General features: G+C 35.5%; 3 protein-coding genes and 4 long non-coding RNA genes across 7 annotated transcripts; 2 read left to right on the forward strand and 5 right to left on the reverse strand.

Moving 5' to 3' along the window:
- Positions 1–25430: 25430 nt before the first annotated feature.
- On the reverse strand, positions 25431–27900 carry LOC143073729 (uncharacterized). Its single transcript, XR_012977580.1, has 2 exons — positions 26021–27900; positions 25431–25694 (listed from the first exon to the last, which is right to left on the reverse strand). It is a non-coding gene; the product is annotated as an uncharacterized LOC143073729 (long non-coding RNA).
- Positions 27901–37625: 9725 nt separating this feature from the next.
- On the reverse strand, positions 37626–41431 carry LOC143073730 (uncharacterized). The gene is made up of 3 exons (XR_012977581.1): positions 41368–41431; positions 39019–39106; positions 37626–38388 (listed from the first exon to the last, which is right to left on the reverse strand). It is a non-coding gene; the product is annotated as an uncharacterized LOC143073730 (long non-coding RNA).
- Positions 41432–45818: 4387 nt separating this feature from the next.
- On the forward strand, positions 45819–52545 carry LOC143073731 (uncharacterized). Its single transcript, XR_012977582.1, has 3 exons — positions 45819–45859; positions 48497–48590; positions 52266–52545. It is a non-coding gene; the product is annotated as an uncharacterized LOC143073731 (long non-coding RNA).
- A 2361-nt stretch (positions 52546–54906) lies between these two features.
- On the forward strand, positions 54907–59471 carry LOC143073732 (uncharacterized). The gene is made up of 2 exons (XR_012977583.1): positions 54907–56417; positions 58084–59471. It is a non-coding gene; the product is annotated as an uncharacterized LOC143073732 (long non-coding RNA).
- Positions 59472–82217: 22746 nt separating this feature from the next.
- Positions 82218–83646, reverse strand: LOC143073733 (uncharacterized). Its single transcript, XM_076249492.1, has one exon. The coding sequence runs from the start codon at positions 83387–83389 to the stop codon at positions 82382–82384; it is 1008 nt and encodes a 335-aa protein (XP_076105607.1). The 5' UTR covers positions 83390–83646; the 3' UTR covers positions 82218–82381.
- A 7-nt stretch (positions 83647–83653) lies between these two features.
- On the reverse strand, positions 83654–84331 carry LOC143073807 (uncharacterized). Its single transcript, XM_076249563.1, has one exon. It carries the CDS (start codon positions 84329–84331, stop codon positions 83654–83656), a length of 678 nt encoding a protein of 225 aa, XP_076105678.1.
- A 342-nt stretch (positions 84332–84673) lies between these two features.
- Positions 84674–86065, reverse strand: LOC143073808 (uncharacterized). The gene is made up of 2 exons (XM_076249565.1): positions 85253–86065; positions 84674–84681 (listed from the first exon to the last, which is right to left on the reverse strand). Exons 1-2 carry the CDS (start codon positions 85860–85862, stop codon positions 84674–84676), a joined length of 618 nt encoding a protein of 205 aa, XP_076105680.1. The 5' UTR covers positions 85863–86065.
- Between the last annotated feature and the right edge of the window lie 58114 nt (positions 86066–144179).

The raw sequence follows: 144179 nt of genomic DNA on the forward strand, positions 1-144179 counted from the left end.
CTTGATTTGTCGTATGGTACATGGTATGGTTTAGCGTGTAGCGTTTCGTTTATCGTATGGTATATGATATCGTTTAGCGTTTCATCTATCGTATGGTATCTCGTTTTGTTACGATTACCTTATATGAACGAAAGTTAAATTGATAACATAAAGATGACGGGCTTAAAAAATTCCATTAAGAAAGAGTTTTGTTTACTTACAAAAGACTTCTCTGTTTTCATCGCAAGTATTGTAGGTTGTAGGCTCGTGTCAAGCCAACTTGAAGATTTGAACATTCATTTGGTATTTGCTGCTTATCCTCCAATCACGGAGTATTAAAATAGTTTGAGTAAGAGACTGGTCGACCCCGGGGGCAGAATAATGTGTCAGATGTAAGATGACATGTCTTCAATTTTAACTGTTACATTGTGAGATAGCACTATAAAATTACGACCTAGTACAAAGCGGGTTCATATTCATTTCTCATTATCATGTTTTCTTCCTTAATATCCAGCTGACTTATTTATAGTGGACTGGGAAACAAGCTATTGTAACTTATACATATCCCTTTCCACTGTGCATCATACCTACCACTGGACTATGTGGAGACTCATCATTGACGGTCTAATCGAAAAGATAAAAAGTCAATTGTTAAGCTGAAAACCATGAAACCCCAAAAAATATTCAATGCCAGAGGTAGAAAATCCAAATGCATTTTAAGTTAAATGATGATAGAGACAATTCTACATATATTTCACATCAGTCCATTTTACAAAGGTATTTTAAAATGCATATACATAAGAAGATATGGTATTAGTGCCAATGAGACAACTCTCCATCCAAGTCACAATTTATAAAAAGTTAACAATCATAGGTCAAAGTACGGCCTTCGTCACGGATTATTAGTTCACACAGAACAGTAAGCTATTAAGGGCACGAAAATAACCAGTGTAACACAACTCAAACAAGAAATCCAATTCTTAATTTATTAAGTTTAAAGGCAAAATAATTTGTCACTAAAATTTATTGAAATATATAATACTAGTCACATTTTATGCCCTGTGTTTAAACTGAATAATACATTATATCTCTTTTTTCAGGAACCATATTTTCGATAGTTCCTTGCGGAAACGAAAGAAACAAACACAGGGTAAAAAATCTATCATTTCAAAGCCTAAAGAAGTGACTCGTGGATGTTTGCCAATTAGACAATATCATAAATGTGATGAGAGTAAAATTCTTCCTACAACTAGACTTGGAATAGACCTTTCTTAAATGAGTTCTGGGGGAAAGGGTGGGGGTATCTAATAATTTATTACTCTTACACGATTAATTCAATATTTTGTACTTATAGGGGCTAAGCTAAATTACCATCTAGTTTGGGAAAGTTGAACTTGATTACAAATTTGAATCACGATTATTTGTGTGATATTGAGAATTCTGCAGGCTCTGAAATTAGTCTCATTGGATGTGCATCCTTTTTATCTGACCATTAAAAGTACTACAACCATCAATAGCTACACACTAGCGTGTGTTTTTGTATTGAAAGTCGAATACATATTCTCTTAAACGCAAAAATAATTCTATTTTATTATTGTAATTGTACTTTAATAGCATAATTCTTAAGAGATCAAATAATAAAAACAAACTTTTTTTTATATCTTATACTATACTGCTCATAAAATTGTTCCCATTGTAAGTATTTTCTAGTACATAAATTGAATCATATTTAATGACACAAAATAATGAAAGGTTTAGTTCTTTTATCAAACATTTTGCCACCATTGAATACTGAATTATTAAATAGTTTAAATGAACATATAATCTAACCAACTAGCAAGTAATAAAATGTCGTAAAATCGGGATGATTCTCTTTTTAATGTCCGGTATTTTTGGAGTGCTTGTACAACCCGGATCTGTTCTAGTAAAAATAAACACATACTGTGTACTGGTACCTATCCGGGTTTGTGTTACTTTTCACGTGTTCTTTTAGATATTTCAAGGATTGAATGCTTTCCCACATGTGTCACATTTATATGCGTAGTCAGATTTCTTTTTCCACAAAGCTGCTTTTATACTTCTTTTTACAGTCCTTGAACTTAGAAAAGTCGCTCAAACAGGAATCAGGTCTAAAAAAAATATTTAACCCCAACGCACTTTTACGCCTTTCTCAGTCAGGATGCTTTAGCCTTTGTTAGTCTTGCATGATTTTTAATTAGTTTCTCTAGTATATATATTTAAGGGGCCAGCTGAAGAACGCCTCCGGGAGCGGTAGTTTCTCGCTGCATTGAAGACCTATTGGTGACCTTCTGCTCTTGTCTGTTCTATGGTCTGATTGTTGTCTCTTTGGCACCTTCCCCATTTCTAATTCTTGATTACTTTTATATTGATTTTTCACAATTCATTTTGCTAATTTTGTGTACCGGTATAAAGTCTGAAAACAGATTTACTAAGTACTGCGCAACAACACAGTGTATTGCACAACAGCAAGAAATCTTCAGTTGATAATAAATTAAAATCAATTTCATGTTCATCAACTGCATTTATGCTGTGTTAGATCTTATGATGTGCCAAATATTGAATAACAGTCTAAATTCAGACCTGTTTCAAGTTTGAATATTGAACATATTTGTCTCAACTGTTCAGGGTTTGACCTCTGTGGTCGTATTCAGCTGTGCTCTGCGCTCGGCGAAGCATATTTTTATTTGTTAAGAAAATGGAAATTTCGAGTCTTGAAAACGCTGTCGGCCAAATTATTGCAAGTACCATACCCTCTAGCACCCCCAGCATCAACTCGAATGTATCGGTCAATGTGAATTTGTTTTTCAATTTATCTTAAACCATATATCTCTAGATCTCTCTAAAATGATATGCATGTAAGTAAGTGTAGAAAAAAATTTCGATATGAATTATTACAAAATAAGAATTTATTATGAAGCTCAATGTTGTATTACTTAATGGTGCTAAATTTTCAATAATGTGTGTTATTAACATTAAGGGTTAATTATTAACAAGAATGCACTGATCATTTAATCGTGACTTTAAAAAAAGGTTATAAAATACGGAATTTCAATGCCATCAATGTCTCTGGATTTGTAAATATCTTATGACGTCAAATGTTTGCGTGGGTGTTATCACGTCACTTATGCATGTTATGTACAATATACACCTTATCGCTATTTATCCGCCATTCCTGTACATCACACAGGTTCCCGTAAAATTTTGAAATCATAAAGCAAAATATCTGATGCCACAATGGAAAAGTGATTGTTGTTGACGTCAAAAGCTCAAGCGGCTGGGTCAGCCGAGATTAGCGATAAGGTGTATTGATTATAGAATGCAGTTTTGTATATACAGTTGACAGACAAGACAATTCCCATGAGGTTTGTTTATATGATTTATTAAGCAATGAAGTCGGGAAAATCAAAATTTATCAATTAAAATTTACACAGATCTAATTTTGTTGCATAAGTTTTAAATATTCTTACAACAATAATGAGAAAAGGGGGGTGGGGTCGGAGGTTTCCTGATCCCAAAATCCCGAGCTTAAAAACATGAATTCCCGAGGTCCCTAATTAAAAAAATAAATAATCCCGGATCCCGAAAACGTCAATTGCAAAATCCTGAGCTTTAAAACATCCGATCCCGACGTCCCATAAAAGACCCCAACCCCTCATCAATGCTTATATGAGATCTATCGTTTTGACTTTTATAAGCCCCAGGACATCAAATTGTTTGAACATTGTTGCATATATCCACAGTCTGACCGTTGGTATATATCTTTTTTAATCTATCTAAAAGGATGCGTTTCCTAGTAACTTTTATCTCAAAGGAAGCGTGTCCAAACTCTGAAAGGAGGTGTTTTGGTCGATTTTTTTGCATGCTGGAAAGCGTCAGAAATCTTATAATATCTACAAAATGAAATATCCGAACTCATATTATAATCTAATTAATCATATATTGTGTTAAACGGTCAAATGTTCTTGCGTTCGTTACTTTTATTTTTCATTAACTTGTTGTACTCGTCGACGCTGTTGTAGTGTAAACCCGTATGCTTTCTGATATCAAATGCCGCGAAATATATATAACTCTCAAATAAGACAAGACACCCACGATACATGGTAATTCTCCCCTCAATGTCAGAGTCTGATATAAACCAAAGATTGCCATGGATACATATATATAAAAATCCGGGAAGACTTCTATGGAACCAGCGTCGCTTCCGATTGCTGCTGTCGGTGTTAAAACTGTTAAAACAATCATTTTAAATGTAAAAAGTTCTTAAGTTCATGCATGAGTAAAATACAGAACGGAGAAATAACTCTACCTTTTTTTGTATTTCTTTTTGTTAGAGATAAGCTTCTCTCCAAGTTTCATGAATTTTAACGTAAATCGAAATAATCAATCAGAATTTTGAAGTTGTTGATTTGTTCTATGTGCGAATACATGAAATATTTGTCACTGGATGTTATATATATGATTGCAATCAATGATAAAATACAAATCTACATTTTTTATAAACATATAGCAATTGTTTATATGAAAGAGACTAAAAAACATATCTACGAATTGTTGTTATTGAAAGAAAGACTTGATGCAAATTTTACAAATATTTCTGTGAAATTTCATACCGACGCACCAAATTATTTTCCTTTTATCGTGCATACCTCATTTTCCGATTCACTCATGGTTGTAAACGATCTCCTGACTTTTTCATTCCATTCTAAAATCAAAATCCTATACAATAGCCAAAAATTTTACCCTAACCCTAACCCTATATACACAGCGTAAAGATGAATACACATTTGTTAGTGTACAAACGGTGTTTTGAAGGCCGATATCCACATGCTGAAAAAGATTTAATTTGTGCTACAGTTTAATTATGCCAATTCTTCTTTTGTGTCACATTATTTTGAAAACTGCAACATTCATTTGTTGCAATGAAACAATCATTTAACTTCGCAAATGTTATCTAATTATTATCCTATTACGCTGTTTAATTTATTTCAAAGGTATTTTGTTTGATTTTAAAAAGGGATTTCAAGAGATATTTGTTATTTCAATAAAACAATGAGGGCACGTACAATGATTACACTACTCAGCCGTGAGTTATCCAATCAACAAACTTAATTTGATTATCCTTATTGCTTAGGGCTATCATCAGAGTTAGATTACACACGTTATACGATATTTTAAAGTTGATTCGGAATTGTTTTATGTTAATAAATTTACTTTTAGCGTTGTGCATTTTTTACGATAAGGAAGGGGCAAAACAAAAAAAAACATCACTTTCCATGCATTTTTATAAAGTTTCTCTTACAATCTTTACCTGTTATATATTTTTCGAACGGACGGAGTTTTATACATGTCCTACGATAAATAACGTTCAACACAAAAATCCTGCGCCATGAAATAAGGGTAAATGTTGATGTGAAATTCCTTTTTCAAATTCTATTTTCCGTTTCAAACTCGTTCGAGGTCTTTATTACTGGACAAGAACGAGTTAATTTCAAATGGGGGGATAAATCTTAAAAAAATACTTCCTGGAATTTGAAATTAGAATGACAAACAGGCTATCGCAATAGAGATAAAAGCTTGATAAATAATTATTTTAGAATTTCACTCGTCACTCAATAGCTTTCTTAAAATATTCCGGATTTCTACCAAAATAGGACAGAAACTTATTTATGATCATAAGATAGTATCTAGAATTAAATTTTGTAGAAAAAATCCTATTTATCCATATTTTATTTATAAACGGACTTCGTTTTTCAGCCAGTTAACATTGCATTCAAGTGATGATTCTAATGCTGCATGTAAATATAGGTTAATCGTTTAGAGGTAAATATGGCACAATAAGTTCCATTTATTGGCGAGATTCATTCAATAACAAAAGAAGAGATAAGCGCGATTCAAACCTTTTCTATATATGGCGCCAATTACACCTTCCTGTTCTGACAAACCGGTAATTTCGTCGTCCGGAGATAACATTTCGGTAATCTTCCAATACGCAGCGGTGTCATTTTCGTATATTGTAGATAGTACGTGAGATATATACATGCACACCAGAAATAACTATTTAAGTGAATTTGATCTTTGATGAAGACTCCATATCGGGTAACATTAAATTTAAATAAAGATAAAATTACAATTAAAAAAAGAGATAATAATAAATCGCTTAATTAAATGCACCTAGGTACATTTTTGTAAACTTATGATATTACTTTATTTCATGCATCTAATTTTTGTATTCTATTTTGACGTCAATTACTTATCTTTTTTTCTAATTGTTTTAAGCCCCGGTCACAAAAGATCGATTTTTTGTCGTGGAAGATCTATTAAATAGTTGTCGTGGCAGTCGTTCAAAATGTCAAAAAAATATTTCGAGTGGTCACATCAGCTACGACATGTCCACGATGATTCCACAATGGGTACACGACAGAAAAAAAAATGCAATTGTACTGTCGTGGGTTTGTCGCAAGTCGGTCGTGTGACAGTCGTTCGACAATCGTGAGTTGTTTAGGGCTATGTTTTCAGGTTTTAATGTCATGGTATGCGCGATTTACTGTCGTGTCACTGTCTTACCACGGCGTGCCGCTGTCGTACAACTGTCGCACAACAGTTGTTGGTCACTCGTGCATTTGACTCCTGGTGATATATAAAGAAGGCCCATCTATAGGATGTGTGATGTGAGGGGCGAATCTCAACAAAAGTTCTTGAAACATGCCAGGCTTAATCTGCATGAATCGAACGAAATCACCGGCAGATTCACGTTTCAACTCTTGCATCAGTGAACTATACTGCCCAAACATCAGGCGCAGTTCGATCCATGGTATAACCCACCAACGTCTGGCGTTTTGCAGGTTCTTATGCTCTTACTGGCTCGAATCAACGCTAATAAGACCATATTTTGCTCTTGTTGGATTCCTGTAAGACGCCTTTTTAGAAGGGCCAAACGTAATCGTTCTGGTCGAATAAACATTCTCTTTAAATAGCAGACTGTATTTTATTATTTCTCGCCGAATTGTATTCTTGTAAATAAAACGAACAGATGTTGCACAACGAACGTACCACTGTCGTACGTCAGACAATCAATGTTGGGCGAGCATCGTACGAAATTTGGTATTCGCGATACAATCGTGCGACTGTATCACGAGTGTCTTGCGACAGTCTTGAGATTGTCTTACGACCGTCGTTTAACAGTCGTACGATTATTTCTCATTAAAATGGTTTATGTTGGTACTCACGACAATGTCTTTATAGCACGACAGTCCCACGACTGTGGTAAGACACTCTCACGACAGCCACAAGACAGTGACACGAAAAAAAATCGTGGAGCAAAAAGGTGCATGTCCAATTTTTATCCCACAAAACACGACAGCGCCACGATGCTCAAAATATCGTGCACTGTCGTACGACGATCACAGATGACCAGCGATTTGACAAAATTTCATGTCGTGGAGCTGCATTAAACTGTCGTGGGTTCGTTGTGACCAGGGCTTTCTAAATCGATAAAAATACAAATGGTAAACCTAAATACAATCACTTGGCATTTAATAATTCTCCAACTCAAGGCTAGTAATAAATGTCTCATATTTTTTATGTTTCTCGTTGGGTTGATTATACATTGACGTTTACGCCATATCTTCTTTATTTTCGGTATTTGTAAAACCCACACATCGATAAATTTCAAGATAAAATATAACGAGAAAAAAGCTGAACGTCAGTAAAGTAAAAGTTACTATCCTTTTTGCAGTAAGATTGTTTTTAAAAAGAGAGCCCTTCAGGACACTTCATCGTATATGCACTAAAATAAAAAAAAAAAGAACCACTTTCAAGCTGTTTAAATCATGCAATAATATATATAAAAAGATGTGGTATCGGTGTGCCAAGGAGACAACTCTCCATCCAAATAACAATTTATAAAAGTAAACCATTAGAGGTCAAGGTACGGCCTTCAACAAGGATCATTGGCTCAATACGAACAGCAAGCTAGAAAGAGAAGTTTAAAAATATGGTTTAAAAAAGTTATTTTTGTTTAATACTTTTCTGACCCTTGTTTTAATGATTAGGACATATGCCACTGTTTATACAACTATATATATATATATATATATATATATAAATATGGTTTAATTACAAATGAGATATTTCTCTACAAGAACCCAAATGACACAGAAATCAGCAACTATATTTCATTGTACGGCCTTCAACAATGAGAAAGCCCATACCGCATGGTCAGCTATAACAAATATGAAATAATATTCAAACGGGAAAAATAATGGCCTAATTTATGTACAAAAAATGACCCAAAAAATGGTACACATCAACAAACGACAACCACTGAATTACAGGCTCCTGACTTGGGACAGGCACATACATACAGAATGTGGCGGGGTTAAACATGTTAGTGGGATCTTAACCCTTCCCCTAACATGGGACAGTGGTGTTACATTACAACAGCCAACAATGAAGGATCTCAAACAAATGTTCAATTGGTTTGTCAATTGAAGTATTATATTGACATTCTTAGTTCAAAATAAACAATACAAAAAGAAAAGTTTCGCTTTTCACTTTTTTTACTACCCAAAATTTTAAACTGTATTGATTTTGAAGACGTGTCGACGTGTCTCATCTATACGAAGTCTGAATGGTCTCCAACCTATCAGTTTATTGTTTCCCTGTTTGGAACATACATTTGTACCTAAATATAAACCCTCATCACATTTGATCCGAAAATTGTCAATAAAATATAATTTGTCGTAGTAAATTCTGTTGAGCACAAAACAAATCCAAACTGGATTTTAATTATATTGATATTCAATTGTTTTTAAGAATTATGAAGAAAAATAATATTTTTTTTGTATGACGTTAAAACACGGAGTTAATACTTTGAGCAAAATATATCATAAAATGAGAAACCCGTTCTTCATAGAAATGCATGGAATAGTTTACACTGGACATCAACTAAACTATATACAATGGATTATTATAATGCATGTACGTGTATATAAATGCCAGGTACATACCATATTTTATAAATATTTTTAAATGAAAATATTTTAAAAACGAAAACTTTCGGCCTAATGTATGTGTATCAGAGATCCGAGATTACTCCTAGTCATTGAAAGCTATTAAATAAATCAAAACCCATAAAACTCAGTCGATGATCATTTCGGAACCTTTTATATCTCACGATGCGATATAGATCATCAGGAGTACTGTATAAAAAGAAAACTACATAGCGTATTATCGAATACATATCTATTTTATAAAATAAAGAAAAGTTTAGTAAGATTGAGTACAATAAAAGTCCTTATTAAATCCTTGATGCTATCTCCTTTAGACTGTCAAACACCGTCATCCTTATTGTTAACATGGTCTTATACACGGGTGTCATTCGGTTTATTGCGAGCCGATCGTGAAAGCTCTGGTACCGTATCGTAAAAGATATTTAATCCAGAAGACACATGAAAGGTCATTTAATTATCTAATTTAATTAATTACACGGACAAATTTACAACAAAATAAAACTGTCTGTCAAAATTGTTCAACATTATGATCAGTATGTGAAAAAAAATCCAGTTTTAAAAGTATATCGTTTTTACAAAACAACAAAAGGCAGATTGCTTCTTGACATTTCAATGACATAAAAAATGTAAACAAACATGATTTTTTCACAAATTCGAATAAAATAAACTACTTTTATCCGAATAAGAGCATTCTTTTTGAATGAATCAAATGGTTCTCATACTTATTTTGTATTAACATAATCTGAAACTTGGTAAAAAAAGAAACATTTACACAACATTGATTTTTCTGATCGTGAAAGATCACGTACCGCTTTTTTGAAGATCGTGAAAGATCTGATGGTACGAAGACGTTCAAATTAGTCTTCAATTATATGATAATCAATATTTGTTATAGGTATTGAGAAAAACTAGATAGGCCAACATCCTCAATAAATTCAAACATGTTATTTATATTGCTATTATCCTGTAAGTTACACCCGGCACTTGCAACTTTTGTTCAAACGTAGACCTCGAAGAAGAGCCAAAAATAAACTGATACACATAAAGATAATCCATATTATCGCTGGCTAAAGATATAGCGGGGTAGTTTAAACAATATTTTATTCAAATAAATTGAATTGGATTGGGCAACAGGCATAGCCTATGTAAGCCCTCTCCACAAAACAAGGTACAATATATTACATTCAAACAAAGCAACACATACACAAACATAAAGACAAAACAGAATTAATTTTTCAAAAATACCTCTTAGCTGACTAGAATGATGTTTCAAATAGTTAACTCAGATCAAAAGTATGACTATTTTAAAAATGCTTCAAGTGTTAACTCAGAAAATTAATAAAAAATAAATTATGAAGAAAAGTTTTAGTATTCTAGGTTATAAACTCCAACATTGATTTAGAGGTCTCACATTAAATTAAATGGTCTCCAGTCAGCTATCTAAAATAATAGATTTAATAACTCATTTTTAAAACAACATGTTTGATATCATGTACTTATTTTTACTAAATTATTGCACCTGAAGAAAAACGACAGCGAGTAGTAACCATATTGATACATTAAAGAATTACAATAATATAAAAAGAATTTAGAATGTTAATAATAAAAGAAAAAAAATAGATTTAAGAAATTAAAGATATACAAATTGAATATATGAATGATATAGAAATAAAGGTGCATTTATTAGCTTTTTAGCTTTAATAATATTAATTTCAATGTACTGTCGTTTCCTTATAACTTTTGTTTCAATTTTAATTATTTTTCAGCTGGTTCGGGTCTAAGAGCTTAATATAATATAAAAAACAAACATACAAAGTAAAAGTTAATTTGGTTTTGGACTATAAAATACATTTCATTATACAAATCTCTCTGAATTTTTTATATATTCATGAACAGCCTTAACTATTTGCACATTGTCTTCAATACTCGTAGATTGATCACCAAACAGTATCAAGTTTAAATCAATATCAACTCCATAAGCAGACAATTTATCAAGGAGTGTGATCCTGTTAATAGTGTATGATGGACAATCAAAAAAATAATGTTGGTTGTCTTCACATTTATATAAACATTTAGGACAGGAAGGTTCTTCTGTCAAAAAATCATGAAACAAGTGAGAATTTAAATTACTTACATCGTTTCGTAATTGACAATGAATAATATTAAATTTTCTTATACCTGAACAAAAATATTTAGGAGGAATCTCTGGTTTATATATTTTATCAAGTACAGATTTGAACTGGTTAATCGACAAAGCATTTTTAGCATTAGTATCTAATTCATTCCAGCGTTTAACAACAGAAGGTATGAAACTTTTATAATATGAAACTGTTCTGCACATTGGGATGGTATAATTCTGAGAGTCTCTCCTAAGATTGTAATCATTCGGTGTGAGAAAACAAGGTTCTAATAAATCTATCATATAACTTGGAGAAAATCCATTTTTTATTTTATAAAATGTAGTAAGTTTATGCTTCTTCCTTCTGTCTGATAATTTTTCAAGACCTATTTCCGTGTATAATTTTTTAAGAGAAGTTGTACGTCGGAGACCAGTAATAATACGAGCAGCTTCAATTTGAACACTTTCTAATAAGTTAGCTTCTTGTAAAGTACAATTATCCCATATAATGTTTGCATATTCTAGAATAGGGCGAATAAATGCTGTATAAATTGTAATAAGTACATTTCGATCCAAACTATATTTTACTTGTCTTAATAAATGTAATCTAGAACATGTTTTTTTATAAATTGCATTTATATGTAATTTCCAATTAGCCTTACTCTCAAAGTTGAGACCTAGGTGACAGTGACTTTTAACTTCTTTTATTTGGTCCCCTCCAATGCCAAAGTATAAAGGGGGAGGATTGATATCTTTTCTAGAAAATAAAAGGGTTTCTGTTTTGGAAGGATTAAAGGTTACAGCCCAGTTTTCAGCCCATGTTTTAATTCTCCCAAGATCATCAGTCAAAGACATAGAAACAGTATCATAGTCATCATCAATAATGGCATATAAAGAGGTGTCATCTGCAAATAATCTAATATGATTACTCATATTTTCCACTATATCATTAATATAAGTTAAAAAAAGGAATGGACCCAGTACCGAGCCTTGGGGTATCCCAGCACTGGTACCTTTTTGAGATGAATAAAACCCATCCAAAACAACTTTCTGGCATCTGTCACCTAAGTAATCTCCAATCCAATCAATTAAATTACTATGGATACCAAAAACTTTCAATTTATATAGTAAACCATCATGCCAAACTTTGTCAAAAGCTTTGGAAATATCGCAAAAAATAAAGCGAATATCTTTTCCTTGATCAAGATTGGAAATAATAGTATTATACATTTCTGCTAGTTGGTTTACTGTACTATCACCTGGTTGAAAACCAGATTGAAATTTACATAATAAATTGTGATCTTTCATGTAATTAAACAAATGCTTGAATAAAATTTTCTCCATAATTTTGGATATGATACTTGTAAGCGAAATAGGTCGGTAATTAACTGGATCATGACAACTTCCCTTTCCCTTAAAAATAGGAGTGACATGGGAAAGTTACCATGCACATGGAACCCTTTTGAGTTTCAGTGAAAAATTGAATAACAAAGTAAGTGGTTTTACAATACCAGATTTAATTTCTTTCAAAATTCTAGGTGAAACACCATCAGGACCAGAAGGTTTATTACAATTTAAGTTTTTTAATTGATCAAGAACTTCTTTTTCTGTAAAAATTATTTCCTCCATTTTAAATGGTGGGTCTGATACATTATTTGGAAGTTCAGGCTCAACATCAATTTTAGAAATGTTTGAAAAATGAGAGTTTAAGGATCTTTAAGAGTTCAGCTTTATTTACCGGATGTAAAAATATTTGACCTTCCGATTTCAGAAAAGGTGTAGGTTCACGAGACTTAGGGTTAGGGTTAGGGTTAGCAGGATATTTTATTCGTACAAGTACAAATAATACAAACAAATTATCATTTGTGCATTTTTAACATGTTATTTGTATAATAGTTGGCTGATTGTAGAATGAAGGCTTTTATTGTCATGTGAAGTACTCGCTTATCACGAGTTAAAGGATAACTACATTTTGTATATTAGATCATATAATCTACATGTCCGTCAGACAGGATTCACCTGACCTCGACTATGCTTCATTTCATGGATCAAGATTTAGTTTTCTGGTCAAGTCCGTATTCGTTAATCTTTAGAATGATTCTGTTGTTATGATTGTAAGGTGTACATTTTTTACTTCTGCAAGGTTTCAAATAACATTGACCTCATTATCATGCCTCCTTTGGCAATGTTCTTTTTTTTTGCTTGGCCTTTTATACCTGTATGCTATAGCGCCACGGTATTTGGTGTATGGTGTACATGTCTGTCTGCATGTTTCATATATGACGTGAATTGTATTTGATATATTGAATGATAGTAAGATGTCTATGTTTGGCTGTTCTTATACTTTCAACCTTATGTTCCAAATTAATTGACCAAACCTAACTTTTACATTTGTCATTGTCTAAGGTACTGTGAGGATCGGAACACCTATTTCTGGTGTACGGGATGTTTGTAGAGATATGTATGGCATGGTTTATCTAACATTGACCTCTTTTTATAAACCATTTATAATCTTAAGCGTATTTGACACTTCTAGTAAAACCCTTAATATTACAGACGTTGAACAAATACACTATCATAAGTAAAGCAGACGAGACATTTCAGCGTTTGCGCTCTGGTATTCTTTAGTATATAGTTATCTCATTGAAAATCAATTCACATCTGCTACGTTGTATATAATAAAAGACAAATTGAACTTAAGAAAGTACTGTTGCACAAAATGTTGGTTATCGTTCAATCTCAAATTGTTCATGAAAGATGCATTGTTTTGCTGTATACCACATTGCCTCACATTCTCATTAAGAAAAAATTCACACACCTAATTAATTGGGCATTTAAAAAGTCAGAATGTGAGTATATATATATGTTCAAACTCTTTTAGGTCATTTTTTAGTAGCAATAAACAAAAAAACTATGTCAATTGGATGCTTTGATACTATATATGCCCTTGAATTTTTACTAGATAACATTTTTGTTCGCTTTGGGGATTCCGTATATCGTCAGATTATCGGAATTCCAATGGGGACTAACTGTGCACCACTTATTGTGGACCTGTGTTTGCTATGAGTTACAATTTATGACAAAAATAAGCAAAGACCCATCGAAGCAACATCTGATAAACAAATTTAATAATACTTTTAGATATTTGGATGATATTTTGGCTCTCAAGAATGACGACTTCAGTATGTATTTTAAAGAAATTTATCCTGTTGAACTTACTTTAGATAAAGCTAATTCTAACAATGACCACTGCCCTTTCCTCGATCTTGATATCTATATCACTAAAGGAAAGCTGAATACTACAATTTATGATAAAAGAGATGATTTTTCATTTCCTATCGTTAATTATGCGTTTTTAGATGGTGACGTTCCCTTGTCTTACGGTGTTTATATATCTCAACTTGTACGATTCGCTCGTGTATGTAACAATGTTTTAGATTTTAACGAGAGAAATTTATGTATTACTGAAACATCATTACACCAGAGTTTTCGAAATTTTATCATTGGTATAAGGACATCATTCGTAAATATAGCTCAACATGCAGACTTCTTATACGTTCAGGTGTTTCACATCCATTTTTTTTATGGAAATATTCTTTATAAAGCACAAAGGTGTCAGTATTCACCTCAAAAACTAACAAAACCTTTGAATAGACTTATTAAGAAGGGATATAGTTACGATACTGTTGTCAGGTCATTAAAGATTGCATATTTTGGCGTTAATATTGATTCACTTATAGGGTCTTTGCATCGGAACTAAACACATTTATTTCAAAAACCAGTTTTTGGCATGACACGGGTTATGTTCTTCTCATATATGTTATGATGGTATGATACTAAACCCCTAACGGGAAGGATTGTGCCTGATGTTCATATGATGAAATCATAATTTTTCAGTCAGTTTAATTGAAGTCTTGAGCTGGCATGTCAGTTAACTGCTAGTAGTCTGTTGTTATTTATGTATTATTGTCATTTTGTTTATTTTCTTTGGTTACATCTTCTGACACCAGACTCGGACTTCTCTTGAACTGAATGTTAATGTGCGTATTGTTATGCGTTTACTTTTCTACATTGGCTAGAGGTATAGGGGAGGGTTGATATCTTACAAATATTTTTAACCCCGCCGCATTTTTGCGCCTGTCCCAAGTCAGGAGCCTCTGGCCTTTGTTAGTCTTGTATTATTTTAATTTTAGTTTCTTGTGTACAATTTGGAAATTAGTATGGCGTTCATTATCACTGAACTAGTATATATTTGTTTAGGGGCCAGCTGAAGGACGCCTCCTGGTGCGGGAATTTCTCGCTACAAGTTTGATGAAAATTCAACAAAATTTAATTTTTTAGAGTGTTTTTCTTCCAAAATCCATGTGCACGCTCGGGCGTTTTGACATAGACGTAGTTACGCACTGGCCATATATTAGTTGATGTGATAAACATTTTAATATCAATGATACACGTTTTCTAAATATGTGAAGTTCTTCAAATGCAGATTTAAACCTTGTTAAAGTTTAACCGAAATCTAATTTCGTTGTTTTATTCTTGGAAATGCCTAATTGACAGATTATTTTTATTTCTTTTTTACAGTTAATGTTTTCTTTTTCAACTCGATTTGTTATCCCTCCTTTTGAATCTCCCGTTGTCTATTTTTGACGGTTTTTGAATTCACCAATTGAATACTTTGTTATTTTGAAAAAAATAGATAAAGGGTAACGGTATACTGAATAATGGATAGAAGCTTTAGTACTATTGGGCCAAAATTGTGGAATGAACTAGGTACAAATGTAAGAAACTCTGAATCTTTGGATACTTTTAAATGTCGGTTGAAAACATTGTATTTCGAAAATTATTTTGAACTTTTCTGACTTTTTTCTTGTGCATCACAGTGTATATTTTCAATTTTTGGTATAGTACATACATATTGTATTTTTGTATAGTATTTTTGTATTTTATATGTCATTTATGTACAACGCCATTGAATACATATTGTATATGTAGAAATAGGCGTTTAATTAAGTTTTCATGTTTCATGTTTCAATGGGTAATAGGTAACTATATACTGAGTAATTGATAAAGGGTAATGGTATACTGGATAATGAGTAATGGGTAATGAATAACGGTATACTGGTAATGGGTAAAGAGTAAAGGTATACTGTGTAATGGGTAACGGTAAACTGGGTAATGAGTAATAGGTAACGGTATACTGTGTAATGGATAAAGGGTAATGGTATTCTGGATAATGAATAACGGTATACTGGTAATGGGTAATGGATAAAGGTGTAATGGGTAACGGTAAACTGGGTAGTGGGTAACGGTTTACTGCGTAATGGGTAAATATATACTGGGTAATGGGTAATGGGTAAAAGTATCCTAGGTATTGGGTAATGGGTAACGGTATACTGGGTAATGGGTAAATGTATACTGGGTAATGGGCGATGAGAAAAGGTATACTGGGTAATGGGTGATGGGTAATGGGTAAAGGTATACTGGGTAATGGTTGATGGGAAATGGTTTAAGCTATACTTGGTAATGAGTAAAGGTATACTGGGTAATGGGTAAAGGTATACTAGGTATTGGGTAATGGGTAAAGGTATACCAGGTAATTGGTAACGGTATACTGGGTAATGGGTAAAGGTATACTGGGTAATGGGTAAAGGTATATTGGGTAATGGGTAACGGTATACTGGGTAATGATTTACGGGTAACGGAATACTGGGTAATAGGTAAAGGTATACTGGGTAACGGGTAATGGATAAGGAACTTTAAACCGGAAGTTAAACATAGATAACTTCTCAGCGTCTGTATCTGAATTGAAAGCTGCGAAATCACTTATCGTTTGTAAGTAAAGTTATATTCATTCTTGAGTATTAGGAACTTAGTAAAGCTGTATTCATTCTTGAGTATTAGGAACTTAGTGAAGCTGTATTCATTCTTGAGTATTAGGAACTTAGTGAAGCTGTATTCATTCTTGAGTATTAGGAACTTAGTGAAGCTGTATTCATTCTTGGGTATGTGTAGCTTAGTAAACTTATATTCATTCTTCAGTATTTGGAGCTGAGTTTATTAGTATGCAATTTAGGTGATATGATGTAACGTTACGTCATTTAATTACAATATGAAACGCCCGATTTGATCACCTTATATACCTAGATTTAAACCATATCTAAAATGTGTTTTTTTTCTACTCTTTCAATAAAGTTGTAGAAAATTCCTGCTATATTTTTTTTCAAACTAAAAAGAACTTCAAGATCTTCAGTGGTTGTTAACTTCTCTTTTTCTTTCTTTAGTTTTTAAAGTTGATATATATTTTCTTAATTATGCTGATTTCCTACTGCCTTTTATGTTTTGGTATTTATGATGAGTTTGTCAAAGTTTTTATGTTTTGTTTTAATCAACATATTGAGTTGCATCAATTTACTTTCGGGGGCTGCCACTACGTTGTTTTGTTTTCTATTAATAATTTCCATAAATTATTAGCATATTGTCAATAACAAAGATTTTTGTTTCTTAAGTTCAACTGTCGCTCATTTTTAATTTCTCTGTTTCATATCATTTGAGATTTGGTCATTTCTATTTTTTTACGTCTTTAGTTTCCTTTTACGTTCATTTAAGCGAAGTCTAGTTAAAGCATACGAGGATTACAAATGTAAGCTTTCTTTATGTTTATGGAGAGAGTCTTGATACTATTATTTCAACATCGTTGTTTTTAACTTGGAAATGCCTTATTGACAGATTATTTTTATTTCTTTTTTAAAGTTAGTGTTTTCTTTTTCAACTCTTTTTATTATCTGTCCTTTTGAATCTTCCTTTGTCTGTTTTTGACGGTTTTTGAATTCACCGATGCTTTGATATTTTGAAAAAAATAGATAAAGGGTAACGGTATACTTAATAATGGGTAATAGGTAACGGTATACTAGGTAATGGATAAAGGGTAATGGTAAACTGGATAATGGGTAATGGGTAATGAATAACGGTATACTGGTAATGGGTAACGGTATACTGTGTAATGGGTAACGGTAAACTGGGTAATTGGTAATGGCTAACGGTATACTAGGTAATGGGTAATGGGTAACGGTAAACTGGGTAATGAATAAGGGTATACTGGTAATGGGTAATGGGTAAAGGTGTAATGGGTAACGGTTAACCGGGTAATGGTGAACTTGGTAATGGGTAATAAATAACGGTATAATGGTAATGGGTAATGGATAGCGGTATAGAGCTGGGTAATGGGTAAAGGTATATTGGGTAATTGATAACGGTATACTGGGTAATTGGTAACGGTCAAATAGGTAATGAATAGCGGTAGACTTGGTAATGGGTAAAGTTTTTGTGGATAATGGGATAAGGTAAACTGGGTAAGGGGTAAAGTTTTTGTGGGTAATGGGTAACGGTATACAGATTATGGGATAATGGGTAACGGTATACTGGGTAATGGGAAACGGTTAAATGGGTAATCGGTTATGTATAAGGTTATACATGGTAATGGGTAAATGGTTAAGGTTTATTGGCAAAATGTTAATTGGTAACGGTATACTGGGTAATTGGTAAGGTATACTGGGTAATTGGTAACGGTATACCAGGTCATGTGTAATGGGTAACGGTATACTTGGTAATGGGTAATGTGTAATGGAATACTGGGTAATGGGTTATCGGTAACGGTATACAAAGTAATGGGTTATCGGTAACGGTGTACTCGGTAATTAGTAATAGGTAAAGGGTTAGGGTTAGGGTTAGGGTAGTATACTTTGACGAGATTATGGAGGTGCCCTTTTTCACTTCTGCGCATGTCTGCCCCTTTTCTGTGACTGCGCATGCGTTAAAAGGGTTAGGGTAAGGGTTAGGGTTAGGGTTAGGGTCGGGGTTAGGGTCGGGGTTAGGGTTAGGGTCTGGGTTAGGGTTAGAGTTAAGGTTAGAGTTAAGGGTTAGGGTAAGAGTTAAGGGTTACATTTACTGTTGTGTTTATATAATAGGCTTTTTGTAACAATTTCCTCAAGTAGGTATGACAAAATTTGCATATTGAAATTCAGGGGAGATAATCTATTAAGGCTTATGTAAGAAATTGCTGGTACAACAGTCCAATGTGCTGCACCTAATTAATTAATAAATGATAGCCTTCCATGAAGGAGTTTAAGTGTTAAGTTGTTGTATTTGTTGTATTCATCAATATATTTACCCTTTTTCTTGAATATTCTCTACTGACATAATTATTTAGTACTTTATGTACATCGGGATGAAAAGTTTTTCAAAAATTAAGCGCTTCGTAAGTCTACGGTTATACTAAAGTTTTGTCGACAGGAATAGAAAATGCCAATATTTCTTCTTTTTGAATGATATTCTGGTACTGGCCTTATAATGGAGTACTTTTAAAAACATTCTGATGGAATTTTTGACAGTAATGGGAATGAAAACCCGTTTCAATCACAAAATTTGTTGTCGGTATCAACAAAAGGTGGCAATGTCTTCCCTTCTCTCTGATTTTTCTGGTCCGGCATCATTCTTTCATTGTAAGAATGAATAGTTAGACACAAATTAAGAGATTTATAAGTGTGCGGTTACTGATATTTATGTCGTGAAAGAAGTTTAAAGCGACAATATTTCATCTTTATTATGATTTGAAGTCTACGGTTACTAAAACCTTTGTCGACAACAGTAAGAATGCATAATTTGAGGTTTTTAAGTCTATATTTATGTCGCGAAAGAATTTAAAGCGACAATATTTCATCTTTATTATGATTTGAAGTCTACGGTTTTGTCACCAAGGTCCACTCGAGAGCACTGTTAGATAAGGGGGAGCTAACTCGTATGTGCTGGAACCAAGGGACAGGGGGTCAGTCTATTGCTAGACTTAATGTTCTGATAGGCATAGCTAAAACGCAAGGAAGGTTTTCATAATTTAATTAACGATAATGATTTAAATGAATGATAACAAATCAATCAATAAACAATGCCAAATAATAATAATCTAATTAAAGTACAAAGTGTCAATTCAAAATAACAAATCCAAAGTAAAACTATTTCTCTTTAAAATGTAAAATATAAAATAAATGCCAAAATTACTAAATCATAAAATGTACTTAATCTCAATTTCAGAATGTAAAAGTCTCAAAATAAAAGATTCTCAAAAGTATAATTTTCTAAAGTTAAATTATGAGTCAGAGATAAATTTTGTCTCACACTACACAGTCAACTGGTAGACTGGTAGACAGTCTTATAGGTCCAGTATAATGACATGAGTAGTGTGAGGTTACGCTTCCGAAACACTGACTGTTTAAATATTTACTAAAAATAAAAGGTGAGTCAAAAATATATTTTTGTCTAAACACTACAAAGTCAACTGGGAGACTGATCGACAGTCCTACAGACCCAGTACAATAGACTTTAGTAGTGAAAGGTTAGGTTTCCGAAAGGTGACTGATTTTCCTAAATTTCACAACGCTATTTATATTAAAACCAAATATAAATCAATATGACTCGACATGTAAATATTACTCTCATTAACAAAAAATAGACATTAATTAACAAAGCCTAATCCTATAATGTTTTGATAAAAACTTTGATAAAAACATAAACTTTCCAAGTGACATATATATGCTAATTACAATTAGTCTTTAATCAAACTGTGACATATCGAGTACTTGCCACAGCATAGGTAAAATTAATTAAACAAATTAATTAAAATATTACAAAATACAAACATAAAATTTTCTTTCTTAAAATAAAATATAATTTTTATCCAAAATAACACTAACACAAATTTAAGCCAAATAGCACACCATGACATATTCCCCCCTACTCCAATATGTTTGTCCCCAAACATGATATATACATTCACATATTAACACCTAAAATAATCTTTATACACTACAATAAACTATACATAACCTGGCGCCAGAAAAAAAAATGTACAATAATTGTGAGCTAGCTAGCTTCTCTCAACCTATATATTTGTGTAAATTTCTAAAAAAAAAACAAGACACTTTAACCAAAATCAAAAGATGTAGTAATAAGAAATAGTATGCGTGCACTCACACTAAGTCCTAGAACTACCTACCCTGAATTTTTTTTTTTTTTTAGAAAAACTAAATAGATTTACATGCTACAAAAATACTATTTTCAAGTTTCAAACACTGTCCTAACGAGTAACAAATTGTTTAAAACAAATCACCATGGATTTATCTCATTTTGGAACTCTCTCGTTAACTCTTTTAAGAAAGTGTCAATGCACCCATTCGGCACTTCATCAAAAGTCTGCCATTCTGGAGGCATATTTGGGTTCATCCAAAAATTCCATTTTTCCACTATTGTCAACTCTTGCTTCATGTACTTTAAACCCTTGACCACAGCTACTAAATTCCTGTTTCAGTGTTCCTTGGTGTTTTTCCTGAAGATAGTTCAACTTCTCTTTCAGCAATCTCTCCTCAAATATTGTTGTAAAGTATTTGATAAAATTATGAGCATGGTTTCGAACAGATGTAATTGAATGCCACCTCTGAATGATTCCAGTTTGAATAAGAAAATAAGCCCTTTGATTATAAAACGCACTGCCAGTAATTTTTCAGGTTGTAAATATTCCAAAGAAGGGTTGTTGTTGGTTGATAGCACATTTATAGATTCCTTTTGAGAATTGTCACTAGTTTTGTTGTTTTCATCATTTCCTTGTCTGTTGGATTTATTAAAGAATTTGTGATTACTTTGATTGAGAGGTCTTTTTCTCTTTTTCCCGCTCATGGTTCTGTCTGCATGAAATTGGCGCACAATATATGTTGGAATTTTGCATGGAAAATGCCCGGTTTGTCCTGTTTTAAATCTTATTTTGTAATATAGTGTACCATTACCTCGATTTGAAGCCATTAGACGGTCAATGTTTTCCTCCCTAAATGGAGTACAATTTCCACGTTTACAATCTTGACACGATGGTTTGGTGTTGCCAACAGTTGGATTTTGTGGTTGGTTCTGATTGTTGTTGTCTCCAGTTGTCTGGTCTCTGTTTGTTTGTAGTCTGTCGTTGTTGTCATCATTACGCTGTCCTCTAATGATGTTGTCATCATTTCTCTGTCTTCTGTTCGGTTGTTGTCTGTTATTTTTGTCTCCATTTTGCTGATCTCGATTTTGTTGTCTGTCATTGTTGTGACCATTTCGCTGTTGTAGGGTTGTTGACCTATTTCGTCTGGATCTTACTCATCGTCATCATTTTCATGTTCTGGAGGCGGATTAGTTGGTCTAGTGTTAGGGTCATAGTATGGCTTCAACCTATGCGCAGTTACTAGTGACTTCACTTCTTTGTTGTTAGCACAATTACGGATTCGGTATGTGTGGTTTGATCTATTCACAAGTGTTATATAATATGGACCTACCCATTTACGATGTAGTTTTGGAGCCTTTCCTACGGGAACTTTTGTACAATACAGCCAAACTCTTTGGGTAGGTCTAAACTCTGGTTCCTGTGCTGTCTTGTCGTATTGACGTTTATTTCTCTCTTGGGCTACTTCAATGTTCTCTGACGCAATTTTCCTGGTTCTCTCTAAATTTTGTAGAATTCTTCCTAAGAATATCCTGTGAACTTGGGCCAAATGTTCCTTAGGTATTAAAGAAGTGTCTATTGGTAGACACATCTCTCGTCCAAACAACAAGAAAAATGGTGAGAAATCAGTTAACTGCGTTGCAGGAGTGGCTCGGTATGTCATCATGATTCCTGGTAATAGATGAACCCAGTCATCTTGCTGATCCTTAGCATAACTGCGTATAGATTGGAGAATAACGGAGTTCATTCTTTCAACAGATCCATTGGTTTGCGGATGATAGGAGCTCGTCAAGTGCCTTGTAATCTGAAACATTTCAGATAATGCTTCAACAAGGTTCGAGGTAAAATCGAGGCGATCTGATATGAGAACTCTAGGTGCTCCGTATCGTGAGATACTCTCCCTGTACAGTATTCCTGCTACCTCACCAGCTTCTTGTGTTTTTAAAGGGAATATTTCACTCCACTTAGAATAGCTATCCACCACTAAAAGTACATGCTTGTATTTGTCTAGACCACTAAGTATGTCCATATGCCACCTACTAAATATATCATCACTTATTTGAGGTTTAAGAGGTGGACGTTTAGCACCATAATTCCTTCTTGACTGCTGACACACTTCACACGTTTTTACGTATTGTTTAACATCCTCATACATTGAAGGAAAAAAGTACTTGTTACGTAGTGATGAGTATGTTCTGTCGAAACCTTGATGACCACCGCCTAGAATACAGTCATGGTAAGACCTTAATACATCATCACGTAAAATTATAGGAACAGCTATCTGTTTCACTAAACGCTCATGTCTCGGTACTTGTTTACACCTCTTTGAATAAAAATGCTTTAAAATTCCGTCCTCTATTTCAAAATTGTACGATTCGGCCACTATTGTTCTTGCTAAAATTGCATCATCTGGTAATTCTCTATTAAACTTATAATTGTAAATTTCTGAAAAGTCTCGACACTCTTTTTGATGTTTGGATAAATTGTTAAGTTCAGGTTCTTGAATTGTTGTTTGTTCAATGTTCGCTATTACGTTGTTTTCACTCTCTCCTTTATAAAAAAACAGTGTTTCGGTATACTCCTTTTCATTGATATTGTACAAATGTTCTGCCAAATCGGTTGAATCTTGCATTGTTGAATTTGTGTACTGTTGTCTGGATAGACAATCAGCAGTATTCTTAGAGCCTTCACGGTGTATAATCTTAAAGTTGCATCCCTGAAGCAGCAAACTCCATCTTCCTAGACGACCTTGACAGTCTTTGATTTTCTGTAGATACTTCACGGATACATTATCAGTATATACAGTGAATTCTTGATTTGCCAAATAATGTTTGAAGTGCTGTATACCATCAACTAACGCTAAAGCTTCTTTTTCTGTGATATGCCACCTAAGTTCAGAGCCACGCAAAGATCTTCCACCATAAGCAATGGAATGCTCAACTCCATTCTGAATCTGACTCAGCACATATCCCATTGAATATTCTGAAGCATCTGTTGATAGAATGAATGGTTTGTCAAATTCTGGAAACACAAGGATAGGAGCAGATACTAGTGCATTTTTCAAAGTATCAAATGCCCTCTGAAATTCCAATGTCCAGTTAAATTTCATATTTTTCTTTAAAAGTGATGTTAACGGTGTGGCAATACACGCATATTCCTTAACAAATTTCCTGTAATAGTTTGCCATTCCTAAAAAACTTTTCACTTGTTTCGCATTCTTAGGAGTTTGAAAATTGTTCACTTTTTCTGTATTTTCGGGTTTACTTTAATTCCATTTTTTGAAATAATATGTCCTAAATATTTGACTTCGTTCTTTGCAAATTTACATTTTGAAGGATGTAATTTTAAGTTAGCACTGCGTAAATTTGTAAACACTAAATTTAAATGTTGTAAATGTTCCTCAAAATTCTTGGAAAAAATTAAAACGTCATCGATGTATACTAAGGCAATCTTGAAATTTAGATTTTTCAGCACTTTGGTCATTAAACACTGGAATGTCATTGGTGAATTCATCATACCAAATGCTAGTCTGTTGAATTCATACACTCCCTTGTGTGTGATGAAGGCACTTTTGTATTTTGTGGCAGGGTCTAACGGTACCTGCCAGAATCCTGAACGGAGGTCGATAGTTGAATACAGCTCCGGTTTGGCATCAGCTAATGTATCCAAAATGTCAGACATGTGTGGAATCCCAAATGAAAGTGGCTCTGTTATCTTGTTTAGCACACGAAAGTCCACACAAAAACGAAATTCGCCATTTTGTTTCTTCACTAGAACTACAGGGCTGTGGAATGGTGATGTAGACTCTTCGATGATACCATGTCTCTCCATCTCATCTAATTGTCGCTCTATCTCAGCACGCATCTGTGGTGATTGACGATAAGGTGCTAAACTAACCACCTTATCGCCCTTTGTATGAATGGTATGATAGTGCATTTCAGTTTTACCAAGTTCAGATATATCCTTGGCAAATATGTCTCTGTTCCGGCTTAAAAATCTATAAAGTTTCTGTTGTTGATTTAAACTTAAGTCTGTATCACTTAAATTAATCCCTAAATCAGCTAATATATCATCACTGTTATTGTTTGAATATTTCTCACTTTCTAAAACACTGCATAAAAATCCTTCATCTTGTTCTTTGAAAGCATTAATATTTCTAAAGTCAACTAGTTGTGCAACAGCAATTTGTAATTTCGAGTCCAAATAGATAGTTTGATTTGTTGGATTTAAAAGTCTGTAAATTCCCATGTTGTTATCAATAATTGAAACTGTTTTTCCCCAGCTATAGAAAAGCGAGATTGAAGCTTATGGCATGGTTCTAAAATTACTGTACTTCCCATATGAAATTTTGGAATTTTAACTGGTATAATTGTTTCTGACTGAGGTTCTAAAATCACTGTATTCACGGTTTCTGCCAAAGCTATAACTGCACTATTATCTTGAAAGGTTGCTATGGTAACATGAGCAACACTATTTTGATGTTCAATGTTCATTACTGTATTCTTTTGAGTCGGTATCGTTAAAGTCATGTTTTCAAAATCTGTTTTCTCTTTATGTTCTTGTTCGTCAACTCAAACGAACATAAAATATTTATAAATAAAAAACCAAACACTATTTGGGATATCAGCTCGCCTGGACAGTACAGTTAAGCATATTTATTCATTTATTTACAATGTTTGTCTGCACGCCCGTAGCCGCTGCTTCAACATGTTCAACATATCATTTTCCAAATATATTTACCGTTACAATTCTTCCCGCTTATATTAGCTCGTGAAATACTCATTACTCTATAGAGAATACCTTCAAACCGGTATATCTAGTCATGTGACAAATGTCACAACAAATACACGTGTTCTTTATAACATTGATAAATACATTTATTGTCTCTCAAAAAATCTAATCCTAATATAGCTTTTGCATGTAGTGTTTCAAATATACGAAATTTCTGGTTAATTTTGTATTGTCCAAAAGATAGCTGTAGCACTATTTCACCAATTATTGCATGCACTTCTCCACAGACACCTATTACACTATTGATCGTTGATCTCTGTATCGCTGAGTGGTGTTTAGACGGTACAGCTGATGTTGACTGATACAGCTAAAAGAAGCTCCACTGTCAACTAAACATCTCACTTGAAGGTTCTCTATTCCAATTTCTACAAAGTTCCTCTCCATGGTTGTAGTAAACTGGAAACTTGCTGTACCTGGTATTACACTGGAAAGCTTGGCACATCTGTCTTTTTGGCAGCACCATCCTTTTGAAATTCTTTTTCTACCCATGATGATATTTCTATTCCAATTACCAAACTGAAACTAAAAGTAATTTATGTCAGTATTTTGTTTATGTTATATTCTCGCTACTATGAGTCAAATTTCCAGATCGCATAAAATTATTTGCACAAGTACAGTTTCTCCTGAACTGAATGTTAACTTCTGTAAAGTTTTTGCACAAACAAATATTTATTTAAAGTTAACAGATTTACACCAAGAATCAACATACATCTATACTTTTCACTAAAAAATATTAAAGTGTAATATAATAAGCAAGATGTACTTATCTTTTAGTTGTGTGTTGTCGAATCTGCAACTTGTCTCTCCTGCTACTGGTTCTCTCTTCCTCTCATTGTCTCTCCTTCTGTAGTCTCAATTTTGAAATTTAAGTTTTAAATAATTTTGAATGAATTTTGCCAACCTACATTCTAGCTATGCAGTTTCAGAATCTCTTTTGTATCATGCCTCGGGTCAATCCATCATATCCGTCACCAAGGTCCACTCGAGAGCACTGTTTGATAAGGGTGAGCTAACTCGTATGTGCTGGAACCAAGGGACAGGGGGTCAGTCTAATGCTAGACTTAATGTTCTGATAGGCATAGTTAAAACGCAAGGAAGGTTTTCATAATTTGATTAACGATAATGATTTAAATGAATGATAACAAATCAATCAATAAACAATGCCAAATAATAATAATCTAATTAAAGTACAAAGTGTCAATTCAAAATAACAAATCCGAAGTAAAACTATTTCTCTTTAAAATGTAAAATATAAAATAAATGCCAAAATTACTAAATCATAAAATGTACTTAATCTCAATTTCAGAATGTAAAAGTCTCAAAATAAAAGTTTCTCAAAAGTATAATTTTATAAAGTTAAATTATGAGTCAGAGATAAATTTTGTCTCACACTACACAGTCAACTGGTAGACTGGTAGACAGTCTTATAGGTCCAGTATAATGACATGAGTAGTGTGAGGTTACGCTTCCGAAACACTGACTGTTTAAATATTTACTAAAAATAAAAGGTGAGTCAAAAATACATTTTTGTCTAAACACTACAAAGTCAACTGGGAGACTGATCGACAGTCCTACAGACCCAGTACAATAGACTTTAGTAGTGAAAGGTTAGGTTTCCGAAAGGTGACTGATTTTCCTAAATTTCACAACGCTATTTATATTAAAACCAAATATAAATCAATATGACTCGACATGTAAATATTACTCTCATTAACAAAAAAAAGACATTAATTAACAAAGCCTAATCCTATAATGTTTTGATAAAAATTTTGATAAAAACATAAACTTTCCAAGTGACATATATATGCTAATTACAATTAGTCTTTAATCAAACTGTGACATATCGAGTACTTGCCACAGCATAGGTAAAATTAATTAAACAAATTAATTAAAATATTACAAAATACAAACATAAAATTTTCTTTCTTAAAATAAAACATAATTTTTATCCACAATAACACTAACACAAATTCAAGCCAAATAGCACACCATGACAGTTTCCTAAACCTTTGTCGACAACTATAAAAATGCATAATTTGAGGTTTATAAGTCTACATTTATGTCGCGAAACAAATTTAAAGCGACACAATTTCATATGTTTTTTTGATATTCTGACAATGAAGTAATATTTATGAGTTTAGATGGATTCTCAGACACAAAAGTGAAGAAATGAAGGTTTCTGGTTGTTGTATTTGTTATATCTTGTTGTATATCTATAAATGGTGCCAATATCTATCCTTTTTAGTGATACTTCTGTGCCGGCATGAACATTTTCTTCTTTTGATGCATAATATGACGCAAAATGAGAGCTCTATAAGTTTACAGTTACTTTTATTTGTGTCGATAACAATAAAAGGCGATTTTTTTTCTTTTGATTTCTATTCTTGTACCAGTTTGGTAATTGAGTACTTTTTGTACCTCAAGATTGAATGTTAGACATTGAAGTGAAGGATTTAAAGTTTCAAATGGCTAAATGTGTTGTTCTCATCAATATAGGGTGCCAACATTGACCTTTTTCTTGCTGATTCCATACCGGCATGCTATTTTATTCTTTTTGGACCATAGTTTTGAGTCGACGGAGACTAAAAACTTTGTCGACAGAAATAAAAAGTGCCAATATTTCTTCTTTCATTTGATATTTAAGTACTGGTCTGATAAATGAGGACTTGAATGCCACATGCTGGAGTGTTTGACTTAAGTTTTTTTTTTTCCCAAAAAATATTTCTATGTACAGAGTATGAATAGTTTTTGACTCTAATCTTCAAACAGGTGTACAATGGATTTGAATAGAGATATTTTCTTAAAATTAACTGTTCCGAAAAGATGACAAGGCGATCTACAGAAAAGTTATTGGTATCATTGAAGTGTACGGCCGCACTTTCCTACCTCACTGAACAAACGTTTGTGCTATATTTTTTTTTTTTTAACTATATTGATTTCATCTTTTCGTCGATTTTGTCCAATCACGTTTCATGTTGTTACTCAATAACCCCGCTAGATATACACGTCTTATATATGTTACAGTAAATAGGTGAAATTAGGAATTACACGTAATTACTAAGCATTTCAGTAAATACCTGTAATCACTAGCCAATTTAGTAATTACATGTATTTACTAGTTGATTCAGTGATTACTGGTATTTACTGATTATTTTTGTCATTTTTACAGCTATTTACTGACTTGATTTGTTTGTTTTAAAATTAAAGACATAATTCAAGATACCAAACCAGAAAGTAAAGGGATAGGGATTTTTAGGGCTCATACTTAAGGATTAAGGAATATAAGGCACATCAAAAGTGCATACTCTTTAGAGTTTGTGAATCGAAACTGGAAAATGGTGGTTTAATTCGTTTTGAAACTCCATAAAAATCAGCATGCAAGACATAGATATCAATCCAAAATTTAGAAAGACATTTGTTGGAAGCTTGAAGTGATATTGATTTGAAAATTGGTAAAAAGTTTTATCCAGACAAGTTATAGATGAAGTTGGAGTTTTGTTTCAGGCTGATGATTTTGTGCAGAGTTGTGGTCCTCGGCTTGAACTTTGAAAATTAACTCCACACTTACCCCTTATGCTTGTAAATATTGATTTCAGTATTGGTATTAAGTTGACAAATTGCAGATCAAGTTCAAATTTTGTTTATATCTGATGATTTTCTACATAACTTATATATTCATTTTGTGGCATATATGACAAAAAAAAAGCAATTTAAAGCAAACACTGATATACATTATAACACAATAATATAAATCATGATTGATGAATAAATTGAGTTAAAAAAATCAGGTGAGCGATTCAGGATCTTGAGAGCCTATTGTTTATATTAATTTTGCTTTTCAAGTTGCCCAATGACAAAAGTCAAATTCCTTTTTCTAAATAGTTCATCAGTTTTCCTAGTTTCTCGTTTTTATATAGGGGCACTGTTCTTTTTCCCAATTGAATGGTTTTACACTAGTATTTTTGGGAGGCTTTTATAGCTTGCTGTTCGGTGTGAGTCAAGGCTAAGTATTGAAGGCCATACCTTGACATACAATGGTTTACTTTAAAAAAAAATATGTTACTTGAATTGAGAGTTTTCTCATTTGCATTCATACCACATCTTCCTATATCTATTAACTATAAAATTGAGGAAAGTGTCAAAGCGACAACAATGACTTCTTCTGTCGGACATTTGTGATGAATCTAATCTTTTTGTGGATTGAATAAGTCACCTTAAAATTTCACCCCTTTTGTTGACATTATTTTCATTTTGTCGAGCATGCATGCGACTCTTATCGCAAAAACGCGAGACACAGCGAACCAACCTATGTTCCGTCATCAGCGGCTAAATTTTGATAACTTTCTTAAATTATCCTGGATTTCTACCTAACTTGAAAAGAAGCTTGTTTATGATCATAAGACAAATATTAAGAGGTAAATTAATCATGTAAAATGAAATCCTTTTTTTCCGCATTTTATTATACATGTTATATTGAACTTGTTTGTAGTTTTCATGCCATTTAACATTAACTTTTCACTATGACTGGGTTTCCTCCAAACTTGGACAGAAGCTTGTTTATGATCATAAGATAATATCTTGAAGTAAAGTTTGTAAAATAATACTTTTATCGTATATTACTTATAGCTGATCTTAGTTTTTTTCCAAGTTAACATTAATTTACATTCAAAGAGGTCCAATTATTAACTTGCAAGTGCACAAGTCATCAACCAATGAACCATGTTTCTCAGCATATTTAACAAAATAGAACCAGTGAGATTGCCTGCTAAAAGTGAATTCTAATATCATTATAATTAATGACTTTACAACACAAAAATCATGTTTAATTTGCTATATATTTCGTAGCTTATGCATGCACCAATATCAAAAACAACACTTTAGGTTGATCACTTTCGAAGAGTATTCACTGATCTTCTAGTAGGTATTACCACAACTTTTGATCAGCTGACCATATTACAACAGTGTTTTAACAGTTAGTAAATAGGTGTAAAAAATCATTTAAAAATTAGTAACTACTTGTAATAACTGGGCAGTTTTAGGAATTACTTGTATTTACTAAGTGCATCGGGAATTACATGTAATTCCTAAATTTTAGTAATTACATGTAATTCCTAATTTCAACTATTTACTGTAACATATACACCAATTACTGCCGCTTTTTGTCACCTTAGGTATACAACAAAGTTTCAGCCTTAAGGTAGTAAATTAACAGAGATTTTGTTATTCTTGTGGGGAAAATGCAAATCTTAAAAAGAATTTGGCAGATTTTTTAACCAAGCTGATTACTGAAATAAATGTAGAATATGTCTATTAACCACAGATGCCCCTGTTTGAGTAAACTTCCACATATAGCAAGAAAAGATGATATTGGGTTTTTTACAAATGGCCAAATCATAAATGCCTTAGTTAAACAGTCAGTTATTGGTAATGAAGTCACGAGTGTGACATATTGTGAACATAGTAATATGATGTTACAGGGAAATCCCATCAATGAGTTATTAGCTGATGATAAATTCCACTTATCTACAAAAGGGGTGTCTATTTTGGCCAGTAATATTAAAAAAGCAATACATTGGGCCCTTGATATTCCTATGCCTACCCAGCAAAGAGGGCGGTCCCAATCCAAGGGGCCAAGAGGTAAAGGTAGGGGCACAAGAAGATAAACTGGAAATAAGCTTGCTTCAAAGATCAGTCAGTTAGTTGGTTTGCTTTTTTTTTTCTCATTATTTTAATATAAAAAATATTCACAGGGGAACTATTAGAGATTGTTCCTCTTGTCTCTTGTTTATTTGAGGGGGCACTTACATATACATGCACAACAGCAACTTCACATGCACATAATTTCTAAATATTGAATAATATTATTATATCAGGGTATTGTTGTTTTTTTTTTTTTTTAATATTTTGTATTTGTTTTGTTTTGTCGTTATTTTACATCTTACCTTGCTGCAACTATGTAACAATTAGCTATGAAAACATTTGTGTGTGTATGCATATGTAGTATGCTAGCTACAACTCGTATATATATATATATTATATTATATGCATAAATATCTGTGTGTTTATGATAAAACATTGTTCTATCAGTTGTGAAAATATTTTCAGTATTATTACTTTCATATCACAATCACATGTACATGTAGCTAAAACCCTAAAATTTTGTAGTATAAAGATATTGAGTTAGGATAGCCAGTATCTCATATTCAAATTCCTTATTAATATCTAAAATCATTAAAACAAGTTATTCAATATATATACAATTCAAAATTTATAAGATAGAATTAAAGACACTTTTTTATTTTGTAAAATGACTTGTGATAATTTATCTTCCATTAAAATGGGCTTCTGGAACGTGGGTGGTCTAAAAAAAAGACAAAACAACAAGATTCAAGACCCCCTTTTTTTGAAACATATAGAAAATCTAGATCTAGTGTTCCTTGCTGAAACCCACTTGGGGTATGATTCTAATATAACTAATATAGGGTCATTCCATTGTCATCTTATTTGTAGACCTGTAACTAAATATAACAACAGGCATTTTGGAGGGCTTGCAATACTACGCAAGCCCTCACTAAAGCAACATGTGAAAATTCTAAAATCATCTATCCCAGATTTTCAGTGGGTGAAATTAGAAAAACAATTCTTTGGATTTGACAAAGATCTTTTTATATGTGTTGTGTATAACCCACCAGAGGGGTCATCATATTCCAAAGGACTTGACCATGATATTCTTACATGCTTAGAAAAGGATATTGCTTCCTATCAAAAACAGGGTAATATATTATTGTGTGGGGACTTTAATGCCAGAGTGGCTTCTGATACAGATTTCATCATAGATGACAGTAATAATCTTTCTCCATTATATCAGTCCTATTTCAGCGATAAACAAATTCTTGAAAGAAGGAGCAAAGATGATAAACTTGACTCAAGGGGCAGGGACCTGCTTGACTTGTGTATTAGTAACCAAATAAGGATTCTAAATGGTCGAGTTCTTGGTGACACCTTTGGTGGTCTAACATGTTATACACCTAATGGAGCTAGTACAGTTGATTATGTTTTAGTGTCGGAGAGTATCCTAAATCAAATTTTGTATATGAGGATATGTAATTTTATACCAACACTATCAGACTGCCATTGTTTGTTAGAATGGTCATTGTCTGCAAAATATTGTTTAAAAACTGATTGTGATAGTGTTAATACTCATAAAATGTCACCAGGTTTCATATGGTCAGATGACTCACCAGCTCTTTTTCAAGATGCCCTTTTTACGGCAGAAATTCAGCAGCGACTTGAAAAATTCCTTAAACTTGAGCCTATCAATTGCCAAAATGCAATTGATAGCGCATCTCTAGAATTGACAGACATTATTAAAACTGCTGCCAATATTTCCCTTAAAAGGCGTAAAGCCCAAACGGGTAAGGGGGTTAAACACCAAAAGTGGTTTGACTGTAATCTTGCATATTTGCGAAAAAACCTATTTAGTTATGGGAAAATTTATTCTCGATTTCCCAGAGATCCTGCTGTTAAAGGTCACTTTTATAAACTACAGCGCTTATATACTAAGGCACGAAAACACAAATATAGAGAGTACAAGCAGTCTTTGTTGAAGCAGATAGAAACACTGCACGAGGAAAACCCTAAGCAGTACTGGCAATTGATTGATGAACTTCAGGGTAAGGAAAAGGATGATAAAAGTGCATTAGTCGCACCATTTGATTGGTTGAATCATTTTAAAAATTTGACAGAACCAAAAGATGAGTTTAAAGAACGACTGCAATTTTTGGAGGAAAAGCTAAATATTCTTGAAAAAAGAAAGTGCTTTAATGAACTTGATAGTAGGATCTCTGAAACCGAAATATCTACTGCTTTGTCATCTTTAAAAATGAATAAAGCAGCAGGGTTGGATAACATCTCTAACAGTATGCTAAAATATGGTCAAACCTCTTTGTTACCTTGTTTACTAAAAACTTTTAATAATTGCCTCTCTTATGGAAAATACCCAGAACCCTGGACTATTGGCTACATATTCCCAATTCATAAAGGGAATGATGCATCTGATCCGAATAATTATAGAGGAATAACTATTACTGATGCTTTGGGGAAGCTTTTTAATAAAATTCTTGACACCCGTCTTTGCAAATTTTTAGATAAATATCAGATCATTAAAGATAGCCAAATTGGCTTCACAAGGAAAGCGCGACCATCCGACCATATGTTCATACTTAAGACCATTATCGATAAGTACTGTCATACTAAAGAAGGTAGAGTGTTTGCCTGTTTTGTTGATTTCCAGAAGGCCTTTGACACGGTCATTCATCCAGGTATAAAACTCAAGTTATTAAACATTGGGCTGGGTACAAATTTTTATAATATAATTAAGAGTATGTATGCCCAGAGTAAATCCTGTATTCGATTAAAGAATAGAGTTACAGACCTTTTTCCAACTAAGGTGGGAGTGAAACAGGGAGATAATTTGAGTCCTAATTTGTTTAAAATATTTATAAATGATCTCCCTGATTATCTAGAAAAGTCACCTGATCCAGTCTTGGTTAACTCAAAGCCAGTTCATTGTTTATTATATGCTGACGATATTGTCATTTTTTCTTCGTCGGAAAAGGGGCTTCAGTGTAAACTTGATCAATTAAATAATTATTGTAAAGATTGGTGTATGAAAATTAATCTGAAAAAAACTAAGGTGATGGTATTTAACAAAGCAGGCAGGCATATATTTAAAACATAATTTTTATTTTAATGACATGTTGATAGATTGTGTTCAACATTGTAAATATTTAGGTATAACATTTAGTGCATCAGGATCTTTTTCCTTTGCTCAGAAGGAATTGTACAATAAGGCATTGAAAGCATACTACAAGCTACGAAAGGACTTTTTATCACTGAATCCCAATATTAAAAACAGCCTCCATGTATTTGATCATACAATTAAACCCATTCTTTTGTATAGTTCGGAAATTTGGGGCTTTTTTAATCCTTTCAAAAAAAAATTAAATTCTCAGACTTCTACAGTTGATCAAGCTTATCCTAAACTTTTTTCAGATAGATTACATATGAAATTTTGTAAATTATTACTAGGTGTGGGGAAAAGAGCAACAAACCTTGCCACTCTTTCAGAACTTGGGAGATTTCCTTTACATTTTGATATCACCAAATCTATGATCAGATACTGGCACCGGCTTGAAAATTTGGGTTCATCCTTTCCCTTACTAAAAGATGCATATTTAGAGTCAAAGCTATTATTTGAATCAAAAATTCCCTCTTGGTATGGATCTTTAAACTATTTGCAAAAAACATTAATGGGGTTGACAGTCTAACCTTTGCAAGCAACTTTAGATTCAAAATTTTAATTAAAAAGTTTTTGTATGAGCACTATGAAATACAGTGGAGAAACCAAATGCACAATTGTGCTGATGGGAAGCTTTGTAGCTATAGCACCTTTAAGACTCATTTTGGTCTTGAAAGATACCTTACTATATTACAATCACCTGAGCAGAGGAGAAATTTCACTCGATTGCGTATTTCTTCTCACAGACTAAGAATTGAACAAGGTCGCTATCAGGGTACTCTCCGACAAGACAGAATATGTCTCAGGTGCACCTCAAATGAAGTTGATGATGAAAAACATTTTTTATTCTCATGTACATCATCACAAGATAAGAGAAATTATTTGAATTCCACTATTGACTTACTATGCCCAAACTTTAAGCATTTGATTCCTAGTCAAAATCTGATATGGCTTCTTAATGTAGAGAATCTTGATATTTTGATATCTGTCTGTGAGTTAATTGATGAAGATAAAATATAACTTTAAAGATAAATATTTAATCAGGCTTTCTGCACTAGGCACAAGGTTGGCATGGTGGGGTACAGGACACATCGTACAAGTTCCATTACCTTCTTGTTTGCAATATTATTATTTTTTTTATTAAACTGGTAATATTTTATCTTTTTTGTAATTTGTGCACTTTGGCATGTCAATTAGCATTGTCCCTTGGTGCCTCTTGCAGTTGTGTCACTTTAAATAGTACTGACTCCTCTGCACCAGGCACGAGGATGACATATCATTTATGTGCAACTTCTTACAATATCTTACCATATCATTAATGTCCCGAAACACATTTTAATATGCACCCACCATGCCATATAGCACCGTCCCTAGGTGCCTCTTGCAGTTCAGCTAGATATATTTAGCCTACTCACAGTATTCTTTTTTGTTACTTTCCAGAGGTGTGCCTGAGACAAAGGTTTTATATATATACTAATATGTGATAACTGTTGTTTCTTATTTGTGTTTGTAACTTGTGTTGTTTATTATATTTGTAAAAGAATATTATATTACAATGATATTATATTATGCTCCTTGTGAGCCCATTTTATGGAAATAAAGCATCTTCTTCTTCTTCTATAGATGCAGGATTCGCGTAATTTTGACCGTTTTGTGATCATAAGCATTGTGAATAAGTTTCAAAACATTTGGTTGAGGCAAATATAAGTTAAAGAACCGAAACAATAGATTTAGCAGTTTTCCTAACTCAAGGCTCCGGGTTGACATTTGTATCATTGAACACTGTGCGGGACAAATTTGCCATTCCGGTATCGGCAAATCTGACTTTGTCGGTTTACAAGATATCAAAAAAAAAATTTGCCCAGTGATAGATTATTGAAAAACTGAAAAAATGCCATATGTCCCAACTTGTCACTGTTGTCACTCTTGTCACTGCAGCTGATTAAAAGTACATTTCCCATGGGAAATTTGATAATTCCCATGGGAATATTAGAATTTCCCATGGGAACATTGGAAGTTCCCATGGGAAAAAATACTTTTCCCATGGGAAGTTTAGAGTTCCCATGGGAAAAGATGAATACAAAAAGTTCCCATGGGAATTAATTCTTCCCATGGGAACAAATTTTCTTCCCATGGGAACAATTTTTCTTCCCATGGGAACAAATCTTCTTCCCATGGGAACAATTTTTTTTCACATAGGAACAATTTTTCTTCCCATGGGAACATACTATATTACAATACAAACATTATTTTCCATTTGAATTTTTTTCTTCAGAAAAATTACAATTTGTTGCAAATACTGGATATATGAGAATAAAAGAGAATATACTTCTGCCTTAGCTGGATGGAAAGCTGTAGGGCATAACACATTTTTGGAACCTTGTAAAACATCTCAGAAAAGCAGATTTGTCTCCGGGACAAGTTTGCAATTCCGCTGAGTGCAAAAGTTGTTCACCTTAATTTTTGGAGTTACGTCAAAATGAAGTTGATAACTTGGTTGGTATTGGTTCCCTGATTTTTGTCCTAAAATTTTTTGGCTCTAGCACCACTGTTAAAAAAGTTATGCCCCTTTTTTCAACAATTTCCTTAGAGGAATAGTTGTTTACCTCAAGGGAAATCAAATTTCCCTAAAGGAAAAAGATTTTTCCTCAAAGGGAAATTGTTTTTTCCTCAAGGGAAATTGTTTATTCAAGGGACAAAGATTTCCTTCAAGACAACAAATTTCCTCTAAGGAAATCATTGTTCTTCAAATTTCCTCTAAGGAAATTTCTGAACATCAAATTTCCCTTATTTGTTCTTGTTAAACATTTCTTCGCTATACCATGTATACAAACAGTATGAATATAATTATTACAAGACTGTATAGTTGATGCAAATGATATTCAAAACTTTCATAAATGTTTGACTCAACATTTTAATGACATTGAAAATTGATAAAGTCTGACTGTTTAGATCTAGGTATTGTTCATACTTTTTATAAAATTTAACTATGATTTATAAAAAAAAATTGTAGCAAATGATTCTGTTTTCTTTGTAATTGTTTCAATGCAATACATTAATAAGCAACCAATTTGAATGTCATACCATTTGTGGTGTTCTAAAGAATTTGTTTATATATTTGCAGATTAAATAATAAAATATACACTTTTCGTGTTATTTTGAATTAAAATTGTCTTCTGTTTCAGCTTGTGTACAGTTATTCAATCCACTACGTAAGAATTCAGTGAATACATTATTCCATTCAATTAACATTTTCCTTCACTTCTAAGAGAAAACATTTTTGCAAATTGTTCTTCAATGATCTTCTTCCGTATATTTGATATGAGGGAGCGATGTAAATGAGTGGATAAAACTGGTGTTCCTTTTTTCAACAACAAAATAGTATTTGTTCTGCATTCTCCTTTCTTTCGAATAATATATATAATATGTTGTTGCTTTTATGCAATAGTGTTTTTGTGTATTTATGATAGAACTCCATTTTGTTTATGGGCATTATCATGTGATAATGATGAAATTTCCTGTTTCTTTTTTGCAGGAAAGCACACATTCCAGTTCAAATTAATCCAATTATGCACTTTGTAAATAAATTTCAACTTTAAGTTTCCTCTTCAGTAATGACCTATTGATCATGAAAACCAAGATGTCTGTTCACCTATAAATACACAAAATAAACAAATAAAATGTTATAAATGGAGAGAGAAACAGCAATAAATGTTTTTCATATGTATCTTTCTTTATTAAAATTCATTAAGTAAACTTGAACCTTGTGAAAAATAATTAGCTGTGATGTAGACTAGAAAGTATAAAACGCAAAATAAAGTATTCGCGAAAAATTTGTTGATTTACATTAGTCCAGTCTGTGTTTGCAGGAAATTTACATCATAGGTTGCCATATTCCTATTGTGCCTGTCCAAAGTTCAGAGCCTGTAGTTTTTGTAAGTTTAGTCTGACACTAAAATTTAGTGGTTGTTGTTGTTGTTGTTTCATACCGGTTATATTTATTTTTTGTAATTTATTTTGTAATAAACTAGGCAATTAGTTTTACAGTTTGGACATGTTGGATTGTTTCAATTTTTCATCTTTGGATCTTTTATAGCTGCCTACTTTGACTATAGGGTATGGATTTTCTCATTATTGAAGGTCGTCACAGGCCTACAATTGCTTTCTTAAAGCCATGATAGTTTTCATATTTAATATACCACATCTTTTAATTTTTATAGTAATCATGATTATCATCTTTCAAGTTCAACAACTTAAAAAAAAAAAATAAAAGTGGCCTTACCATTTAGGTTTAGTTTGCTTCTGCAAATTTTAAATTGCTTATCATTTCTGCTGTTTATAATTTCTCTGTATCTTCTATAGTTCTTGTCCTATACATAAAAGAGTAAAAGTTATTATTGAATGGCATCTTGCATCAATATTTTTTTTGGCTGTTTAATGTACATGATGTATATTAATGCGTGTTTAATAAGAAGAGTGCACACGCTGAAATGTCTCGCCTTCTTTTACTAATCATTGATAATATGTTGATAGTCCTAAGTATAAAGCTTTATCACAACTGTCACATAAACTTAACATTAACCAAGATAAATAAATAAAGACTAATGAACCATGAGAATGAGGTCAATGTCAGATGAACCATGCCAGGCAGACATATACAGCTAACAATGCTTCAATGCAACAATTATAGTTGACCTATTACTTATAGTTTAAGAAAAATAGACCAAATCACAAAAACACTGATCAATGAACCGTGAAAATGAGATCAAGGTCAAATAAAACCTGCGCCACTGACCATGCTGACATATAGATCATAAAATATTTCTATACACCAAATACAGTTGACCTATGGCTTATAGTATTTAATAGATAAAGACCAAAACTCAAAAACTTAACTTTGACCACTGAACCATGAAAATGAGGTCAAGGTCAGATGACATCATCCCACTAGACATGTACACCTTACAATCATTTCATACAACAAATATAGTAGACCTATTGCATAAAGTATGAGAAAAACAGACCAAAACACAAAAACTTAACTATAACCACTGAACCATGAAAATTGTCATAAATAGCATAGACACCTCTTAGTTTTGAGAACAACATGCGTTAATTGTGCAAGTATAATCATTAATAAATCATGCACAAGATTGACTTTTTAAAAAAAGCCTATATATTGAAATTTTCTGAAAATATTGCATGCATTTATTAATATGACCAATTTCAAGAAATGCGCAAAGATGTGTGATGATTTATTTAATTGTAATTTCAGGAATTTACAGTAAAGGCTTTCATCCCCACTGCATTTTGCACTTTTCCCAAGTCAGGAGCCAGAAGTTATGGCCTTTTTGACCTTTGTATGATTTTTATTTTAGTTTCTTTTTTTATTTCGAAGAGTTTAATATGACGTCCATTATCACTCAACTAGTATACATTTTTGTTTAATGGCAAGCTAAAGCATGCCTCACAGGCAGGGATCCAGGAGGGTCTGAGGGTTGGACATGTTGGAACCCCCTTTCTTCATTGTTCTTTATTGGACGATCAATGCATTTGAATTTTAAAATTAACACCATTCGAACATAAATATATTTCAAAATTAAGACGCTGCAATGTAAAATCCCAGTAGAGCTGGGAAGATGGTATAAGTCATTCCAAAAGAAGAAAGGACATGCAATCTGTGTTTAACTGCAATTGGCAATGAATTCCATTATTTATTTGAATGCAATTTTTTATTAGTTAAAAAATATCAGAAATCAGCATATTCCAGAGTACTATGTGAAATATCAGAATTAAGCAAAAATGAAAGGACTAACTGTCATTGACAAATATTAACTTATTACTTAAAAAAAATGCAGTGGCGGATCCAGAAATTTTCATAAGTGGGGGCCCACTGACTGACCTAAGAGGAGGCCCGCTCCAGTCACGTTTCAGTGATTCCCAATATAAGCAACCAAATTTTTTCCCCAAAAAGGGGGGGCCAGGGCCCCCTGGCCCCCCCCCTAAATCCGCCTCTGAAATGTGTCTATATATAATTCATTTCAAAGTTAACTAAAATATTATAATATAAAGTAATTTTCCATATATTTTATTTCTAAGTTGTTTTATTTATTTTTTTAATTGTATGTGATTGTATTTTGTAATTTACCTCTTAATTGTTTCACATGTCAATGTGACGGAGTGTTTTTCAAATAAAGCAGATTGTATTGTATTGAATGGGGACATGTAGTTGGACCCCCCCCCCCCCCATTTGTCTTTGGTTAGGAACCCCTTCTCGGGTTGTGGGATTTTCTCGTTGCATTGAAGACCCATTGGTGCCCTTTGGCTGTTATCTGCTCTTTGGTCTTTTGATACATTCCCCATTTACATTTCGATTTTATATTCAATTCTATTATAAATGTTAGACTTCTTGTTGATTTGGTTTCACATTTCGGCTTCGTCAGAGGAAAGCGTTCCAGAAATAAAATAGCCTTGCAAGACGTCATAATTATTTGGACTAGATTTTCACCACCATCAACATTGTAAAGCTTGTCTCACTGTGGAAGAAATGAGTTTGGCGCGTTTACAAAAATACAATTGTCTGTGCTGACAGGGGAGTGTGTGTGCATACCATTATTTAAATTTTTGAAACCTTCTTTTTCAATATTTTGTGCATTTCTTGGTAATATACTGTCAGACCTCGAGTGCTGCTTTACAAAACGATCAACTTACAAGTAATGTAGGGGAAGGAAACTAGCTAAAAAGACCCAAAATAAGCCACAACTAATGGGGTCTCATTTGGGGGTTCTGTTCACGGATCTCGCTTTATAGTTACTATTTATTTTTTTTTAGATTCCCGCATCCCGCTTACACTATGTAAGTAAACAATTCTAATATTTTTGTAATTTCCTATGTCCCGCTAAACTTCATTTCCAGTTTTCACGGCACAAAATTTTGACTATTAGTGACACTAAGTACTGTGGTATTTTACCAATAGTAAGGCCATATATTTCGGTGTGTAGAAATACCGCAAAGGAATTCTTAATGGCGCTGACTAAGAAGAAAGTTTTTGCATTAAAAAAATAAGGACACTAAACCGATGTTTTAAGATCACAGAGAATATGGATATATAGGAGGATATGATTAAATACCTCATATCTGTAAAGTTAGGTATCAATAGATATTGTAATTTTGAAGTTAAATGACTTTTTAATCAACGCGTGCCACTCGGCACGTGACCAACGGCTTATTGCAAATTCACTAATCATCATGTTCAATCAACCTAATCCAATACACAATTGTCTTTTTATCGTTACTTATTGATTAATTAATGGTTGTTGTTGAATAAACCTAACGGTTTAGCGTGGTTAAATTTCAAGTTTATGAAAGAAAAAAAAAGAAAAAATGAATTTTGTGTTTTAAAACTTTGCCTTTGTTATATTTTGTTTTTAAGGAAATTGCTATGCAAGCTTTTATTAAAATTAAAGAACCCTATTTTTAGATACAAATTGAGACAAAAATGCTTTTGAGATTTCGTTTCCTTGTTAACAACACAAGAGTTTACATATATATTATCATTATACCTTGAATGAAAGACATATGCATGAGTGTATGTGGTGTCCTTCGGGTTCTTCAAAATCCGATTACAGAAGTAATATAGAAAAACTCCAAGAGGTAAAATTATATTATGTTTTAAAAAGAGACTATAAATCATAACTGTCTCCTATGAACAATAACTTTAAAACTGATGTCAATGCTTTTTTTTTTTAACAATTCATCTTTATTTCAACAATTGAAGATGAATACCATTTTATTTTATAATGTAATAAGCATCTTGATGTAAGAAATATAATTCACAATGTGCAGGCGCGAATCTAGAGCTTGAAGCGGAGGTTTGGGGGAGGGGGTACGTGATAAATGTTTAGAATACTAGAGAAGTTTTCTTGTTATATAAAACCATATGTTTTTCAATAAATGGCAAACTTTTTGTTCATCCGGCATATGGTTACTCCAAGGATTTGTATAGTTAACTATACAAATCCTTGGTTACTCTAAATAAACTTTTGATTAGTTTAATTATTTGATTACAGATCGTATCTACCCGTTTTGCAACTGCTGTATCACCCTAAGTGAGGCTAATAATGATATGTATAATGAAATATAGAGGTAGCAGTCTTGGATTGTCTTAATTAAATCCTTTGATCCTCTAATTATCAAGTTACCCTCTGGCCAATGTAATTATGACTTGTGTATATTTAAAGAAGTTTCTATATATATCTTTATTCTCATAAAGCAAATGCATTACATCGGTACAGAGATAACAAATACAACAATAAATATTTACAATATGTACAAAACAAGCGAGAGAGGTTACAAAAGTTACAAGCCAGGAGTCCATCACGGGCCGAGAAACACAAGTATTTATATTTTCTATAAAAAAAAAAAAGCTTCTTCAGAACTGGTTTTCTTGTACTTGACATAAGTTCAGAGAATTTAACTGTATTTTGCCGTTTTGTAATATATGCAGTTAAAAACTCTTTTCGTTTTTGATTAAAAAATTTGCATTCAAATATAAAATGATATTCGTCACCTATTTGTCGATTGTTACATAGACTGCAAAAGCGGTTTTCTCTGATTACGTTTTGCCATCTTCCTGTTTAAATCGGCAACTTAGTATTAGTCGTTTGAAATCGACAAAAAACAATAGCGTCTTTGAAGTCCAAAATATTAAAATATTCTTCAATTCCAAGTTTTTCTTAAAAATTTTGTAGTTTATACCTTTTGACGAATTTTGAATGAGGGAATTCCAGTTCTGAATATATTGATCTAGTAATCTCTGCTTTATGACAGTTTTTAACCATTCTTTATTAACAAAATTTTGTGACTCCCATATGTTTGACAAACCACAAGCTTGAAATATTTTTTGTATAAACAAGATCCATTTTATCTGGTTATTATGTAGCGACAACGTGTCACCCTATTCAATATATAGTAAAGATAACATTAAATTTTTTTTTAAGATTTTCAAGCGGTGTGGTTGGGTGTCACGTTGACAGGGGGGGAGGGGGGGGGGGGGCTGGGTTCACCATAATTATGATTAAAACTTGGTTTTTTTACTGCCTCTTATTAACAGAAACTAAAATCTCATTAAAAATGAAAAATCAGAATATATTTTAATATAAAATTTGTAGAACAGAAGTTACGTATCCCATAAAACATAATGAATCATTATACATGCAGAGACCAAAGCAGCAAAGATATAGTCAATAGAATCTATTTGCATTTGCCTATGTTCTATCCTTATAAAACCTTGCTGTGGGGCATGGTCTCTGACATCAGAAAAATGAATGAAGTATTGGCAACTGGACGTTGTAGCAACCAAATATAAATCCTCACTTTTCCGTGAAGTGTTCACAATTATTTGTCTTTTTAAAATTAAAAGGATTAAAAAAAAGAGTTGAAAATACTTTATTACTTTAGAAGTAAAAATTATAACAGACAGAATAAATACGGCAGAAACAAACAAATGGGAAAAAAATAGAGAACAATTTGAAATACCATATATACATGTTTAAACAGTATACTAGCAGATTATGAACGGGTCAAGGTTGAGCGAATGTGAATTTCTACCTATTACACTATTTTAAAAGGTGACAATCACTTTTTTGAGGCACGTGTCGAATACACATTAGATAACTTTCTAATTAAAAAAGGTATAATTGTAAATTTTAAAATTATGAATTTTTACAAAGTCTATTTTTATATGCCATGTCCTTTGTAACAGTTGTATCATTCCATCAGGTCCTTAGTGCACAATTTTGTTCTTAGTGCACTAAGGAGGTCCTTTGCGGTATTACTACGGACCCCATATATTTGAAGCTGTTCAAAATACTGTACATTATAGGTACGTGTATCAGATTGAACAATAATTGTCATATATATAAAAAGAATAGGTAATCTGGTATGAAATATGTCCACTGGAACGACCGTGCAAGTGCTATATATATATATTATAGCCAGTCAAGGTCGTTAAAAACTTCCATTTGTTGTTGTCCACTGAAAATAAGCTCTTGAATACACGAATCCCCGTTTTATTAATGCCAAATTTATTTGTTAGTATTTTTTATTCTTTTTCTTATGATTTTATCATATTTTTTTTGTGAAATTTTCTGTGTGGTTGAACATGAAATTGCCTCCGATGCTACAAAGAAAATTTGTTTAATGTCAAATGTTGGAATATATGCTAAGTATTACACGTGGACAGGATGTTCCCCAAAAAATAAGTTATACACACCCCGAGGGTACACGCTAGTGTCATATGGAAAATTACTGGGTCACCTGTAAGATGGTAATCAGCCATGCAACTAATCAGGTTACTTAGCTGACCATGTCACTTCAATTTAAAGTTTATCGGTAGATCAAAATGATAAATTCGTTTTAATTAAACATTTCAGATCTAAAGGATTTATCATTATAATGAAGTGAAATAATTAAACCATATCGTATTATTTCTCAAAAGATTATTTATTTTTCATTTTTTTTTTATCTATGCCGGGAAAGAATTGAAAACTGTATTTATAATTTTTAAATTTATTTTATAAAAAATCCGTGTAGGTCTCATGAAATGGAACCCACGCATGCCTACTTAAGATTTATAAAGGAAAAGGTTCAGTAAGACCCCTTTTCGGCCCCAAAATATAGCAGTTTAAAAACTTTTACTAAATTGTATCGTACTAGAACCGAACACCTGTTTTGGGATATATACTACATATAGTTAATTTACCGTAAATAACTGCGAGAAAATGAATAATACACAAGTTGATAATTGTCTCTTCTCTGCTTATTAATTTGCATGCAATATTTTCTCTGATTTACTTGTGAGATCACCGACACTAATAATAATTACCTAAAAAAAATAGGTGCTCCGTACTGGGAAGATCATATCGGATCCTGTCAATTTATTGGTTCCATTCCCCCAATTAAATGAGTCTACACGTCTCCTTAGAAAAAATGCCTTGCAATGCGTCTGGACTACTAAGTACTTCCATATAATTTCGAAAACAGATAATAATCTATTTCACTGGATGAGATTGGGCTGACGGGTCACTGGATGAGATTGGGCTGACGGATTTTTAAATGGAAATGTATTAATTTTTATTTATAGCACAAGTTTTACAAGGCAAGATTATTCACCCTTTTCGCCCTACAAATCAAATGGTTGCCTCCTTACACCTACACGAGCTAAAACATATACATATGAACATTTGATATCATTTATTTTGTGTGACAACTCTTCACCAATGACCTGAGTGAAAGGTTGACATGGGCAGATCCAGAAATTTCCATTTTTTTTTTTTTTTTTAATTGGGGTGGGGGGGGGGGGGCAGAAGGGGGATGCTTGCTCCAGTCATGCTTCAGTGATTCCCTATATAATCAACAAAATATTTCACACCAAAAAGGGGGGCGGGGCTTTCTCCTTAATAAGAAATCTCTGTTTTCAGGCATAGGCTCATATAAATTTGCCTTTTGAAGAACTGAAATAAATATGAAACGGCTAATGAGTTTTCAGATGCTTTACATTAAAATACACCATGTACATACATGTGACATACACAATTATATATAAATGTAGAATCAAATCTTGATAAATGTATGTAGTTGAAATTGTTAGCTTTAAACATTAAAAAAATGAACTCCCAAAGTTTAAACACAATTAAGAATGACCATGTACATGATGTAGTCTGTAATGTATGCCATTGCCATGAAGCTAGATCATTGTAGGTAAACTGTCATCTATTCCCTTAAATCTTTGTCCCCAGTCACCCCAAGTTTGATTTAAATTTATAGTCAAGTATATATCTACTCTATTAGGTCTCTAGTTTGGATAGTGTATAACTTGCAAATTAAAATCATACTCCTTCCAAATTTCTTTCTTTAAAATATTATGGATGAAATAGCAAGTAAAGGATGAAATTAAATTGGATGAAATGTGTTAATTTTTTTTTGGTAAAGTCATGAAAGTAGTACATGTAGTATGTCTGAAGTTGTCAAACTTAATTATAGACCCTTCAGGGGCGGATCCAGTCATTTTAAAAAGGGGTTTCCTAACCCAGGAAAAAAAAGGGGGGATAATTACATGTCCCCATTCAAATGCATTGATAGTCCAAAAAAGGGGGGTCTTTGACACATTCCCCATTCCCATTCTCTATTTATCATGTAGTCGTCGTAGTCCGAAGACACTTGGTTTTCCCATAATTACTTTTAGTATAAGTTAACAGAAATCTATGAAACTCAAACACAGGGTTTGTGACCAGGGTTTTTGTCCAGAGTTTAGGAATTACATGAATTAGGGGCCAAAAGGGGCCAATATTAAACTTTTGTTTGATTTTATAGAAAATTGAATTATTGGGGTTCTTTGATATATATATATATATATATTCCAAATCTAACTGTGTATTTAGATTCCTAGTTTTTTGGTCCTGTTTAAATTGGTCTATCTTAAGGTTCAAAGGGTCCAAAATTAAACTTACATTGACTTATTTTGATTTTAATAATATTTAAATTCTTGGTGTTCTTTAATCATGTTAATATGCTGAATCTGAATATTTACTTAGATTTTTAGTATGGGCCCAAATTTCAAGTTGGTCCAAATTGGGGTCCAATATTTTACTTTGTTTGATTTAAAAAAAAAATGAATATATGGGGTTCTTTGATATGCTGAATCTAACCATTCATTTAGATTTTTGATATTTTGGCCCGTTATCAAATTGGTCCACATTGAGATCTAAAGGGTCCAAAAATGAACTTTATTTGATTTCATCAAATAATGAATTATTTGGGTTCTTTGATCATGTTGATATGCTGCATCTAACCATGTATTAAGATTTTGAATATTGGACCATTTTAGAGGTTAATTGTCAATTTAAAATTTTTAAGTACTTGGACCACATTCATTCAATGTCAGAAACCTATGCTGCATCAACTATTGAATCACAATCCAAATTTACAATTCAGAGTTGAGGATGGAAATGGGGAATTTGTCTAAGAGACAACAACCCGACCAAATAAAAAAACAACAGCAGAAGGTCACCAACAGGTCTTCAATGTAGCGAGAAATTCCTGCACCCGGAAGCGTCCTTCAGCTGGCCCCTAAACAAATATATACTAGTTCAGTGATAATGAACGCCATACTAATTTTCAAAGTGTACACAAGAAACTAAAATTAAAATAAAACAAGACTAACAAAGGCCAGAGGCTCCCGACTTGGGACAGGCGCAAAATGCGGCGGGGTTAAACATGTTTGTGAGATCTCAACCTCCCCCTATACCTCTAACCAATGTAGAAAAGTTTGAATTGAATGTTGTGTCCATACTTGCTCCAACTGTTCAGGGTTTAAAGTGTACGTTTGTATCAAGCTGAGCCATGCATAGCATTCGTATTGGTTATTTATATATTAATTTGAAATTTTGACGAGTGAGACACATACAGATTATACTGTAAACAATATTTCAGAGTTCAACGTAGTCAAGCAAAACAAATCATAGAAGAATAGTTGAATCATGTTTTTGTTGTCCAATGAAAAATTAGTATGAACACCAAGAAAAAGTATGGGAATGTTTGTTTTTTAAACTATTGACCAGGGTGAAAGTCTTTGAAAGTCATGACTGACAAAAAGTTTGTGAAATGAAATAGCACAAATATTCCATTCTTATTAAATATTATTGTATATAAAGAAAATACTGATGTTTAATAATAGTTTTTACCCTTTTTATGTTTTATAGGACAAGAAATATAGAAAAATAATGAAAAATATAAACAGTTTCAATAGAAATGAGCGACAAAACAAGATAAACAGAATACAACAAGGCCTAAATGGTAAGACCACTTCTATATACTGTAAATTCAGAAATTATTGCTTGCATTTATTATTGTGATTTTTCAGGGAATGGACAACTTATTGTGGTTACAAAAAAAATCTGCATCAATTATATATACATGATATAAATATGTTTCTGTTATCAAAATATGATTTCTTATTTTTGCGATACTCACCCAGTCACATTAATCGCATTACTAAAAACCTCTGGATAATTTCTAAATTACAGTAATAAACATGATAAGATTAATTGCCTTTGAATGATGACTCTTATAAAAATAAGAAGATGTGGTATGGTAAATGAGTGACTTATGCACCAGAGTTCAAAGAAGTGGATGCAAGAAATTAAAGGCCAATGATGGGCTGGCCTTCAATAATGAGACAACACTTCCTTTATAGGTCAGCCAATAAAGATCCCAACATGAAAAGATTTAAACAATCCAATTTAGTTCAACATGTTCAAAAACAATAACAATTAATAAAAAAATATCATGTCTGTGAGCACTCAACCTCTTACCTGACCATAATATAGTTATCAAAAGTACCAGGATTATAATTTTATACGCCAGACGCGCGTTTCGTCTACATAAGACTCATCAGTGACGCTCAGATCAAAATAGTTAAAAAAGCCAAATAAATACAAAGTTGAAGAGCATTGAGGACCCAAAATTCCAAAAAGTTGTGCCAAATACGGCTAAGGTAATCTACTCCTGGGGTAAGAAAATCCTTAGTTTTTCGAAAAATTCAAAGTTTTGTAAACAGAAAATTTATAAAAATGACCATATAATTGATATTCATGTCAACACCGAAGTGCTGACTACTGGGCTGGTGATACCCTCGGGGACGAAACGTCCACCAGCAGTGGCATCGACCCAGTGGTGTAAATAGTTATCAAAAGTACCAGGATTATAATTTTATACGCCAGACGCGCGTTTCGTCTACATAAGACTCATCAGTGACGCTCAGATCAAAATAGTTAAAAAAGCCAAATAAATACAAAGTTGAAGAGCATTGAGGACCCAAAATTCCAAAAAGTTGTGCCAAATACGGCTAAGGTAATCTACTCCTGGGGTAAGAAAATCCTTAGTTTTTCGAAAAATTCAAAGTTTTGTAAACAGAAAATTTATAAAAATGACCATATAATTGATATTCATGTCAACACCGAAGTGCTGACTACTGGGCTGGTGATACCCTCGGGGACGAAACGTCCACCAGCAGTGGCATCGACCCAGTGGTGTAAATAGTTATCAAAAGTACCAGGATTATAATTTTATACGCCAGACGCGCGTTTCGTCTACATAAGACTCATCAGTGACGCTCAGATCAAAATAGTTAAAAAAGCCAAATAAATACAAAGTTGAAGAGCATTGAGGACCCAAAATTCCAAAAAGTTGTGCCAAATACGGCTAAGGTAATCTACTCCTGGGGTAAGAAAATCCTTAGTTTTTCGAAAAATTCAAAGTTTTGTAAACAGAAAATTTATAAAAATGACCATATAATTGATATTCATGTCAACACCGAAGTGCTGACTACTGGGCTGGTGATACCCTCGGGGACGAAACGTCCACCAGCAGTGGCATCGACCCAGTGGTGTAAATAGTTATCAAAAGTACCAGGATTATAATTTTATACGCCAGACGCGCGTTTCGTCTACATAAGACTCATCAGTGACGCTCAGATCAAAATAGTTAAAAAAGCCAAATAAATACAAAGTTGAAGAGCATTGAGGACCCAAAATTCCAAAAAGTTGTGCCAAATACGGCTAAGGTAATCTACTCCTGGGGTAAGAAAATCCTTAGTTTTTCGAAAAATTCAAAGTTTTGTAAACAGAAAATTTATAAAAATGACCATATAATTGATATTCATGTCAACACCGAAGTGCTGACTACTGGGCTGGTGATACCCTCGGGGACGAAACGTCCACCAGCAGTGGCATCGACCCAGTGGTGTAAATAGTTATCAAAAGTACCAGGATTATAATTTTATACGCCAGACGCGCGTTTCGTCTACATAAGACTCATCAGTGACGCTCAGATCAAAATAGTTAAAAAAGCCAAATAAATACAAAGTTGAAGAGCATTGAGGACCCAAAATTCCAAAAAGTTGTGCCAAATACGGCTAAGGTAATCTACTCCTGGGGTAAGAAAATCCTTAGTTTTTCGAAAAATTCAAAGTTTTGTAAACAGAAAATTTATAAAAATGACCATATAATTGATATTCATGTCAACACCGAAGTGCTGACTACTGGGCTGGTGATACCCTCGGGGACGAAACGTCCACCAGCAGTGGCATCGACCCAGTGGTGTAAATAGTTATCAAAAGTACCAGGATTATAATTTTATACGCCAGACGCGCGTTTCGTCTACATAAGACTCATCAGTGACGCTCAGATCAAAATAGTTAAAAAAGCCAAATAAATACAAAGTTGAAGAGCATTGAGGACCCAAAATTCCAAAAAGTTGTGCCAAATACGGCTAAGGTAATCTACTCCTGGGGTAAGAAAATCCTTAGTTTTTCGAAAAATTCAAAGTTTTGTAAACAGAAAATTTATAAAAATGACCATATAATTGATATTCATGTCAACACCGAAGTGCTGACTACTGGGCTGGTGATACCCTCGGGGACGAAACGTCCACCAGCAGTGGCATCGACCCAGTGGTGTAAATAGTTATCAAAAGTACCAGGATTATAATTTTATACGCCAGACGCGCGTTTCGTCTACATAAGACTCATCAGTGACGCTCAGATCAAAATAGTTAAAAAAGCCAAATAAATACAAAGTTGAAGAGCATTGAGGACCCAAAATTCCAAAAAGTTGAGGACAGTGGTTCAAATAACACAACATATGAACATTCTATAACAACTTTTGCAAGTGGCTAAACTTTAAATATCACTGCAAGGCACTAAACAACGAATATTAAATCTTGGACACAAAGCACTGAAATAAGAGAACTCATATAAAGCATGACAAGTAAGAATATCAAATGAAAGTTTCTCAAATGTTAAAGTCATATGAAACGAGTGAGTGGAGAAAAATAAAGTTTGTCCAACTTTTGAACCAATGCATGTATACATCATAAACTTAGTCCTCTGTGCACGATTTTATCATTATTTTCACAAGTATATCATATAAATCGTCAATTTTTTTTTCTCTCTGTTTGTTATGATTTAACAAATAATGCTGCTCATTAAATGCCGTGTTTTGAAGCTGAGTTTTACCGATTGTCACCTTATAGTAAACAAATCACAAAAAGCATGGGTATTGAGCATGTGTTTAACATGTATAATCAGCTATTTGTTTATTTCAATGACAGATCCTTGCATATTGTGGTCACCGGATTTTTGCAAGGAGGGTTACGCTCGGGTCACTATGTATATGGAAAATATGTATCGGTGAATTGCTTCCTGGAAGCAAGCAATTAAAAATAAGTAAACTTCTTCTAAATGTGGACAAATTAAAGAATTTTCCTCAGAAAAAAGTATATGTACTTAAGTTGCATAATGAAAACTATCCATTTAGTTATAAAAAACATAATTATTATACATATTTTTTTTTTAATTTGAGGTTTCTTATGACTTTAATTAAAACATGATAAAATAAACTTATATATATTGCAGTTTTTTTTCTCCATTTATCATGTTTATAACTTTTTTTTTATTTTGTGTATTTATAGGTCAGATATCTTGGTTTTTATGATCATCGTCAGGTTCTGCAAGTCTATACTGAAGAGGAAACTTATTTGTTAATACTTTTCTACATAATGTGCTAATTGGATTAATTAATGTGAAATGAACTCAATTGTGTGTTTTTCTGGAAAAAGAAATAGAAAAAATTCTACAAAATTGCTATAAACAAAATGGAGTACTATCAAAGATGCACAAGAACACAATGGTGTAAAATGTAACAACCTACATATTCACCGATGGATTATGGAGAAATTAAGAAAAAAAATAGTATCTTTGTCATGTTTGTTGTCGAAATAAACACATGCGTTACCCATTCATGTACATAATATTATGTACATGGCTCTCCATCATATCAAATATACAGAGAAGATGTTTGAAGAACAAGTTGCCAAAATTTATTCAACCAATTGAAGGAAGATGTCTTGTGGATGGAATTATTTATGCACTGAACTGTTATGTAGGGGGTAGAATAATTATACACAGCAGCTTATGCTTATGACCTTAGATATACTATTGCTGTATGTTGATTGTCTTTTGCTTATGACCTTAGATATACAATGTATAATATTGCTGCATGTTTATGCTTATGACCTTAGATATATTATTGCTGCATGTTTATGCTTATGACCTTAGATATACTATTGCTGTATGTTGATTGTCTTTTGCTTATGACCTTAGATATACAATGTATAATATTGCTGCATGTTTATGCTTATGACCTTAGATATATTATTGCTGCATGTTTATGCTTATGACCTTAGATATACTATTGCTGTATGTTGATTGTCTTTTGCTTATGACCTTAGATATACAATGTATAATATTGCTGCATGTTTATGCTTATGACCTTAGATATATTATTGCTGTATGTTTATTGTCACTTGCTTATGACCTTAGATATATTATTCATGTTATTTGTGCAGGTTTATTGACACTTGCTTAAGTTATTTTATTGCTGTTTGTTTAACTTTCTGTTTTTGTTTCACACATTTTACTTGATGGTGTTATCTCAGTGAAAGATGAAATATTAAAACACAAGTGCCTTATTTCTTATACCAATTGTAATGTTTTGTCTTTTTGCATGTTTTGAAAATGATATTCTCAAATGTACATAACTTAAATTTATAAGAAGTGTTGAAATTAAGTAAGGATATGGTATGTGATTGCCAATGAGACAACTAAAAACCAGAGATAAAGGTATTTTCAGCCAGTGACTGAACAGCCGTCAACAATGAGCAAGACCTATCAACATTTAAATGTCTGCATGAAAAAAACACAAAAACATTCAAATGGATAAACATAAGACACTGTGTGCAATGGTGTGAAAGCTATATATGCAAAACTATATACTGAAAATTCATAAATTATTGCTAGCAATTGTAAGTGCGATTTTTCTCAATTTCATCATTTTTTTGTGTGCAAAATTTAGAATAATCCTGTTTAGTTCATAAAAAATTTCAATATGCAAGTGTATATTATTGTGATTATAACCCTGTCACTATTTTCACAATAATAAAAACAGCAATAATTTCTGAATTTATAGTAGTTAAATTTTTGACACATAGTGATTTACTTTCAATTAAGCATGCCAAGACAAAAATCGTAGAACACACAATTATATATTTCTACAATTAAGATTCAAAGAAATATTTGTACCCATAATAACTTAGTCCGTTTTGTGAAATTGCTTCACTCATGCAATGAGAGGATTTTTTATGTTTTCTTTTTAGTTATATCACTTCCCATGTGAACAATTATTGTTCCCATGGGAAAACATATTGTTCCCTAGGGAAAAATTATTGTTCCCATGGGAAAAATTATTGTTCCCATGGGAAAAATATTGTTCCCATGGGAAAAAATATTGTTCCCATGGGAAAAGTATTTTCCCATGGGAAGAAAAGGAGTTCCCTTGGGAAGAAAAATTCCCTTGGGAAATTTAGAACTTCCCATGGGAACAAACAATTTACTTATGTTCCCATGGGAACTTTAAAGTTCCTATGGGAACTCTAAACTTCCCATGGGAAAAGTAATTTTTCCCATGGGAACTTTCAATGTTCCCATGGGAAATTCTAATATTCCCATGGGAATTATCAAATTTCCCATGGGAAATGTACTTTTAATCAGCTGCAGTGACAAGAGTGACAACAGTGACAAGTTGGGACATATGGCATTTTTTTAATTTTTCAATAATCTATCACTGGGCAAAATTTTTTTTTGATATCTTGTAAACCGACAAAGTCAGATTTGCCGATACCGGAATGGCAAATTTGTCCCGCACAGTGTTATTGGTACTCGTACCACAACTTTTTACATCTAAAAAACTCATGAACAGTGACGCCATCGGGACCCAATATCGATATCGAACTTAATAGATCTGTGTTATGGGGTAATGTGAATCGCGTATAAAGTTCCTAACATTTGATTGAGTCAGACTTATTTAAGAGAAAGGAAACGAAAGAGTCAGCACTTCTTATGTATTTAAAGGGACATGATAACTCTTGAACGGTAAAAGTGACACTTAAAAATTTAAAATTTGATTTTGTGTTGAGGTGGGGATCCCGCTTACATTTTCAACCCCGCCTTATTCGGTATGTATGTGCCTGGTAAGTCAGGAGCCTGTAATTCAATGAATGTCGTTTTTAAAGGCAGTGCTTTAAGGCCTGACTTTCAAGTCATGAGGTTCATCTTTCCTTACGCAAATCTTTGCTGGGGGTCATTTTGCAAGAAATAGATCCGGAAATGTTTAAATTTCTCCTCTACTTTTTGTGGTATGTATTGGTTTTTGTTCCTTTCATTTACATTGGGAAATAAAGAAACGATCAGTGTGTATTGTTCGTTTTAAAAATCTGTTTATTAATGTGTCTTTTGCATTATAAGCAGTCAATCTGATTACAAACTGTCATTATTCGAATTCCGTGTGGAAAGAGGTCCGTTCAATTTCGAGTACTATTTGCGATCTAAAGATATTTTAAAATCATTTCACTCGTTGATATAACATGATATTATAATTAAAAGTCGACTGACCGTGAATTGTATTGCATAATATACAATTTAAAGTATTTCTGTACGTGAAGCCGTATTACGTTATAGTTATTTCGGTCTCAGTTATGTAAAATATGAAATTATCGTTCCTGAATAGGGTTCCACTAATTAAAGACAAGAAGCGTCAAAAAGTGATAAGAAGCGACAATAAAATTAAAATAGCGATAAGAAGCGACAATATAATTAATTTAGCGAGAAGAAGCGTCAAGAAGACTATATAGCGACTATACATAAATAAAAAAAATGTCATTGCAACAACTTATTCCCCATAGATATTAAAAAAAACATGCATTATTTTTTATTATAGGGGCGGTTATAAAGTAAAATCACAAAAATACTGAACTCAGAGGAAAATCAATTCGGAAAGTCCATAATCACATGGCAAAATCAAATAACAAAACGCATCAAAAACGAATGGACAAGAACTGTCATATTCCTGACTTGGTAAAACATTTTTTATATTACTGTACATTGATAGATAAAAATATGTTTTTATTAAGAAGAAAGGGATTAGTTTTTATTAGATATAAAAAAAAAATATATATTTTATGCACACGCTAAAAATTGGCCATCAAAACAAAAAAAAATCAATTTCCTTTTAAAGAATTTATTGAATCAAAACCATGCAATATCATTTCCTTTCTAACAGTGAAATTCTTCTTTTTCATAGGGACATATTTGATAGGTGTAGCTTCACCCTATCACATCAAATGAGAATAGCCTCGTGAGAGAATTACGATTCGCTTGTCCCTTGTTAGTTATTGTCGCTTCGTCACTAAATTAAACTTCTTGTCGCTGTTTGTCTCTAAAATTCTTCTTGTCTCTTATTAGTGAGACCAGTCAGTTCCGTCCTTAACTTCTCACTGCAAAACAATCACACAATTAACGATGCCTAGTCCTTGTTGGTGTGTACCTGAGTGTCATTTAAGAGGAGGACTTGCATTTCTAAATGACTTAATAAGAAGGAAAAGTTGGATCAACGCCTTGGCTCAAACGTAGATTGTCATGTGTGATGCAATCGTAGAACCCATATCAATCAGCTGTTGTTTGCAAGGCACATTTTACTGAAAACGACTACGTTCAGGAAACTATTCATGGTAAAACTTTATTTTCTTTAAGAAATATATACTGTTATTTATATAATCGCCATGCAAGTAAACCAAAGTCTGTTTGCAACCGCAATTATCGTTTTAGAATAAAAAGGGGGGTGAATTCAAAACGTCATAACTTTTGGGATTACGATTCAATATCATCTGTTTGACATTTTTTGGTTAATACTACAATTGTATGGTTTTTCTACAAGAGATATATATTATACTGATAATTATTTTAGCAGTAATTATGTAAATTTCGGTTGTAATGACAAGAATTCATGAGCTATGCCTCGGGCTTTCTTGAAAAATATCAATGACAATGTAAACAGGAACAAAACATTGACATAAATGATGCTCTCCACCTATGTTATAGTTATTTAGGTATGTGTGTTGCACAAGTCTTTCACAAGTTTCAAAAAAGCTAATGTTATAGAATGAAATTCATAACAGTGTAGCTATGGCCATTCATTGACTGGGGGAAATTAGGTGAACGTTCGTCTGTAATGCCCACTGATGACGACGTACTTATCATAGAAATTTAAACTGTGAGGTCACCAAAGGTTCTAAACGCCTAAATAAAATAATTAAAAATACTAATCAGGAATAACCTTTGTAATTTGAAAATAAATAAAAATGGCCTTCAACACGGAGTCTTGGCTCACACCGAACAGCAAGCTATAAAGGTTGAATACTTAAAATTCTTTACTTGATTTTTTGTTATGGTTTGACCATCAATTTTCCTAATATGATATCGCACGTTCTTTCAGATTATTTTTTTTACTTAATTGGCTTTAAAAGTTACAATGCATGATGTCGTCTGTTTATGTAGTTCATATGTGTTTTTCGTTTCTCGTTGGTTTTCCCGTTTGTATTGTTTTACACTAGTAGTTTTGGGGCCCTCTATAACTTGCTGTTCGGTGTGAGCCAAGGCTCCGTGTTGCAGGTCGTACCTTGACCTATACTGATTTACTTTTATGAATTATTACTTGGGAGGAGAGTTGTCTCATTGGCACTCATACCACATCTTCCTATATCTATCTATATCAATACATTTTTTTTCCAACAAAAGAATACATCACAAGAATATAAGTTTTGTAAGAAACGTGAGAAATTGTGTTGGACTTGAAGATAAGGCAAAGTGACAAATATCTGAAAGAATGAATCGTTTTATGGTATTAAACAAAGAAATCAAATGATTTTTTAATTATCCAGAACTCTTCACAAACAAAACCCACATGTATACGCATTGAATAAAAAGTAGGCTATTCTTAAATGATCACACCGTAGAAGTAGTTGTGCTCTTAATCAATGAGATATTTTGTGAATTAACCCCATCAACTTAATAGTTTTTTTTTACAATGGATAAACCTATTTTTTTTTTATTATTATTAAATAATATCATCTCTGAACATTATTATTCTTATAAATGACACGGTTGTATGTGATGATTATAATAAATATTTAAAACAAATTCCTTTCAAGCTTTGTAAAAAGAAAGTTTCATTTTATGTATCGGAATGTGTAACAAGTGAATATTTCAATCCCCACTGGAAGGCCTCTGACAGACTGGGTGAGCATAAAATCATAGCCGTTGACAAACAAGTTACAACCTACAAACGTTTTACTGTCGACCACACTGTTATGCAATTAATTCTAAAACTTTTTTCAGGGCACATACCCACTTTATAGAGACTTGTCTACTGCCATGCATTCCCATCCTATTTTCATGCACCATTTGTAAGCAAGAGACTGAATGGTTTACAAAATTAAAAATCAGGACGGTGTCCCGTTAAACCAAAAGAACTAAACTGGATGAATATTGTAGGAGAAATCTAGAGGAAAGTTTTGATTTGTGAAATTGGTTTTCCTGAACAGATGTACATTCATCCTGCAGGAAAGATTTATAACTGTCCACCACCAACTGACGAGCTAATGTTGAGCTTCACAGATGGAATTACTCAAACACCATAAATGCCTATGTTTTCAGCACAGATTTCACAAATCATGACACAGCTGTGCATTTTTATGCCCCACCTACCATAGTAGGGGGGCATTATGTTTTCTGGTCTGTGCGTCCGTTCGTCTGTTCGTCCGTTCGTCCGTCCGTCTGTCCCTCTTCAGGTTAAAGTTTTTGGTCAAGGTAGTTTTTGATGAAGTTGAAGTCCAATCGACTTCAAACTTGGTACACATGTTCCCTATGATATGATCTTTTTAATGTTAATGCCAAATTAGAGTTTTTACCCCAATGTCACGGTCCACTGAACATGGAAAATGATAGTGCGAGTGGGGCATTCGTGTACTGGGGACACATTATTGTTTATACCTGTTAAGAGTCGAAAACTAAATATTATTTTTATATAAATAAACATATATTGTGTCATTTTAGAACTTATATTTTTCCAAAGGATGCATGAATGAAAGTAGTGAAATTCATTTTGCTTTGATATATAGATTTGAATTACAATTGTTCATGTTATTGTAATGCATATAAAAATAAGGAGATGTGGCACAATGTAAATATATGATATTCTGTGAGTTTATCAAACTAAAGGGGATAAGAAATGGGTATAAGCAGTTACAGGACTGTACTACTGTACAATCTCCAACAATGAGAAAAACTCATACTGTAAAGAGAATTTCATATTTACCAGTAAGTTAAGTTTTTGCATTGAATAATTTTCTTCTATTGTCTTAAAAGCAAATATGGGAAGTGGTTAAAATGCTAATGAGACAGCTTTTATGGCCACCAGATGTCATTGTTACCTTGATTAAAAACTCCTTTTTAGCTCACCTGACCTGACTCATCACTTGGTTTCGTCGTCCATAAACTTTTACAAAAAATCTTCTCTGAAACTACTGTGCCAAAATTAACCAAACTTAGCCAAAATCATCATTGCGGTATCTAATTTAAAAAATGTGTGGTTAGACCCGGTCAACCAACCGAGATGGCCACTATGGCCAAAAATAGAACATACAGGTAAAATGTAGATTTTGGCTTATAACTCTGAAACCAAAGCATTTAGAGCAAATCTGACATAGGGTGAAATTGTCTCTTCAGTGAAGATCTATCTGCCCAGGAATTTTCAGACAAATCTGACAACCCGTTGATGGATTGCTGCCCCCAAATTAGTAATTTGAAGGAAATTTTGCAGAGTTTGGTTATTATCTTAAATATTATTATAGATAGAGATAAACTGTAAACAGCAATAATGTTCTGCAAAGTAAGATCTACAAATAAGTCAATATGACCAAAATTTTAAGTTGACCCCTTAAAGAGTTATTGCCCTTTATAGTCAATTTTTAACAATTTTCATAAATTTTTGTATTTTTTGTTAATTTTTAAAAAATATTTTCAACTGTAAATACTGGGCCATGTTTATTATAGATAGAGATAATTGTAGCACCAAGAATGTTCAGTAAAGAAAGATCTACAAACACATCCCCATCATCAAAAACACAATTTTGTCATTTTATATGTGTCCGTTGTTTAATATGCACATAGACCGTCCAAGGTGAGCGACACAGGCTCTTGAGAGTCTCTAGGTCATTAATACAGGTAGATAACTTTATCATGTTTATACTGAAAAATAATTTTGCTTGGAGGGAGAATTTTAAAAAAGTTCTGTCTTCAAAAGAGTTGACATGTTACTATGTACATTAACCATTATGTTACTTGATGTTCTAGCAATACACACAGAATGTAGACTAGTCAATCTTTGTGAATTATTTTTCATAGGATAGGAGTAATTGAATATGTGTATATAATCAATAATTAAAAATAGTTTTATTTACATTAAAAAGGAAAAGTTCTTATGTCTTAAAAATGCATTTCATGGCGAGGTACAGAAAATATACTGTAAACAGTAGACTATAGATATAGGTGAACTAGGTACAAGAGAACTCTAAATCTTAAATACTACAAACCACCTCTGTTCTATGGAAGATAATGATATAACTGAACTAGAAATACACACAACCTGTAATTAACTGCCTTTACAGCGCTTTCGCGCTTTGATTAGCTCACCTGGCCCGAAGGGCCAAGTGAGCTTTTCTCACCACTTGGCGTCCGTCGTCCGTCGTCGTCGTCCGTCGTCGTCGTCCGTCGTCGTCGTCCGTCGTCGTCGTTGTCGTTAACAATTTACATTTTGAACTTCTTCTAGAGAACCACTGAATGGAATGGAACCAAACATGGCATGAATGTTCCTTATGAGGTGCTGACCAAGTATTGTTACTTTGTAGCCGATCCATCATCCAAGATGGCCGCCAGCGGGGGACTTAGTTTAACATAGGACGCTATGGGAAATGCATACAAATGACTTCTTTTAGAGAACCACTGAATGGAATGAAACCAAACATGGCATGAATGTTCCTTATGAGGTGCTGACCAAGTGTTGTTACTTTGTTGCCGATCCATTATCCAAGATGGCCGCCAGCCGGGGACTTAGTTTAACATAGGACCCTATGGGAAATGCATACAAATGACTTCTTTTAGAGAACCACTGAATGGAATAAAACCAAACATAGCATGAATTATCCTTATGGGGTGCTGACCAAGTGTTGTTACTTTGTAGCCGATCTATCATCCAAGATTGCCACCAGCGGGGGACTTAGTTTAACATAGGACCCTATGGGAAATGCATACAAATGACTTCTTCTAGAGAACCACTAAATGGAATGAAACCAAACATTGCATGAATGTTCCTTATGGAGTGCTGACCAATTGTTACTTTGTAGCCGATCCATTATCCAAGATGACCGCCAGCGGGGACTTAGTTTAACATAGGACCCTATTGGAAATGCATACAAATGACTTCTTCTAGTGAACCACTGAATGGAATGAAACCAAACATGGCATGAATGTTCCTTATGTGGTGCTGACCAAGTGTTGTTACTTTGTAGCCGATCCATCATCAAAGATGGCCCCCAGCAGGGGACTTAGTTTAACATAGGACCCTATGGGAAATGCATACAAATGACTTCTTTTAGAGAATTACTGAATGGAATAAAACCAAACATAGCATGAATGTTCCTTATGGGGTGCTGACCAAGTGTTGTTACTTTGTAGCCGATCCATCATCCAAGATGGCCGCCAGCGGGGGACTTAGTTTAACATAGGACCCTATGGGAAATGCATACAAATGACTTCTTCTAGAGAACCACTAAATGGAATTAAACCAAACATAGCATGAATGTTCCTTATGGAGTGCTGACCAAGTGTTGTTACTTTGTAGCTGATCCATTATCCAAGATGGCCGCCAGCGGGGGACTTAGTTTAACATAGGACCCTATTGGAAATGCATACAAATCACTTCTTCTAGTGAACCACTGAATGGAATGAAACCAAACATGGCATGAATAATCCTTATGTGGTGCTGACCAAGTGTTGTTACTTTGTAGCCGATCCATCATCCAAGATGGCCGCCAGCGTGGGACTTAGTTTAACATAGGACCCTATGGGAAATGCATACAAATGACTTCTTTTAGAGAACCACTGAATGGAATGAAATCAAACATGGCATGAATGTTCCTAATGTGGTGCTGACCAAGTGTTGTTACTTTGTAGCCGATCCATTATCCAAGATTGCCGCCAGCGGGGGACTTAGTTTAACATAGGACCCTATGGGAATACATACAAATGACTTCTTTTAGAGAACCACTGAATGGAATAAAACCAAACATTGCATGAATGTTCCTTATGAGGTGCTGACCAAGTGTTGTTACTTTGTAGCCGATCCATCATCCAAGATGGCCGCCAGCAGGGGACTTAGTTTAACATAGGACCCTATGGGAAATGCATACAAATGACTTCTTTTAGAGAACCACTGAATGGAATAAAACCAAACATGGCATGAATGTTCCTTATGAGGTGTTGACCAAGTGTTGTTACTTTGTAGCCGATCCGTCATCCAAGATGGCCGCCAGTGGGGGACTTTTGAATGAAATTAAACATGTTCCTTTCCTTATAAATGAGGTTGTGTTGTCACTTTTAGCCAAATTTTATATTTTTTTATATGATTTCAAAAACCCAAGTAGAATCAGGTGAGCGATACAGGCTCTTGAGAGCCTCTAGTTTATTTGTTACATACTTGTTTTTCGTTCATTTTTTGTACATAAATTTGTTCGTTTATTTTCTTGTTTGAATAATTTGTTTTACAATGTAATTTCAGTGCCTTTTATTGCTGACTATATGCGGTATTGACTTTGCTCGTTGTTGAAAGCTGTATATGACCTATAGTTGTTAGTTTTTGTGTCATCTGGTCTTTTGTGGAGAGTTCTCATTGGCACTCATGCCACATAAGGGGAAGGGTTGGGATCCCGCTAACATGTTTAACCCCGCCTTATTTTATATGCACGTGGCCATTTAGTTTTTCGTTTATTTTTTGTACATAAATTAGACCGTTTGTTTTCTCGGCTACATTGTATAATTGTTAATTTCTGTGTCATTTAGTCTCTTGTGGAGAGTTCTCATTGGCACTCATGCACCAGCTTCTTTTATATAGTGTGTATAAGTTTTGTAGTATTTGGTTGAGGCAAACTAAAATTATAGGAGAGCGGAACCCGTTTTTATGGGACGTTCGGGACAGACGGACTAGTGTAACTCTTTATGCCCCTAAATCATGGCGCCAACACAGAAGTTCTGACTTTATTTTTGGCCGAATGATTATATGCATGCCCTTATCAATGACTGAATGAATATCAAATTTGACAAATTTATTGTACATAATTATACATTTTATTATATTTTATAACTTTTTTTCCAACTAATTAAAGCTTACCAACTTATAATTTTATTGATCACCACTTTCCTTTATATGTCTTTTAACATTCTGTTTTGAACAAAAAGATTTGTTACATATACTTCACATGTATTTCTTTCAAATCTGACATTATTAAAAAGCCATTAAATAAAATTCAGTCGAACTTGATAATAAATGTGCATTCAAATATATATGCAAGTCGTCAATTGGTCACATATCGTTAGCCATATAAACATATAAACAACATGTCCTAATTGGGTGGTTTTAAAACTTCTAGCAAAGGCGGATCCAGGGAGGGGGGGGGGGGTGCCTTGCCCCTTTCGTGGGAAAATTTTGGTTGATTATATAGGGAATCATTGAAGCATGACTGGAGCGGGCCTCCCGTAGGAAAAGTTCTGGATCCGCCACTGTCTAGACATATTTACGTAAATAAGGGATGAGTAAAGGAAAAAAAAACCAAAAGAAAACGACTTTTCCTTATCAAAATAATTAAAATGAGAAGATAAATACCTTATAGCTTCCTTTACCGTCGATGCTAAAATGTTTAATGTTATAAAATAATTTTAGCGTCTTTGACCTACTTTACCTTTTTATTCGGAGACTTGTGGTTATCTTCTGTTATGTTCAACGGGAACATTAGAATAATCTAGAATAGAACCCAGATGGAACCAAGAAGTTGAGCTGCCTTTACCAAACAACCGGTGTTGAACCAGTTACCATGGTTTCGAACCAAAGAACCAAGGTTCAGAACCAGAAAACCCAGACGGAACCAAGGTTTAGAACCAGAGTGCCCGGATATAAACTAATTGCATTCGGAATTCTCAACGGGTTGTCTGATCAATCTGAAAAATTCAGGGCAGATAGATCTTCACCTGATAAACAGTTCAACTCCATCAGATTTGATCTGAATAATTTGGTGTTTCAGTTATACGCCAAAAACTGCATTTTACCCCTATGTTCTATTTGTAGCCGTGGTGGTCATCTTGGTTAGATGGCCGGGTCATCGGACACATTTTTCAAACTAGATGCCCCAAACATGAGTGTTGCCAAGTTTGGATTAATTAGGCCGAGTAGTTTCAGAGGAGAAGATTTTTGTAAAAGATTACTAAGATTTACGAAAAATGTTGAAAATTGACTATAAAGGGCAATAACTCCTGAAGGGGTCAACTGACCATTTCAGTAATGTTGACTTATTTGTAAATCTTACTTTGCTGAACATTATTGCTGTTTACAGTTTATCTCTTTCTATAATTATATTCAAGATAATAACCAAAACAGCAAAAAATCCGTAAAATTACCAATTCAGGGGCAGCAATCCAACAACAGGTTGTCCGATTCATCTGAAAATTTCAGGACAGATAGATCTTGACCTGTTAAACAATTTTACCCCCATGTCAGATTTGCTGTAAATGCTTTGGTTTTCGAGTTTTAAGCCAAAAACTGCATTTTACCCCTATGTTCTATTTTAAGCCATGGCGGCCATCTTGGTTGGTTGGCCGGGTCACGCCACACATTTTTTAAACTTGATACCCCAATGATGATTGTGGCCAAGTTTGGTTTAATTTAGCCCAATAGTTTCAGAGGAGAAGATTTTTGTAAAAGCTAACGACGACGGACGACGACGCCGGACGCCAAGTGATGAGAAAAGCACACTTGGCCCTTCGGGCCAGGTGAGCTTAAAAAGGGACGGGACTGTAGTTTTGCCAATTGGTCAAATCCGTTATCGTTGGTGAAAATGATATTCATAATGGTCAACACGCTCGTCCGTACAATTTACAAAGGGAAACATGATAGGAAAAACAAGCCTTAGAATATCGTATCAACTGGGAGAGGTTTGCTACATATGAAGGTGCTGTCGAAATTTTGCTACATAGAAGTTAAAAGATAAAAAAATCATGATATTAAACTAATCTATTTCAAATTGATAAACTTTATTTAATCAACTCATATACTAAATTTGAGGTAATTTTTAACGAATGTATAGTTTATACACATACGCATGATAATATAAAAGATAAGCTCATAATTCGAATAATGTGTGACTTATATACAATGACATGTAAAGTTCTGATTGAAACTAAGAATGAATTATCAACAAAGCAAGATGCATTTTAGTACAATATATACATTGTACTTGGCAAAATAAACACAATGTCCTGGTTAAGATAATGAATAACATATAACCATGCACAAACAAATGAATGAACATAAATTGATTACAGTATAAGAAAAACAGACCAAAACACAAACACTTAACTACAACCACTGTACCATGAAAATGAGGTCAAGGTCAGATGACACCTAACAGTTGGACATGTACACCTTAAAGTCCTTCCATACACCGAATATACTAGACCTTTTGCATTATAAAGTATCCGAGATATGGACTTGACCACCAAAGCTTAACCTTGTTCACTGATCAATGAAATGAGGTGAAGGTGAAGTGAAAACTGTCTGAGGGGCATGAGGACCTTGGAAGGTACGCACATACCAAATATAGTTATCCTATTATTTATAATAAGAGAAACTTTAACATTACAAAAAATCTTTACTTTATTCAAGTAGTCACTGAACCATGAAAATGAGGCCAAGGACATTGGACATGTGACTGACGGAAGCTTCGTAACATGAGGCATCCATATACAAAGCCGATGCCTGATCACTATCCCTATGTCGAGCTTTCTACGACAAAAAACACAGGCTCGATAATAAAATGTATTTGTTCTTTTAAAACGTAATTGAAAGAAGCATTGCAAAAGTCGGATAGATATAATTGAATATAGCTAAATTTCTAAATGAAATCGTCAATAACGGAAAACTGAAAATGAGCATTCTATAAATTTTCCTAAGTTTTTTAAACTAGGGAGTGACTATTTTGCCGACGCCGTCAAAAAAGAAAATATGCTATTTTTGTCGTCTTTGATTTAAAAAAATATCTTAATTAAAACGAGCAAAATATAAAAAAAAAAAAAAGATTTGGTATGATTGCCAATGAGACAACTATCCACAAAAGACCATAATGACACAAACATTAACAACTATAGGTCACCGTACGGCCTTCAACAATGAGCAAAGCCCATACCGCATAGTCAGCTATAAAAGGCCCCGATAATACAATGTAAAACAATTCAAACGAGAAAACTTTCGACCTTATTTATGTAAAATAGCATATTTTGATCGGCACCGGTAATATAGTTAACTTGATGTGTTGCCGGTACTTTGTAAAGAGTGAATGTTAACTTTAGAAAAATACTACGAAAATATGCATTGTCATAAAAGAATTAAATTATTATTCGACATTTAGTTGAAGAAGATAAGTGTAACAATATTTGAGATACATATAATCGTGTAAAAACATTTATGAGTCCAAGTGAAAGTATAATTGTGTAAAAAAAGGAATAAAAATAGAAACTGTTGTGGATCTATTCGTAGCGATGAACTCATATAAAAAAAAAGTGTATGAAATTATTTCTCAAATCATTCTAATTTGATACATGTATGTGCATAAGAATAAATCTCAGATTTTTAAACAATGAAAGATAAAAATTTTAGAGCATAAAGATTAGGAAAAATAGCCACTGCCTTTTAATTATTACTTTGTCTAACAAAAAGGTTTTGGAAAATGTAAAAAAGGGATTCATTCACGAACCATTTGAATGAACTATATTTCGTTTTCACAGGTGACTATATATGTCATGCACTTTAGGTACAAATGGAGAGAGAAGTACTACATATAATGTCAGTAATGTATGAATGGAGAGAGAAGTACTACATATAATGTCAGTAATGTATGAATGGAGAGAGAAGTACTACATATAATGTCAGTAATGTATGAATGGAGAGAGAAGTAATACATATAATGTCAGTAATGAATGAATGGAGAGAGAAGTAATACATATAATGTCAGTAATGTATGAATGGAGAGAGAAGTACTACATATAATGTCAGTAATGTATGAATGGAGAGAGAAGTACTACATATAATGTCAGTAATGTATGAATGGAGAGAGAAGTACTACATATAATGTCAGTAATGTATGAATGTCAGTATTTAAAGAAACTAGCGTTCATTCAAATGTTTAATTCTAAATATTGATTTGAGAGTAAATATAAAAAAAAAGATTCGGTTGGATCACCAATGAGACAACTGTCCTCATGAGACCAAAAAACACAAAAATTAACAACTACAGGTCACCGTACGGCCTTCAACAGTGAGCAAAGTCCATACCGCATAGCCGGCTATGAAAAGCCACGAAATGACAAATACAAAACAATTCAAACGAGAAAACTAACGGTTTAATTTATGTATAAAACAATAAACGAAAAATAAATACGTAACACAGCAATCATGTATTCTTCCGGAATGAAAAAGATATTTATGAGTGCACGTTTGGTTCTTGTGTCTGATGACTTTTATACAAATATAAAATGTTCTATGATTATAAAGTACATGTAATGCTATGTACTGTCTATACACATTGTTTTCTTTATTGTATTTTTATTCTTTACTGACTTTTACTTCTTTACTAGAAAATGAAATTTTCTGTGTGTAAGTAAATCACGGGTTTTCTTTCGATATAAAAAAAATGATGTGGTGTGATCAACTATCCTCATACATCTTTACAACGGTACATTGCTAGCCAAGATATTTACAGCTTTCAATCTAAATTCCCTCTGACCAAAAAATCATTTATGACTTTAATTTAACTTAGTCTATGCTATAGAATTATGTTTGGTTATGCAGTCTGCCGATTTATATTTTGTTAATATCAATGCAGAAAACGAGAATACGGGCCACTTATAAATGAACCGCTTATGTGCAGCTTAAACTTTAATTTTAGTAAGTTTCTGTGAATAAAGTTTAAAAACAAAACAATGAATATGTACGAGATGCAAGGAAGATTTTGTAAAAAAAAAATCTAGTGGTGAAATTATTTTAGAATTACTAGAACGTTAACGTTATAGAAAACAATTCTACGTTACGCGCAAATGGCTAAAATACCATTGTACCATAGTCTTTTCTGACGCCCTGGAAAATTATACAAACACAGTTACAAGACTAATGGTTATCATTTTATGAACTACACTAGTAAGGGATCACACTACAGTAATTTCGTAAATTTCTGAGACAGGACCGTTTTTAACCCTTCGTGGCCATACTCCAAATTTGGGTCATGAATTTAAAATTCAAGTAGTGGTTTGGTCCAGGTAAAAAAGTGAAAAATTAGCATTTCCGAAGCTGTCAAAAGATTTCAAGACCCCCTTAACATAAAATTGTCCATATTTTGAGTTAGAGCCGATGAAATTTTGGTTTTACCTTAATATATACTATTATCTTTGAAATATGGTTGATTTAAGATAACATCTAAATGAATTATCCAAAAAATGGTGAAAGATATAATTTGTTCTAAAAGTAGTAAAACACAAGTGTAAAAATATTATTGAGAAAGCGCAGGTTGGTGTTTTTTAATTTTCATTTATTGTCTAAAAGAAATGAGCTACGAAATAACTGTTCATGGTCTCGGACCAGACAATTTGTTGATTTCATTGTAGACCTTATTTGTGTTAATGATCATACTGCTGACCTTCAGATGTGTTGATTTCATTGTAGACCTTATTTGTGTTAATGATCATACTGCTGACCTTCAGATGTGTTGATTTCATTGTAGACCTTATTTGTGTTAATGATCATACTGCTGACCTTCAGATGTGTTGATTTCATTGTAGACCTTATTTGTGTTAATGATCATACTGCTGACCTTCAGATGTGTTGATTTCATTGTAGACCTTATTTGTGTTAATGATCATACTGTTGCCCCTCAGATGTGTTGATTTCATTGTAGACCTTATTTGTGTTAATGATCATACTGCTGACCTTCAGATGTGTTGATTTCATTGTAGACCTTATTTGTGTTAATGATCATACTGCTGACCTTCAGATGTGTTGATTTCATTGTAGACCTTATTTGTGTTAATGATCATACTGCTGACCTTCAGATGTGTTGATTTCATTGTAGACCTTATTTGTGTTAATGATCATACTGCTGACCTTCAGATGTGTTGATTTCATTGTAGACCTTATTTGTGTTAATGATCATACTGCTGACCTTCAGATGTGCTGATTTCATTGTAGACCTTATTTGTGTTAATGATCATACTGCTGACTTTCAGATGTGTTGATTTCATTGTAGACCTTATTTGTGTTAATGATAATACTGCTGACCTTCAGATGTGTTGATTTCATTGTAGACCTTATTTGTGTTAATGATCATACTGTTGCCCCTCAGATGTGTTGATTTCATTGTAGACCTTATTTGTGTTAATGATCATACTGCTGACCTTCAGATGTGTTGATTTCATTGTAGACCTTATTTGTGTTAATGATCATACTGCTGACCTTCAGATGTGTTGATTTCATTGTAGACCTTATTTGTGTTAATGATCATACTGCTGACCTTCAGATGTGTTGATTTCATTGTAGACCTTATTTGTGTTAATGATCATACTGTTGACTTTCAGATGTGTTGATTTCATTGTAGACCTTATTTGTGTTAATGATCATACTGCTGACCTTCAGATGTGTTGATTTCATTGTAGACCTTATTTGTGTTAATGATCATACTGTTGACCTTCAGATGTGTTGATTTCATTGTAGACCTTATTTGTGTTAATGATCATACTGCTGACCTTCAGATGTGTTGATTTCATTGTAGACCTTATTTGTGTTAATGATCATACTGTTGCCCCTCAGATGTGTTGATTTCATTGTAGACCTTATTTGTGTTAATGATCATACTGTTGCCCCTCAGATGTGTTGATTTCATTGTAGACCTTATTTGTGTTAATGATCATACTGTTGACCTTCAGATGTGTTGATTTCATTGTAGACCTTATTTGTGTTAATGATCATACTGTTGACCTTCAGATGTGTTGATTTCATTGTAGACCTTATTTGTGTTAATGATCATACTGTGACCTTCAGATGTGTTGATTTCATTGTAGACCTTATTTGTGTTAATGATCATACTGTTGACCTTCAGATGTGTTGATTTCATTGTAGACCTTATTTGTGTTAATGATCATACTGCTGACTTTCAGATGTGTTGATTTCATTGTAGACATTATTTGTGTTAATGATCATACTGTTGCCCCTCAGATGTGTTGATTTCATTGTAGACCTTATTTGTGTTAATGATCGTACTGCTGACCTTCAGATGTGTTGATTTCATTGTAGACCTTATTTGTGTTAATGATCATACTGCTGACCTTCAGATGTGTTGATATCATTGTAGACCTTATTTGTGTTAATGATCATACTGTTGACCTTCAGATGTGTTGATTTCATTGTAGACCTTATTTGTGTTAATGATCATACTGCTGACTTTCAGATGTGTTGATTTCATTGTAGACCTTATTTGTGTTAATGATCATACTGTTGCCCCTCAGATGTGTTGATTTCATTGTAGACCTTATTTGTGTTAATGATCATACTGCTGACCTTCAGATGTGTTGATTTCATTGTAGACCTTATTTGTGTTAATGATCATACTGCTGACCTTCAGATGTGTTGATTTCATTGTAGACCTTATTTGTGTTAATGATCATACTGCTGACCTTCAGATGTGTTGATTTCATTGTAGACCTTATTTGTGTTAATGATCATACTGCTGACCTTCAGATGTGTTGATTTCATTGTAGACCTTATTTGTGATAATGATCATACTGCTGACCTTCAGATGTGTTGATTTCATTGTAGACCTTATTTGTGTTAATGATCATACTGTTGACCTTCAGATGTGTTGATTTCATTGTAGACCTTATTTGTGTTAATGATCATACTGCTGACCTTCAGATGTGTTGATTTCATTGTAGACCTTATTTGTGTTAATGATCATACTGTTGACCTTCAGATGTGTTGATTTCATTGTAGACCTTATTTGTGTTAATGATCATACTGTTTACCTTCAGATGTGTTGATTTCATTGTAGACCTTATTTGTGTTAATGATCATACTGTTGACCTTCAGATGTGTTGATTTCATTGTAGACCTTATTTGTGTTAATGATCATACTGTTGACCTTCAGATGTGTTGATTTCATTGTAGACCTTATTTGTGTTAATGATCATACTGTTGACCTTCAGATGTGTTGATTTCAATGTAGACCTTATTTGTGTTAATGATCATACTGTTGACCTTCAGATGTGTTGATTTCATTGTAGACCTTATTTGTGTTAATGATCATACTGTTGACCTTCAGATGTGTTGATTTCATTGTAGACCTTATTTGTGTTAATGATCATACTGCTGACTTTCAGATGTGTTGATTTCATTGTAGACATTATTTGTGTTAATGATCATACTGTTGCCCCTCAGATGTGTTGATTTCATTGTAGACCTTATTTGTGTTAATGATCGTACTGCTGACCTTCAGATGTGTTGATTTCATTGTAGACCTTATTTGTGTTAATGATCATACTGCTGACCTTCAGATGTGTTGATTTCATTGTAGACCTTATTTGTGTTAATGATCATACTGCTGACCTTCAGATGTGTTGATTTCATTGTAGACCTTATTTGTGTTAATGATCATACTGCTGACCTTCAGATGTGTTGATTTCATTGTAGACCTTATTTGTGTTAATGATCATACTGCTGACCTTCAGATGTGTTGATTTCATTGTAGACCTTATTTGTGTTAATGATCATACTGCTGACCTTCAGATGTGTTGATTTCATTGTAGACCTTATTTGTGTTAATGATCATACTGCTGACCTTCAGATGTGTTGATTTCATTGTAGACCTTATTTGTGTTAATGATCATACTGTTGACCTTCAGATGTGTTGATTTCATTGTAGACCTTATTTGTGTTAATGATCATACTGCTGACTTTCAGATGTGTTGATTTCATTGTAGACCTTATTTGTGTTAATGATCATACTGTTGCCCCTCAGATGTGTTGATTTCATTGTAGACCTTATTTGTGTTAATGATCATACTGCTGACCTTCAGATGTGTTGATTTCATTGTAGACCTTATTTGTGTTAATGATCATACTGCTGACCTTCAGATGTGTTGATTTCATTGTAGACCTTATTTGTGTTAATGATCATACTGCTGACCTTCAGATGTGTTGATTTCATTGTAGACCTTATTTGTGTTAATGATCATACTGCTGACCTTCAGATGTGTTGATTTCATTGTAGACCTTATTTGTGATAATGATCATACTGCTGACCTTCAGATGTGTTGATTTCATTGTAGACCTTATTTGTGTTAATGATCATACTGCTGACCTTCAGATGTGTTGATTTCATTGTAGACCTTATTTGTGTTAATGATCATACTGTTGACCTTCAGATGTGTTGATTTCATTGTAGACCTTATTTGTGTTAATGATCATACTGTTGACCTTTAGATGTGTTGATTTCATTGTAGACCTTATTTGTGTTAATGATCATACTGTTGACCTAAAGATGTGCTGAATTTTTGGTGCTGTTCTTTGCTGTCTATTTGGCGTATACCAAAAATATCCGTGAGTCAACACTGAGTTTGAAGGTTCGAACCCCGCTCGTGCGGTTGCACTCTACTCCAATCTTAATTGACTAGTATTGTCTTTTTTATTATCGAAGGTCGGTGGTTTTCTCCGAGCATGATGTTCCCATCAACTTTTAATGTAAACCAGCATAACATATTTCTAGATCTATGCATTTCTTTGGTATTCATTTAGGTATAGTAGAATAACTGTCTTAATTTGTTGATAATTATTATTTAATATTTTTTACGACATACAGGACATACCGGTGCTGTTTAGAGGCAGTGAACTTACATTTGCGTAAGAGAAGATGATAATATGGACATTGAACACCTTAGTTACGATAGTTATAACGTTCTGTGTCAGACTAACATTGTTTATGATATGACACGATCACAAACAAATATATATAATGTATTGGTAAATTTGATGCTGTCACGTATACATATTCATGTACGTGTACATTTTCACAGGAAACTCGTCAGTAATTGCTTATATTAAATATTTCGTAATCCCAGATTTCGTAGACGATTTAGGGACATTCGTCTAAACTTGGCCGATTTCGTATCCTTATCTAAGGAGAGTAGAGAATTCTACCGAGGATTGCCGAATGGATTTAGGGACTGACAAATTATATAGACAAATATTGATTGTTGATGACTGCATGTTGCCTTTAATGTGTATTTTATTATGGCATTGAACTGCTGTCACCTTATACATGTACATGTATCTCCGTATTTTCAACATAGCCGAATGGACCCTATATACTTTTTCATCAATAAACGCTGGTCTCATTTTTTTGAAAATGTGCATGCGTGATTTATGAGTAAATGATATAAAATTATTGTCATCAGTAATCTGATAAAACAAAGTACTACTAGTTTACTTAAGTACGCTATTCTTTATCGTTATATCTTTGTCTGTATATTGTACAGCTATCCACAACTGGCTAATGATCGTGCAATTTGGGATCTTTAAGAGAGGGACACTTGGTATTTAACACTTGTCTTTTATAGTTTCAGGAATTTTTTTATTGCATTTTTCTGATAGGTTACTTTTATTTCTACTGTACTGTAAATATAAAAATGAAGATGTGATATGATTGCCAATGAGACAACTCTCCACCAGAAACCAAAAGGACACAGAAATAAACAACTATAGGTCAACGTATTATTATTATTATTATTATACAATATTTATATAGCGCATTATATAATTTGAAAAATTACCCTAAGCGCTTAACATGAATAAACAAAAAAAAAGATACATAAGGTAAAAGCAAAATATACAATCACATAAATACAATTTCTGAGCAGTGGCGTGTAAAATGAAAACATTGATTGTCGGTTAAATAGAATAATATAAAAGAATGTACAACCCACACAAAAAATATCAAAAATTTAAAATTAATCAAAATGAAAGAAAAGTAAAAAGTTTCAAAACATAAAAATGAGTTAAGAAAAATTTAAAATTTCCTCTGTATAAATTTAAAATAATGATTATCATTAAACCACAGGGACTCAAGTATTAAAAATTATTAAGTAAAAGTTCACAATACAATCAACTGGTAAAACAAATTGTTCATAAATTTCAAAATTTACAAAAAATCAATGAAAGCACTTCGGAAAAAATATGTCTTAAGATCCTTTTTAAAAACGTCAAGAGATTGTTCATTTCGTAAGGATGAATGTAAGCTGTTCCAAAGAGTTGGTGCGGCAATATCGAACCGTCGTTCACCATAGCGTTTTGTCCTAACATCATTGGTAGTCGTAACAGCATGCTTTTCACCGATCGCAAGGCTCTACCAGGTTTGTAATGTTCAACTAATTCCTGTAGGTATGATGGTGCCTTGCCATGAATTGCTTTAAAAATGTACAGCAGAAGTTTGTACTGACAACGAAAATGAACCGGTAACCAGTGCAATGAAATGAGAACAGGTGTTATTGAATCGTATTTTCTCTTGCGTGTTATTAGCCGTGCTGCTGTATTTTGCACACGCTGTAGTTTTGTTATTACACAGCTATTTGTTCCGTATAACAGCGCATTACCATAATCTAGTCGTGATGTAACGAGTGAGCACACTAGAGTCTTACATGCCTCATCTGTAATCAGGGATCTAATGCGACCAATATTTCGTATCTGATGAAAACATGCTTTTGTCGTTGCATTAGCTTGTTGTTCCATGCTGAGTGTTTTGTCAAAATAAAATCCAAAATTTTTCACACAAGAAGCATCAGTCAATATAGTTCCATCGAATGTTAGTTGGAAACTAGATAGTTGCTTTAGTTGTTGTTTTGGTGCAAACACAATTAATTCGGTTTTGTCTTGGTTTAATTTAAGCATGTTGATACTCATCCATGCACTGATATCTGACAAACAGTTCTCAAGACGATTGGAGAGGTCCAACCAGTCTCCAAGAGGTTTAATGACTTGATACACTTGCGTGTCGTCAGCGTATGAATGGTAAGACATCCCATGTCGCCTGCAAATTTCTCCCACTGGTTTGGCAAACATACAGAAAAGTTTTGGTCCCAACACAGAGCCTTGTGGTACACCAAAGCCGAGTCTGATATCATCCGATTGTACCGATCCGATAGAAACACGCTGAGTTCTATCTGTCAAATATGATTTCAACCACAACAGTGCCTCATCGTACGGCCTTCAACAATGAGCAAAGTCCATACCGCATACTTAGCTATAAAAGGCCCCGAAATGACAATGTATACAATTCAAACGAGAAAACCAACGGCCTAATTTATTTATAAACAATGTTTCCCTAGTACACGAATGCCCCATCTGCACTATCATTTTCTATGTCCAATGGACCGTGAAAAATCTCTAGTTTGGCATTATAATTAGAAAGATCATATCATAAGGAACACATTTACTAAGTTTCAAGTTGATTGGACTTCAACTTCATCAAAAACTACCTCGACTGAAAACGTTAACCTAAACGTGACAGCCGAACGGACGAACGGACCAACGAACGAACGGACGAACAGACGGATAGGAGGACAGACGGACGAACGGACGATCGCACAGACCAAAAAACTTTATGACTCTAGGTGGCACATAAAATTCTTTGTTGGATGAACAATTAGTATGGAAGATGTTATCAGAACGAGGAAAGAAACACACTTGGCAACTAAAGGCCTTCGACAGGAGCAAAACACATAATGCATACACGGCACAACAGGTCTCGACATGGAAATAGAATGGACAATGAAAACGGGGAATTTACCAAAGAGACAACAACCCGGCTATAGAGAAAAAACAGTCCAAAGCCACGAATGGGTCTTGAACGCATTTAGAAAATCCTGCACCCGATGTCGGGTGTTTGCTGACCACTAAACAGTTACAACGTATACTAGTTCAGAGCAATTGACGCCAAATTAAAGTCCGAAACATACAAATAAACAAAACACACACACACGCACACGAGACTTACAAGGACTAGAGGTTCATGATTTGGGACAGGCCCAAATTGTGGCGGGTTTTAACATCATAAGATGGTTTGTGAGGTCTTTTACCTCTAGTTACTAGTAGTAATATGGAATAAACAAACACAAAGCACATTTTAAATAAATTTCAAATACACGAACATTTAAAACTAAGATTTTTTTTTAAAAGTATTCTGATACCCAATTTGATGGAAAAAAAATATTCTGGTCAAGAAATGATAAATAAAATATTTTGTGTGTTAAATATTGACAAAAATAAATTAAATAGCGCGAGAGAGAAAAATCTGTATCGGACAAAAACAATACCCCCCCCCCCCCCTTTGAAGTTAAATGGTTACTCCCTAACTATGAACGATTATCTTGGCTTTTTGAGATGGTCCCCACTTTAAACTATAGATAGTATTGGTATTTAACATCAGCGCCAAAATCGTATTGACTCTTCTAACACGTCTAATATATTGTAAGCTTACTTTTTTAATGGTTTATATTCCGGGCAAACTAAATAAATAATTACTACATGTACTTTATCACGAGGAAACGTATTTATTACCATTCAAACAAAGTAAGATAATAAAGGCGAGGAACTTTTACACCATGACTTATGGTGGTGCTCCTTGTGAAAGGAGGCTTGTACGTAGCAAAAATACATACTTCGCCCCATTGCAAGCAAAACACCTAATTTCATATACTTATATAACATTCACTAGTCTAGCGTGTAAACTAACAATTAATCTATTGATCGTTAATTAAAATCTTATTATTGATCAATTCATCTTTAATTTATGCAGATTACTTGTTTCACATGTGGTATGTTGAAAGAAGTTTTTAAAACAATACATATACATTACCCAAGTTTTGTGTTTTGTAAAATCTACTCACTTACATTATAATAGCGTTAATACAGTCATTTACCTGATATTGTGTTTACAAATGGAGAAAACACGGTTAGGAAACTTGATCATTCATAGTAAGTAATTAATTAAGTAAGTAAAAAAATAAGTAATTATTTATTATAGTGCGTCCGTGTACATTTACGCCAAACATTTTTCATTTTAAAATGAAAAATAAATTTTCAAATTGCTCTGAAAATTTTAAATGTAGTTGGTTAGAAAAATGTAACAAAAATCTATTCAAATCAATTTCGAAAAACCAATTTCTCTATAAGATTTGAAATTTGTCATTCTCTTGAAATTACATTTTTGATTTTACGAAGATATTAAAACAAATAACAATAAGTTTGTGTTAAAAATGATTTTATTTTGTCAAAAGTTTTAATATATTTAAACATTTGCATTTGCTTGCTTTAGCAAACAAAACATATTTCAATCTCATTCTTAAAAGCAAATATTGAAAATACTGACTTTTAGTATTTTTCAATTTAGTTTACAATATTGAAAAACTCCTCTAACGTGGAGCATTTTTCAATTTGACTTACAATATTGAAAAATGAAAAATGCTCTGGCATGGAGCATTTTTCAATTTGAATTGAAAAATGAAAAATGCTCCAACGCGGAGCATTTTTCAATTTGACGATTGAAAATGAAAAATGAAAAATGATTCAATTTCTCATTTTTCATTTTACTGTGCAATATTCAAATTTGAAAAATTTTCATTATTTAAATATTTAATAATGAGAACGAAATGTAATTTGTTTCAATATAGGCGTTTCGAATGTTTCAATTGTTGACATTTTTTATTAAATGTTTTACTATTTCCGTTCTCTTCTTTCTTGTTTTAAGTCAATATATCTTAAAGATCTTTTTAAGGTGTGTGTCACTGTGTGTGTGTATACTATGTGTGGTATCAACAAATTCCCAAAAAGAATGGTACACTGACAAGTACGATAATGACCACAAAAAAATCATTCTTTCTTTTATATTTATATACCTAGTCGTCTTTGTAGATACATTTTCATATATATCTTTCGATCTAGTAATATGTAATTCATTGTATATATCTATCTGTCTATCTATCTGAATTTTGTTTTTCTTTGTCTTTTCTTTCTTTGAATTGTCGGGGTTGAAATCTTTAATTCAGTTCTCTCGAAGTGAAAAAGTCTCTTGCTCACATACATGTACATGTTGTAAGAATGGTAGAACTTTTAGACCATTGATGTTTGATTCAACAAATGATACTTGACGGAAGAACACACAAAGACATTTCTCAACACTTGACTTCTATAGGAATCAAGCATGCATCAGCGCGAACAATAAGTCGTTTTTTGTTCTGAAAATGGAATGACTAGCCGATGAGGAGTAGACGAAGGAGTTTTAAACCATATCGTGGCTGAATGTGTCAAACATGTTAGGAAAGAAGGGAAAATAGTGTCCATGTCAGTTTCTGTACATGCTCAAGGAGCAGGGTTCGCGGGTGGGGATGGATGTGTGTAGATGTTATATTATTCTGATCACTTCGCTAGTATTTGTCTTCAAATTTGTATTTTTCTGCATTGTATATCATTTCCTAATTTTGAATCTGTTTACTACAAAATTGTTTTTCCCAAGCTTATAATCTTCACAATTCTCGCAGAATATCAAATAAGCAGTATCTTAACAAAGAAAATATGAACTTAGCTTGCATGCATGTAGGTGTGGTAAATGTATATTTCGAAGGATGAATGACCTTTTTATATTTGCTTTTACCGAAACAAAATGTAGCAAAGACTGTATCATAATTATGTGAATAGTATTTCAACAAACATAAACAGTTCCTATGAGGTTCTGTTTTATGTACATTCTATTACCTTTTATTCAATATGATTTTACATTTTAATATGTGAAAGCAAAACGAGTATTAAAGGACAAATATGTCGACACAAAAAATGGGTCTCAGTCAGTAACAATATTCTTTTGAAATAAAAGAAAGTAAAAAAAACAACCAGATCGACACTGATCGACACACACGTATTCAAAGCCATACGCATCATGTACATGGAACATATTCTAGTACATTGTAGCTACATTTAAAACATGGTGTGCGCACAGTGTGTGTTATTTTCAGGCTGGACCCACAAACGGTCCGAAAATGATGACAGGCTATTATCAAGCAAAGGAATCAACGTGTCTGAGGCTAGAGTTGGTAAAGCATTAGCGACAGCAAAAAGCAGTGGCGGGTCAAGAACTTTTCATAAAGGGGGAAGGGGGGGGGGCTGACTAACCTACAGGGGGAGGACTCCAGTCATGCTTTAGTGAATCCCTATATGATTAACCAAATTTTCCCCACAAAAGGGGGGCACCAACGGAAATACATAGTGTTTCAACTTCTGCAATGATGACGCTTCCACAAAGTAAAGAAGTAAGGGACGATGTAGGATAAAAAAAACATAGTTTTTTAACTGACACCCCCCTTTTTTCTAAACTTTATTTGAGAACAATTGATTGTAAAATATGGAAATATGTAAAATCGATTTTTGATAAACCAAACTCGCAGCAATTTTACAACCCCTCCCCCTCTCCCACCCCAAACTATTTGATTGAAGTTTTTCATCCTATATTCCTCGTGACTAGTACTGTTACCATGATCGGTCATGGATTTTGCGTTTTATTCGGGACATAAAACATCTCTTTTGAATAGCCTTAATTTTTGTTTGCTAGTCAAAAGAAAGGTAAATAAAAAGTTAATATTTAATAGATAAATCTTTTGTCAATGTACAAGTTTTGTGTGTGTTTGTAAAAATCGTCTTCTATCGAGTCATGTCGCTTTTTTCTTATATATCATTATCTTGGTAGCGTTCTTTACTACTCCCAAATAGCATGACAGAGCCTTGAACCCTACTAATATTCTAAAACAGTAACTTTCTTTTTCTGTACCTGCCTACTAGTATTCCAAGCTATTGATTTGTATATTTGTATGAATGTATTACAGTTGTGGTCCTTTGTCCAATTTGTTGTCATCTATAACTTATTTTTACATCGTTTTATTAAAATCTTTTTTTTTTCGTTTCTTTTATTGTTTCGATTTATGGGTTTGTTCGTGCTAATTTCCTATAATAATGATGATAACAAACTAAAAGTTATAATTAGTTTATTTCGCTTCGTCTACCTATTTTTTGTTTAGCAACCAACAGTCAATCAATCCAGCACTTAAATATTTGTTACAAATGTACATAATGGTCCTTTCATATTTTTTTTTATAATTATCATTTTTCTGCAGGGAACTAATATGTTTTGGAATATTGTTTCATATCATTTTGTGATACGCTTACGGAAACATGATTGTGCAAGGTTTAACTTAATGTAAATGGCAGAAAGTTGATAAACTTGGTAGCATAGCTTTCATTTCTCTCCTTTTTATGTACAGTAACAATATATAAAAGCTATGGAACTTTAACCACTGTAGGGTAAAATAAACTGTTTCATACTTTTTGCTTTCCCCTGAATTATAAATAAAATAAAACCCTTTCCTTTCTGTTGTCAGAATAGGAACGAGAATTTGACAAAGAGACAGCAACCCGACAAAAAAGCAAAAGCAGCCCAAGGCAATTAGTGGGTCTTCAATACAGCGAGAAAATCGGGAACCTGGTGGACCCTTTACACAAATGTGTACTAGTTCATCGAAAATGGACGTCACATTAAATTCCGAAACATATTAATAAAAGTAAATAGAAAAAGCTTACAAACAAAACGAACTTATAAGGCTACCAGTTTCTTCTTTTTTATTTATTATAGTAGTTAACCTTGTTTATATGTAGTTTGTGCAAGCGAATGCACTTCCAGTGTGACTTTCAAAAATAACTTGATAGTTTTCCAGTGTGACTGGATAGTTGCTTAAGGTATATCAGACTTTTCAAACGATTCGGAAGTTGACATTAAATATGTATAGAGACACCTGTCTTCTCTTGAATACAATACAAGTGTTTCCAAGGGACTTTTGATTGTGTGTTTAGTTGGGTTGTTATTTCGATGCTGTGTAAGCGACATCTTTTTCTGTTTATATCAGCATACATGTATATCAAATCGTCGTGTTGCGATGTAATAGAAGAAAAGGTATGAAGAGAATTATAAAGCCATAGTTTTCATAGAGATTCTGCTGAGAATACTAACTTACAGAAAAAAATTGATAAAAAATTAACTGTCGATATATTTGATACATAATTGATTCATAATCTTAACGTAATCCTAGGTATCGGTAATAAAATTACAGTATTTTTTTTTTTTTATTAAAATCGATTGCAATTGTACTGACTGATTTTGTAGGCTCAGACACATGATGGTTTATAGGTTGTTATTCGCTCTGAATTTGGTTGTGCACCTAAAACGATCTAATCCCTAAGAGTTCTATATATGCGCCGTAAAGTTATTTTTTCTCGAATGGATTGTATTGTTTTATATTTTTCATTTGTGAATCTTTTGTAGCTTCCTGTGCGGTATTGGTTTTCATCAATGTTGAAGACTGTACTATGAATTCTCTTGTCACAAACTTCATTCTGTATTCAAAAAACAGAATTACTACTCAATGCCGTCTCATATACCATATACCACAAATACTTCGTATTGGTCTCATATACCATATACCACAAATACTTCGTATTTATGAAATTGTAAATGACATACTGCTAAACAGTATGAAGAAAACAATAAAACTCATAAATAAAGTGCAAAGCCACACGACAACGCCGCTGCTCAGTTTATTAAAGATATGAAACAATTCATATAACTTGTATACACAATACAACATTTCAACAATATAATTTATAATTTTCCAAACACAAAAAACTACCCTCCAGTCCTATCAATCATATAATTACGATAAAAAGGGGGACTTATAAATAAAAATTTACCAACTTACTTAAGAATTAAACTTTAGATAAATGTGTGTTGACGGTTCGGCGCTGTCGTGCTGAATGACCAAAACCCCCGTTTTGGCGGGAAGAATGACCGTGCGATAAGCACGACACCTACATACATCATGAACAAACAAGAGAAAATAATTTCACTCTTATTCACTACGTTCAAACGAAAGAAATTATATTTCTCTTGTCACAAACTTCATTCTGTATTCAAAAAACAGAATTACTACTCAATGCCGTCTCATATACCATATACCACAAATACTTCGTATTGATGAAATTGTAAATGACATACTGCTAAACAGTATGAAGAAAACAATAAAACTCATAAATAAAGTGCAAAGCCACACGACAACGCCGCTGCTGAACCAAAGAAAGGGACAATATGTAAAAAAGGACTAATAATATAATTTTTGAAAAAATATACTAAAGACCCAAATTTTGTGAAACTAACATTCTATCCGAAAACGAGTCCTTAACGTAACCGTCTTTTGCTGTCTCCGACCTCCAACGTCCATGCCTTTTGAAAAGTCTATCAGAAATACCAAAATTACAAGCTGCAGAAGCTCCACCAGACCTTAGACTGTGAAGGCCAAAAGATTTTATATTTGGCACAATCGGAGAAAATGCTTCTATAAATAGCTCTCGCATTCTTGTATAAGAAAGAGGTTTGTTTTCTTTTCGGAACATATAATTTTCCTTGGTTTTTGTCAAATTACGAAATACGAAAACATCAGTATCAAGTGGATTATTGCTCCATTCTAAAAATCTCTCCAAGTTCTTCACAGGACATAATTTATTCCCGGTTCTCGCAATGATTATTCGATCACCATCTCTGTAAATATCCGTTTTACTTTTCTGTATGAATACTGACATATGACTTAGAAAAAATTGAATATTACAGGTTTTCAAATTCAGCAATTCAGAAACACGTAAAAAACCAGAATAAGATAACAAACAAGCAGAAATAGTACGCTGGTTGTAAAGATTATTTTCACAATATAACCTGTCGAACATCTGTGAAAGCATATCTGGAGTGATCGGTTCTTTCTTTTTAATCGGAACAGATAGACGTCTCTTAGCTCCTTCAAGAATATTTTTCACTAAATCAGAATCTGTAGGAGAAATAACACTAATAATTGAATGTGCCCATCTAATACTATAAAACGCTTGATTGATAGGACTGGGCGTACGATTTTGTTGCACTAAACATGCTAAATATATAGCCACATGTATTGGTTTGGCCGGTAAAATAAATTCACTAGATATTCCATTAGATAAAGCCCATTTTTTCCATCTCAAAAAACCATAATAATAATTTTGAACGGTGTTGTTAGATTTACTTTCGGTTAACAGATCAGGAAGTAAATGGATTTTCTCAATCAAAGTATCAGGTAATTCCAACAGATCGCTTTGGAAAGCCTGCAAAAACATATGTAAAAATAAAAATCACATTAAAACATAATGTACAAAGCACATACAATTTGTATATAAACAATTTCACAATCTAATGTTCATATAACTCGTCTCGCATTTCACTTAAGATTAAACCACCACCACAGCCCCTCAGGTCTACTGTAACATTACCGCCACCAACTCAAGAACTTTTATATTAGTTGTTAAAAAGGTTCAAAATCAAGTCTCAAAGCCAACACCCTGAAGGGTAAATCAATATTTCCAAATACTGATTTATTCCCTTTACCACTGTCCAGAAGTATAGAATTTCTTGTTAGTAGGTAAATCTATACAGCCTTTCACCTCTTTAATGAACCCTTCACCCGTAGGACATAGCATCGGCCAAAAGCTTGCCGACTTCCATAAAGGTAAAACAAGTGTCCCATGAGCAAAACATTGCCTCATGTAACTTATAACTTTAGACACTAAACATACAGGTGGTACAAACCAACCATTGGCACCTTGCCAGTTAATAGTGAATGCATCGATACCCATCGAGTTCACCGTCCAATAACGGGAATAAAATACCGTTAACTTATGATTGTCATCATTTGCAAACCAGTCTATCTCATGAGGTCCCCATAGGGAATCTACATACATAAATAACTGTTCGTCAATACCCCAATCGTCATAATCAATAACACGACTGATGAAATCCGCTTTCTCATTCAAGGTTCTAGGAACCCAAACTACATCGATAGATATATTATGTATCAAACAATTCTCAAAAATGCACATAGCAATATCCTGTAACTCAGGTTTCATACTACCTTTTTCCACAATAGTTACTACATTCTGGTTATCACTGAACCATTTAATTCGTTTATCTTTTAATACATTAATCATAGATAATAGAATATTTCTAACAGCATTTAGCTCTTTCCACGTAGAACTCTTTGAAGCCTCACATTCGGACCACATACCATGTGCTATATTAAGGTAGCACAATACAAAGATTTTTCATCCCCAATCAGACATCTTTAAACTGATGTAATTCTACTTATCTTTCTTTAAATTTTATAAATGAGGCACCAAAAGAAAGAAGAAAGATTAATCTTTCAAATTGTGATAATTTTATTATGACATAATTATTATATGATAATTAATTGTTATGTAATTAGTTGCCATATTGTGATGCCCATACTTAAATGAATTTAGCTTCTTTGTTTTTCATAGCATCCCAAAATTTTTTATAGATTCTTGCACAACACATTTTGACCTCCAAAACTGTGTCTCAGATTTTTCCTATTGTATTTCATTCTCTCATAAATCTTCAATGAAATTTGCAGCATCAATTCATAAGAGACCACTAAATTCAATTGGGTATAAAATTTGTTCTATTGATGTTTTTGGAAATCTGAGACACAGTTTTGGAGGTCAAGCTGTGTAGTATAAGAATCTATAAAATATTTTTAGATGCTATGAAGAACAAAGACGCTAAATTCATTCAAGTGTGGACATCACAATATAGCAACTAATTACATAATAATTAATTATGTAATAATTATGTCATAATGAAATTATCACAATTTGAAAGATTAATCTTTCTTCTTTCTTTTGGTACCTCATTTATAAAATATAAAGAAGGATGAAATGAATTACATCAGTTTAAAGTTGTCTGATTGGGATTTAAAAAATCTTTGTATTGTGCTACCTTAAAAGGTGTTTCTACAACATAGCCACCATATCCTGTATTGCTTGCATCACTATAAACTACAGATTGACATGACACATCTGAAGAAAACTTTTTAACATTTACGTGTTTTAAATTTTCTCTCCAAAATTTAAGTTGTATCAAGCTTTCTGTTGATAAAACAATACAACTATTCCACGAAGTCATACTTAAAATATCAATGTTTAAATGTTTAGACATGATATAAGCAACGTTACCAATGACGTATGACATGGACACTATTTGTCCCACTAAAGAAGCAACCAATCGTGCATGGACTTTGCCATGTTTAGATACATAATATTCAACGTCAGCAATAGTTTTTAAAACCTTTTGAACTCTTTCGTTCGGAATGGTTATAGTGCCACGGTTTGTGTCAATTGAATAACCCAAAAATACCAAAAGTTTCATAGGTGACCATTTAGATTTTTCATTTTTAGGAACAAATCCACTCTGAATTAAATCTTGTCTCACTTGATTGGACATAGTTTTGCAAGTTTCTTCGTCCGTATGAGTGCCTAAACCATCATCTAGGTACATTAAAACTTGTTTACCTTCACCCCTCCACTTTTTTATAAGTGGTCTTGTGATCTTAGTAAATATATAACATGCTGACGAAAGTCCAAACGGGAGAACCAAAAACTTATACCATTTATCGGTGTTTTCATGCCTCCAGGAAAACCCTAAATATTCTGTATGTGGCATTAAAATATTAACATGGTGATATGCCGACACAATATCAAACTGGAAACAAAAAGAATTGTTTGTGATAAACTGCATGGCTATGCGAACATCTTCAAATTTTACACTTGATTTCCAAAGATGTTTGTTAACATGACGGAGGTCTAAAATAAGGCGTTTTTTCCTACCGTCCGACGCTGAAACTGTAAGAGGATTTACAACACGAGGTTGAAATTCACATTCCTCAATCAAACCCCTTATAAGAAGATCATGTATAGCTTCGGTAACAAACTCGCTATGGATGATTGCGATCGATTGTTTTTTAAGCATATAGAAGGAGGGGTACTGTAAAAAGGAATTTTGTAACCATTCAAAATAGTATCTAAAATATAATCATAACAACCAATATTTTTCCAAAAAGAATAGTGACTTTTAAGCCTGTCCTTCACAATAATATGTGCCTGTCCCTGTTCATACTCGTAGTAATCATTAGTGAGATTATCCGAGTCACTTATCGAAGATACTTTAGTTGTATTATTTTCAATTAAATAATCTATGCTACAATTATACTCATCTTTTATAAAGTCTGTACTATTTCGATTTTGGCTGGATAGGTCTGGGATTGAAGGGACACTGGCTTCTCCAGTGCTTGAACGATCCACAACCATAACATGCACCTTGTCTATTTTGTCGTTGATATCCGCTCGTGCTGGGTTGATTTTGATACAAGGCTTGACCATTGTACCATGACTGGGGTTCACGAAAGGGCTGATTTTTTGTTTGGAAAGTATCAACAAATTGAGAAGGAGTACTGGGAGCAGAATAATTAGCCTTCTTAGAAGCAGACTTTTTTCCTTTTGCATTACGTTTACGTATCGCCCTACTCTCAGCTTTATTAATTTTGCTCTCATCGTCGGAGTTACTGGCCACTGGATTACTTTCATATTGCCTAACAGTCTCCCAACACCCTTCACTACTATCGGCAATCTTAACAAGTTTATTTCGTCTTTTAATCTTGTCAATTACTTCAGTAATAGTTTCCCGTGCGTAGTCGGTCTTTGAATTATCAATGGCCCAAATAGCTTGTGTCAGGTCTTCTAAAAATTCAGTATTTAGTAGAAATTGAACCTTATTTCCCTCATATTTCCAAATATATTGAGATTCAGTCTTTAACTTTTTAACCTGGGAAGCAACTGCAACGGTAGACCCGTGAACTGACATGTGTATTATAACATAATATATTTATACAAGTACATGTACATACACATCAATTTGATATTTACACCCGGCCCATTGTGTCACGGAATAGAAGTTCCTTCGTAATATAAGTTCCAAAAGGAAAAGATATTCTTGAATATTATTTCCACAGGAAAAAATATAACAGTATATGTTCCTAACGGAATAAATGGTATAGAATATTTGTTCCAACAGGAATAGATATTATGACAATGTTTAATTGGAACTTCTGTTAGGTGGAACACATATACGTTGACAACTTTAGCAATATCATATCATATTCGAAATACGTAAAAAATTGCAAAATAAAAATACAGAATTTGACGAAAAGTGTTTCTTTTCTATTAATGAATGCTGAATTTACAAATTTTGCAGTATAGAACTTGATTCAGTAAATGAATAAGTCTTTCGCTATCGTAAGTAAAATCGTCTTATGCGGCCATAGGCATTAATATTTGTGTCTAAGTTTCTCATCTAGCATCAACTGTTTTTCATCTTCAACCTCAGGTTTTTCACACAATACATATATTCGGTCTTGTCAATCAATTTGAAACATAAAAAAATAAATGCGTTCCTATATTTTAATCATATCTCCCCTTCTCTGTAGTTTTGTAAGTACCTATATATATCTCATACTCTTTGATGCTATAAGTATATATCCCCTACCCTGTGGTACTGTTAGTATGTGTCGCGTTCCTTTTGATACTATATGTATCTTCCCCCTTCTCTGTGGTAATTGAAGTATGAGTCCCTTTCCGTGTGATACTATATATATCTATTCCCTTCCTTTGTGTACAGTTAGTATGTGTCGCGTTCCTTTGATACTATAAGTATCTACCCCCTTCCCTGTGGTACTATAAGTATGTGTCGCGTTCCCTTTGATACTATATGTATCTTCCCCCTTCTTTTTGGTAATTGAAGTATGAGTCCCTTTCCGTGTGATACTATATGTATCTATTCCCTTCCTTTGTGTACAGTTAGTATGTGTCGCGTTCCTTTGATACTATAAGTATCTACCCCCTTCCCTGTGGTACTGTAAGTATGTGTCCTTTTTTCCTGTGATACTTTATGTATCCATCCCCTTCCCTGTGGTACTGTTAGTATGTGTCCTTTTTTCCTGTGATACTTTATGTACCCATCCCCTTCCCTGTGGTACTGTTAGTATGTGTCGCGTTCCCTTTGATACAATGTGTATCTTCCCCTTCTCTGTTGTAATTGAAGTATGAGTTCCTTTCCGTGTGATACTATATGTATCTATTCCATTCCCTGTGGTACTGTAAACATGTCTCGCGTTCCTTTGATACTATAAGTATCTACCCCCTTCCCTGTGGTACTGTTAGTATGTGTTCTTTTTTCCTGTGATACTTTATGTATCCATCCCCTTCCCTGTGGTACTGTTAGTATGTGTCGCGTTCCCTTTGATACAATATGTATCTTCCCCCTTCTCTGTTGTAGTTGAAGTATGAGTTCCTTTCCGTGTGATACTATATGTATCTATTCCCTTCCCTGTGGTACTGTAAACATGTGTCGCGTTCCTTTGATACTATAAGTATCTACCCCCTTCCCTGTGGTACTGTTAGTATGTGTTCTTTTTCCTGTGATACTTTCTGTATCTATCCCTGTGGTACTGTAAGTATGTGTCGCGTTCCGTTAGATACTATATGTATCTATCCCCTTCCATGTGTTACTGTAAGTATGCGTCGCGTTCCCTTTGATACTATATGTATATATCCCTTTCCCTGTGGGACTGTAAGTATGTGTCGCGTTCCCTTTGATACTATAAGTATCTCTCCATTTTTCTGTAGTACTGTAAGTGGTGTCGTCTTCCCTTTGAAACTATATGTATCTATTCCCTTCCCTGTGGTACTGTAAACATGTGTCGCGTTCCTTTGATACTGTAAGTATCTACCCCCTTCCCTGTGGTACTGTTAGTATGTGTTCTTTTTCCTGTGATACTTTCTGTATCTATCCCTGTGGTACTGTAAGTATGTGTCGCGTTCCGTTAGATACTATATGTATCTATCCCCTTCCATGTGTTACTGTAAGTATGCGTCGCGTTCCCTTTGATACTATCTGTATATATCCCCTTCCCTGTGGGACTGTAAGTATGTGTCGCGTTCCCTTTGATACTATAAGTATCTCTCCATTTTTCTGTAGTACTTTAAGTGTGTGTCGTCTTCCCTTTGATACTATATGTATCTATCCCCTTCTCTGTGGTACTGTAAGTATGTGTCGCGTTCCTTTAGATACCATAAGTATCTATCCCCTTCCTTGTGGTACTGTTAGTATGTGTCGCGTTCCTTTTGATACTATATGTATCTATCCCCTTCCATGTGTTACTGTAAGTTTGCGTCGCGTTCCCTTTGATATTATATGTATCTATCCCCTTCCCTGTGGTACTGTAAGTATGTGTCGCGTTCCCTTTGATACTATAAGTATCTCTCCATTTCCCTGTAGTACTGTAAGTGTGGGTCGTCTTCCCTTTGATACTATAAGTATCTACCCCTTTCCCTGTGGTACTGTAAGTATGTGTCGCGTTCCTTAGATACTATAAGTATCTATCCCCTTCCTTGTGGTACTGTTAGTATGTTTTGCGTTCCATTTGATACTATATGTATGTTTCGCGTTCCTTTTGATACTATATGTATCTTCCCCCTTCTCTGTGGTAATTGAAGTATGAATCCCTTTCCGTGTGATACTATATGTATCTATTCCCTTCCCTGTGGTACAGTTAGTATGTGTCGCGTTCCTTTGATACTATAAGTATCTACCCCCTCCCCTGTGGTACTGTAAGTATGTGTCCTTTTTCCTGTGATACTTTATGTATCCATCCCCTTCCCTGTGGTACTGTTAGTATGTGTCGGGTTCCCTTTGATACAATATGTATCTTCCCCCTTCTCTGTTGTAATTGAAGTATGAGTCCCTTTTCGTGTGATACTTTCTGTATCTAATCCCTTCCCTGTTGTACTGTAAACATGTCAGGCGTTCCATTCATACTATAAGTATCTTCCCCCTTCCCTGTGGTACTGTTAGTATGTGTTCTTTTTCCTGTGATACTTTATGTATCCATCCCTGTGGTACTGTAAGTATGTTTCGCGTTCCCTTTAATACTATATGTGTTTTCTCCTTCCCTGTGGTACTGTAAATATGTGTCGCACTCCCTTTGATACTATAAGTATCTACCCCCTTCCCTGTGGTACTATAAGTATGTGTCGCGTTCCCTTTGATACTATATGTATTTTCCCCCTTCTTTTTGGTAATTGAAGTATGAGTCCCTTTCCGTGTGATACTATATGTATCTATTCCCTGCCTTTGTGTACAGTTAGTATGTGTCGCGTTCCTTTGATACTATAAGTATCTACCCCCTTCCCTGTGGTACTGTAAGTATGTGTCCTTTTTTCCTGTGATACTTTATGTATCCATCCCCTTCCCTGTGGTACTGTTAGTATGTGTCCTTTTTTCCTGTGATACTTTATGTACCCATCCCCTTCCCTGTGGTACTGTTAGTATGTGTCGCGTTCCCTTTGATACAATGTGTATCTTCCCCTTCTCTGTTGTAATTGAAGTATGAGTTCCTTTCCGTGTGATACTATATGTATCTATTCCCTTCCCTGTGGTACTGTAAACATGTCTCGCGTTCCTTTGATACTATAAGTATCTACCCCCTTCCCTGTGGTACTGTTAGTATGTGTTCTTTTTTCCTGTGATACTTTATGTATCCATCCCCTTCCCTGTGGTACTGTTAGTATGTGTCGCGTTCCCTTTGATACAATATGTATCTTCCCCCTTCTCTGTTGTAGTTGAAGTATGAGTTCCTTTCCGTGTGATACTATATGTATCTATTCCCTTCCCTGTGGTACTGTAAACATGTGTCGCGTTCCTTTGATACTATAAGTATCTACCCCCTTCCCTGTGGTACTGTTAGTATGTGTTCTTTTTCCTGTGATACTTTCTGTATCTATCCCTGTGGTACTGTAAGTATGTGTCGCGTTCCGTTAGATACTATATGTATCTATCCCCTTCCATGTGTTACTGTAAGTATGCGTCGCGTTCCCTTTGATACTATATGTATATATCCCTTTCCCTGTGGGACTGTAAGTATGTGTCGCGTTCCCTTTGATACTATAAGTATCTCTCCATTTTTCTGTAGTACTGTAAGTGGTGTCGTCTTCCCTTTGATACTATATGTATCTATTCCCTTCCCTGTGGTACTGTAAACATGTGTCGCGTTCCTTTGATACTATAAGTATCTACCCCCTTCCCTGTGGTACTGTTAGTATGTGTTCTTTTTCCTGTGATACTTTCTGTATCTATCCCTGTGGTACTGTAAGTATGTGTCGCGTTCCGTTAGATACTATATGTATCTATCCCCTTCCATGTGTTACTGTAAGTATGCGTCGCGTTCCCTTTGATACTATCTGTATATATCCCCTTCCCTGTGGGACTGTAAGTATGTGTCGCGTTCCCTTTGATACTATAAGTATCTCTCCATTTTTCTGTAGTTCTTTAAGTGTGTGTCGTCTTCCCTTTGATACTATATGTATCTATCCCCTTCTCTGTGGTACTGTAAGTATGTGTCGCGTTCCTTTAGATACCATAAGTATCTATCCCCTTCCTTGTGGTACTGTTAGTATGTGTCGCGTTCCTTTTGATACTATATGTATCTATCCCCTTCCATGTGTTACTGTAAGTATGCGTCGCGTTCCCTTTGATATTATATGTATCTATCCCCTTCCCTGTGGTACTGTAAGTATGTGTCGCGTTCCCTTTGATACTATAAGTATCTCTCCATTTCCCTGTAGTACTGTAAGTGTGGGTCGTCTTCCCTTTGATACTATAAGTATCTACCCCTTTCCCTGTGGTACTGTAAGTATGTGTCGCGTTCCTTAGATACTATAAGTATCTATCCCCTTCCTTGTGGTACTGTTAGTATGTTTTGCGTTCCATTTGATACTATATGTATGTTTCGCGTTCCTTTTGATACTATATGTATCTTCCCCCTTCTCTGTGGTAATTGAAGTATGCATCCCTTTCTGTGTGATACTATATGTATCTATTCCCTTCCCTGTGGTACAGTTAGTATGTGTCGCGTTCCTTTGATACTATAAGTATCTACCCCCTCCCCTGTGGTACTGTAAGTATGTGTCCTTTTTCCTGTGATACTTTATGTATCCATCCCCTTCCCTGTGGTACTGTTAGTATGTGTCGCGTTCCCTTTGATACAATATGTATCTTCCCCCTTCTCTGTTGTAATTGAAGTATGAGTCCCTTTTCGTGTGATACTTTTTGTATCTAATCCCTTCCCTGTTGTACTGTAAACATGTCAGGCGTTCCATTGATACTATAAGTATCTTCCCCCTTCCCTGTGGTACTGTTAGTATGTGTTCTTTTTCCTGTGATACTTTATGTATCCATCCCTGTGGTACTGTAAGTATGTTTCGCGTTCCCTTTAATACTATATGTGTTTTCTCCTTCCCTGTGGTACTGTAAATATGTGTCGCACTCCCTTTGATACTATAAGTATCTACCTCCTTCCCTGTGGTACTATAAATATGTGTCGCGTTCCTTTAGATACTATAAGTATCTATCCCTTTCCCTGTAGTACTGTAAGTGTGTGTCGTCTTCCCTTTGATACTATTTGTATCTATCCCCATTCCCTGTGGTACTGTAAGTATGTGTCGCCTTCCCGTGATACTATAAGTATCTACCCCTTTCCCTGTGGTACTGTTAGTATGTGTTGCGTTCCTTTGATACTATATGTATCTATCCCCTTCCTCGTGGTACTGCAAGTATGTGTCGCGTCCCCTTTGATACTATATTTATCTTTTCCCTTCCATATGCATGTGGTACTGTTAGTATGTGTCGTGATCCCTATGGTACTGTAAGTATGTGTCGCGTTCCTTTAGATACCATAAGTATGTGTCACCTTCCCTTTGATACTATACATGCTATATGTATTTTTACCCTTCCCTGTGGTACTGTAAGTATGCGTCGCGTTCCTTTTGATACTATAAGTATCAATCCACTTCCCTGTGGTACTGTAAGTATGTGTCGCATTCCCGTCGATACTATAAGTATCTACCTCCTTCCCTGTGGTACTATAAGTATGTGTTGCGTTCCTTTAAATACTATATGTATCTGTCTCCTTTCATGTGTTACTGTAAGTATGCGTCGCGTTCCTTTTGATACTCTAAGTATCAATCCACTTCCCTGTGGTACTGTAAGTATGTGTCGCGTTCCCTTCGATACTATAAGTATCTACCTCCTTCCCTGTGGTACTATAAGTATGTGTCGCGTTCCTTTAGATACTATATGTATCTATCCCCTTCCATGTGTTACTGTAAGTATGTGTCGCTTTCCCTTTGATACTATCAGTATCTTTCCCCTTCCTTGTGGTACTGTAAGTATTAGTCGCGTTCTTTTTGATACTATAAGTATCTATCCCTTTCCCTGTAGTACTGTAAGTATGTGTCGCGTTCTTTTGATACTATCAGTATCTTTCCCCTTCCCTGTGGTACTGTAAGTATTAGTCGCGTTCTTTTTGATACTATAAGTGTCTATCCCTTTCCCTGTAGTACTGTAAGTATGTGTGGTCTTCCCTTTGATTCTATATTTATCTATCCCCTTCCCTGTGGTACTGTAAGTACGTATCGCGTTCCTTTAGATACTATACGTATCTATATCCTTCCCTGTGGTACTGTTAGTATGTTACACCTTCCCTTTGATACTATATGTATCTTTTCCCTTCCATGTGGTACTGTTAGTATGTGTCGCGTTCCCTGTAGTACTGTAAGTATGTGTCGCGTTCCTTTTGATACTATCAGTATCTTTCCCCTTCCCTGTGGTACTGTAAGTATTAGTCGCGTTCTTTTTGATACTATAAGTATCTATCCCTTTCCCTGTAGTACTGTAAGTATGTGTCGCGTTCTTTTGATACTATCAGTATCTTTCCCCTTCCCTGTGGTACTGTAAGTATTAGTCGCGTTCTTTTTGATACTATAAGTATCTATCCCTTTCCCTGTAGTACTGTAAGTATGTGTCGCGTTCCTTTTGATACTATCAGTATCTTTCCCCTTCCCTGTGGTACTGTAAGTATTAGTCGCGTTCTTTTTGATACTATAAGTATCTATCCCTTTCCCTGTAGTACTGTAAGTATGTGTCGCGTTCCTTTTGATACTATCAGTATCTTTCCCCTTCCCTGTGGTACTGTAAGTATTAGTCGCGTTCTTTTTGATACTATAAGTATCTATCCCTTTCCCTGTAGTACTGTAAGTATGTGTGGTCTTCCCTTTGATACTATATTTATCTATCCCCTTCCCTGTGGTACTGTAAGTACGTATCGCGTTCCTTTAGATACTATACGTATCTATATCCTTCCCTGTGGTACTGTTAGTATGTTACACCTTCCCTTTGATACTATATGTATCTTTTCCCTTCCATGTGGTACTGTTAGTATGTGTCGCGTTCCCTGTGGTACTGTAAGTATGTGTCGCGTTCCTTTAGATACTATATGTATCTATCCCCTTCCCTGTGGTACTGTTAGTATTGTCACCTTCCCTTTGAAACTATATGTATCTTTTCCCTTCAATGTGGTACTGTTAGTATGTGTCGCGGTCCCTATGGTACTGTAAGTATGTGTCGCGTTCCTTTAGATACTATAAGTATCTATCCCCTTCCCTGTGGTACTGTTAGTATGTGTCACCTTCCCTTTGATACTATACATGCTATATGTATTTTTACCCTTCCCTGTGGTACTGTAAGTATGTGTCGCGTTCTCTTTGATACTATAAGTATCTACCTCCTTCCCTGTGGTACTATAAGTATGTGTTGCATTCCTTTAGATACTATATGTATCTATCTCCTTCCATGTGTTACTGTAAGTATGCGTCGCGTTCCCTTTGTTACTATCAGTATCAATCGACTTCCCTGTGGTACTGTAAGTATGTGTCGCGTTCCCTTCGATACTATAAGTATCTATCTCCTTCCATGTGTTACTGTAAGTATGCGTCGCGTTCCCTTTGATACTATAAGTATCTTTCCCCTTCCCTGTGGTACTGTAAGTATGTGTCGCGTTCTTTTTGATACTATAACTATCTATCCCCTTCCCTGTGGTACTGTATGTATGTGTCGCATTCCCTTCGATACTATAAGTATCTACCTCCTTCCCTGTGGTACTATAAGTATGTGTTGTGTTCCTTTAGATACTATATGTATCTATCTCCTTCCATGTGTTACTATAAGTATGCGTCGCGTTCCCTTTGATACTATAAGTATCTTTCCCTTTCCCCGTAGTACTGTAAGTATGTGTCGTATTCCCTTTGATACTATATGTATCTATCCCCTTCTCTATGGTACTGTAAGTATATGTCGCATTCCCTTATATACTATACGTATTTATCCCCTTCCCTGTGGTGCTGTTAGTATGTGTCGCGTTCCTAAGATACTATGAGTATCTATCCCCTTCCCTGTGGTACTGTAAGTATGTGTCACCTTCCCTGTGATACTATATGTATCTCTTTCCTTCCCTGTGGTACTGTAAGTATGTGTCGCGTTCCGTTAGATACTATATGTATTTATCCCCTTCCCTATGAGACTGTAAGTATGCGTCGCGTTCTCTTTGACACTATACGAATCTATCCCTTTCCCTGTAGTACTGTAAGTATGTGTGGTCTTCCCTTTGATACTATATTTATTTATCCCCTTCCCTGTGGAACTGTAAGTACGTATCGCGTTCCTTTAGATACTATAAGTATCTATATACTTCCCTGTGGTACTGTAAGTATGTGTTGCGTTCCTTTAATACTATATGTATCTATCACCTTCCTCGTGTTCTGCAAAATGTGTCGCGTTCCCTTTGATACTATGTTTAACTTTCCCTGTTAGTATGTGTCGCGTTCCCTGTGGTACTGTAAGTATGTGTCACGTTTCTTTAGATACTATATGTATCTATCCCCTTCCCTGTGGTACTGTTAGTATGTGTCACCTTCCCTTTGATACTATATGTATCTATCCCCTTCCATAAGTTACTGTAAGTATGCATCGCGTTCCCTTTGATACCATAAGTATCTATCCCCTTCCTTGTGGTACTGTAAGTATGTGTCTTGTTCCCTTTGATACTATAAGTATCTACCTCCTTCCCTGTGGTACTATAAGTATGTGTCGCGTTCCTTTATATACTATAGGTATCTATCCCCTTCCATGTGTTACTGTAAGTATGCGTCGCGTTCTTTTTGATACTATAAGTATCTATCCTTTTCCCTGTAGTACTGTAAGTATGTGTCGTCTTCCCTTTGATACTTTATGTATCTATCCCCTTCCCTGTGGTACTGTAAGTATGTGTCGCGTTCCTTTAGATACTATATGTATCTATCCCCTTCCCTGTGGTACTGTAAGTACGTGTCGCGTTCCTTTTGATACTATAAGTATCTATCTCCTTCCCTGTGGATCTGTAAGTATGTGTCGCGTTCCTTTGATACTATATGTATCTTTCCCTTTCCGTGTGGTACAGTTAGTATGTGCCGCGTTCCCCTGTGGTACTGTAAGTATGTGTCGCGTTCCTTTAGATACTATAAGTATCTACCTCCTTCCCTGTGGTACTATTAGTATGTGTCACCTTCCCTTTGATACTATATGTATCAATCCCCTTCCATGTGTTACTGTAAGTATGCGTCGCGTTCCCTTTGATATTAAAAGTATCTATCCCCTTCCCTGTGGTACTGTAAGTATGTGTCGCGTTCCCTTTGATACTATAAGTATCTACCTCCTTCCCTGTGGTACTATAAGTATGTGTCGCGTTCCTTTATATACTATAGGTATCTATCCCCTTCCATGTGTTACTGTAAGTATGCGTCGCGTTCTTTTTGATACTATAAGTATCTATCCTTTTCCCTGTAGTACTGTAAATATGTGTCGTCTTCCCTTTGATACTATATGTATCTATCCCCTTCCCTGTGTTACTGTAAGTATGTGTCGCGTTCCTTTTGATACTATAAGTATCTATCTTCTTCCCTGTGGTACTGTAAGTATGTGTCGCGTTCTTTTTGATACTATAAGTATCTATCCCTTTCCCTTTAGTACTGTAAGTATGTGTCGTCTTCCCTTCGATACTATATGTATCTATCCCCTTCTATGGTACTGTAAGTATGTGTCGCATTCCCTTATATACTATACGTATTTATCCCCTTCCCTGTGGTGCTGTTAGTATGTGTCGCGTTCCTTAGATACTATAAGTATCTATCCCCTTCCCTGTGGTACTGTTAGTATGTGTCACCTTTCCTGTGATACTATATGTATCTATCCCCTTCCCTGTGGTACTGTAAGTATGTGTCGCGTTCCCTTAGATACTATATGTATTTATCCCCTTCCCTGTGGGACTGTAAGTATGCGTCGCGTTCTCTTTGACACTATAAGAATCTATTCCTTTCCCTGTAGTACTGTAAGTATGTGTGGTCTTTCCTTTGATACTATATTTATTTACCCCCTTCCCTGGCGTACTGGAAGTACGTATCGCGTTCCTTTAGATACTATAAGTATCTATATCCTTCCCTGTGCTCCTGTAAGTATGTGTCGCGTTCCTTTGATACTATATGTATCTATCACCTTCCTCCTGTTCTGCAATATGTGTCGCGTTCCCTTTGATACTATGTGTAACTTTCCCTTTCCGTGTGGAACTGTAAGTATGTGTCGCGTTCCCTGTGTGGTACTGTAAGTATGTGTCGCGTTCCTTTAGATACTATATGTATCTATCCTCTTCCCTGTGGTACTGTTAGTATGTGTCACCTTCCCTTTGATACTATATGTATCTATACCCTTCCATGTGTTACTGTAATTATGCGTCGCGTTCCCTTTGATACCATAAGTATCTATCCCCTTCCCTGTGGTACTGTAAGTATGTGTCGCGTTCCCTTTGATACTATAAGTATCTACCCCCTTCCCCATTGTATTATAAGTATGTGTCGCGTTCCTTTATACACTATAGGTATCGATCCCCTTCCATGTGTTACTGTAAGTATGCGTCGCGTTCTTTTTGATACTATAAGTATCTATCCTTTTCCCTGTAGTACTGTAAGTATGTGTCGTCTTCCCTTTGATACTATATGTATCTATCCCCTTCCCTGTGGTACTGTAAGTATGTGTCGCGTTCTTTTTGATACTATAACTATCTATCCCCTTCCCTGTGGTACTGTATGTATGTGTCACCTTCCCTGTGATACTATATGTATCTATCCCCTTCCCTGTGGTACTGTAAGTATGTATCGCGTTCCCTTAGATACTATATGTATTTATCCCCTTCCTTGTGGGACTGTTAGTATGCGTCGCGTTCTCTTTGACACTATAAGAATCTATACTTGGGTACTGTTAGTATGTGTCGCGTTCCCTTTGATACTATATGTATCTTTCCCTTTCCGTGTGGTACTGTTAGTATGTGTCGCGTTCCCTGTGGTACTGTAAGTATGTGTCGCGTTCCTTTAGATACTATATGTATCTATCCCCTTCCCTGTGGTACTATTAGTATGTGTCACCTTCCCTTTGATACTATATGTATCAATCCCCTTCCATGTGTTACTGTAAGTATGCGTCGCGTTCCCTTTGATATTAAAAGTATCTATCCCCTTCCCTGTAGTACTGTAAGTATGTGTCGCGTTTCCTTTGATACTATAAGTATCTACCTCCTTCCCTGTGGTACTATAAGTATGTGTCGCGTTCCTTTATATACTATAGGTATCTATCACCTTCCATGTGTTACTGTAAGTATGCGTCGCGTTCTTTTTGATACTATAAGTATCTATCCTTTTCCCTGTAGTACTGTAAGTATGTGTCGTCTTCCCTTTGATACTATAAGTATCTATCCCCTTCCCTGTGGTACTGTTAGTACGTGTCGCGTTCCTTTTGATACTATAAGTATCTATCTTCTTCCCTGTGGAACTGTAAGTATGTGTCGCGTTTCTTTGATACTATATGTATCTATTCCCTTCCTCGTGGTACTGCAAGTATGTGTCGCGTTTCCTTTGATACTATATGTATCTTTCCCCTTCCTTGTGGTACTGTTAGTATGGGTCGCGTCCCCTGTGGTACTGTAAGTATGTGTTGCGTTCCTTAAGATTCTATAAGTATCTATCCCCTTCCCTGTGGTACTGTTAGTATGTGTCACCTTCCCCTTTGATATTATATGTATCTTTCCCCTTCCCTGTGGTACTGTAAGTATGTGTCGTCTTCCCTTATATACTATAAGTATCTATCCCCTTCCCTGTGATACTGTTAGGATGCGAAGCCTTCTTTTTGATACTATAAGTATCTATCCCCTTCTCTCTAGTACTGTTAGTATATTTCGCATTCCCTTTGATACTATAAGTATCCATCCACTTCCCTGTGGTACTGTAATTATATAAGTATGTGTCGCGTTCCTTTAGATACTATATGTATCTATCCCCTACCATGTGTTACTGTAAGTATGCGTCGCGTTCCCATTGATACTATATAAGAATCTATCCCCTTCCCTGTGGTACTGTAAGTATGTGTCGCGTTCCCTTTGATACTATAAGTATCTACCTCCTTTCCTATGGTACTATAAGTATGTGTCGCGTTCCTTTAGATACTATGTGTATCTATCCCCTTCCATGTGTTACTGTAAGTATGTGTCGCGTTCTTTTTGATACTATAAGTATATATCCCTTTCCCTGTAGTACTGTAAGTATGTGTCGCATTCCCTTAGATACTATATGTATATATCCCCTTCCCTGTGGTGCTGTAAGTATGTGTCGCGTTCCTTTAGATACTATAAGTATCTTTCCCTTTCCCTGTTGTATTTTAGTATGTGTCACCTTCCCTTTGATACTATATGTATCTATCCCCTACCATGTGTTACTGTAAGTATGCGTCGCGTTCCCTTTGATACCATAAGTATCTATCCCCTTCCCTGTGGTACTGTAAGTATGTGTCGCGTTCCCTTTGATACTATAAGTATCTACCTCCTTCCCTGTGGTACTATAAGTATGTGTCGCGTTCCTTTATATACTATAGGTATCTATCCCCTTCCATGTGTTACTGTAAGTATGCGTCGCGTTCTTTTTGATACTATAAGTATCTATGCTTTTCCCTGTAGTACTGTAAGTATGTGTCGTCTTCCCTTTGATACTATATGTATCTATGTCCTTCCCTGTGGTACTGTTAGTACGTGTCGCGTTCCTTTTGATACTTTACGTATCTATCTTCTTCCCTGTGGAACTGTAAGTATGTGTAGCGTTATTTTGATACTATATGTATTTTTTCCCTTCCTCGTGGTACTGCAAGTATGTGTCGCGTTTCCTTTGATATTATATGTATCTTTCCCCTTCCTTGTGGTACTGTTAGTATGGGTCGCGTCCCCTGTGGTACTGTAAGTATGTGTTGCGTTCCTTAAGATACTATAAGTATCTATCTATCTTCTTCCCTGTGGTACTGTAAGTATGTGTCACCTTCCCCTTTGATATTATATGTATCTTTCCCCTTTCCTGTGGTACTGTAAGTATGTGTCGTCTTCACTTATATACTATAAGTATCTATCCCCTTCCCTGTGGTACTGTTAGGATGTGAAGCCTTCTTTTTGATACTATAAGTATCTATCCCCTTCTCTCTGGTTCTGTTAGTATGTTTCGCCTTCCCTTTGATACTATAAGTATCCATCCACTTCCCTGTGGTACTGTAAGAATGTGTTGCGTTCCTTTAGATACTACATGTATCTATCCCCTTCCATGTGTTACTGTAAGTATGCGTCGCGTTCCCATTAATACTATAAAAGTATCTATCCCCTTCCCTGTGGTACTGTAAGTATGTGTCGCGTTCCCTTTGATACTATAAATATCTACCTCCTTCCCTGTGGTACTATAAGTATGTGTCGCGTTCCTTTAGATACTCTGTGTATCTATCCCCTTCCCTGTGTTACTGTAAGTATGCGTCGCGTTCCCTTTGATACTATAAATATCTACCTCCTTTCCTGTGGTACTGTAAGTATGTGTCGTGTTCCTTTAGATACTATGTGTATCTATCCCCTTCCATGTGTTACTGTAAGTATGCGTCGCGTTCCCTTTTTTACTATAAGTATATATCCCCTTCCCTGTGGTACTGTAAGTATGTGTCGCGTTCTTTTTGATACTATAAGTATCTATCCCTTTCCCTGTAGTACTCTAAGTATGTGTCGTCTTCCCTTTGATACTATAAGTATATATCCCTTTCCCTGTGGTGCTGTTAGTATGTGTCACCTTCCCTTTGATACTATATGTATCTATCCCCTTCCCTGTGGTACTGTAAGTATGTGTCGCGTTCCCTTAGATACTATATGTATATATCCCCTTCCCTGTGGGACTGTAAGTATGCGTCGCGTTCTCTTTGACACTATAAGTATCTATCCCCTTTTCTGTAGTACTGTAAGTATGTGTCATCTTCCCTTTAATACTATATTTATCTATCCCCTTCCCTGTGGTACTGTAAGAACGTATTGCGTTCCTTTAGATACTATAAGTATCTATATCCTTCCCTGTGGTACTGTAAGTATATGTCGAGTTCCTTTAGATAGAATAAGTATCTATTCCCTTCCCTGTGGTACTGTTAGTATGTATCACTTTCCCCTTTGATACTATACGTATCTATCCCCTTCCATGTGTTACTGTAGCTATGCGTCGCGTTCCCTTTGATACTATAAGTATATATCCCTACCCTCTGGTACTATAAGTATGTGTCGCGTTCCCTTTGATACTATATGTATCTTCCCCCTTCTCTGTGGTAATTGAAGTATGAGTCCCTTTCCGTGTGAAACTATATGTATCTATTCCCTTCCTTTGTGTACAGTTAGTATGTGTCGCGTTCCTTTGATACTATAAGTATCTACCCCCTTCCCTGTGGTACTGTAAGTATGTGTCCTTTTTTCCTGTGATACTTTATGTATCCATCCCCTTCCTTGTGGTACTGTTAGTATGTGTCCTTTTTTCCTGTGATACTTTATGTATCCATCCCCTTCCCTGTGGTACTGTTAGTATGTGTCGCGTTCCCTTTGATACAATATGTATCTTCCCCCTTCTCTGTTGTAATTGAAGTATGAGTTCCTTTCCGTGTGATACTATATGTATCTATTCCCTTCCCTGTTGTACTGTAAGAATGTGTCGCGTTCCTTTGATACTATAAGTATCTACCCCCTTCCCTGTGGTACTGTTAGTATGTGTTCTTTTTTCCTGTGATACTTTATGTATCCATCCCCTTCCCTGTGGTACTGTTAGTATGTGTCGCGTTCCCTTTGATACAATATGTATCTTCCCCCTTCTCTGTTGTAGTTGAAGTATGAGTTCCTTTCCGTGTGATACTATATGTATCTATTCCCTTCCCTGTGGTACTGTAAACATGTGTCGCGTTCCTTTGATACTATAAGTATCTACCCCATTCCTTGTGGTAGTGTTAGTATGTGTTCTTTTTCCTGTGATACTTTCTGTATCTATCCCTGTGGTACTGTAAGTATGTGTCGCGTTCCATTAGATACTATATATATCTATCCCCTTACATGTGTTACTGTAAGTATGCGTCGCGTTCCCTTTGATACTATATGTATCTATCCCCTTCCCTGTGGGACTGTAAGTATGTGTCGCGTTCCCTTTGATACTATAAGTATTTCTCCATTTTTCTGTAGAACTGTAAGTGTGTGTCGTCTTCCCTTTGATACTATATATATCTATCCCCTTCCCTGTGGTACTGTAAGTATGTGTCGCGTTCCTTTGGATACCATAAGTATCTATCCCCTTCCTTGTGGTACTGTTAGTATGTGTCGCGTTCCTTTTGATACTATATGTATCTATCCCCTTCCATGTGTTACTGTAAGTATGCGTCGCGTTCCCTTTGATACTATATGTATCTATCACCTTCCCTGTGGGACTGTAAGTATGTGTCGCGTTCCCTTTGATACTATAAGTATCTCTCCATTTCCCTGTAGTACTGTAAGTGTGTGTCGTCTTGCCTTTGATACTATAAGTATCTACCCCTTTCCCTGTGGTACTGTAAGTATGTGTCGCGTTCCTTAGATACTATAAGTATCTATCCCCTTCCTTGTGGTACTGTTAGTATGTTTCGCGTTCCTTTTGATACTATATGTATGTTTCGCGTTCCTTTTGATACTATATGTATCTTCCCCCTTCTCTGTGGTAATTGAAGTATGAGTCCCTTTCCGTGTGATACTATATGTATCTATTCCCTTCCCTGTGGTACAGTTAGTATGTGTCACGTTCCTTTGATACTATAAGTATCTCCCCCCTTCCCTGTGGTACTGTAAGTATGTGTCCTTTTTCCTGTGATACTTTATGTATCCATCCCCTTCCCTGTGGTTAGTATGTGTCGCGTTCCCTTTCATACAATATGTATCTTCCCCCTTCTCTGTTGTAAGTGAAGTATGAGTCCCTTTTCGTGCGATACTTTCTGTATCTAATCCCTTCCCTGTTGTACTGTAAACATGTCAGGCGTTCCATTGATACTATAAGTATCTTCCCCCTTCCCTGTGGTACTGTTAGTATGTGTTCTTTTTCCTGTGATACTTTATGTATCCATCCCTGTGGTACTGTAAGTATGTGTCGCGTTCCCTTTAATACTATATGTGTTTTCTCCCTTCCCTGTGGTACTGTAAATATGTGTCGCACTCCCTTTGATACTATAAGTATGTGTCGCGTTCCCTTAGATACTATACGTATCTATCCTTTTCCCTGTAGTACTGTAAGTGTGTGTCGTCTTCCCTTTGAAACTATATGTATCTATACCCATTCCCTGTGGAACTGTAAGTATGTGTCGCCTTCCCGTAATACTATAAGTATCTACCCCTTTCCCTGTGGTACTGTTAGTATGTGTTGCGTTCCTTTGATACTATATGTATCCATCCCCTTCCTCGTGGTACTGCAAGTATGTGTCGCGTTCCCTTTGATACTATATGTATCTTTTCCCTTCCATATGCATGTGGTACTGTTAGTATGTGTCGCGATCCCTATGGTACTGTAAGTATGTGTCGCGTTCCTTTAGATACTATAAGTATGTGTCACCTTCCCTTTGATACTATACATGCTATATGTATTTTTACCCTTCCCTGTGGTACTGTAAGTATGTGTCGCGTTCCCTTTGATACTATAAGTATCTACCACCTTCCCTGTGGTACTATAAGTATGTGTCGCGTTCATTTAGATACTATATGTATCTATCTCCGTTCATGTATTACTGTAAAATTACGTCGCGTTCCCTTTGATACTATAAGTATCAATCCACTTCCCTGTGGTACTGTAAGTATGTGTCGCATTCCCGTCGATACTATAAGTATCTATTTCCTTCCCTGTGGTACTATAAGTATGTGTTGCGTTCCTTTAAATACTATATGTATCTATCTCCTTCCATGTGTTACTGTAAGTATGCGTCGCGTTCCCTTTGATTCTCTAAGTATCAATCCACTTCCCTGTGGTACTGTAAGTATGTGTCGCGTTCCCTTCGATACTATAAGTATCTACCTCCTTCCCTGTGGTACTATAAGTATGTGTCGCTTTCCTTTTGATACTATCAGTATCTTTCCCCTTCCCTGTGGTACTGTAAGTATTAGTCGCGTTATTTTTGATACTATAAGTATCTATCCCTTTCCCTGTAGTACTGTAAGTATGTGTGGTCTTCCCTTTGATACTATATTTATTTATCCCCTTCCTTGTGGTACTGTAAGTACGTATCGCGTTCCTTTAGATACTATACGTATCTATATCCTTCCCTGTGGTACTGTTAGTATATGTCACCTTCCCTTTGATACTATATGTATCTTTTCCCTTCCATGTGGTACTGTTAGTATGTGTCGCGTTCCCTGTGGTACTGTAAGTATGTGTCGTGTTCCTTTAGATACTATATGTATCTATCCCCTACCCTGTGGTGCTGTTAGTATTGTCACCTTCACTTTGAAACTATATGTATCGTTTCCCTTCCATGTGGTACTGTTAGTATGTGTCGCGGTCCCTATGGTACTGTAAGTATGTGTCGCATTCCTTTAGATACTATAAGTATCTATCCCCTTCCCTGTGGTACTGTTAGTATGTGTCACCTTCCCTTTGATACTATACATGCTATATGTATTTTTACCCTTCCCTGTGGTACTGTAAGTATGTGTCGCGTTCCCTTTGATACTATAAGTATCTACCTCCTTCCCTGTGGTACTATAAGAATGTGTTGCGTTCCTTTAGATACTATATGTATCTATCTCCTTCCATGTGGTACTGTAAGTATGCGTCGCGTTCCCTTTGTTACTATAAGTATCAATCCACTTCCCTGTGGTACTGTAAGTATGTGTCGCTTTCCCTTCGATACTATAAGTATCTATCTCCTTCCATGTGTTACTGTAAGTATGCGTCGCGTTCCCTTTGATACTATAAGTATCTTTCCCCTTCCCTGTGGTACTGTAAGTATGTGTCGCGTTCCCTTTGATACTATATGTATCTTTTCCCTTCCATGTGGTACTGTTAGTATGTGTCGCGGTCCCTATGGTACTGTAAGTATGTGTCGCGTTCCTTTAGATACTATAAGTATCTACCCCCTTCCCTGTGGTACTGTTAGTATGTGTCACCTTCCCTTTGATACTATACATGCTATATGTATTTTTACCCTTCCCTGTGCTACTGTAAGTATGTGTCGCGTTCCCTTTGATACTATAAGTATCTACCTCCTTCCCTGTGGTACTATAAGTATGTGTTGCGTTCCTTTAGATACTATAAGTATCTATCCTTTTCCCTGTAGTACTGTAAGTATGTGTCGTCTTCCCTTTGATACTATATGTATCTATCCCCTTCCCTGTGGTACTGTTAGTACGTGTCGCGTTCCTTTTGATACTATAAGTATCTATCTTCTTCCTGTGCAACTGTAAGTATGTGTAGCGTTTCTTTGATACTATATGTATCTATTCCCTTCCTCGTGGTACTGCAAGTATGTGTCGCGTTTCCTTTGATACTATATGTATCTTTCCCCTTCCTTGTGGTACTGTTAGTATGGGTCGCGTCCCCTGTGGTACTGTAAGTATGTGTTGCGTTCCTTAAGATACTATAAGTATCTATCCCCTTCCCTGTGGTACTGTTAGTATGTGTAACCTTCCCTTTGATATTATATGTATCTTTCCCCTTCCCTGTGGTACTGTAAGTATGTGTCGTCTTCCCTTATATACTATAAGTATCTATCCCCTTCCCTGTGATACTGTTAGGATGCGAAGCCTTCTTTTTGATACTATAAGTATCTATCTCCTTCTCTCTAGTACTGTTAGTATGTTTCGCCTTCCCTTTGATACTATAAGTATCCATCCACTTCCCTGTGGTACTGTAATTATATAAGTATGTGTCGCGTTCTTTTAGATACTATATGTATCTATCCCCTACCATGTGTTACTGTAAGTATGCGTCGCGTTCCCATTGATAATATATAAGTATCTATCCCCTTCCCTGTGGTACTGTAAGTATGTGTCGCGTTCCCTTTGATACTATAAGTATCTACCTCCTTCCCTGTGGTACTATAAGTATGTGTCGCGTTCCTTTAGATACTATGTGTATATATCCCCTTCCATGTGTTACTGTAAGTATGCGTCGCGTTCCCTTTGATACTATAAGTATATATCCCCTTCCCTGTGGTACTGTAAGTATGTGTCGCGTTCTTTTTGATACTATAAGTATCTATCCCTTTCCCTGTAGTACTGTAAGTATGTGTCGTCTTCCCTTTGATACTATATGTATCTATCCCTTTCCCTATGGTACTGTAAGTATGTGTCGCATTCCCTTAGATACTATATGTATGTATCCCCTTCCCTGTGGTGCTGTAAGTATGTGTCGCGTTCCTTTAGATACTATAAGTATCTATCCCTTTCCCTGTGGTATTTTAGTATGTGTCACCTTCCCTTTGATACTATATGTATCTATCCCCTTCCATGTGTTACTGTAAGTATGCGTCGCGTTCCCTTTGATACCATAAGTATCTATCCCCTTCCCTGTGGTACTGTAAGTATGTGTCGCGTTCACTTTGATACTACACGTATCTACCTCCTTCCCTGTGGTACTATAAGTATGTGTCGCGTTCCTTTATATACTATAAGTATCTATCCCCTTCCATGTGTTACTGTAAGTATGCGTCGCGTTCTTTTTGATACTATAAGTATCTTTCCTTTTCCCTGTAGTACTGTAAGTATGTGTCGTCTTCCCTTTGATACTATATGTATCTATCCCCTTCCCTGTGGTGCTGTTAGTACGTGTCGCGTTCCTTTTGATACTATACGTATCTATCTTCTTCCCTGTGGAACTGTAAGTATGTGTAGCGTTTCTTTAATACTATATGTATCTATTCCCTTCCTCGTGGTACTACAAGTATGTGTCGCGTTTCCTTTGATATTATATGTATCTTTCACCTTCCTTGTGGTACTGTTAGTATGGGTCGCGTCCCCTGTGGTACTGTAAGTATGTGTTGCGTTCCTAAAGATACTATAAGTATCTATCCCCTTCCCTGTGGTACTGTTAGTATGTGTCACCTTCCCCTTTGATATTATATGTATCTTTCCCCTTCCCTGTGGTACTGTAAGTATGTGTCGTCTTCCCTTATATACTATAAGTATCTATCCCCTTCCCTGTGGTACTGTTAGGATGTGAAGCCTTCTTTTTGATACTATAAGTATCTATCCACTTCTCTCTGGTACTGTTAGTATGTTTCGCCTTCCCTTTGATACTATAAGTATCCATCCACTTCCCTGTGGTACTGTAAGAATGTGTTGCGTTCCTTTAGATACTACATGTATCTATCCCCTTCCATGTGTTACTGTAAGTATGCGTCGCGTTCCCATTGATACTATATAAGTATCTATCCCCTTCCCTGTGGTACTGTAAGTATGTGTCGCGTTCCCTTTGATACTATAAATATCTACCACCTTCCCTGTGGTACTATAAGTATGTGTCGCGTTCCTTCAGATACTATGTGTATCTATTCCCTTCCATGTGTTACTGTAAGTATGCGTCGCGTTTCCTTTGATACTATAAGTATATATACCCTTCCCTGTGGTACTGTAAGTATGTGTCGCGTTCTTTTTGATACTATAAGTATCTATCCCTTTCCCTGTAGTACTGTAAGTATGTGTCGTCTTCCCTTTAATACTATATGTATCTATCCCTTTCCCTATGGTACTGTAAGTATGTGTCGCATTCCCTTAGATACTATATGTATGTATCCCCTTCCCCTTGGTACTGTTAATATGTGTCACCTTCCCCTTTGATACTATATGTATCTTTCCCCTTCCCTGTGGTACTGTTAGTATGTGTCACCTTCCCTTTGATACTATATGTATCTATTCCCTTCCCTGTGGTACTGTAAGTATGTGTTGCGTTCCCTTAGATACTATATGTATATATCCCCTTCCCTGTGGGACTGTAAGTATGCGTCGCGTTCTCTTTGACACTATAAGTATCCATCCCTTTTCTGTAGTACTGTAAGTATGTGTCGTCTTTCCTTTGATACAATATTTATCTATCCCCTTCCCTGTGGTACTGTAAGAACGTATTGCGTTCCTTTAGATACTATAAGTATCTATATCCTTCCCTGTGGTACTGTAAGTATATGTCGAGTTCCTTTAGATAGAATAAGTATCTATTCCCTTCCCTGTGGTACTGTTAGTATGTATCACTTTACCCTTTGAAACTATATGTATCTATCCCCTTCCATGTGTTACTGTAGCTATGCGTCGCGTTCCCTTTGATACTATAAGTATCTATCCCCTTCCCTGTGGTACTGTAAGTATGTGTCAGGTTCTTTTTGATACTATTAGTATCTATTCCTTTCCCTGTAGTACTGTTAGTATGTGTCGTTTTCCCCTTGATACTATATGTATCTATCCCCTTCCTCGTGGTACTGTAAGTATGTGTTGCGTTCCCTGTGGTACTGTAAGTATGTGTTACGTTCCTTTAGATACTATAAGTATCTATCCCCTTCCCCTTGGTACTGTTAATATGTGTCACCTTCCCCTTTGATACTATATGTATCTTTCCCCTTCCCTGTGGTACTGTAAGTATGTGTCGTCATCCCTTTGATACTATAAGTATTTATCCCCTTCCCTGTGGTACTGAAAGGATGTGTAGCCTTCTTTTTAATACTATAAGCATCTATCCCCTTCCCTGTGGTACTGTTAGTATGTGTCGCGTTCCCTTTGATACTATAAGTATCTATCTCCTTCCCTGTGGTACTGCAAGTATATGTCGAGTTCCTTTGATACTATAAGTATATTTACCCTTCCCTATGGTACTGTAAGTATGTGTCGCCTTCCCTTTGACACTACGAGTATCAATCCCCTTACCTGTGGTACTGTAAGTATGTGTCGGGTTCCCTTTGATACTATATGTATCTAACGCCTTTCCTGTGATACTGTAAGTATTTGGCTGTTTTCCTTTGATACTATAAGTATCTATCTCCTTCCCTGTGGTACTGTAAGTATGTGTTGTATTCCCTTTGACACTACCAGTATCTATTTCCTTCCTTGTGGTACTGTTAGTATGTGTCGCCTTCCCTTTGATACTATATGTATAAAACCCCTTCCCTGAGGTACTGTAAGTATGTGTCGTCTTCCCTTTGACACTATAAGTTTCTATCCCCTTCCCTGTGGTACTGTAGCTATGCGTCGTGTTCCCTTTGATACTATAAGTATCTATCCCCTTCCCTGTGGTACTGTAAGTATGTGTCGCGTTCTTTTTGATACTATTAGTATCTATCGCTTTCCCTGTAGTACTGTAAGTATGTGTCGTCTTCCTTTTGATACTATATGTATCTATCCCCTTCACTATTGTACTGTGAGTATGTGTAGGGTTCCCCGTGATACTATAAGTATCAATCCTCTCCCTTGCGGTACTGTCAGAAGATGCTGCGTTCCATTTAATACTAACAGTATCAATCCCCTCCCATGTGGTATTGTTGGTATGCGTCGCGTTCGGTTTAATACTATAAGTATCTTTCCCCTTGCCTGTGGTATTGTAAGTATGTGTCGCGTACCCTTTGATACTTAAAGTATCTATCCCCTTATCTCTGGTACTGTTAGTATGTTTCGCCTCTCTTTGATACTATAAGTATCTGTCCCCTTCCCAGTGGTACTGTAAGTATTGTCACGTTTCCTTTGATACTATATGTATCTATCTCATTCCCTATGTTACTTTAAGTATGGGTCGCGTTGCTCTTAATACTAAAAGTATTGATCCCCTTCTCTGTTGTACTGTAAGTATGTGTCGCGTTCATTTGATACTATATGTATCTATCCCCTTTCTCGTGGTACTGCAAGTATGTGTCGCGTTCCCTTTGATAATATATGTATCTTTCCATTTCCGTGTGGTACTGTTAGTATGTGTCGCGTTCCCTGTGGTACTGTAAGTATGTGTTGCGTTCCTTTAGATACTATAAGTATCTATCCCCTTCCCTGTGGTGCAGTTAGTATGTGTCACCTTCCCCTTTGATACTATATGCATCTATCTCCTTCTCTGTGGTACTGTAAGTATGTGTCGCATTCCCTTATAGAGTATAAGTATCTTCCTCCTTCCCTATGGTACTCTAAGTTTGTGTCGCGTTCCTTTAGATACTATATGTATCTATTCCCTTCCATGTGTTACTGTAAGTATGCGTTGCGTTCTCTTTGATCCTATAAGTATCTATCACCTTCCCAGTGGTACTGTAAGTATGTGTCGCGTTCTTTTTGATACTATAAGTATATATCCCTTTCCCTGTAGTACTGTAAGTATGTGTCGTCTTCCCTTTGATACTATATGTATCTATCCCCTTCCCTGTGGTACTGTAAATACGTGTCGCGTTCCTTTTGATACTATAAGTATCTATCTCCTTCCCTGTGGTACTGTAAGTATGTGTCGCGTTCTCTGTGGTACTGTAAGTATGTGTTACGTGCCTCTAGATACTATAAGTATCTATCCCTTTCCCAGTAATACTGTTAGTATATGTCACCTTCCCCTTTAATACTATATGTATCTTTCCCCTTCCCTGTGGTACTGTAAGTATGTGTCGTCTTCCCTTATATATTATAAGTATCTATCTCCTTCCCTATGGTACTGTTAGGATGTGTAGTCTTCTTTTTGATACTATAAGTATCTATCCCCTTCCCTGTGGTACTGTTAGTATGTAACGTCTTCCCTTTGATACTACAAGTATCTATTCCCCTTACCTGTGGTACTGTAAGTATGTGTCGTCTTCCCTTTAATACTAAAAGTATTGATCCCCTTCTCTGTGGTACTGTAAGTATGTGTCGCGTTCCTTTGATACTATATGTATCTATCCCCTTCCTCGTGGTACTGCAAGTATGTGTCGCGTTCCCTTTGATATTATATGTATCTTTCCCCTTCCGTGTGGTACTGTTGGTATGTGTCGCGTTCCCTGTGGTACTGTAAGTATGTGTTGCGTTCCTTTAGATACTATAAGTATATACCAACTTCCCTGTGGTACAGTTAGTATGTGTCACCTTCCCCTTTGATACTATATGCATTTATCTCCTTCTCTGTGGTACTATAGTTATGTGTCGCATTACCTTATATACGATAAGTATCTATCCCCTTCCCTCTGGTACTTATAGTATGTGTCGCGTTCCCTTTGATACTATAAGTATCTACCTCCTTCCCTATGGTACTATATGTTTGTGTCGCATTCCTTTAGATACTATATGTATCTATCCCCTTCCATGTGTTACTGTAAGTATGCGTTGCGTTCACTTTCATAATATAAGTATCTATCACCTTCCCAGTGGTACTGTAAGTATGTGTCGCGTTCTTTTTGATACTATAAGTATCTATCCCTTTCCCTGTAGTACTGTAAGTATGTGTCGTCTTCCCTTTGATACTATATTTATCTATCCCCTTCCCTGTGGTACTGTAAGTATGTGTCGCGTTCCTTTGATACTATATGTATCTATTCCCTCCTGTTTGTACTGAAAGTATGTGTCGCGTTCCCTGTGGTACTTATAGTATGTGTACTGTGTGTGTGTTGCATTTTAACGTTGAGTCGTTTGTGTTTTCTCTTATTTTTTAGATAAGACGTGGCACGGTACTTGTCTATCCCAAATTCATGTATTTGGTTTTGATGTTATATTTGTTATTCTCGTGGCGTTTTGTCTATTGCTTGGTCCGTTTCTGTGTGTGTTGCGTTTCGGTGTTGTGTCGTTGTTCTCCTCTTATATTTAATGATTTAATGCGTTTCCCTCGGTTTTTGTTTGTTACCCCGATTTTGTTTTTTTGTCCATGGATTTATGAGTTTTGAACAGCGGTATACTACTGTTGCCTTTATTTAGATACTATAAGTATCTATCCCCTTCCCTGTGGTACTCTTAGTATGTGTCACCTTCTCTTTTTATACTATATGTATCTTTCCCCTTCCCTTTGGTACTGTAAGTATGTGTCGTCTTCCCTTATATATTATAAGTATCTTTCTCCTTCCCTGTGGTACTATAAGGATGTGTCGCGTTCCTTTGATACTATATGTATCTATTCCCTCCTGTTTGTACTGAAAGTATGTGTCGCGTTCCCTATGGTACTATAAGTTTGTGTCGCGATCCTTTTGATACTATAAGTATCTATCTCCTTCCCTGTGGTACTGTAAGTATGTGTCGCGTTCCTTTGATACTATATGTATTTATTCCCTCCTGTTTCTACTGAAAGTATGTGTCGCGTTCCCTGTGGTACTTATAGTATGTGTTACGTGCCTTTAGATACTATAAGTATCTATCCCCTTCCCTGTGGTACTCTTAGTATGTGTCACCTTCCCTTTTTATACTATATGTATCTTTCCCCTTCCCTTTGGTACTGTAAGTATGTGTCGTCTTCCCTTATATATTATAAGTATCTATCTCCTTCCCTGTGGTACTATAAGGATGTGTAGTCTTCTTTTTGATACTATAAGTATCTATCCCCTTCCTTGTGGTACTGTAAGCATGTAACGTCTTGCCTTCGATACTATAAGTATCTATTCCCCTTACCTGTGGTACTGTAAGTATGTGTCGTCTTCCCGTTGATACTATACGTATTTATCCCCTTCCCTGTGGTACTGTAAGTATGTGTCTTTTCCCCTTTGATACTATAAGTATCTATCCCCTTCCCTGTGGTACTGTAAGTATGTGTCGCGTTCCCTTTGATACTATATGTATCTTTCCCCTTCCGTGTGGTACTGTTAGTATGTGTCGCGTTCCTGTGGTACTGTAAGTATGTGTTGCGTTCCTTTAGATACTATAAGTATCTAACTATAAGTATCTATCCCCTTCCCTGTGGTGCAGTTAGTATGTGTCACCTTCCCCTTTGATACTATATGCATCTGTCACCTTCCTTGTGATACTGTAAGTAGGTGTAGTCTTCCCTTTGACACTATAAGTTTCTATCCCCTTCCTTGTGATACTGTAAGTATGTGTCGCGTTCCCTTTGATACTATAAGTATCTACCTCCTTCCCTATGGTACTATAAGTTTGTGTCGCATTCCTTTAGATACTTTATGTATCTATCCCCTTCCATGTGTTACTGTAAGTTTGCGTTGCGTTCACTTTGATACTATAAGTATCTATCACCTTCCCAGTGGTACTGTAAGTATGTGTCGCGTTCTTTTTGATACTATAAGTATTTATTCCTTTCCCTGTAGTACTGTAAGTATGTGTCGTCTTCCCTTTGATACTATATTTATCTATCCCTGTCCCTGTAGTACTGTAAGTATGTGTGGTCTTCCCTTTGATACTATATGTATCTATCCCCTTCCCTGTGGTACTGTAAATACGTGTCGCGTTCCTTTTGATACTATAAGTATCTATCTCCTTCCCTGTGGTACTGTAAGTATGTGTCGCGTTCCCTGTTGTACTGTAAGTATGTGTTACGTGCCTCTAGATACCATAAGTATCTATCCCTTTCCCAGTGGTACTGTTAGTATATGTCACCTTCCCCTTTAATACTATATGTATCTTTCCCCTTCCCTGTGGTACTGTAAGGATGTGTCGTCTTCCCTTATATATTATAAGTATCTATCTCCTTCCCTATGGTACTGTTAGGATGTGTAGTCTTCTTTTTGATACTATAAGTATCTATCCCCTTCCCTGTGGTACTGTTAGTATGTAACGTCTTCCCTTTGATACTACAAGTATCTATTCCCCTTACCTGTGGTACTGTAAGTATGTGTCGTCTTCCCTTTAATACTAAAAGTATTGATCCCCTTCTCTGTGGTACTGTAAGTATGTGTCGCGTTCCTTTGATACTATATGTATCTATCCCCTTCCTCGTGGTACTGCAAGTATGTGTCGCGTTCCCTTTGATATTATATGTATCTTTCCCCTTCCGTGTGGTACTGTTGGTATGTGTCGCGTTCCCTGTGGTACTGTAAGTATGTGTTGCGTTCCTTTAGATACTATAAGTATATACCAACTTCCCTGTGGTACAGTTAGTATGTGTCACCTTCCCCTTTGATATTATATGCATTTATCTCCTTCTCTGTGGTACTATAGTTATGTGTCGCATTACCTTATATACGATAAGTATCTATCCCCTTCCCTCTGGTACTTATAGTATGTGTCGCGTTCCCTTTGATACTATCAGTATCTACCTCCTTCCCTATGGTACTATAAGTTTGTGTCGCATTCCTTTAGATACTATATGTATCTATCCCCTTCCATGTGTTACTGTAAGTATGCGTTGCGTTCACTTTCATAATATAAGTATCTATCACCTTCCCAGTGGTACTGTAAGTATGTGTCGCGTTCTTTTTGATACTATAAGTATCTATCCCTTTCCCTGTAGTACTGTAAGTATGTGTCGTCTTCCCTTTGATACTATATTTATCTATCTCCTTCCCTGTGGTACTGTAAGTATGTGTCGCGTTCCTTTGATACTATATGTATCTATTCCCTCCTGTTTGTACTGAAAGTATGTGTCGCGTTCCCTGTGGTACTTATAGTATGTGTTACGTGCCTTTAGATACTATAAGTATCTATCCCCTTCCCTGTGGTACTCTTAGTATGTGTCACCTTCCCTTTTTATACTATATGTATCTTTCCCCTTCCCTTTGGTACTGTAAGTATGTGTCGTCTTCCCTTATATATTATAAGTATCTATCTCCTTCCCTGTGGTACTATAAGGATGTGTAGTCTTCTTTTTGATACTATAAGTATCTATCCCCTTCCTTGTGGTACTGTAAGCATGTAACGTCTTGCCTTTGATACTATAAGTATCTATTCTCCTTACCTGTGGTACTGGAAGTATGTGTCGTCTTCCCGTTGATACTATACGTATTTATCCCCTTCCCTGTGGTACTGTAAGTATGTGTCTTTTCCCCTTTGATACTATAAGTATCTATCCCCTTCCCTGTGGTACTGTAAGTATGTGTCGTTTTGCCTTTGACACTATACGTATATATACCCTTCCCTGTGGTACTGTAAGTATGTGTCGCCTTCCATTTGACACTACGAGTATCTATCCCCTTCCCCGTGGTACTGTAAGTATGTGTCGCGTTCCATTTGATACTATAAGTATCTATCCCCTTCCCTGTGGTACTGTGAGTATGTGTCGCGATCCCTTTGATACTTAAAGTATCTGTCCCCATGTCTGTTGTACTGTGAGTATGTGTCGCGTTCCCTTTGATACTATAAGTATCAATCTCCTTCCCTGTGGTACTGTCAGTATGTGTCGCGATCCCTTTGATACTTAAAGTATCTATCCTCTCCCCTGTGGTACTGTGAGTATGTGTCGCGTTCCCTTTGTTACTATGAGTATATATCCCCTTACCTGTGGTACTGTAAGTACGGTCGCCTCCCCTAAGATACTATGAGTATCTAGCCCCAACTCTGGTACTTAAAGTATGTGTTGCGTTCCTTTTGATACTAAAAGTATATATCCCCTGTCATATGGTACTGTAAGTATGTGTCATGTTCCTTTAGATACTTTATGTATCTATCCCCTTGCCTGTAGTACTGTAAGTATGTGTTGCGTTCCCTTTAACACTATGAGTATCTATCCCCTTCCCTGTGGTACTATCAGTATGTGTTGTCTTCCCTTTGATACTAAAAGTGTCTATCCCCTCTCATATGGTACTGTCAGTATGTGTCGCGTTCCCCTTGATACTATAAGTATGTATCCCTTCTTTGTGGTACTGTTAGTATGTGTCGCGTTCCATGTGATACTTAAAGTATCTATCCCCTCCCGTGTGGTACTGTCAGTATGTGTCGCGTTCCCCTTGATACTATTAGTATCAATCATCTCCGGCAGCGGTACTGTAAGTATGTGTCGCCTTCCCTTTGATACTATAAGTATCTATCCCCTCTCATATGGTACTGTCAGTATGTGTCGCGTTCCATTTGATACTTTATGTATCTATCCCCTTCCCTGTCGTACTGTAAGTATGTGTCGTGTTCCTTTAGATACTTTATGTATTTATTACCTTGCCTGTGGTTCTTTTAGTATGTGTCGCGTTCCCTTTGATACTATATGTATCTATCTACTTCCCTGTGTTACTATTAGTATGTGTTGCGTTCCATTGATACTATAAGTATCTATCCCTTCACTATAGTACCGTAACTATGTGTCGTGTTCCCTTTGATACTAAAAGTATCTATTCCCTTTACTGTGGTACTGTCAGTATGTGTTGCGTTCCCTTTGATACTATAAGTATCTATGCCATTCCCTGTAGTACTGTAAGTATGTGTCGCGTTCCATTTGATACTATATGTATCTATCCTCTTCCCTGTCGTAATGTAAGTATGTGTCGCATTTCCTGTGATACTAAAAGTATCTATTCCCTCTCATATGGTACTGTCAGTATGTGTGGTGTTCCCCTTGATACTATAAGTATCTATCCCTACCTTGTGGTACTGTTAGTTTGTGTCGCGTTTCATGTGATACTAAAAGTATCTATCCTCTCCCCTGTGGTACTGTCAGTATGTGTTGCGTTCCCCTTGATACTATAAGTATCAATCATCTCCTGCAGCGGTACTGTCAGTATGTGTCGCGTTCCCTTTGATACTAAAAGTATCTATCCCCTCTCATAAGTTACTGTAAGTATGCGTCGCGTTCGTTTTGTTACTATAAGTATCTATCCCCTTGCCTCTTGTACTGTAAGTATGTGTCGCGTTCCTTTTGGTATTATATGTATATATCCCCTTCCCTCTGGTACTGTAAGTATGTTTCGCCTTCCCTTTGATACTATAAGTATCTGTCCCCATCCAAGTGGTACTGTAAGTATGTGTCACGTTTCCTTTGATACTATATGTATCTATATCATTCCCAATGTTACTTTAAGTATGTGTCGCGTTCCTTTTAATACTATAAGTATCTATCCCCTTTTCTGTGGTATTTTAAGTATGTGTCGCGTTCTTTTTGATACAATATGTATGTATGCCCTTCCCTGTGGTACTGTAAGTATGTGTCGCATTCCCTTTGATACTATAAGTAACTATCTCCTTCCCTGTGGTACTGTAAGTATGTGTCGTGTTCCTTTAGATACTTTATGTATCTATCCCCTTGCTTGTGGTACTGTTAGTATGTGTCGGGTTCCCTTTAATACTATGAGTATCTATCCCCTTCCCTGTTGTACTATCAGTATGTGTCGCTTCCCTTTGGTACTATAAGTATCTATCCCCTTCCCTGTAGTAATGTAAGTATGTGCCGGCTTCCCTTTAATACTAGATGTATCAATCCCCTCCCCTGTGGTACTGTAAGTATGTGTCTGTTTCCCTTTGATACTATAAGTATCTATCCCCTTCCTTGTGGTACTGTTAGTATGTGTCATCTTTCGTTTGACATTATAAGTATCTACACCCTTCCTTTTGGTACTGTTAGTATGTGTCGCCTACCCTTTGATACTATAAGTATCTATCGTCTTCCCTGTGGTACAATAACTATGTGTCGAATTCATTTGGGTACTATATGTATTTATCCCCTTCCCTGTGGTAATGTAAGTATTGTTGTGTTCCTTTAGATACTTTATGTATCTATCCCCTTGCCTGTAGTACTGTAAGTATGTGTTGCGTTCCATTGATACTATAAGTATCTATCCCTTCACTATAGTACTGTAACTATGTGTCGTTTTCCCTTTGATACTTAAAGTATCTATCCCCTTCACTGTGGTACTGTCAGTATGTGTCGCGTTCCCTTTGATACTATAAGTATATGTGCCATTTCCTGTAGTGCTGTAAGTATGTGTCGCGTTCTCTTTTATACTAAAAGTATCTATCCCCTCTCATATGGTACTGTCAGTATTTGTCGCGTTCCCTTTGATACTATATGTATCTATCCCCTTCTCTGTGGTACTGTAAGTATGTGTCGCGTTCCCTGTGATACTTAAAGTATATATCCCTCTCATATGGTACTGTCAGTATGTGTCGCGTTCCCCTTGATACTATAAATATCCATCCCTTCCTTGTGGTACTGTTAGTTTGTGTCGCATTCCATGTGATACTAAAAGTATCTATCCCCTTCCCTGTTGTTCGGTAAGTATGTGTCCCATTCCTTTTAATAATATAAGTATCTATCCCCTTCTCTGTGGTACTGTAAGTATGTGTCGCTTTCCCTTTGATATTATATTTATCTATCTTCTTCCCTGTGTTACTGTAAGTATGTGTCGCGTTCCATTGATACTATAAGTATCTATCCCTTCACTATAGTACTGTAACTATGTGTCGTGTTCCCTTTGATACTAAAAGTATCTATCCCCTTTACTGTGGTACACTCAGTATGTTTTGCGTTCCCTTTGATACTATAAGTATCTATGCCATTCTCTGTAGTACTGTAAGTATGTGCCGCGTTCCCTGTGATACTAAAAGTATCTATCCCATCTCATATGGTACTGTCAGTATGTGTCGCGTTCCCCTTGATACTATAAGTATCTATCCCTTCCTTGTGGTACTGTTAGTATGTGTAGCGTTCCATGTGATACTAAAAGTATCTATCCACTCCCCTGTGGTACTGTCAGTATGTGTCGCGTTCCCCTCGATACTATAAGTATCAATCATCTCCCGCAGCGGCACTGTCAGTATGTGTCGCGTTCCCTTTGATACTTAAAGTATCTATCCCCTCTCATATGGTACTGTAAGTATGCGTCGCGTTCGTTTTGGTACTATAAGTATCTATCTCCTTGACTGTTGTACTGTAAGTATGTGTTGCGTTCCTTTTGGTATTATATGTATAATATCCCCTTCCCTCTGGTACTGTAAGTATTTTTCGCCTTCCCTTTGATACTGTAAGTATCTGTCCCCTTCCAAGTGGTACTTTAAGTATGTGTCGCATTCCTTTTAATGCTATAAGTATCTATCCCCTTTTCTGTGGTACTTTAAGTATGTGTCTGTTTCCCTTTGATACGATAAGTATCTATCCCCTTACCTGTGGTACTGTTAGTATGTACCATCTTCCCTTTGACATTATAAGTATCTATCCCCTTCCCTGCGGTACTGTAAGTATGTGTCGGCTTCCCTTTCACACTAGATGTAAATATCCCCTCCCCTGTGGTACTGTAAGTATCTGTCTGTTTCCCTTTGATTCTAAAAGTATCTATCCCCTTCCCTGTGGTACTGTTAGTATGTGTCGTCTTCCCATTGACATTATAAGTATCTACACCCTTCCTTGTGGTACTGTTAGTATTTGTCGCCTTCCTTTTGATACTATAAGTATCTATTGCCTTCCCTGTGGTATTGTAAGTATGTGTCGCGTTCATTTGGGTACTAGATGTATCTATCCCCTTCACTGTTGTACTGTGAGTAGTGTTGCGTTCCCCTTGATACTATCAGTATCAATCATCTTCCCTGCGGTACTGTCAGTTTGTGTCGCTTTCCCTTTGATACTAAAAGTATCTATCCCCTCTCATATGGTACTGTAAGTATGTGTCATGTTCCTTTAGATACTTTATGTATCTATTTCCTTGCCTGTAGTACTGTAAGCATGTGTTGCGTTCCCTTTAACACTATGAGTATCTATGCCATTCCTTGTAATACTGTAAGTATGTGTTGCATTCCCTTTGGTAGTTAATGTATCTACCCCCTTTCCTGTGGTACTTTGAGAATGTGTCGCGTTTCTGTAGATACTAAAAGTATCTATCCCTTTCCCAGTGGAACTGTAAGTATGGGTCTTTTTCCCTTTGATACTATAAGTGTCTATCCCCTTCTCTATGGTTCTGTAAGTATGTGTCGTGTTCCTTTTAATGCTATACGTATATATCCCCTCCTCTGTGGTACTGTAAGTATGTGTTGCATTCCCGTTTATACGAAATGTATCTATCCCCTTCCCTGTGGTACAGTTAGTCTGTGTCGCCTTCCCCTTGATACTATACGTGTCTATCCCCTTCCCTGCGCTACTGTAAGTATGTGTCGGCTTCCCTTTGATACAAGATGTACCTTTCCCATCCCCTGTGGTACTGTAAGTATGTGTCTGTTTCCATTTGATACTATAAGTATATATCCCCTTCCCTGTGGTACTGTTAGTATGTGTCATCTTCCCTTTGACATTATAAGTATCTACACCCTTCCTTGTGGTACTGTTAGTATGTGTTGCCTTCCTTTTGATACTATAAGTATCTATCGCCTTCCCTGTGGTACTGTAAGTATGTGTCGCGTTCATTTGGGTACTATGTGTAACTATCCCCTTCACTATTGTACTGTGAGTAGTGTTGCGTTCCCCTTGATACTATAAGTACCAATCATCTTCCCTGCGGTACTGTCAGTATATGTCGCGTTCCCTTTGATACTAAAAGTATATATATCCCCTCTCATATGGTACTGTAAGTATGTGTCGTGTTCCTTTAGATACTTTATGTATCTATCCCCGTGCATGTAGTACTGTAAGTATGTGTTTCGTTCCCTTTAACACTATGAGTATCTATGCCATTCCTTGTAATACTGTAAGTATGTGTTGCATTCCCTTTAATACTTAATGTATCTATCCCCTTCCCTGTGGTACTTTGAGAATGTGTCACGTTCCTTTAGATACTAAAAGTATCTATCCCCTTCCCAGTGGTACTGTAAGTATGTGTCTGTTTCCCTTTGATACCATAAGTATCTATCCCCTTCTCTGTGGTTCTGTAAGTATGTGTCGCGTTCCTTTTAATACTATACGTATCTATCCCCTTGTCTGTGGTACTGTAAGTATGTGTCGCGTTCCTTTTGGTATTATATGTACATATCTCCTTCCCTCTGGTACTGTAAGTATGTTTCGCCTTCCCTTTGTTACTATAAGTATCCATCCCTTTCCCTGTGGTACTATAAGTATGTGTCGTGTTCCTTTAGATACTTTATGTATCTATCACCTTGCCTGTGGTACTGTTAATATGTGTTGCGTTCCCTTTAATACTATGAGTATCTATGCCATTCCCTGTAATACTGTAAGTATGTGTTGTATTCCCGTTGATACTAAATGTATCTATCCCCTTCCCTGTTGTACTATTAGTATGTGTCGCCTTCCCCGTGATACTATAAGTATCTATCCCCTTCCCTGCGGTACTGTAAGTATGTGTCGGCTTCCCTTTGATACTAGATGTACCTTTCCCATCCCCTGTGGTACTGTAAGTATGTGTCTGTTTCCATTTGATACTATAAGTATATATCCCCTTCCCTGTGGTACTGTTAGTATGTGTCATCTTCCCTTTGACATTATAAGTATCTACACCCTTCCTTGTGGTACTGTTAGTATGTGTCGCCTTCCTTTTGATACTATAAGTATCTATCGCCTTCCCTGTGGTACTGTAAGTATGTGTCGCGTTCATTTGGGTACTATGTGTATCTATCCCCTTCACTGTTGTACTGTGAGTAGTGTTGCGTTCCCCTTGATACTATAAGTATCAATCATCTTCCCTGCGGTACTGTCAGTATATGTCGCGCTCCCTTTGATACTAAAAGTATATATCCCCTCTCATATGGTACTGTAAGTATGTGTCGTGTTCCTTTAGATACTTTATGTATCTATCCCCGTGCATGTAATACTGTAAGTATGTGTTTCGTTCCCTCTAACACTATGAGTATCTATGCCATTCCTTGTAATACTGTAAGTATGTGTTGCATTCCCATTAATACTTAATGTATCTGTCCCCTTCCCTGTGGTACTTTGAGAATGTGTCGCGTTCCTTTAGATACTAAAAGTATCTATCCCCTTCCCAGTGGTACTGTAAGTATGTGTCTGTTTCCCTTTGATACCATAAGTATATATCCCCTTGTCTGTGGTTCTGTAAGTATGTGTCGCGTTCCTTTTAATACTATACGTATCTATCCCCTTCTCTGTGGTACTGTAAGTATGTGTCGCGTTCCTTTTGGTATTATATGTATATATCCCCTTCCCTCTGGTACTGTAAGTATGTTTCGCCTTCCCTTTGATACTATAAGTATCTATCCCTTTCCCTGTGGTACTGTAAGTATGTGTCGTGTTCTTTTAGATACTTTATGTATCTATCACCTTGCCTGTCGTACTGTAAATATGTGTCGCGTTCCCTTTTATACTATGAGTATCTATGTCATTCCCTATAATACTGTAAGTATGTGTCGCGTTCCCGTTGATAATAAATGTATCTATCCCCTTCCCTGTTGTATTATCAGTATGTGTCGCCTTCCCCTTGATACTATACGTGTCTATCCCCTTCCCTGCGGTACTGTAAGTATGTGTTGGCTTCCCTTTGATACTAGATGTATCTATCCCCTCCCCTGTGGTACTGTAAGTATGTGTCTGTTTCCATTTGATACTATAAGTATCTATCCCTTCCCTGTGGTACTGTTAGTATGTGTCATCTTCCCTTTGACATTATAAGTATCTACACCCTTCCTTGTGGTACTGTTAGTATGCGTTGCCTTCCTTATGATACTATAAGTATCTATCGGCTTCCCTGTGGTACCGTAAGTTTGTGTCGCGTTCGTTTGGGTACTATATGTATCTATCCCATTCCCTGTTGTACTGTGAGTAGTGTTGCGTTCCCCTTGATACTATAAGTATCAATCATCTACCCTTCGGTACTGTCACTATGTGTCGCGTTCCTTTTGATACTAAACGTATCTATCACCTCTCATATGGTACTGTAAGTATGCGTCGCGTTCGTTTTGTTACTATAAGTACCCCTTGCCTGTGGTACTGTAAGTATGTGTCGCGTTCTCTTTAATACTATGAGTATCTATGCCATTCCCTGTAATAATGTAAGTATGTGTCGGGTTCCCTTTGATACTAAAAGTATCTATCCCTTCCTTGTGGTACTGTCAGTATGTGTCGCGTTCCCTTTGATACTGAAAGTATCTATCCTTTCCTTGTGGTACTGTCAGTATGTGTCGCGTTCACTTTGATACTAAAAGTTACTATCCCCTCTCATATGGTACTCTAAGTATGCGTCGCGTTCGTTTTGTTACTATTAGTATCTATCCCCTTGCCTGTGGTACTGTTAGTATGTGTCGCGTTCCTTTTGGTATTATATGTATATATCATCTTCCCTCTGGTACTGTAAGTATGTTTCGCCTTCCCTTTGATACTTTAAGTATATGTTCCCTTCCCAGTGGTACTGTAAGTATGTGTCACGTTTCCTTTGTTACTATATGTATCTATATCATTTCCAATGTTACTTTAAGTATGTGTCGCGTTCCATTTAATACTATAAGTATCTATCCCCCTTTCTGTGGTACTTTAAGTATGTGTCGAGTTCCTTTTGATACTATATGTATCTTTCCCCTTCCCTGTGGTACTGTAAGTATGTGTCGCATTCCCTTTAATTCTATGAGTATCTATGCCATTCCCTGTAATACTGTAAGTATGTGTCGCGTTCCCGTTGATACTAAATGTATCTATCCCCTTCCCTGTTGTATTATCAGTATGTGTCGCCTTCTCTTTGATACTATAAGTATCTATCCCCTTCCTTGTGGTACTGTCAGTACGTGTCGGCTTCCCTTTGATACTATAAGTATCTATCCCCTTCCCTGTGGTATATGAGAAAGTGTGGTGTTCCTTTAGATACTTATAGTATCTATGTAATACCTCATAGGTTTGCCTATGAGTTGATTGGTAAATATTATACCTCTAATAAGTAACTGACCACAAGGTGATTGTCTTGTCGTTTGGTCTTGATATTTGTATTTCAATTCTTAGGAAAATGCCGAGATGCTTCAGAATATATTATCAGTATTCAGCCAACACCTGTTAAATAATAGTGACACATCTTTTAGAACTATAACAGTTTTTTTAAGCATATGTTTCTTATTATTCAAGTTTATGGTTAAGGTTAGGATTACAATTGACTTTGCAAAGTACCTTAAACTTTATTTAAGCATATGTTGGCTATAATTGAAGATTAATGATGAAGTTAAGCTTAAAGTTAAGGTAAAGGTTAAGGTTAACTTTCCATTTAACCTTAATCATTTCTTAAGCTACCCCAAGGGTGACTGGGGTATAGAAATATGGTCACTTGGTCTTCTCCCGACCGGCAGAAAAAACGCTTCCTGAAGTGTTGCGTCCGTTTGGCTGTGCGGTATGTATCAAGTTCGCAGTCACGTCCGTCAGAAGGGGACGTTAAAGCCGATGTCTCGTGTAAAGAGAGTGCCACGCCCTTTGCACGTTAAGAACCCTTGCAACAACTCTTTGAGGGGTCCGTAGGTGGCGTTTTGCAAGGGAAAATTTCTGGCCCTATCCAATATACCCTCATTTTCCAGTGGCAGTCAAAATTTTCCCGACCATCATCCTAGATGGCCTCTATTACAACAACCTACCTATTGTATTTATTGTGAACTTGTTCTCGTCCTGAATATGCATGAAATATTTGTCACTGGACGTTAGGCAACCAGCAATCAATCAATCAATTTCTTGAGCATTTGTAGGCTATTTTTTAAGTGTAAGGTTAAAGTTAAGGTTAAGGTTGACGTCTTACTCAACCTTAATCTTTATTTCAGCATATGTTGGCTCTTATAGAAGATTAGGATTGAGGTTAAGCTTAAGGTTAAGGTTAAGGTTAATTTTTCGTTTAACCGAATAAAGGGTAAGGTTAAGGTTAAGGTTAACTTTCCATTTAACCTTAATAATTTCTTAAGCATTTGTAAGCTATTTTTTTAAGTTTAAGGTTAAAGTGAAGGTTGAGGTTGACGTTTACTCAACCTTAATCTTTATTTCAGCATATGTTGGCTCTTATTGAAGATTAGGATTGAGGTTAAGCTTAAGGTTAAGGTAAAGGTTAATTTTTCGTTTAACCGGTTAAAGGTTAAGGTTAAGGTTAACTTTCCATTTAAATTTAATCATTTCTTAAGCATTTGTAGGCTATTTTCTAAGTTTAAGGTTAAAGTTAAGGTTGAGGTTGACGTTTACTCAACCTTAATCTTTATTTCAGCATATGTTGGCTCTTATTGAGGATTAGGATTGTGGTTAAGTTTAAGGTTAAGGTTAAGGTTAATTTTTCGTTTACCCGGTTAAAGGTTAAGGTTAAGGTTAACTTTTCATTTAACGTTAATCATTTCTTAAGCATTTGTAGGCTATTTTTTAAGTTTAAGGTTAAAGTTAAGGTAAAGGTTGACGTTTACTCAACCTTAATCTTTATTTCAGCAAATGTTGGCTGTTATTGAAGATAAGGATTGAGTGTAAGCTTAAGGTTAAGGTTAAGGTTAATTTTTCGTTTAACCGGTTAAAGGTTAAGGTTAAGGTTAAGGTTAAGGTTAACTTTCCATTTAACCTTAATCATTGCTTAAGCATTTGTCGGCTATTTCTGAAGTTTAAGGTTAAAGTTAAGGTTAAGGTTGACGTTTACTAAACCTTAATCTTTATTTCAGCATATGTTGGCTCTTATTGAAGATTAGGATTGTGGTTAAAATTAAGGTTAAGGTTAAGGTTAATTTTTCGTTTACCCGGTTAAAGGTTAAGGTTAAGGTTAACTTTGTATTTAAATTTAATCATGTCTTAAGCATTTGTAGGCTATTTTTTTAAGTTGAAGGTTAAAGTTAAGGTTGAGGTTGACGTTTACTCAACCTTAATCTTTATTTCAGCATATGTTGGCTCTTATTAAAGATTAGGATTGAGGTTAAGCTAAAGGTTAAGGTTAAGGTTAATTTTTCGTTAAACCGGTTAAAGGTTAAGGTTAAGGTTAACTTTTAATTTAACTTTAATCATTTCTTGAGCATTTGTAGGCTATTTTTTTTAGTTGAAGGTTAAAGTTAAACTTGAGGTTGACGTTTACTCAATCTTAATCTTTATTTCAGCATATGTTGGCTCTTATTGAAGATTAGGATTGTAGTTAAGGTTCAGGTTAAGGTTAAGGTTAATTTTTCGTTTAACTGGTTAAAGGTTAAGGTTAAGGTTAACTTTTTATTTAACTTTAATCATTTCTTGAGCATTTGTAGGCTATCTTTTTTAGTTTAAGGTTAAAGTTAAAGTTGAGGTTGACGTTTACTCAACCTTAATCTTTATTTCAGCATATGTTGATTCTTATTGAAGATTAGGATTGAGGTTAAGCTTAATGTTAAGGTTAAGGTTAATTTTTCGTTTAACCTATTAAAGGTTAAGGTTAAGGTTAAGGTTAACTTTTCATTTAACCTTAATCATTTCTTAAGCATTTGTAGGCTTTTTTTTAAGTTTAAGGTTAAAGTTAAGGTTAAGGTTGACGTTTACTCAACCTTAATCTTTATTTCAGCATATGTTGGCTCTTATTAACGATTAGTATTGAAGTTAAGCTTAAGGTTAAGGTTAAGGTTAATTTTTCGTTTAACCGGTTAAAGGTTAAGGTTAAGGTTAAGGTTAAGGTTTAGGTTAACTTTCCATTTAACTTTAATCATTTCTTAAGCATTTATAGGCTATTTTTTAAGTTTAAGGTTAAAGTGAAGGTTGAGGTTGACGTTTACTCAACCTTAATCTTTATTTCAGCATATATTGGCTCTTATTGAAGATAAGAATTGAGGTTAAGCTTAAGGTTAAGGTTAAGGTTAATTTTTCGTTTAACCGGTTAAAGGTTAAGGTTAAGGTTAACTTTCCATTTAATTTTAATCATTTCTTAAGCATTTGTAGGCTATTTTTTAAGTTTAAGTTTAAAGTTAAAGTTGAGGTTGACGTTTACTCAACCTTAATTTTTATTTCAGCATATGTTGGCTCTTATTGAAGATTAGGATTGAGGTTAAGCTTAAGGTTAAGGTTAAGGTTAATTTTTCGTTTAACCGGTTAAAGGTTAAGGTTAAGGTTAAGGTTAAGGTTAACTTTTCATTGAACCTTAATCATTTCTTAAGCATTTGTAGGCTATTTTTTAAGTTTTAGGTTAAAGTTAAGGTTAAGGTTGACGTTTACTCAACCTTAATCTTTATTTCAGCATATGTTGGCCTTTATTGAAGATTAGGATTGAGGTTAAGCTTAAGGTTAAGGTTAAGGTTAATTTTTCGTTTACCCGGTTAAAGGTTAAGGTTAAGGTTAAGGTTAACTTTCCATTTAACCTTAATCATTTCTTAAGCATTTGTAGGCTATTTTTTAAGTTTAAGGTTAAAGTTAAGGTTAAGGTTGACGTTTACTCAACCTTAATCTTTATTTCAGCATATGTTGGCTCTTATTAAAGATTAGGATTGAGGTTAAGCTTAAGGTTAAGGTTAAGTTTAATTTTTCGTTTAACCGGTTAAAGGGTATGGTTAAGGATAAGGTTAAGGTTAACTTTTCATTTAACCTTAATCATTTCTTAAGCATTTGTAGGCTATGTTATAAGTTTAAGGTTAAAGTTAAGGTTAAGGTAGGCGTTTACTCAACCTTAATCTTTATTTCAGCATATGTTGGCTCTTATTGAAGATTATGATTGAGGTTAAGCCCAAGGTTAAGGTTAAGGTTAATTTTTCGTTGAACCGGTTAAAGGTTAAGGTTAAGGTTTAGGTTAACTTTCCATTTAACTTTAATCATTTCTTAAGCATTTGTAGGCTATTTTTTAAGTTTGAGGTTAAAGTTAAAGTTGAGGTTGACGTTTACTCAACCTGAATCTTTATTTCAGCATGTGTTGGCTCTTATTGAAGATTAGGATTGAGGTTAAGCTTAAGGTTAAGGTTAGGGTTAATTTTTCGTTTAACCGGTTAAAAGTTAAGGTTAAGGTTAAGGTTAACTTTTCATTTAACCTTAATTATTTCTTAAGCATTTGTAGGCTTTTTTTAAGTTTAAGGTTAAAGTTAAGGTTAAGGTTGACATTTACTCAATCTTAATCTTTATTTCAGCATATGTTGGCTCTTATTGCAAATTTGGATTAAGGTTAAGGTTAAGGTTAAGGTTAAGGTTAAGGTTAACTTTCCATTTAACTTTAATCATTTCTTAAGCATTTGTAGGCTATTATTTAAGTTTAAGGTTAAAGTTAAAGTTGAGGTTGACGTTTACTCAACCTTAATCTTTATTTCAGCATGTGTTTGCTCTTATTGAAGATTAGGATTATTGTTTAGCTGAAGGTTAAGGTTAAGGTTAATTTTTCGTTTAACCGGTTAAAGGTTAAGGTTAAGGTTAACCTTCCATTTAATTTTAATCATTTCTTAAGCATTTGTAAGCTATTTTTTAAGTTTAAGGTTAAAGTTAAAGTTGAGGTTGACGTTTACTCAACCTTCATCTTTATTTCAGCATATGTTGGCTCTTATTGAAGATTAGGATTGAGGTCAAGCTTAATGTTAAGGTTAAGGTTAATTTTTCGTTTAACCGATTAAAGGTTAAGGTTAAGGTTAAGGTTAACTTTTCATTTAACCTTAATCATTTCTTAAGCATTTGTAGGCTTTTTTTTAAGTTGAAGGTTAAAGTTAAGGTTAAGGTTGACGTTTACTCAACCTTAATCTTTATTTCAGCATATGTTGGCTCTTATTAAAGATTAGTATTGAAGTTAAGCTTAAGGTTAAGGTTAAGGTTAATTTTTCGTTTAACAGGTTAAAGGTTAAGGTTAAGGTTAAGGTTAAGGTTAAGGTTAACTTTCCATTTAACTTTAATCATTTCTTAAGCATTTGAAGGCTATTTGTTAAGTTTAAGGTTACAGTTAAGGTTGAGGTTGACGTTTACTCAACCTTAATCTTTATTTCAGCATGTGTTGGCTCTTATTGAAGATTAGGATTATGGTTAAGCTGAAGGTTAAGGTTAAGGTTAATTTTTCGTTTAAACGGTTAAAGGTTAAGGTTAAGGTTAAGGTTTAGGTTAACTTTCCATTTAACCTTAATCATTTCTTAAGCATTTGTAGGCTTTTTTTTAAGTTTAAGGTTAAAATTAAGGTTGAGGTTGACGTTTACTCAACCTTAATTTTGATTTCAGCATATGTTGGCTCTTATTGAAGATTAGGATTGAGGTTAAGCATAAGGTTAAGGTTAAGGTAAATTTTTCATTTAACCGGTTAAAGGTTAAGGTTAAGGTTAAGGTTAACTTTCCATTGAACCTTAATCATTTCTAAAGCATGTGTAGGCTTTTTTTTAAGTTTAAGGTTAAAGTTAAGGTTGAGGTTGACGTTTAATCAACCTTAATCTTTTTTTCAGCATATGTTGGCTCTTATTGAAGATTAGGATTGAGTGTAAGCTTAAGGTTAAAGGTAAAGGTAATTTTTTTGTTTATCCGGTTAAAGGTTAAGGTTAAGGCTAAGGTTAACTTTCCATTTAACTTTGATGATTTCTTAAGCATTTGTAGGCTATATTTTAAGTTTAAGGTTAAAGTTAAGGTTGAGGTTGACGTTTACTCAACCTTAATCTTTATTCCAGCATATGTTGGCTCTTATTGAAGATTAGGATTGAGGTTTTGCTTAAGGTTAAGGTTAAGGTTAATTTTCGTTAACCCGGTTAAAGGTTAAGTTTAAGGTTAAGGTTAAGGTTAACTTTCCATTGAACCTTAATCATTTCTAAAGCATGTGTAGACTATTTTTTAAGTTTAAGGTTAAAGTTAAGGTTAAAGGGATAATTCGCGATTTTTCACTTATCATCTTATTATGTTCATAATACCATAAAAAACATATTCACCAAGTTTTATTTTGATATGAAATCTAATAAAGAAGAAAATTGGGAATTATTAATTTTATTTCTTGAAGCTTCCAGACTTATGTGACGTAGTTTAAGTCTTTGATGCATGCCGGGAGTGAAAATATCTCATTTAAGTCTTGTTCGTTAACAATCTAATTACGCGATTTAAAGCGCATCGACGACTTTTGGTGTAGCTATTAACCAACGAAAAATAAGTGATAGCCATGCAACTTTTAAAATTAGATCGTGTGGATATTTTAAAACGAATTTTAATAATAAAATTAATTCATACATAGAACATTTTTATGATTTGTTTTGTACAAATACTTTAAACAAACATATGAAATTGACATGATCAATAGTGTATTAAAAATACATGTTTGTATTCTGACGTTTTTGCTTCATTACAGCAAACATTTTAACTTGCTTGTACGGAGGAAATAAAATGTGTATTGTTTTGTGACACCTAAAGAATGTTGAATGCGTAGGTTAACTCAAGGTAATTAAAAGATTAGCATTATGTAATTCTAATCCTTTGATCCTCATTCAGTGAAATCTAGGCGTCACGGTTCACTGGCATTCAGGTGTGAACAACATAATTGTAAACGGGACTCCGACAAAATTTCAGACACATGAATGTAAAAAAAAAATTAAAATTAATTAACGGGAATAATAAGATCGCACAATAACTGGATAGCTGTTGTATATTTTTATATTTTGCATAAGATCACTTTTTAATGAATTATGACTTTTGATTACTTTAGTAACGATAAAACACTGAATTATTTTAATTGGAGAATTTATAAATAAAAATAGCCTTCTAAACACGAGTTTATGAACTAAAAATTGTACTATTTCAAATAAGGATCGGCAGCCTTAAATATTCCAAACAGATTATTAACAATTGCAATTATATATTTTAGTCCATCCAAAGTGATCTTTAATTACCTATTTAGAAATTAATGTGCTCATCAAAATATTTTAAATCTGACAACACATGAAGACTTCAGATATTTAAAAAGAAAAATGTTTAAAAAAATTGACAGGAAATTAAAGGATCTAATTGGAATGGAATCGACAAATTACGAACAGATATGCTTTTCAAGTGTGAAAAACATCAACAAAATTTATACATAATCGGGAATATGTCCTTCTTAAAATACTCTTCGTCTCACACCGTAACTATATATAATACTTTAGCTATTTGACCAACGATGTATAAAAAAAGACAACGAATTTAATGTCATCCTTCCCTATTTTCAAATGTAATTATAAGTCTGTTTCAACTGGCAAGAATACCACTAAAGCGGACAAGCAGTTTCTTTAAATTGCTGTCATTGAATATCTAGAGAAAAAATAAATCCCGAAATTGATTTGAAACTTTGATACTCTATAGTTTTCCCGGAAAATATTCACATCCCTCGGTATAAGTGTACTTCCAGTGGCGTATGCATTTTGGAACAATTGTGACGAAGACGAATTTCTTCCTTTTTTCGAGAACAATCTAATTGAATTATAAATGTCCATAACTTCGATGAGCCAAATAAAGTAATATATCGACCTGTGTTTAAATCTCTTCTTCTTCTCCTTCTTCGTTTGGTATACAATAATCTATCGACATTTGATGATTACTTACTGTTGGCATACGTGGACTTTTCATTTTACAAAACTTTTACCCCAATTTACGCAAAATATATTATTCTTTCTTATGTTCTATCAGAGACATATATATGTCTCTGGTTCTATGTATAAATGTATATATTTTAATTTGCGCTATAGTTCCGTAACTTATAATCCAGGCGTATATACGAATGGTCGACTAGTGCGTACCTTTTTTTAAATCAATATATTTCTGGTATGTTCCAATCTGTCCTTCACCATTGACAACGAGTATATATTACATTTTACCAAATTTACTCTTGGATTTTTTTTTTATTTCATCAGATCTGTTGGTTTTTTTTGGTATTATTTATATTTTTATAAATAATTTTCTTTTAACCAGAAATGTTATTCATAAACAAGCGTATATGTTTAGTAATGACTATATATTATATCACTTTCGGACACGCAAGATAGAGATGTATATTATACACCTAATAGTTCAAAATGGAAAGTTATAAGTTATCGGCCGTGTACACTTATCAATACAATAAGAAGTGAAACGATGCATGAATTTGCAAACTCGACAGGAAATCGCTTGAATACCTGGACGTGTCACCTCACACCCCCTACAATACCTTTGGGAGTAATACCTTTAGCCATGCGGGTGATCAGTGGAGCGAAGATCCTAATTTATTTGAATAAAGTTTATTACATAAAAGAATTATGAACTAATTAGATTGCCGAAAACAATTCAAGTTTCACGGAAGACTTATTTATGATTTGAAATTTTGACCTTTTCACTAATTCCTATATTATCAGTCTTAAAATAACAGATCATGGTTATTAAAAAAAAAAGAAAATTTTCCGTATCAAGTAACTAGTCGGATAAAACAACCGTACGATTGACGAGATATCGACACGCAATTACGACTACATCGGGTTACTGTAGTTCTGGTCCTTAGACATATCGCGACTGCAAATCGGACAAGGTGACAAAATGGCCGACCGGAGAGAATTGATACACTAAATTTAAAATCGATGGTGATCTCTTATCTAGCAGAATAAAACTTTAATACCTATGAATTTGAGCAATTTTATACAAAATAAACATAATATCAATTTTTGATTTTTTTGCGAAGTTTCCCTTTAAGGTTGACGTTTACTCAACCTTAATCTTTATTTCAGCATATGTTGGCTCTTATTGCAGATTTGGATTAAGGTTAAGGTTAAGGTTAAGGTTAAGGTTAAGGTTAACTTTCCATTTAACTTTAATCATTTCTTAAGCATTTGTAGGCTATTATTTAAGTTTAAGATTAAAGTTAAAGTTGAGGTTAGGGTTAGGGTTCGGGTTAGGGTTAGGGTTAGGGTTAGGGTTAGGGTTAGGGTTAGGGTTAGGGTTAGGGTTAGGTTAGGGTTAGGGTTAGGGTTAGGGTTAGGGTTAGGGTTAGGGTTAGGGTTTAGGGTTAGGGTTAGGGTTAGGGTTAGGGTTAGGGTTAGGGTTAGGTTAGGGTTAGGGTTAGGGTTAGGGTTAGGGTTAGGGTTAGGGTTAGGGTTAGGGTTAGGGTTAGGGTTAGGTTAGGGTTAGGGTTAGGGTTAGGGTTAGGGTTAGGGTTAGGGTTAGGGTTAGGGTTAGGTTAGGGTTAGGGTTAGGGTTAGGGTTAGGGTTAGGGTTAGGGTTAGGGTTAGGGTAGTATACTTTGACGAGATTTGTGAGGTGCCCTTTTTCACTTCTGCGCATGTCTGCCCTTTTCTGTGACTGCGCATGCGTGAGAAGGGTTAGGGTTAGGGTTAGGGTTAGGGTTAGCGTTTAGGTTAGGGTTAGTGTTAGTGTTAGTGTTTGGGTTTGGGTTATTTAAAAATATTTCTAAGTACAGAGTATGAAAATTGCCTTTGACTTCAATCTTCAAACAGATGTAGAATGAATTTGAATAGAGATATCTTCTTAAAGTTAACTGTTCCTAAAAGATGGAAAGGCGATCTAGAGGATGAAAACGTATTGGTATCACTGAAGTGTACGGCCGCACTCTCCGACCTCACTGCATGATAATTGAAAGATTATTTTTTATTTTTTTTTTTTTCAAACATCATAACCGGACCCCCATCCATACACAACTCTTTCTTTTAAGAAGTTCGTGAAAAACTTAACACGAAACTGCAATAGGTTATCCTTCTACACTTACCCGTTCCGAGATAAAGTAAGGCCTCCAAATCAACAATTTTAACACATTTGGGATTTGGGTTAGGGTAAGTGTTTGACCCAAACCCTAACCCAAACACTAACCCTAACCCTAACCTTAACACTAACCCAAACCCTAACGCTAACCCTAACCTAAACACTAACCCAAACCCTAACCCAAACACTAACCCTAACCTTAACACTAACCCAAACCCTAACCCAAACCCTAACACTAACCCTAACCTAAACACTAACCCAAACCCTAACACTAACCCTAACCCTAACCCTAACCCTAATTAGGGTTAACCCTAACCCTAACCCTAACCCTAACCCTAACCCTAACCCAAATCCTAACCCAAACACTAACACTAACCCTAACCTAAACCCTAACCCTAACCTAAACCCTATTTAAGGGTTTGGGTTAGGGTTTGGGTTAGGGTTAGGGTTTGGGTTAGGGTTAGGGTTAGGGTTAGGGTTAGGGTTAGGGTTAGGGTTAGGGTTAACCCTAATTAAGGGTTTGGGTTAGGGTTTGGGTCAGGGTTAGGGTTAGGTTTTGAGTAAGGGTCAAGGTCAGGGACATGGTAGTATACTTTGACGAGATTTGTGAGGTGCCCTTTTTCACTTCTGCGCATGTCTGCCCTTTTCTGTGACTGCGCATGCGTGAGAAGGGTTAGGGTTAGGGTTAGGGTTAGGGTTAGCGTTTAGGTTAGGGTTAGTGTTAGTGTTAGTGTTTGGGTTTGGGTTATTTAAAAATATTTCTAAGTACAGAGTATGAAAATTGCCTTTGACTTCAATCTTCAAACAGATGTAGAATGAATTTGAATAGAGATATCTTCTTAAAGTTAACTGTTCCTAAAAGATGGAAAGGCGATCTAGAGGATGAAAACGTATTGGTATCACTGAAGTGTACGGCCGCACTCTCCGACCTCACTGCATGATAATTGAAAGATTATTTTTTTTTTTTTTTTTTTCAAACATCATAACCGGACCCCCATCCATACACAACTCTTTCTTTTAAGAAGTTCGTGAAAAACTTAACACGAAACTGCAATAGGTTATCCTTCTACACTTACCCGTTCCGAGATAAAGTAAGGCCTCCAAATCAACAATTTTAACACATTTGGGATTTGGGTTAGGGTAAGTGTTTGACCCAAACCCTAACCCAAACACTAACCCTAACCCTAACCTTAACACTAATCCAAACCCTAACGCTAACCCTAACCTAAACACTAACCCAAACCCTAACCCAAACACTAACCCTAACCTTAACACTAACCCAAACCCTAACCCAAACCCTAACACTAACCCTAACCTAAACACTAACCCAAACCCTAACACTAACCCTAACCCTAATTAGGGTTAACCCTAACCCTAACCCTAACCCTAACCCTAACCCAAACCTAACCCAAACACTAACACTAACCCTAACCTAAACCCTAACCCTAACCTAAACCCTATTTAAGGGTTTGGGTTAGGGTTTGGGTTAGGGTTAGGGTTTGGGTTAGGGTTAGGGTTAGGGTTAGGGTTAGGGTTAGGGTTAAGGGTTAGGGTTAGGGTTAGGGTTAGGGTTAGGGTTAGGGTTAGGGTTAGGGTTAGGGTTAGGGTTAGGGTTAGGGTTAGGGTTAGGGTTAGGGTTAGGGTTAGGGTTAGGGTTAGGGTTAGGGTTAGGGTTAGGGTTAGGGTTAGGGTTAGGGTTAGGGTTAGGGTTAGGGTTAGGGTTAGGGTTAGGGTTAGGGTTAGGGTTAGGGTTAGGGTTAGGGTTAGGGTTAGGGTTAGGGTTAGGGTTAGGGTTAGGGTTAGGGTTAGGGTTAGGGTTAGGGTTAGGGTTAGGGTTAGGGTTAGGGTTAGGGTTAGGGTTAGGGTTAGGGTTAGGGTTAGGGTTAGGGTTAGGGTTAGGGTTAGGGTTAGGGTTAGGGTTAGGGTTAGGGTTAGGGTTAGGGTTAGGGTTAGGGTTAGGGTTAGGGTTAGGGTTAGGGTTAGGGTTAGGGTTAGGGTTAGGGTTAGGGTTAGGGTTAGGTTAGGGTTAGGGTTAGGGTTAGGGTTAGGGTTAGGGTTAGGGTTAGGGTTAGGGTTAGGGTTAGGGTTAGGGTTAGGGTTAGGGTTAGGGTTAGGGTTAGGGTTAGGGTTAGGGTTAGGGTTAGGGTTAGGGTTAGGGTTAGGGTTAGGGTTAGGGTTAGGGTTAGGGTTAGGGTTAGGGTTAGGGTTAGGGTTAGGGTTAGGGTTAGGGTTAGGGTTAGGGTTAGGGTTAGGGTTAGGGTTAGGGTTAGGGTTAGGGTTAGGGTTAGGGTTAGGGTTAGGGTTAGGGTTAGGGTTAGGGTTAGGGTTAGGGTTAGGGTTAGGGTTAGGGTTAGGGTTAGGGTTAGGGTTAGGGTTAGGGTTAGGGTTAGGGTTAGGGTTAGGGTTAGGGTTAGGGTTAGGGTTAGGGTTAGGGTTAGGGTTAGGGTTAGGGTTAGGGTTAGGGTTAGGGTTAGGGTTAGGGTTAGGGTTAGGGTTAGGGTTAGGGTTAGGGTTAGGGTTAGGGTTAGGGTTAGGGTTAGGGTTAGGGTTAGGGTTAGGGTTAGGGTTAGGGTTAGGGTTAGGGTTAGGGTTAGGGTTAGGGTTAGGGTTAGGGTTAGGGTTAGGGTTAGGGTTAGGGTTAGGGTTAGGGTTAGGGTTAGGGTTAGGGTTAGGGTTAGGGTTAGGGTTAGGGTTAGGGTTAGGGTTAGGGTTAGGGTTAGGGTTAGGGTTAGGGTTAGGGTTAGGGTTAGGGTTAGGGTTAGGGTTAGGGTTAGGGTTAGGGTTAGGGTTAGGGTTAGGGTTAGGGTTAGGGTTAGGGTTAGGGTAGTATACTTTGACGAGATTTGTGAGGTGCCCTTTTTCACTTCTGCGCATGTCTGCCCTTTTCTGTGACTGCGCATGCGTGAGAAGGGTTAGGGTTAGGGTTAGGGTTAGGGTTAGGGTTAGGGTTAGCGTTTAGGTTAGGGTTAGTGTTAGTGTTAGTGTTTGGGTTTGGGTTATTTAAAAATATTTCTAAGTACAGAGTATGAAAATTGCCTTCGACTTCAATCTTCAAACAGATGTAGAATGAATTTGAATAGAGATATCTTCTTAAAGTTAACTGTTCCTAAAAGATGGAAAGGCGATCTAGAGGATGAAAACGTATTGGTATCACTGAAGTGTACGGCCGCACTCTCCGACCTCACTGCATGATAATTGAAAGATTATTTTTTTTTTTTTTTTTTCAAACATCATAACCGGACCCCCATCCATACACAACTCTTTCTTTTAAGAAGTTCGTGAAAAACTTAACACGAAACTGCAATAGGTTATCCTTCTACACTTACCCGTTCCGAGATAAAGTAAGGCCTCCAAATCAACAATTTTAACACATTTGGGATTTGGGTTAGGGTAAGTGTTTGACCCAAACCCTAACCCAAACACTAACCCTAACCCTAACCCAAACACTAACACTAACCCTAACCTTAACACTAACCCAAACCCTAACACTAACCCTAACCTAAACACTAACCCAAACCCTAACCCAAACACTAACACTAACCCTAACCTTAACACTAACCCAAACCCTAACACTAACCCTAACCTAAACACTAACCCAAACCCTAACACTAACCCTAACCTAAACACTAACCCAAACCCTAACCCAAACCCTAACACTAACCCTAACCTAAACACTAACCCAAACCCTAACACTAACCCTAACCTAAACACTAACCCAAACCCTAACACTAACCCTAACCCTAACCCTAACCCTAATTAGGGTTAACCCTAACCCTAACCCTAACCCTAACCCAAACCCTAACCCAAACACTAACACTAACCCTAACCTAAACCCTAACCCTAACCTAAACCCTATTTAAGGGTTTGGGTTAGGGTTTGGGTTAGGGTTAGGGTTTGGGTTAGGGTTAGGGTTAGGGTTAGGGTTAGGGTTAACCCTAATTAAGGGTTTGGGTTAGGGTTTGGGTCAGGGTTAGGGTTAGGTTTTGAGTAAGGGTCAAGGTCAGGGACATGGTAGTATACTTTGACGAGATTTGTGAGGTGCCCTTTTTCACTTCTGCGCATGTCTGCCCTTTTCTGTGACTGCGCATGCGTGAGAAGGGTTAGGGTTAGGGTTAGGGTTAGGGTTAGGGTTAGGGTTAGCGTTAGCGTTTAGGTTAGGGTTAGTGTTAGTGTTAGTGTTTGGGTTTGGGTTATTTAAAAATATTTCTAAGTACAGAGTATGAAAATTGCCTTCGACTTCAATCTTCAAACAGATGTAGAATGAATTTGAATAGAGATATCTTCTTAAAGTTAACTGTTCCTAAAAGATGGAAAGGCGATCTAGAGGATGAAAACGTATTGGTATCACTGAAGTGTACGGCCGCACTCTCCGACCTCACTGCATGATAATTGAAAGATTATTTTTTTTTTTTTTTTTTCAAACATCATAACCGGACCCCCATCCATACACAACTCTTTCTTTTAAGAAGTTCGTGAAAAACTTAACACGAAACTGCAATAGGTTATCCTTCTACACTTACCCGTTCCGAGATAAAGTAAGGCCTCCAAATCAACAATTTTAACACATTTGGGATTTGGGTTAGGGTAAGTGTTTGACCCAAACCCTAACCCAAACACTAACCCTAACCCTAACCCAAACACTAACACTAACCCTAACCTTAACACTAACCCAAACCCTAACACTAACCCTAACCTAAACACTAACCCAAACCCTAACCCAAACACTAACACTAACCCTAACCTTAACACTAACCCAAACCCTAACACTAACCCTAACCTAAACACTAACCCAAACCCTAACACTAACCCTAACCTAAACACTAACCCAAACCCTAACCCAAACCCTAACACTAACCCTAACCTAAACACTAACCCAAACCCTAACACTAACCCTAACCTAAACACTAACCCAAACCCTAACACTAACCCTAACCCTAACCCTAACCCTAATTAGGGTTAACCCTAACCCTAACCCTAACCCTAACCCAAACCCTAACCCAAACACTAACACTAACCCTAACCTAAACCCTAACCCTAACCTAAACCCTATTTAAGGGTTTGGGTTAGGGTTTGGGTTAGGGTTAGGGTTTGGGTTAGGGTTAGGGTTAGGGTTAGGGTTAGGGTTAACCCTAATTAAGGGTTTGGGTTAGGGTTTGGGTCAGGGTTAGGGTTAGGGTTAGGGTTAGGGTTAGGGTTAGGGTTAGGGTTAGGGTTAGGGTTAGGGTTAGGGTTAGGGTTAGGGTTAGGGTTAGGGTTAGGGTTAGGGTTAGGGTTAGGGTTAGGGTTAGGGTTAGGGTTAGGGTTAGGGTTAGGGTTAGGGTTAGGGTTAGGGTTAGGGTTAGGGTTAGGGTTAGGGTTAGGGTTAGGGTTAGGGTTAGGGTTAGGGTTAGGGTTAGGGTTAGGGTTAGGGTTAGGGTTAGGGTTAGGGTTAGGGTTAGGGTTAGGGTTAGGGTTAGGGTTAGGGTTAGGGTTAGGGTTAGGGTTAGGGTTAGGGTTAGGGTTAGGGTTAGGGTTAGGGTTAGGGTTAGGGTTAGGGTTAGGGTTAGGGTTAGGGTTAGGGTTAGGGTTAGGGTTAGGGTTAGGGTTAGGGTTAGGGTTAGGGTTAGGGTAGTATACTTTGACGAGATTTGTGAGGTGCCCTTTTTCACTTCTGCGCATGTCTGCCCTTTTCTGTGACTGCGCATGCGTGAGAAGGGTTAGGGTTAGGGTTAGGGTTAGGGTTAGGGTTAGGGTTAGCGTTTAGGTTAGGGTTAGTGTTAGTGTTAGTGTTTGGGTTTGGGTTATTTAAAAATATTTCTAAGTACAGAGTATGAAAATTGCCTTCGACTTCAATCTTCAAACAGATGTAGAATGAATTTGAATAGAGATATCTTCTTAAAGTTAACTGTTCCTAAAAGATGGAAAGGCGATCTAGAGGATGAAAACGTATTGGTATCACTGAAGTGTACGGCCGCACTCTCCGACCTCACTGCATGATAATTGAAAGATTATTTTTTTTTTTTTTTTTTCAAACATCATAACCGGACCCCCATCCATACACAACTCTTTCTTTTAAGAAGTTCGTGAAAAACTTAACACGAAACTGCAATAGGTTATCCTTCTACACTTACCCGTTCCGAGATAAAGTAAGGCCTCCAAATCAACAATTTTAACACATTTGGGATTTGGGTTAGGGTAAGTGTTTGACCCAAACCCTAACCCAAACACTAACCCTAACCCTAACCCAAACACTAACACTAACCCTAACCTTAACACTAACCCAAACCCTAACACTAACCCTAACCTAAACACTAACCCAAACCCTAACCCAAACACTAACACTAACCCTAACCTTAACACTAACCCAAACCCTAACACTAACCCTAACCTAAACACTAACCCAAACCCTAACACTAACCCTAACCTAAACACTAACCCAAACCCTAACCCAAACCCTAACACTAACCCTAACCTAAACACTAACCCAAACCCTAACACTAACCCTAACCTAAACACTAACCCAAACCCTAACACTAACCCTAACCCTAACCCTAACCCTAATTAGGGTTAACCCTAACCCTAACCCTAACCCTAACCCAAACCCTAACCCAAACACTAACACTAACCCTAACCTAAACCCTAACCCTAACCTAAACCCTATTTAAGGGTTTGGGTTAGGGTTTGGGTTAGGGTTAGGGTTTGGGTTAGGGTTAGGGTTAGGGTTAGGGTTAGGGTTAACCCTAATTAAGGGTTTGGGTTAGGGTTTGGGTCAGGGTTAGGGTTAGGTTTTGAGTAAGGGTCAAGGTCAGGGACATGGTAGTATACTTTGACGAGATTTGTGAGGTGCCCTTTTTCACTTCTGCGCATGTCTGCCCTTTTCTGTGACTGCGCATGCGTGAGAAGGGTTAGGGTTAGGGTTAGGGTTAGGGTTAGGGTTAGGGTTAGCGTTTAGGTTAGGGTTAGTGTTAGTGTTAGTGTTTGGGTTTGGGTTATTTAAAAATATTTCTAAGTACAGAGTATGAAAATTGCCTTCGACTTCAATCTTCAAACAGATGTAGAATGAATTTGAATAGAGATATCTTCTTAAAGTTAACTGTTCCTAAAAGATGGAAAGGCGATCTAGAGGATGAAAACGTATTGGTATCACTGAAGTGTACGGCCGCACTCTCCGACCTTTAGGGTTAGGGTTAGGGTTAGGGTTAGGGTTAGGGTTAGGGTTAGGGTTAGGGTTAGGGTTAGGGTTAGGGTTAGGGTTAGGGTTAGGGTTAGGGTTAGGGTTAGGGTTAGGGTTAGGGTTAGGGTTAGGGTTAGGGTTAGGGTTAGGGTTAGGGTTAGGGTTAGGGTTAGGGTTAGGGTTAGGGTTAGGGTTAGGGTTAGGGTTAGGGTTAGGGTTAGGGTTAGGGTTAGGGTTAGGGTTAGGGTTAGGGTTAGGGTTAGGGTTAGGGTTAGGGTTAGGGTTAGGGTTAGGGTTAGGGTTAGGGTTAGGGTTTAGGGTTAGGGTTAGGGTTAGGGTTAGGGTTAGGGTTAGGGTTAGGGTTAGGGTTAGGGTTAGGGTTAGGGTTAGGGTTAGGGTTAGGGTTAGGGGTTTAGGGTTAGGGTTAGGGTTAGGGTTAGGGTTAGGGTTAGGGTTAGGGTTTAGGGTTAGGGTTAGGGTTAGGTTAGGGTTAGGGTTAGGGTTAGGGTTAGGGTTAGGGTTAGGGTTAGGGTTAGGGTTAGGGTTAGGGTTAGGGTTAGGGTTAGGGTTAGGGTTAGGGTTAGGGTTAGGGTTAGGGTTAGGGTTAGGGTTAGGGTTAGGGTTAGGGTAGTATACTTTGACGAGATTTGTGAGATGACCTTTTTCACTTCTGCGCATGTCTGACCTTTTTTGTGACTGCGCATGCGCGAGAAGGGTTAGGGTTAGGGTTAGGGGTTAGGGTTAGGGTTAGGGTTTGTGTTAGGGTTAGGGTTAGGGTAAGGGTTTGGGTTAGGGTTTGAGTTAAGGTCAAGGTCAGGTACATGGTAGTATACTTTGGCGAGATTATTGAGGTGCCCTTTTTCACTTCTGCGCATGTCTGCCCTTTTCTGTGACTGCGCATGCGTGAGAAGGGTTAGGGTTAGGGTAAGGGTTAAGGTTAGGGTTAGGGTTAGGGTTAGAGTTAGTGTTAGAGTTAGGGTTAAGGGTTAGGGTAAGGGTTAGGGTTAGAGTTAAGGTTAGAGTTAAGGGTTAGGGTAAGAGTTAAGGGTTACATTTACTATTTTGTTTATATAATAGGATTTTTGTAACAATTTCCTCAAGAAGGTATGACAAAATTTGCATATTGAAATTCAGGGGAGATAATCTATTAAGGCTTATGTCAGAAATTGCTGGTACAACAGTCCCATGTGCTGCACCTAATTAATTAATAAATGATAGCCTTCCATGAAGGAGTTTAAGTGTTAAGTTGTTTTGTATTTGTTGTATTCATCAATATATTTACCCTATTTCTTGAATATTCTCTACCGACATAGTTATTTAGTACTTTATGTACGTCGGGATGAAAAGTTTTTCAAAAATTAAGCGCTTCGTAAGTCTACGGTTATACTAAAGTTTTGTCGACAAGAATAGAAAATGCCAATATTTCTTCTTTTTGAATGATATTCTGGTACTGGCCTTATAATTGAGTACTTTTAGAAACATCCTGATGCAATTTTTGACATTAATGGGAATGAAAACCCGTTTAAATCACAAAATTTGTTGTCGGTATCAACAAAAGGTGGCAATGTCTTCCCTTCTCTCTAATTTTTCTGGTCCGGCATCATTCTTTCATTGTAAGAATGAATAGTTTGACACAAATTAAGAGATTTATAAGTGTGCGGTTACTGATATTTATGTCGCGAAAGAAGTTTAAAGCGACAATATTTCATCTTTATTATGATTTGAAGTCTACGGTTACTAAAACCTTTGTCGACAACAGTAAGAATGCATAATTTGAGGTTTTTAAGTCTATATTTATGTCGCGAAAGAATTTAAAGCGACAATATTTCATCTTTATTATGATTTGAAGTCTACGGTTTCCTAAACCTTTGTCGACAACTATAAAAATGCATAATTTGAGGTTTATAAGTCTACATTTTTGTCGCGAAACAATTTAAAGCGACACAATTTCATATGTTTTTTTGATATTCTGACAATGAAGTAATATTTATGAGTTTAGATGGATTCTCAGACACAAAAGTGAAGAAATGAAGGTTTCTGTTTGTTGTATTTGTTATATCTTGTTGTATATCTATAAATGGTGCCAATATCTATCCTTTTTAGTGATACTTCTGTGCCGGCATGAACATTTTCTTCTTTTGATGCATAATATGACGCAAAATGAGAGCTCTATAAGTTTACGGTTACTTTTATTTGTGTCGATAACAATAAAAGGCGACATAATTTTTTTCTTTTGATTAATATTCTTGTACCGGCTTGGTAATTGATTGGATTTGAATAGATAGGGTTAGGGTTAGGGTTAGGGTTAGGGTTAGGGTTAGGGTTAGGGTTAGGGTTAGGGTTAGGGTTAGGGTTAGGGTTAGGGTTAGGGTTAGGGTTAGGGTTAGGGTTAGGGTTAGGGTTAGGGTTAGGGTTAGGGTTAGGGTTAGGGTTAGGGTTAGGGTTAGGTTAGGGTTAGGGTTAGGGTTAGGGTTAGGGTTAGGGTTAGGGTTAGGGTTAGGGTTAGGGTTAGGGTTAGGGTTAGGGTTAGGGTTAGGGTTAGGGTTAGGGTTAGGGTTAGGGTTAGGGTTAGGGTTAGGGTTAGGGTTAGGGTTAGGGTTAGGGTTAGGGTTAGGGTTAGGGTTAGGGTTAGGGTTAGGGTTAGGGTTAGGGTTAGGGTTAGGGTTAGGGTTAGGGTTAGGGTTAGGGTTAGGGTTAGGGTTAGGGTTAGGGTTAGGGTTAGGGTTAGGGTTAGGGTTAGGGTTAGGGTTAGGGTTAGGGTTAGGGTTAGGGTTAGGGTTAGGGTTAGGGTTAGGGTTAGGGTTAGGGTTAGGGTTAGGGTTAGGGTTAGGGTTAGGGTTAGGGTTAGGGTTAGGGGTTAGGGTTAGGGTTAGGGTTAGGGTTAGGGTTAGGGTTAGGGTTAGGGTTAGGGTTAGGGTTAGGGTTAGGGTTAGGGTTAGGGTTAGGGTTAGGGTTAGGGTTAGGGTTAGGGTTAGGGTTAGGGTTAGGGTTAGGGTTAGGGTTAGGGTTAGGGTTAGGTTAGGGTTAGGGTTAGGGTTAGGGTTAGGGTTAGGGTTAGGGTTAGGGTTAGGGTTAGGGTTAGGGTTAGGTTAGGGTTAGGGTTAGGGTTAGGGTTAGGGTTAGGGTTAGGGTTAGGGTTAGGGTTAGGGTTAGGGTTAGGGTTAGGGTTAGGGTTAGGGTTAGGGTTAGGGTTAGGGTTAGGGTTAGGGTTAGGGTTAGGGTTAGGGTTAGGGTTAGGGTTAGGGTTAGGGTAGTATACTTTGACGAGATTTGTGAGATGACCTTTTTCACTTCTGCGCATGTCTGACCTTTTTTGTGACTGCGCATGCGCGAGAAGGGTTAGGGTTAGGGTTAGGG

Source organism: Mytilus galloprovincialis, chromosome 4 (assembly GCF_965363235.1).
Source record: "Mytilus galloprovincialis chromosome 4, xbMytGall1.hap1.1, whole genome shotgun sequence".
Lineage (NCBI taxonomy): Eukaryota > Metazoa > Mollusca > Bivalvia > Mytilida > Mytilidae > Mytilus > Mytilus galloprovincialis.

Bases quoted from the DNA above. Each gene is read 5' to 3' on its own strand.
- LOC143073733 (XM_076249492.1), bottom strand. From the start codon at position 83,389: ATGTTTTTGCAGGCTTTCCAAAGCGATCTGTTGGAATTACCTGATACT.
- LOC143073807 (XM_076249563.1), bottom strand. From the start codon at position 84,331: ATGTGGTCCGAATGTGAGGCTTCAAAGAGTTCTACGTGGAAAGAGCTA.
- LOC143073808 (XM_076249565.1), bottom strand. From the start codon at position 85,862: ATGCAGTTTATCACAAACAATTCTTTTTGTTTCCAGTTTGATATTGTG.